General features: G+C 36.9%; 1 long non-coding RNA gene and 2 pseudogenes across 1 annotated transcript; all 3 read left to right on the forward strand.

Moving 5' to 3' along the window:
- The first annotated feature begins 21898 nt into the window (after positions 1-21898).
- On the forward strand, positions 21899-22292 carry LOC149820896 (uncharacterized). Its single transcript, XR_016426430.1, has 2 exons — positions 21899-22142; positions 22241-22292. It is a non-coding gene; the product is annotated as an uncharacterized LOC149820896 (long non-coding RNA).
- Positions 22293-29036: 6744 nt separating this feature from the next.
- LOC149820897 (protein ROOT HAIR DEFECTIVE 3 homolog 1 pseudogene) lies at positions 29037-30326 on the forward strand (annotated as a pseudogene).
- A 163-nt stretch (positions 30327-30489) lies between these two features.
- LOC149820898 (protein ROOT HAIR DEFECTIVE 3 homolog 1 pseudogene) lies at positions 30490-74230 on the forward strand (annotated as a pseudogene).
- Positions 74231-144179: the final 69949 nt, after the last annotated feature.

Here is a 144179-nt window from a genome sequence, read left to right on the forward strand (position 1 = left end):
CTGCCCCAGCTTGCTCGGACATCATTTTTGCCATCATCTTTTGAAAGATCTTATACATTGCCGGGTCAACATCATCTTCCCCTGAATCATGTTTTCGGGACAACCTGGAAGAGTTCATTTCTTCCAATTTGTTGTCATTGTGTTGTTGAACTGCCCTTCTTCCTGCTCTCGTTTGAACCATGATGAAATTTTGGTGCTTTTTTGTAGAATAAAGGAAGGATTAAAACTCGAGGAGTTTTTGGGAAAAAAAGACGATGAAGGAGATGTTTGAAAAGGTTCTGAGAAGAGGTCTCTTTGATAAAAAGGGACTTTTTAAAGACATAATTTTGAAGAGGGATGACAAGATTTGAATATTTTGAAAAGTTGCAGGCAGGATCGAAAAGAAATTAAATAAATAAAAAAAAGAAGAAAATACGCCTAGACTTTTTGAAAAGATAGGAAAAACTAAAAAAGACATGTCCAGAGTTTTAAGAAATGAAAGAATAAAGAAATGAGAAATATACAATCCTTGATTTGAGAAAATAAAAGAATTTTCATGAAATAAATATCCAGGGTTTTGAAAAATAAGAATTTTTAAGATAATATCTACAAAAGAATCAATTTATACAGGCAATGATGCACAGAATAGCACTCCCCAGAAGCTTACTCTAAATGCAAGATTTGAAAAGGCTCGTAGGACCTTAATCCTAACTCTAAGGTTCAGATCATCTGATTCCAATCAAGATACACCGATATACTCAAGTTGAAGCTCGAAGTACGTGGCATAAGAATATTTCTTTGGTTCTAAGGTAAAGGCTTCCCAACATCCTTGAGCGCCTACCGATATGATATAGTCATATCCCTTGCCTATTCTTATCATTTTTGGCCAAAATCTAAGAATCTCAGTCCAATCAGGACTCTTTTTCTAGAGTCCTAGTTGGATTAGGACTCTTTTTCCAGAGTCCCAGTCAGATCTGAACTCTATCTTTTACTATCATTTTACCTATTTTTTAGAAAATCTTTCAAAATCCTTCATTTTGGCCAAAATTATAGAGTCACAGTCGAATTAGGACTCTTTCTCAGAGTCCTAATCGAATCAGGACTCTATCTCGATCTCATCCTTTACTCTTGGTCTTCACCTATTTTCGAAAACCCTCTCATCTGATTTTCAAAAGAGCCAAAATTCTAGAGTTTTAGTTAGATTAAGACTCTTCCTTAGAGTTTCAGTCGGATTAGAACTCTATCTTTTATCACTATTCTGCCTGTTTTTAACCAAATCTTTCAAAGAGAAGTCAAAAACTCAGAGTTTCAGTCAAACTAGGACTTTATTCAAAGAGTCCCAGTTGGATCAGGACTCTAACCTGATTTCAATTTTGCGAGAATCCTCCTAAAAATTTTTTATTTACCTTTTCAAAATTCTAAATTGTTGCATTTCTATCACAGAGTTTCAAAATTCTGGGATTTTATCCTAGAGTCCTGATCGAATCGACAGAGTCTTGATCAAATCAGGACTCTATTCTGAGCTCATTTTCTCACTTCATTTTCACAGGTTTTCAAAAGTTCCTTTTAAATTCTCATCATTTGTTTTCTAGAAAACCAAAATTTTTCAGAATCCTAGTTGAATTAGGACTCTTCTTTAGAGTCCTAATCAGATCAGGACTCTGAACCAGACTTCAATTTTATCTTATTTTCACCTGTTTTGAAGATTCCCTTATTTGTTTTCTCAAAAAATCTAAAATTCTGAGAGTCCTAGTCCGATTAGGACTCTGTCCCTAGAGTCCCAGTTGGATCAGAACTCTGTTTGATTTTAATACTTGTTGCCATTTTCATTGTTTTCACAAATTCATTCATCTGTTTTTTTAGAAAATACCAAAAAAGATCTAGTGTTTTAGTCTGATCAGAACTCTGTCCTAGAGTCCTAATCCAGTTAGGAGTCTATTTGGAAGTTTGTTTTCACTTCCATTTTCATTCATTTCTATTTGTTTTTCAAAAATTAGGTCATTTTGCTGAGTTCTAATTGGTTCAGAACTCTATTTCAGAGTTTCGGTTGAGTTAGGACTCTAACCCTGACTGTATTTTCTGACCTGTTTTACCAGTTCTGATAAAATCTTTCAAAACTTCATTATTTGGCTTTCAAAATTTTAAAATCTCAGAGTCCTAATTGGTTCAGGACTCTGGTCCTGAGTTTCAGTTCGCTAAGAACTCTGTTTTCAAAACTTTTGAATTTCACCTGTTGATTTTAACCCTTTTTCAAAGCCATTTTCAGTCTTTAATTCAGATTTTTCAAAACTTCAATATGGGGCCCACTCAGTTGGCACCATATCTTGAGGAGTTATGACTCAATCAGAACTCTGTGTCATTTCAAAACTGTCAATTTCAAGTTACTGTGAATATCTTTTGAAAAACCTCTCATTTTCAAGTTTTAAAAGTGTTTTTGAAAATTCAAGTGGGGCCCACTCGAGGTGGTGCCACATTTGCAAAAGTCATGGTTAGACTAGGGTTAGTCAGTGTCCTACTTTGGTTAGATGTCTAGGTGAGTCAAAGTTTGTTTTTAAAACTTCCATTTTTACCTTTTGTTTTTAACTTTGATTTTAAAGCTTTAAAATTTAGGTTTTTTTTTTTAACCCAAATGAGGCCCACTTGGGGTGGCGCCACATTAGGGGTATTATAGGGTTTTGATTAGGGCTTAGATAGGTTAGTAATTAGGGTTTAACTAGGCTAAATCCTCTCTAAAAAAATCGCCCCCACTAATGGTTTTGGATAAATTTTAAAAGGGGCAAACTTGGGATTAATTAACTTTTTTAACTAACCCTAATTATTTCCTATTTAAGAGAGCCCAAGGGGGGGTTGTGAACACCCCAAAATTTTCAAAATTTGGTAAATATTCCCTTTTTTCCCCTAGCCTTCATTTTCTGAGTAAATTGAGTCATCTTCAATCTAAATTCCAGTTTATTGCTCGGATTTGCTGGAATCAAATCCATTTTCTACATTTGACTCAATTTTGGATCCGGATTCAGCATTAAAATCCAAATCAGAGCCTCGCTACCCAAATTTTGATCAAAATTTACAAAAATGCTAAAAATAATTTTTGAAAGGCTCAGACAGTCCATCCGATATTCGTTTGAATCCACAGCTCTGTATTTTTCGATTCAAGGTTAAAAACTCGAATATTTTCTCAAAACCCGAATCCAAACCCATTTTTTTAAGAAATTAACCTTGAATCCTTGGAAAACCCCTCTTTTGTAAATATTTCTCAAAAATACAAATAAAATATAGTTTTAAACCCCTTTATTTTCCTTCAGTTTTTCAGAGTTTTATTTCAAAAATACAAATAAAATGCAGAAAACATGAAGAAAAGAACAAAAAAATGAAAATAGAAAAGAAAATACAAAAAAAAAGAAAATGGTTTTGAAAACCCCTTTCTTTTGCCAAAGTTGTTTTTATTATAAAACCTCTTTTTAGAAAAAGTTTTTGGAAGAAACCATTTTTTTGAAAAAAAATGAAAAATGGAAGGACATGCTTTGAAAAGCCCCTAACAACCTCTCGTCACGAAGGAGAAACCACAGAGGCGAAGGGCGTGAAGCACTCCCATGTGCTTTCTCCCTTTCTCCTCCGTTTATCTCCAACGACCCTGTTCTCATCGCAAAAAAATTTCCCCTCCCTTGCGAGAGAGAAACGAATTTCGCGAGTCAAACTCGACCAAAGTTTTGAAATTGATTTTGAAAATTTACTCGCCTCCGTTTTGAAAATTTGCGGGAAAATTCCGTGGAATGGGATCCGCCTGTCGGTACGAGGTTCAACCGTTCCTGGCGCTTTTACCAGGAGTAATTAAACCAAGGACCAATTATGTGCTTTAACTCGACTCAAATATCTAAATTATGCTCTATTTTTCCTAGAATGCACAAAGAATCAGGCTTGTGCTATGAAATTTTGAAAACAATGCAAGTTTGAGAAACATGATGTTTGCTTTGGAAAATTGAAATATGCTGGAAAAATGATTGGAAAAGTACTTAAAATTGGGATTCCTGGGAAAATCATTGAAGTTCATTGAAAATCAGAAATTTGCATTGGAAAGTGATTTCTCAGGAAAACTTGAACTTTGGAAAATCGATTTTGAAATTTGGAATTGCTTTTCTGAGAAAATGGATTTGAGAATTCTGAGAAAATCTAAGAAATTCATTGGAAAATGACTTTTGAAATGGAAAATGAATTCTCAGGAAAACTGGAAAATATTAGAAAATCGATTTCTGAAAACTTGGGATTTTGAAATTTGAGAATTTGAAAACATAGGAAAATATTGATTTGAACTTGGGAAATGCCTTGAAATCTCATTTAAAAATTTGGAATTATGAGAAAATCCAATCCTGAGAAACTTGGAAATTTTTGGGAAAACTGATTTATCTAAAATTGAAATTGGAAAATGAATTTGAAAATAATGCAATTTGAATGATATGAATGAATGAATATGAGTTTAAAAGAGAATTTCAATTGAGGAATTGGAAAATCCTTTTAAAACTTTGAAAAATGCAGTGCATTTTGAAGTTAGCCTAAATGTGTAGGCTGAATGTGGCTAATACGAAGATCATAAATCTTGGTTTTCTTCGTATTCTGACTATGGCCATAAATACGAATCCCACCGAGTTTATAAACTCCATAAAAGCTTGTGCACGTGCCATTCATGTAAACCATAGTGGATTTGAAATAAATGCACATGAATCATACATTAAATATCGAAATTTGCATAAATTAAACTATATGCAATGCAGCCCTATTCTAAGCAGAAAAGTAACTCTTATTCCAAATTATTACATTTGAGATTACATTGAATTGAAATAAAAAAAAAAAAATCTAAGTCTTCTTCTTGAATGTTCCTGCAAAACTAGAAAACAAGGTTAGCACAAAAATGTAGGTTATTCTGAATTTATCCGAAAATATGAGAAATTATCGGATATTATTCAGATATAAACCCAAATTCATACCCCCCTTTGATATAAACATAATAAATAATGAATAAATTTGGAAAATAAACTTGAAAATTCGAAATTGGGGTTCAAAATGACCAAAATACCCCTGATGACCTTGAAATCAGGGTTTTATGAAAGAATTTTTGTAAATTTTGGAATTTTGAAAATCAAATAAAATAAATCAAACATAATATGATAAAATATGATGATATGCATGAAATTTTGGAGAATTAGAAATTGAAATTTCGAAATTTAGGTCAAAATGACCAAAATACCCCTGATAACAAGACTATGGCCTTGAAACCAGGGTTTTCTGAAATAAATTTTGCAAAATTGAAAAATATGAAATGCAAATGAGATTAAAATTAACCCTAATATGATTCTACATGCTTATGTACATGATACAAACCCTAAAATGGCGAAAATATCATAAAATATCAAATTTAACCTGATTTTCGCTTCTAAATTTAAAGATAAACTAACACATGGAGCAAATGAACTTGGAATTAAACCAAATTTGGCATGAACACCTAAAATAACCCTAAAAACAGAATGGAGCTCGAAAATCTAATTTTTTTTGTACTTTTAAATATGCAAATTCAAATAAAAACCCTAAATTTTATGATTTTTGCCTAAAATATTGATTCTAAAGGGGATTTATGACTGACTGAGAATGACTGACTTAGAGACAATTGGCTTGGATTCAAGTGAGAAATGAGCTCATTTTTGAAGAAATGATCCCATTTTGGCAGGAATGGTCAGAAATGAAAATGGTTTGTTCATTGTGAGCTCAGATGAGCTTGAGATGACTGATATTCTAATTGTCTTGAACTGACCAATGAGCTTGGTTGACTCCAACTGACTGGGGTCCGGGATGACCTAGGGGTAAAATGGTAATTTTCCTAATGAAAATGGGTAAAATGGTGATTTTCTGAAACTGACTCGGGGTTTGACTCCTACACTGACCTGACAGGGTTGGCATTGCCTGAGGAGGATTGTTTGAGAATGAGTGAGGAAAATTTGGGGTGTTTACAGATGCCCCTCTTTGCTACTAAGCCGGCTTGAAGACGGGCTTAGTGGCAAAGAAAAACACACCAAATTTGGGCTATAAAAATGCCCCAGTTAGAAGGATCTGACTGGATATGAAAATATTAGCCCTGATGAAAATGGTAGATATGAAATGCAGAATAAAGAAGAAAATTTTACTTCAAAAGAAGTGAGATTCAGGTTTTGCCCTTAACCTGGATGGGACAGGAAATACCTCGTGTAGAAACGAAGCTCAGGTTTAACCCTCAACCTGATCGGGGAATGAAATACCTCATCAAAGGAGGCTCAGGTTTGTACCCTTATCCTGATTGGGCAGAAAATGAATGGAATCCTCGAAGGAAGAAACCATGATGGAACCTTCGGATCTCCGCACAATGAGTCCGATAGGGGTTTTGCAAAAGGATGAAATTGGGGTCCCTAAAGCTTGAAAAGGGGTTTGATTTTGGGCGCCTCATTGTTGAGACTAAATAACTTTTGAAATTGATGACCTTTTGCGAGAAAATTATTGGTGGCTTAACCTCAAGCCGAAATTGGACTGTCTATGGTGGGACAGTGGGGACACAGGGAAGTGTGCGAATCTGAGAGCCCATGCGCTCAGATTATACCAACGGAAGGGAAGGAATCTTGAAAACTCCCGTTATCAAGTCCTTAAAAGGGATAACAACTGATGTCAGGATGCGCCAAAGATGAACCTCAAGCTCTCGCTTCACGCCAGGATAGCTAGAAAATATTGTCAAAATGTTGAAAATTATTGTTGATTCGAAATAATTGAAAGTGATGCACATTGCTTTGAAAATATTCCCTCTTTTCTACCTGAAGTATTATCTCCGATTGGGCTTAACTTCGTAAAATCAAGATTCGAATTCAAATTGCTTGCAATTGGCTTTCTTTCAAGGAAGCTATCAATTTCTCTGATATCAGCAGAAAAGAGAGTATTCTTGATATTGTGAAAGCAATTTGTGAAAGAATATTGATAATAGAATTTCACAAAATTTAAAGAGGATTCTTTGGCAGATTTGGCAGTCTGATATCCTGGAATTCTTTCTCATGACGATCTTTCTGCCTACTATTTTTTTTTTTTTGGCAGAATTAGAGCTCTCTTAGGCTTTTGGGGATTTTATTACATCATCCTTCATTTTGGAGATGTCTTGACTTTTCTCTCTCTCTTTTTTTTTAGAAGGGTGCGTCACAAACTCCGTCATCTTGGAGATGTTTCGATCCTTCTTTTTTCTCTCAGGGATTATATCGACGGTTATTGGCTCATTGGTTGGAAATCTCTTGATGATAGCAGAAATTAAATATCCTTTAGGGTTTGTCGGGAGGCCCATCGCAGTCGCCTTCATCTTGACGATGCTCTGAACTTTCCCTGGAAGGATCCGTCACAAACTCCGTCATCTTGGAGATGATTCGAATCTTCTTTGGCCTCAGAGGTCTACTCGCCTAATTCGCCTTCATCTTGACAATAGTTGAGAGATCCCTTTTGCAGATATTTAATTGCAGCTTTAGGTGATTGAGGAGATATAGGGATTGAATGGATTTTTCTGTATCACCCAGGATATTTCGACTGCTTTATTTTCCAAGAATGATCTTTAAAAATGTGCCATTGACTGCGATCAATACCGATCACTTATGGCTTTGCAACAATATTGAATTTCCTTTGCTGGCCATATCGAGGATTTATTCTTCATCCTTTTGGTCGGCTAATAGAAAGAATTTGAATTTTGAATCCTTTTTCACGAAAGCTTTGACCTTTCAGAAATAATACTGAAGGTATTCTGAGGTAATGTTTTTGTGCAATAACAATTTTGAAATCAACAAATATTTAATGACAAATTGGCAAGATTTTCTTGAAATCCTTTGTGGAAGCGAGTATTTGAAGCACAACGTAACACATCCATGACAAAAATTTTCTTCTCCTTTCCCCAAAGGAGAAGATTCAGAAATTGGAAATAGGAATTACTCCTCTCTTCCCTGAAGAGGAGGTGTTTGCAAAACGAACTTTCGAAGAGAAATTAAGCTTTCGTCAAAACTTCCTAACATTAGGCTTCTCTTATGGAAAGGGGGCCGGTAATGATGAGGTCGGTGAATTGGTCATGAAGGAACGAGTCCATCACACTCTCCCTGAGAAGAGGGTCCTTCATGATGAAATGGCCTAGTTTGAAATTGCGGTCATAAGGAAAGCGAGCTTCCGTCGAAGCTCTCCCTGAATTAAGGGTTCCTTGTATGAAATTGGAAATTTGTTTTGCAAACGGTTCACATAGACACGAGTCCCTTCAAACTCTCCCTGAAAAGGGGCTAGGTGAACAAAGGATAGCATGCAAAAAGAACGAGCTCCTTTGAACTCTCCCTGTAAAAAGGGTCTCTCGCAAGAGGAAATGACTGAAATTGGTATTGGGTGACCAAAAGGTCGAAATTGAAATTTTGAAATTTTGAAATTTGAAGCTTGATATTTGAAATTAGAAATTTGGAATTTTGGAATTTGGAATTTGGAAATTGAAAATTGATTGACCCAAAGGTTGAAACTGGTTAACTCAAAGGTCGAAATTAGAAATTTGGAAATTGGATGGCCTCAGGGCCGAAGTTGGTAATTGGATGGCCCAAGGGCCGAAATTGGTAATTGGAATTTTAAGTTTGATGAATGATCAGCACGAAGACTGAACCCGAGAGGTTGACTGATACGACCAACCAGTGAGACACTAACACAAGTGCTCTATCTTGAAAGAACACCAGTATGAATACCGGGTTTTGAAAATATGTCATCATAGACATTGGATTTTGAAAATATATCAGTTCAAGCATTGGATTTTGGAAGTGTACCAGTTTGAGCACTGGATTTCAAAATTGTACCAGTTCAAGCACTGAGTTTTGAAAATATACCTTGTTTTTAATTTGAAATTTGAATTTTTAAAAGAGACCTATGCTCTTAAAGTATTTGGGAATTGTAACGAGAATGATTGTCGGGGTCTCAAGATTATCCCTTATCCTGAATGGGTAGCGAACTTGATGCAAATGCATGCCAATGAATGCAGATGTATGCAAATATGAAAATGATATAAATGAATGCACATGCGTGCAAAATGAGAGATTTGTTTATCCTGCCTGCATACAGGATATTTGTAGATAAAAACAAAATTTTAAAAATGCCCCAGTATAACTGGGAAAGGAGAATTTAATCACTATTGAACAAAATTTGGAGGAATTACAAAAAATAAGACATGGTTTAAGTATAGAATTTTTTCAAATGCCGAGCATTGATGGGATCTGGTAATTCCACTCCGTCGGCATTTATGAGCTGATATGAATTACGAGGTAATGCCTCTTTGACAACATAGGGACCTTCCCAATTTGGTGACCACTTGCCACCTGGGCGGTGCTTGAGATAAGCCGTTGATCTGAGCACTAGATCATTGACTCGAAATTTTCTTTCAATGACTGATTTTGCATATTGTCTGGCTATCCTCTGACGATATGATTGAGCGTGCTCTGCTGCTCTGAGTCTTCTTTCATCTAGCAAATCAAGCTGTACTAGCCGTTGTTGCTGATACTGATCAAGAGGTAATTCGAGAAGTGATGCAAATTTCAGAGCAGGTTTCTAAACATGTAGAGGCAATACTACTTCGGTTCCGTAGACAAGTTCTGACGGAGTAGCATTAGTTGGAGTTCGAATGGTGGTTCGATACGCCCACAATGCATCATGAATCTTCTCATGCCAGTCACGGCCTGTTTTCAAAGTTCGCTCGAGGATTCGAATCAAAATCTTATTGGTGGCCTCTGCTTGGCCATTTCCTTGAGGATAATAAAGAGCGGAGAAATGATGATGAATTTTGAACTTTAAACAAAAAGTCCTCATTCTCTCATTCTTGAAATGACTGCCATTATCTGACACAATATCATGTGGTATGCCGAAACGACATAGGATATTCTTATGGATGAATGAGACCATATGTCGACCTTCTATTGTGCGTAGAGTGACTGCTTCTACCCATTTAGTAAAATATTCTGTTGCAGCAAGAAAATATTTATGGCCATTTGAAGCAGAAGGAGTAATGGGACCAACAACATCAAAAGCCCACATAGAAAATGGCCATGGCGAGACGACAGATTGCAAATATGTCGCTGGCGCATGAATGGAAGGTGCATGCATCTGGCATTGAACACACTTTTTCACAAAACGATAACAATCTTGTTGCATAGTTCTCCAGTAATAACCTGCTCGGATAATTTGTTTGACAAGAGTTTGGTAGCCAACATGACCACCGCAGATACCTTCATGTGCTTCTTGCACAACTTCTTTGGCTTCTTCTTCGTCCAAACATCTGGAATATTCAGAGTTGAATCCACGACGATAAAGGATGTCAGCAAGAATAAAATATCGAGCAGACATGAGCTGAATTGCTCGCTGCTCTCTCTTTGATAATTCGGGAGGAAATTCGCCAGTTTTAATGAAATTCTTGATATCATGATACCAAGGCTTCTTCTTTTGCTCAGCCTGGTTTATCTGCTCTACTGGGACGAAAGCGGGTTGATCAAGTCTGCCAATTTCAAATGAGCGACAAGATTCTCCACCCTTGAAAGACATGATGGATCCCAGATTGGCTAAGCTGTCTGCAATTTGATTGAAGTCTCTCTTGACATGGAAAATCTGGAATTCTTCGAAATTGCTAACAAGAGCTGAGACGATCTTCTGATAAGGGAGTAACTTCTGATCCTTCACTTGCCATTCAGCTAAGACTTGATTGACGACGAGCAAAGAGTCGCCATAAGCATGCACTCTTTTGACATTGAAGTCTTGTAGAATTTTCAGACCTTGTATCAAAGCTTCATACTCGGCCATATTATGAGTGCACTGAAAATCTAATTTGAGAGAAAAGGGGATCATCTCCTTCTCAGGTGTGATCAACAGAATCCCAATTCCTATGCCTGCCATATTCTTGGAACCGTCCAAGAATAAATTCCAAATTGGGGATTGTTGAATATTGCAGATCCGCTCATCGGGAAAATCATCCTCGACTTTAACATCTTCTGCTAAAGGAAAATCTGCTAATTGATCTGCAATTGCTTGGCCCTTGATAGATTGCTGAGAGACATATTCCAAATCGTATTGCATCAATAAAACCTGCCATTTGGCAATCCGTCCACTGAGGAAGGGTTGCTCTAGAATATACTTGAGAGGATTTAATTTGGATAGGATCTTGACTTCAGATGTCAACAGATAGTGTCTCAATTTCTGACACATTCAAACCAGAGCTAGACATGTCTTCTCTATCTGAGAGTATTTCTTCTCATAATCAATGAAGGTTTTACTCACATAGTAAATGGCATGCTCTACCAGACTGCCTTTTTCGTATTGCGCCAAGAATCCGCCACAAGCCACTTGATTAACTGAAATGTATAGCAGTAGGGGTTTCCCTAATTCTGGCAGCTTTAACACAGGAAGATTGAGCAAATATTTCTTGATGCGTTCGAACGATTGCTGACACTCTGGTCCCCATTCGAATTTCACTCCTTTTCTGAGCAAATGATTGAAAGGCTCACATCTCATGGCCAAAATGGATATGAATCGCCGAATTGATTGCATACGTCCCTGAAGGCTACGTAATTCTTTCAAATTAGTCGGGGGAGACATGTCAATGATAGCTTTGGCCTTAGCGGGATCAACTTCTATCCCCTTTTTGCTGACTAGAAAGCCTAACAATTTGCCAGATTCGACTCCAAACACACATTTTTGTGGATTGAGTCTTAGCTTGTAAAGAATGAGCCGCTTGAAAACTTGATTGAGAGTTTCGATGTGATCTTCTTCTTCTTTGGATTTTACCAGAATATCATCGACATAGGCATCCATGTTTTTATGCATCTGATCATGGAAAATGACGGCCATAGCACGCTGATAAGTGGCTCCAGCATTCTTAAGCCCAAATGGCATGACTGTATAACAAAAAGTGCCCCAAGGAGTAGTGAAAGATGTCTTGGACTGATCACGAGCGGCCAACTTGATCTGATTATATCCAGAATATCCATGCATAAAAGAGAACATAGCGTGACCTGCTGTGCTATCAATCAAAAGATCAATATTAGGAAGTGGATAATCATCCTTAGGAGTCGCTTTATTGAGATCTCTGAAGTCGATGCAAATTCGAACTTTACCATTTTTCTTGGGAACAAAAACAATATTTGCTAGCCAATCTGGATAGTCAATGGTTTGAATGAACCCTGCTTTGAGTAGGTCTTCTAGACCTTCCTTAACTTGTTGTTCCACTCGAGGATCCATCTTTCTCAGTTTCTGCTTAACCGGCTTGACATTTGGTTTTAGGATGAGACGATGTTCAACCAATTTGGTATCTAGACCTGGCATGTCCTCATATGTCCACGCGAACACTTCTTCATGTTGCTTGAGAAAACAGGTGAGCCTTTCTTTCTCTTCCGGGCTCAAACTGTTGCCAATTTTGAGAATTTTAGGATCGTCTTCTGATCCAATATTGATATCCTCAGTCGGATCTTGAACTAAGGATGATGGCTCATCTTGTTTCTGAATTGCTGCAAATTCTGGTAATTCTTGAAGAGCTGAATCAAATTCTGCAGGTTCTTCTGACTGCTTTGTAATCTGACTACATTCTGCTCTTATTTTAACCTGATGAATCACTGTTGGCTTTGAAAAGGCCTCTGGATTAAGAACGAGCTTCTTGATAGATTAGGAAGACATTCTGAAAATTGGAGAATAAATCGATTCAGGAAAATCTCCTATCATAAAACAAATTACTTTTGTTAAGAAAATAATTTGAAAGATAAAAGAGAAGAATAATGGCAAATTTTCAAAGATTTGATAACGAGAAGTAAAGAGACAAATGGCATCCAGATAGACAAAGGAAATTTGCAACTTTATTGAAAGATTGAATTGAGGACAATGATTGAAATGAAACGGGATATCATCCTAAATGTGAAAACAAAAGAATAGAAATGAAAGACAAGCAGATGCCCTTAGTGCGTCCCTTTGATAAAGATAGTGCCCTTCTGAGATCTTATGCCACTAAAGCCCAATCTGGCTCTCTGAGGATAGTGCTGAGGAATTACTGGCTCGAGACGACCATTCCCATTTTTTCCCAGGCCTTGAAAAGGCTGATAACCATGCTTTACTAACAGATCAAATCCCTTTTTGGCCTTCATAAATTGGGAGAACAGTGGATGATCTTTGAATGTACTATAGTCAATTCGTCCTCCAATCTTGAAAAACTGTGGGCCTCTCCATCGAGTCATGGCCACTGTATGTGCTGGCTGTTCAGCCGTCTGCAGTATTCCCGAATTTTCTTCAAAGCTGACCTCATCAATGCCCCTAATGCTAGGGATATCAGTAGTGAAAGTGGGACTAGGAACCATGGGTTATGCAAGCCTCTTCTCCGGATCCTCGCCCAAGACTGTTGTGATCATTCCACCTTTTGACCACTTGACACACTGATGCAGAGTAGACGGCACCGCGTTCGTGTTGTGAATCCACGGTCGTCCCAACAACAGATTATACGTTGGGGGTACATTGACCACATGAAAGAGGACAGAGTGGACCGAGTAGTCAATGAAAATTTCCAAGAAAATTTTCCCTTTAGCTGTCTGGCCATGATTATCAAACCCGTAGATGGTGATTGGGTCCGGGATATATTCCTCTTCTCTAATGCCCAAAGCTTTGGCTGTCATTTCTGGGCATATATTGAGGCTGCTGCCTCCATCTATCAGCACATGAGGAACAGTCATTCCTCTGGCTCGAATCACAACATACAAAGCGTTGTTGTGAAACACATGCGGCTTAGAAAGATCTTCATCTGAGAAAGTGATTGGAGCATTTGTCATGGCCTGATTGACTATCTGGGCCATGTCTTCAGGAGTTATGCTCGGTTTCACTTTGATTTTCCGCAACAGATCATTCAACACTTGCTGGTGCTTGGCGGAAGCTTGGGCTAAATCCAAGATTAAGACATGGGATAATGCAGTAATCGGCTTTGGTGCCGATGTCTCACCTTTCTCCGGAGCGGGCTTAATAAAGTGCTTGGGGAGCCATGGCATTCTTTTAGCCACCTCAGGAGATACCCCAGCGGGTTTATCAGATACTTTCATTTTACCAAAAGCTGCAATGAGATCCATTTTCTGAGCTTTGGACCGAGCCTGCTACAGCACAAGGACCTGATGTTGGACTTGCATATCCCTTTTAGAACATGGCCTAATATGCTCCTGCGGCTGAAAAGGTTGTTCAGAGACGACCGCCGTAGAATGATGGGGAAAGGGTTTCTTTAGAATATCCATATTTTCATCTTCGGCACCCTCTACCAGAAGATTCTTGTCGATGAGATCCTGAACAATATTCTTGAGAACGAAGCAGTTCTCAGTATTGTGCCCCACTGTTCTGTGAAATTTACAAAATTGATCTTTGAATTTCCCCATGGGAATAGGGGGATCAACCAACCTAGGCAGTTTGACCATCTCCTTGGTCAACATATACTCGAGCACAGTCTCGAGGGATTGGTCTAGTGGAGTGAATTTCCTGTCATAACTCCACCCTTCATGCTTTACTTTTTCTCGGGGCTTCGGTCCCTGTTCTAATTGAAGTGGCTTATTGAATTGAGGGACTGACTTGCCTTTCTGATCGTTCTTGTTGGAACTTCCTACCCCATAACAGAAATCTTTGTTCTGCCCCTTACGGTGGTTCCAATTATTATTTCTGACAGAATGAGTGAAGTGAGTCTTCTTCTTCTGCTCATTCTGGCCGTTGTTCTTGGTGAAAGTGAAGCCTTCGTAGAAACCATTTTCCATGCTCAACTCGAGCCATTCGGCTCGCTCTGTCAGTTCAATGAATGTCCTTGATGGTGCAGTAGAGATGAGGCCTCTTAGAGGCTGTGAGAAGTTACTCAGAATTAGGGACAAAGCATGTCCCTCTGATATGGGGTCCCTCATCTTGTTGCAAGCTGACCTCCATCGGTGGATAAAATCTCTGGCCTTCTCATTTTCTCTCTGTTTAAGGCCGCAAAGATGGCTGAGGGTGGGAAGTGCCTCAGCATTGAAGAGAAATCGCTCAATGAACATGTTTACCACTTTGTCAAATTCTTTCAACTCAATTGGATTTACATGCTCCGAGTACCATTTAGCTGCGGTTCCCTCCAGACTGCGAGGGAAACATAGGAAAAGTGCACGGTTGTCTCGCTTGAATCTGGAGCATTCAGCGAAGAACATGGCGAGATGAGCTTTAGGATCGCCAGAACCATCGAATTTGATAAACTTTCTGGGGAGATTCTCGAGATTGTCGTCCCCATCCAAACCATCATAGAAGTCTTCACTGGTGAAGACTTTCTTGCCCTTGTCGCGGGCCTGCAGATCTCGAAGCATTCTGACCACATCTTTGAACTGCGGCTGGTCAGAGTCATTGACAGACTGCTCTTTGAATTTGTGGGCTGACCCCTGCCCCTGGGTAGACTTGCGGAATGCCTGATGGGTCTCAAACTCTTCATCTGAATCTTCCACTGATTCCTCTTCATCAGTTGCATCAACATGCTGGGCAGGCTTCTTGGATATCTTCAAGGCTTTCTTGACTGCCCGGCCTTTTGTCTTTTGCTTCACCTGTGCTTTCTCTGTACTGGCTTCAGCTTGTTCTGCCAGCATCTTAGTCATCATCTTCTTAAACATGGCATACATTTGAGGATCAATGTCATCCTCAACCTGTTGCCCCTGATTTTTGCCTGAGCGCGGGGAATCCATTTTTTCGTCTGAAGCTGTCGAATATGCGATTCCCTCGACTGGTGCAGTCTTCTTCCCTGACCTTGTTTGAACCATTGACTGTCACGAATGCTCTCTGCAGAGCAAAATCGATGGTTAGGCTTTTGAGAGAGATTTTGATTGGAAGAAAATATTCGCTGAGAATTTTGGTAGACAATTTGAAAGAATATCCCATTACTAGGGATTGAGTCGTCGCTGGGATTACGACAATTGTGTTGTCATTCCTTTGCAAAGAAATAAAACAACTGAAAATTAAGCCTTGTTACCTAGGCGAGGTCGTCAAACCAAAAATTGAAGAATTTGCAAGATTTTTATTTATTGAAAGAAAACATGATTGCATCAATAATAAACTTGAGAAAGAGGGGGCGGACAGACAATTTGCCACCACTCTTTATAACTAGCAGAGACACGAGGACCGGGAAAAAGCGGAAGAGTAACAAAAGAGTCCCAGCCATATCTGGCAGAATGGTATGCTCTGGACCACTGTGCTGATGTAAGGTCGAACTCTGGCACGACTCCTGATAGCAGCCGCATCTCTATGTGCTTTTGTCTCTGAGAAAACTGTCGAACACACCACTTCGGATGATAGTAAGCACAGAAGAATAGACCAAGCAACTTGAATCTCTTGCCATATGCATAGGTGTATCTGGGAGGCGATAATTCTCGATTAAAATAGTCCCACACCACCTCTTCTTCCTGCAGATAGTCGATCAGGAATCGGTACCGCGCAACTGGAAGGAGCTCCTTGCCGTTGTATCTGAATGAACTAGCTCTGATCGGTACATGCTGAAGGAACCAAGATTGAAGAGCATAAGTACATCCCTCGACTAAGATGGACTCTCCAAGTGTGAAGCGGGTCAGTCCTCTGTATAGAAAAGCAAGCGCGGCCATGACTATCGAGAGACGGCTGGTCTGTCGACTTCCCCATCTTCTCAAAAGTTGAACTATTCTGACATCCACATAATTCTGTCCATCTGGAAAGAAAGCAAGTCCCACAGTACACAAAACCATCGCATGCTGAATTCTCTCTCGAGCTGTCCTGGACAACGAGCTGACTTCTGCGAATTCTCCATACTGTCGGTAGATCTCGATCAGACTCACGTACTCATTCCCATTTTCTTCAATCAGTGGCCAAGACTTGCGCCCTGTCATGCAAGCTACGACATCTTTGGGGTCCAGACCCTTGACATTGATCAGAAACTGCTACTCTAACGGATCTCCAGGCTGACCGGCTGGCTCAGGCAGTCCCATAATCTCTGAAAATTCATCCATCAGTAGTGTCATCTCGCCCCACGGGAACCAGAACGTGCAAGTGCGCGGATTCCACCGCTCTGCCAGTGCATGAATCAGATTGCCGTTGACTGTCAACTTTCCCACTGCAGATGCCAATTCCAACCCACAATCGCTCAAGTGGTCCGGAAACATACGAGAGAAATTTTTGAACCAGACATAGTACCACCGGAGAAAGAAGGGTCCGGTGCTAAGAGATCGATGCTCAGGAAGACTTTGTCGCACCTCATAGGAGATGTGACCCTCAGGAAAAACAGAATCGAGCTGACTGGATGCCATTGGACTGAAAGATAAGAAGACTGAAATTAGACTTTGGAAAAATACAAGAAATTTGAAAATTGCAGGCAGGATAAAATGAAAGCTGGAAATTCGAAGTCCAGAGGAACGAAAGAATGGAAAATCTCCTGGAGTTTTGAAGAAAAGGTGGATGATTTGGAAAAATTGCCCAGGGTTTTTGAGAAAAAGGAGATATTTCATAAAAGATGAAAATGAGGTATTTTGGAAAATTGTTCGGTATTTTGGAAAAACTGAAAAAATAAGGCGAAAATGAATATCATACATTCAATTACAAACAATTATGCACATACAGCAATCCCTAAGAAGCCAACTCTAAATGCATTGATTTTGAAAGAGCTTTAGGACCCTAATCCTGACTCTAGGCTCAGATCAACTGTGTCCAATCATGCTATGCCGATATACTCGAGCCGAGGCTCGATGTACGTGGCATAAAACTCATCTCCGGGTCTAGGCTTGTGTTTTCCCAACATCCTTGAGCGCCTGCCGATATACGTTGGACTATGGCCCTTGGTACGTGGCAGGGGGGCGTTAGCCCAAATAAGTGGCCCAGTTGTGAGGCTCTGTCCCGAACTATGGTTCTGGAAGAGAGCCCAGCAACGTGAAGACCGGGTAGACATAGGTGGGGTGGTTTTTGAAATATGATCACATGCAGGCAAACAGAGGGCTCTAAGTCCTAAAGAGATAGAATTTTGAAATTTTTTGAAGAAGCAAACATTGTTTTCATACAAGTCCTAGATTGAGGAGTGTTGTATTTCAGACCTAAGTCTAAGTTAGCATGCATAATTCTCCTCAATATGGTCCTATCAAACCATGTCTAGTCTACATGCAATCCATGTCAGCTGGGTTCAAGTCTAGGCTCCTAGGTTCACATGATATCAGAAATTAAAGCTGACATTTCATAGAACATAATTTTGACAATTGGGCTAAGTCAATGCACAAAATTGATCAGGCGAAGACAGGTCCCATCACGGTCGTCAAACCTGTTCTCATCGCAAAAATTTTTCCCCTCCCTTGCGAGAGAGAAACGAATTTCGCGAGTCAAACTCGACCAAAGTTTTGAAATTGATTTTGAAAATTTACTCGCCTCCGTTTTGAAAATTTGCGGGAAAATTCCGTGGAATGGGATCCGCCTGTCGGTACGAGGTTCAACCGTTCCTGGCGCCTTTACCAGGGGTAATTAAACCAAGGACCAATTATGTGCTTTAACTCGACTCAAATATCTAAATTATGCTCTATTTTTCCTAGAATGCACAAAGAATCAGGCTTGTGCTATGAAATTTTGAAAATAATGCAAGTTTGAGAAACATGATGTTTGCTTTGGAAAATTGAAATATGCTGGAAAAATGATTGGAAAAGTACTTGAAATTGGGATTCCTGGGAAAATCATTGAAGTTCATTGAAAATCAGAAATTTGCATTGGAAAGTGATTTCTCAGGAAAACTTGAACTTTGGAAAATCGATTTTGAAATTTGGAATTGCTTTTCTGAGAAAATGGATTTGAGAATTCTGAGAAAATCTAAGAAATTCATTGGAAAATGACTTTTGAAATGGAAAATGAATTCTCAGGAAAACTGGAAAATATTAGAAAATCGATTTCTGAAAACTTGGGATTTTGAAATTTGAGAATTTGAAAACATAGGAAAATATTGATTTGAACTTGGGAAATGCCTTGAAATCTCATTTAAAAATTTGGAATTCTGAGAAAATCCAATCCTGAGAAACTTGGAAATTTTTGGGAAAACTGATTTATCTAAAATTGAAATTGGAAAATGAATTTGAAAATAATGCAATTTGAATGATATGAATGAATGAATATGAGTTTAAAAGAGAATTTCAATTGAGGAATTGGAAAATCCTTTTAAAACTTTGAAAAATGCAGTGCATTTTGAAGTTAGCCTAAATGTGTAGGCTGAATGTGGCTAATACGAAGATCATAAATCTTGGTTTTCTTCGTATTCTGACTATGGCCATAAATACGAATCCCACCGAGTTTATAAACTCCATAAAAGCTTGTGCACGTGCCATTCATGTAAACCATAGTGGATTTGAAATAAATGCACATGAATCATACATTAAATATTAAAATTTGCATAAATTAAACTATATGCAATGCAGCCCTATTCTAAGCAGAAAAGTAACTCTTATTCCAAATTATTACATTTGAGATTACATTGAATTGAAAAAAAAAAATAAAAAATCTAAATCTTCTTCTTGAATGTTCCTGCAAAACTAGAAAACAAGGTTAGCACAAAAATGTAGGTTATTCTGAATTTATCCGAAAATATGAGAAATTATCGGATATTATTCAGATATAAACCCAAATTCATACCCCCTTTGATATAAACATAATAAATAATGAATAAATTTGGAAAATAAACTTGAAAATTCGAAATTGGGGTTCAAAATGACCAAAATACCCCTAATGACCTTGAAATCAGGGTTTTATGAAAGAATTTTTGTAAATTTTGGAATTTTGAAAATCAAATGAAATAAATCAAACATAATATGATAAAATATGATGATATGCATGAAATTTTGGAGAATTAGAAATTGAAATTTCGAAATTTAGGTCAAAATGACCAAAATACCCCTGATAACAAGACTATGGCCTTGAAACCAGGGTTTTCTGAAATAAATTTTGCAAAATTGAAAAATATGAAATGCAAATGAGATTAAAATTAACCCTAATATGATTCTACATGCTTATGTACATGATACAAACCCTAAAATGGCGAAAATATCATAAAATATCAAATTTAACCTGATTTTCGCTTCTGAATTTAAAGATAAACTAACACATGGAGCAAATGAACTTGGAATTAAACCAAATTTGGCATGAACACCTAAAATAACCCTAAAAACAGAATGGAGCTCGAAAATCTAATTTTTTTTGTACTTTTAAATATGCAAATTCAAATAAAAACCCTAAATTTTATGATTTTTGCCTAAAATATTGATTCTAAAGGGGATTTAGGATATCAAACTTCCATAAAAATTTCCCAAATTTTATGGGATGACAGAGGACAGTAAGGAAAGGATTTTTTCCTTTTACACTTTTTGGTTTTGACCTATGGTCGGAGCTGTGCCACTCCGGCAAGTCGGATCGGAATCCGGCGACTCTAGGATTTAGGAGAAACAGACAGGTTTCGGTAGAAAACATGGTAAAAATGAAACACAGATGGGAAAAAGGCTGAAATTGTGGGAAAATGTCCCTGACAAACAGATAAAGATTTTATATTTTGACAACATTTGGATTCGGGTTACGGTTTGAAAAAGGGCACACTGTTATCAGAGACCCAAATCTCTGAAATTTCTGGATATTGGAATCTGTCAGACAGAAAATAAAATTTCGGAAAAAATACTGAAACAGTTCCAAAAATCCCCAAATTTTGGAAAATGATAGTAAAACATGTTAGGAACAACTTTCATGTTGAAAGTTTTTGTAGATGAGCTACGGATTGGGTGGACTTGGTGCATTAGGGTCTGTCTATACCCTGACGAAGGAAAATCAAGATTTTCCCAGGCGGCTGGGAAATCTGATTTTTGACAGAAGACAAAACTAACTGGAAAAACTTCAAAATTTCCAGATCATCAGTAGATTCGATTATGAATACACTGTGATTTTTGGAGGACAATCCGGATCTCCCACGAGGGTGGTGCCGGAGGTTCTTTTCTGCTAAAGCAGAAATTGAAATTTCTGGAGGGTCCAAAATCCAGTTTGGTTTTCGATTTATTTAACAAGGTTTTAAAATCCTAACTGATCCATATTTTTGACATACAATCATAGACAAACAGAGACAGACATAACAAAATTTTTGAGATTTATCGACAAAAAATTGAGCATAAAATGATGACTAGACTGGACGGCTAAATGGAAAATGTATAAACTAATAGGACATGCATTAATGAAACAAGTGAAATGTATCTAATGAAATCAATTAAAAAAAAAAAAAAAAAAACAATACCTAAATTATACAATCTATATAAAATCAAAACAAAGGAAAGAGGTGAAATATTTATTTGATATAGCCATTGAAATGAGGGGTTCAATCCATCGGCTAGATGAACCCTCTCATTTACGCATGCTTTGTCATGAAAAGTAAAAAAAAAAAAAATAGAAACTTAAGGTTTCCTACCTTCTAACACCATAAAGAAAGCCTTACCTTGCAATAATTTCAACCCCAAATTCCTCATCATTTTCATGAAAGCCATATGTAAGGGTCTCATTTCGACGATCAACCAAGAAACCCAACATGTGGTACTTAATAAGATCAACAAGACATACAATATGTCTTACCTTAAGGGGCAGTTACGGCAATGGAGGAGTAGAACGATGGTTGGCTGCCACAAGTGATGTCACCAGTAAAGATGGTTGGAGCTCTTGGGGAAAACAAAAGGGAATAGAGGAGACTGCACGGTGAAGAAGGCTGGAACAAGGCTGCAACCGTTTGAAGGTTGAAGGAGGAGGTTGCAGCGTCAAAGAGGCTGCTGTAATAGCTTGCTGCTGTAGCTGTAATGAAAGGCTGTGGATGGCAGCTGCTGGTGGCACTGTTGGGTGTTGTGTAGAAGAGGTGAACTGGCTGGTGGCTGTTGGCTGGAGCAGTGAGCGTGGAACCGGTGGAAGAAGCCGTTGGCTGGTGGCTGTTGGCTGGAGCAAGGAGCTTGGAGGTGGGCTGCAGCAAGGATGGTGGCTGGAATGGAGAGCTGGCTGAAGCTAGAGTATTTGAAGAAGATGGCTGAATGTTGCTGCAGCTGCAAAGAGGATGTCGGAGGTTGAAGATGATCTGGAGCTGCTGGGCATGGAGCTTCAAAGAGGTGCTGCCGGCTGCAAGGAAGAAGATGGCTGAACTGTTCTAGTGGTGGCTGCAGCTTTTGTTCGATGGCTGGGCATCCAAAGAGGTGGCTGTAGAGAGGTTGGAAGGCTGCTGTGGCTGTAGCAGCTAAGGAGAGAAGAAGGGAGGTAAAGAGAGAGAATAGGAGAGAGGCGTGAGATGGGAGAGGAGCCGTAAGTGGCTTCCTTTTCTCTTTCCTTTTTAACCAAACCCAACTTAGGTCTTTAATCAGCCTCAACTTAGGGTTTTTAGGGGTTAATGAAAAGAGAGGGAAAGAGTGTACGTGAATGGGCTGGAGAAGGGAAAGGAAGGAAGGGAAGGGAAGAAGAAAAGAAAGGGAAGAAGAAGAAAAAGAAAGAAAAGGGAAAAAGAAAGGAAAGAAAGAAAAGGAGGGAAAAAGGAAAAGGGAAAGAAAAAAATGAGAAAATGGAAAGCGGGGCTGGAGGCTTGGGTGACCACCTTGTGGGTCCCACCTCCTCTCTAAAAAAATAAAAATAAATAAATAAATAAAAATCAATAAAAACAAAAATAAACAAATAAAAAGAAGCATTTTTTTTATATAAAATAGAAAAGTAAATGAATGGGCCATCTCAGAGCGGGTCCAAATTCCACATTTGAAATTCATTTTGACGATTAGAGGGGTAAAATAGTCTTTTTAGAAAGTTTCTAGACGAAACGAGCTATTTTTGGCAGTTTTTTAAACGAGCTCGGATTTTCAAGTTCAATACCCCGTTGCGAAGCAAATCCAGAGTAGAATTTAAAAATGTAATTTTGAAAGAAATCCATATTGTTTTTCTCGAGAAAATGCTTCCAACCGAAACGAGCTATTTTTGGCAGTTTTTGAAACAAGCTCGGATTTTGAAGTTCAATACCCCATTGCGAAGCAAATCCAATGTAGAATTTGAAAATTTGATTTTGAAAGAAATCCAGATTATTTTTCTTGTGAGAAAATATTTTCAAATTTAGACTCCCGGGGGTAAAAATGTCAATTTTGGAAACCCAGGGTTTCAAATTGATTTCTAAAAGCTTTTAAAACTCGATCTGGATTGAAATTTATAAAACTGGAGTTCTGGACTTCGAAAATGGAATGAAATGTGATGAAATGTTATGAAATGCTGAGAAATGATATGAAATGATATGATATGATGAGAAATGACATGAAATGCTATGCGAAATGCTAACTCTGAATGAAGAATTTTGGATGTCAGACCCCGATTGACACTTGTATCAGTTCAAAAAGTGTTAAAATTGACAAAATTTGCAAAAATGGTTGAAGAAATGATTTTCGAGCTCTGCCAAGCTAGAGTGACACTAGAAATTAGGGTTTGAGCTAGATTAAACTGAAATAAACTGGATTGAGCTGGGTTTTAGAGTTTTAGAACTCAAATGAACAGACCAGGCACTGACTCAACTGACCTTTCCGACTGAATTTTCAAGAAAAGCTGCCATTTTTAGAGAAATGGTACAGAATGATCACTAGAGTGAAGTCAATTACGAACCTGAACTGGGTTTGAGCTAGAACAAAGGTCAGTAATACTGATATGAACTAAAATCAAAGCTTGAACACTAGCTCAATTGACTGAACTCAGCTCAATTTCAGCTGAAAGAGCTAAAATGGACTAAAATGGGCTCCTAGACACTTGAAAATGGTTTTGAACTGAAACTGGAGCACTTGAACTCCTGGTGAGCTCAAGTTAGACTCTGGGAACATGACTGACTGAGAATGACTGACTTAGAGACAATTGGCTTGGATTCAAGTGAGAAATGAGCTCATTTTTGAAGAAATGATCCCATTTTGGCAGGAATGGTCAGAAATGAAAATGGTTTGTTCATTGTGAGCTCAGATGAGCTTGAGATGACTGATATTCTAATTGTCTTGAACTGACCAATGAGCTTGGTTGACTCCAACTGACTGGGGTCCGGGATGACCTAGGGGTAAAATGGTAATTTTCCTAATGAAAATGGGTAAAATGGTGATTTTCTGAAACTGACTCGGGGTTTGACTCCTACACTGACCTGACAGGGTTGGCATTGCCTGAGGAGGATTGTTTGAGAATGAGTGAGGAAAATTTGGGGTGTTTACAGACCCCCCGTTCCAAAGCCTTCCTCTCCCCTCTATAAAATGAACGCAGAGGGGAAGCTCTCAGGATCATCCAGTTTTCACCCCACCATCGTTTTCAACCCCTCCCCCTTGTTTTCTTTTCTTCTTCCCCTGCTTTCTCTTTGTCGATCCACATTAAGAGCTTTGCCGCACCCACCGAATCCAGTAGGCGCATCTCCTTCTTTAATCAAAACAAAACGATCCGGTGAGAACTTCTCCCTTCTCTTCTTTGTTATCTGTAATTTCTTGGGTTCTCAGTTTTGCTCCGATAAAGCATCTCTGGTAGCAGCGAATTACTTATAGCAATACTGCTCTACCTCTATGCAACATCAATCGGAATTCTCCAATTCTAACATTTGATTTCTTTCTTTTTTTTCAGCTATTCTGATTTCAGTTCGTGCCTTAATTTCCGACTTGTATTTGTTTTCTGTTTTGAGTTGTTTCTCTCCTGTTTTCATTTTATTTCCAATTCTTGCTTGCATTCTGTTTTTGTTTGTCTCAATTTCTGTTTTAACTATTGCTTTCACTTCTGTTTGCTTTAATGTTGGTTTAATTTTTGCTTTTCATCCTTGCATATGTATCCTCTCTGTTCGAATCAATCATGCATTTCAATTAGTTGATATGATATGATCGACATTTTTGTATATTACTGCATTCTCATATCGCACAGTTTATTCTTTTCTTTGATACATTGATTTCATTTTTTTTATATATATCTTCGTTGGGGTTCTGCTATATTTGTCTATCATGTTTCCTTTCGAGTTTCCTATTCCCAGTATATTCAGTATTGTTTGCATTGATCAGGTCTTGCTTCCTTGTTTAGTTTCCCATTTCTTTATTCAGTTGAGTTATTTGCCTCATCCTGCTAAGTCTAGTTGTTTGGGTCATTTTATTTGAATCATCTACTGGATATGAATTGATAGGATGTTTAGTATCTTCACATTCCCTTTTACCAGTATTGCACTTTGGATATTGATTATATGGCATAGCAGTTGCTGCAAAAAAATGTTGGAGAATTTTATCTTCAGCTTGGTACATCACAATAGGTTTGAAGAATATTGCTCTGCTAACATCAAGCACCCCCCCCCCCCTTTGGGCAAGATATTAGTTATCGATAGGAGGTAATTTGCTTTGTAAAAGAATAAGATCATCATTGGCATTCAGAATGGATGGTATTTAAAATTTATACATCAAAGTGACCAAGGCTCATTCATGTCCTTTCTTGATTCTCATTCTTGGAATGATATAAAATTTTCCTGCTACATCTTGGGTTAGAAAGTTGTTGACAAATGGTAGCTATTACTTCCTTTTTTTCTCTCCTCAAGTCTTTTGCGAATTGAACTGGTTCACAATTAGATTTATGGTAGTACCCAAATCGAATTAATGATACAAGAGCAGATTGAAGACCACATGCTGATCGCAAGGAATTCTCTGTATAAAGATACCTTAAATCGTTGAAGGAACAAAATGCGAACTGATGGAAGTGATTTGAATCGCTGACAGCCCTTTTCTTTAACATCAGAAATTCCTGCATTCTCTTTTTGTGCTTCTAAGATCGGTCTTCAATGCGAAAGACATTTCTGGATGTCTGGACAATGCTGCAGATGCATCAGAATTCCCTGTCCCTTTTCACCCTAGCTCATTTTCAACATTTTGTCAGTAGCATTTTACTACTTTTGAAGTCTATTTGCATATGAATATTTCCTGCAAACATCACTATTCATTCATATTATAAGCATGCCATCTACACACAGCACCCACCCTATGCTTATACCCATTGCAAAAATCCCCGGCACCCCTTTTTGGTTTTTCGTGGGCTTTGGCACGATTTACCATTCATTTTTTTTTTGTCTATATAGTCTTTTTTTTTATTTATTTAATTGCATCATCGATATGCCTGTACATAGCCTCTCACTAGGTTGATTGCATCGACTGTTTCAGTTGGTTTATGTAGTAGATCAATCCATTTGCATATTCTGATCTGATCAGGTCATCAGATCTGAGCATCGTCACTGATTGCAACACGGTATTGACATAAGTGGGTGTTAGATATATTTGCTTTAATTGGGTATTTTCTTGTCTGACGCCTGCTTCTTCTGAAGCATTGCAGAATTCTGGGTATTTTCTTGTCTGATTGCATGTTCCATGTTGTTTCAATAATATGGTTGCATCTGTACATTATATTTGCTTAGTTTCATTTTATCATGTTTTACCCATTTCATCATACTGTATGCTCATTTTCTTTTCTCTGCATAATAACATTTCTTTGTCCCTTGTACAGTTTATATCCTACCTGCTACTTCCACTTCTTATCCTGCGAAACACTAACACACAACTAGCACCCTTCATTACCATATATACCTTCAGTACACCACCATTATCATGTCACTAGTATATCCCTTACATTTTTTTTTTTTACTATATTCTTGTAGCATCCCCTACTGCACTTCCAACTCCAACATACCTTGTCACTTACACTGTCTATACATTGTTTAAGTGCTATACCTGTCCCCCGGTGCAACCTAATCACACTGCTATACTAACTGCCTTCACATTTTCCTTCCCACTTACTTCCTGTACACAGAGTCGTAATGCATTTATATCATCATTGTTGAATCATCACCTGCACTCACTTGCTACATTTGCACATCACTGTGCACAAACTCACTGCTACACATCTGTAATAGAATTCATCTGTGAACACCCCAATTTTTTCAAAATCTTTTAAATATTCCCTTTTTGCCCCTAAATTCATTTTTTTTATAGTAAATAAGTCATTTTAAATCTAAATTCCAGTTCATTTCTCAAGTTTTATCGAAATTAAAATCATTTTATATGTTTAAATTGATTTCGGATCTGGATCCATTGTCCAGATCCAAATCCAAGTCTCATTGTTTAAATTTTAAAATTAAAATTATAGAAAATACCAAAAATAGCCTTTAAATAGCTCGGATAGTCCATTCGACATTTGTTTGGATCCATCACATTGTATTTCTCGATTCGAGTGTCAAAACTCAAACATTTTCTCAAAACCTGGGTTCAAACCCATTCTTCTAAAGAAACTTTCCCCAAAATAACCCTGATCTTTCAGAAAAACCTTTCTCTTATGAATATTTTGTAAAATTAGTATTAATTTTCTTAGTTTTAGAGTTTTGTTTTTTTTACAAATATATGTTTAAAAAGAAAAGAACAAAAAAAAAATAAGAAAATCAAAAATCCAGAAAAATTTTCAGAAACTAGGTAATCTACCCTCCTTTTTAAACTTTTTGTTAAAACCCTCTGATTGAAACCTCTTTTTGAAAACAAAAACTATTTTTTTTAAAAAGGTCTGAAAAGGAGGCCCCTCTTGGGAATTTCAAAAAAATTGCAACGGCCACCCCCGTTCGCACCCTCCATCGCCTCCTCTCTCGCTGGAACTCCCTCTATCTCCAACAAATCCTCTCTGGAAGATTCTTCTTCGGCCTTAAGAGGAGACCACGGAGGGAGGGCAAGGGATCCGTCTTCTGCCTCCCCCATGTGCTCTTCTCATTGCCCTCTTCACACGATCGTCTTCACCCCTCCATCTTCATGCATTTCGGCTCCTCACCGCTTCTTCACCCCACCATCGACACTTCTTCTTCCTCTATTTCTTCCCCTTTTGTCTTCTTCTTCTTCTTGGTATCATTGTAGGAAGATTGGCCTTGCAATAACACCAACAGTCATCTATGCAGTAAAAAGGCCTCCAGGCTATTGAAGAAATCTTAGCTACCTCTCTTAAAATCCCCTCAAAATCACGAAGACCGACTCAGCAGTGGTGGCTTCCCCTCCTTCAAAGGATCAAATTCACGTATAGTATCATTTCATCTCCTCTAATCCGATGCTCATCATTCACCACCATTCTCAATCGATCAAGCCACTCATCCACTGCTCCGATCTTACCATTTTTCCCTTTTGATCGATTGAAGAAACTTCCATTCCCGCCACGACAGCGAAAGCTGAGTTTAAAGCATAAGGTCACGGTAAATGCCATATGCCTTCTCTCTTTCAACTTGTTTTCCTTTCCCATTAAAGCACCCCGTAACATCGATTTGCTTATGGCAAAACCGGTTTACAGATGTGCGATAGCAAGGGAATGACCCCATTCCAACATCTTCTTCCTTTTTTTTATTTTTATTTATTTTCTTTATATTGTTTAGATTTAACACCCCTTTGCGTTTCATCTGGATCACAATTTATATCTGAGTTTATTTTAATTTTCCCCTTTTCAGTTTGGTTTCTCTTTCGATTTTCAATTCCCTGTTTGTAGCCTAATTTCCCTTCTGATTTGCCTTTCATCGTGATGTTTGATTCCTTGTCTTCATTTTATTTTATTTTATTTTATTTTTATTTTTTTTATTTGAGATTCATTTTTTACTTCTGTTCATGTTATATTTCCTGTTCATCGTATATGATTTTAGTCTGAGTTCTTTTCTTTTTATTTTATTTCTTCTTTTGCATAGGATTTGCTATTATATCGTAATAATCTGTTCATATCTTGAATTCATTTGATGACTCTCAGCATTTTGATCTGGATCACCTGTCTACAGTTTGATAATACATTTACTGTAATAAAGGGGTTAATTATATCATTTCCCCCCAATGCTCTCATCGATGTCAATCATACCGGATCAAGGCCAATCGTGCTTTGCGTATCAGATGTTATATATTGTATTTTGTATCATATAGATGTTTTTTTTTTTTTTGCTTGCATTTCTTCTTTTGATCCTGAAATTCAGCATCGACTACCTGTGTAGATCGATGTTAGAGTTCTGGGTAAAATCATCTCTCGCTCCCTCTTCCTTCCCCTCCCACATCAAACTCTACCTCTCTCGATGGATCCCGAGGGTGAGTCACAGTGATTCTAACGGCAAGTCGTTGTGGTTCCAGTGAGAAATCCAGTGAAGACTCTCAGGTTGTCACTCCTGTTGCACCATTGAGTCAGCAAAAATGGAGAAATTGCTCTATTCAGCTTATTGATGGAGATGTTTCATTTAATGTTTCTGGTATTAATGATTTCACGAAACCAATGAAGTTTGGTTAATGTGGACTTTCCTATGGAGTAGCTTCCATCATGGGTCCTCAAAGTAGTGGAAAAGCACTCTTCTCAATCATCTTTTCCATACAAATTTCAGAGAAATGAATGCTTTCAAAGATGCTGATAGAAGAGAGAGAGGCAAGGATGATGATGCATTTGAGGAGCAGAGTGCTCTTTTTGCCTCAGTTGTTTCAAACATAGCATTTATAAACATGTGGTGTCGTGACATTGGATGTGAACAAGCAGCAAATAAGCCTTTCTTGAAGTTTGTTTTCCAGGTTATGATGCGATTGTTCAGCCCTCGGAAGACAACTTTGCTCTTTGTCATTCGTGATAAAGCAAAGATGCCTCTTGAAAACTTGGAACCAGTCTTGAAAGAAGACAAACAGAAGATATGGGATACAGTTCGCAAGCCACAGGATCATAAAGACACTCCACTTAGTGATTTTCTTTTTAACGTGGAAGTTGTGGCCCTACAAGGATAAGGAAGGGCAATTTAAGGAACAGGATTTGCTCTTAGTGCAGAACAGATCTGGAAAGTTATTAAACAGAACAGGGGCCTTGATCTTCCTGCACACAAGGGAATAGTGACAACTGTCCGCTGTGAAGAAATCGCTAATGAGAAATTATCTCATTTAACAACCGATGAAGATTGGTGTAAGCTGGAAGAGACTGCACGACTGGGCCCAGTTTCTGGGTTTGGAAAGAAGCTCACTACGATTCTGGATTCCTGTTTGTCAGGGTATGATATGGGAGCTATTTATTTTGACGAAGGTGTTAGAGTGGCAAAGCACCAACAGTTGGAATCCAAAGCACTCCATCTTGTCTTTCCTGTATATCAATCGGTGCTGGGACACCTAAGGACTAGAACTCTAGATAGTTTTAAAAAAATTATCTTTGATCGAGCTCTACAAGGTGAAGGATTTGCTATGGCTTCTCAGAATTATGCCATTTGTTGCATGTCAAAATTTGATCAAGGATGTGCAGATTCCTATCCATATTTTCTCAGTTGATCAGCATCATCCAAGGTTTCTTACAGAATGGTATAGTAGATACCTGAAAGCAAAGATGGAACCAACCAGTCACAAAAGAACCCTGTGCAGAAGGTGAACAACAAAAAAAAAACCACCAAATTATATGAAGTCCACAAGCAGTTCAGATAAGAGGAAGGAGAGCATGCAGGTAAGTACCCATGTACAATCCATCTCCATTACAACATCGTATATAGCACATCACAAGCTGCCACACTACATTACATTCACAGCAATTTCCAGCCTCCCATCTTCATTTATGCACAGTATGTATGATGCACCCCTTTCTCCAGTTATACTTTTTGCTGCACATACTCCTTCGTTCCCTTTATCATTACCCATATTGCTTCTCCACTATCATTACATTGGCACTCCCACTCTTCATTGCCTTGTTTCCATTCTCTGTCACCATTTCACAGCACTAGGTCCCTACTTCCCATCCACTTAGGACCATTGACTTGTAACATATTCCCTGGAAAATTGTTCCAACATACCTACCACCTTCAAATGTTAGCAGCAACAACAACTTGCTATTGCTCAATCAACATCTTCCGCCCTTTTCACGTCACTATCACTCTCTTCGCTTCGTATTCATGCCCATTCCACCTTTGTTACTTACACTCTCCTGTAAAATAGACTAGCCACAATATCTTTCACATACTGGCTGCTGTCACCAATGCAATATACCCTCACAATTAACTGTTAGAACTATGTATATACTGTCATACCCATTTCATCACATCCTGCATGTGTCTCATTATACATTTGTTGGGATATTTCCAGAATAGTATGCTCCTTTTGAATGTAGGTACATTATGCTTATGTGAGTATCTTTCACCTATTATCAAGCATAACATTTTAAACAAGCATATAGGGGTTCATGTTTTACTCAAGGCATTTCATATCACTCACTTACATAGATATTCATATACATTCTAGCATTCATCTTTCTAATAGCCTTGGATATTACATACCTGTTTTCACTTGTAATATGACATTTTCCATCTCTCTATATATTCGTAGTTTGCTGAATCAGTTTTGCAGGAATCAGGTAGAAAGCTTGTTTTTCCTTCTTAGTTTAGGGATTTTTAATTTCCATTCAAGATCAATATTGTAATAGCCAGGACTTAATGAGAATTTACATTTCCAGTTTTAGATAGAATGAATGAGCATTGTAAATTTCATGAATTCTTGGTTTTCATATCATTTTCATCTCATTTCTCAAAAATATCACAATGGTGAAACACGAATGGCACATGCACCATTTCGTAAGAGGTAATTAATCCTAAGTTAATGATTTACATCAATGGCCATAGTCAGGATGTAAACAAGACTTAGGATTTTTATTTTTTACTAAATAACACTGGATCCACACTGGATCCATTTTCAAAATTCATCATATCTCCTCAAATATTTTCTTCTTTTATCAGAATTTAACTTAAAATTAATTCAAAATATATACCAATGGCCATAGTCAGGGTATATTGAGAATTAATTTCATTTTAAATTCCATAAAAGCACCAAATGTGCTTCATTCTTCACCTGAATTTAAATATAGATTATTATATAATACATTCAATGACCATAGTCAAGGGTGTATTATATCTTCAATCTTATTTTAAATTCATTTAAAGAATGAAATAGCTTTTCAAAATCCAATTTCAAAAAAATTTAAATACATTCATCATTTAGGATAGAATTGCATCATATTTCCGAAATTTCCTCTTCAAAAACTCCAAGTAATGTAAATACTTTCTTCAAATCTATCTTCAATCCTTATCATTCTTTCAATTTTCAAAATTCTATTTCACTTTTAAATCTCAAAGTTCAATCTAACTTTGAGATTTCAAATTCATTTTATATTCAAAATTCAAAATCAGATTTCAAAGTTCAATTTAACTTTGAAATTCCAAATTCATTTTATATTCAAAGCTCTAATCAAACTCCAAATTCAATTTTAACCTTGAGACTCTTGATTCATCTTCTAAATTCCAAATTCAAATACCCCAAATCAAATCCAAAGTTCAATTTAACTTTGAGATTCCCTTCATCTTCCAAATTTTAAATTCAAACTTCAAAAATCAAGATCTAATTTGACTTTGAAATTCATTTGTATATTCAAGATTGAAATTCTAAATTTCATTTTTTTTAAAAAGCTCTTGATTCATCTTCTGAATTTAAACAAACTCCAAATTCATGTTAGGATCCAGAATCCAAATTTCACTTTGGATCTCAGACTTCAGATCCAATTCCCCCTTAGGATCTAGAGTCCAATTCCACTTTGGATCTCATACTTTAGATCAAATTCCCCTTTTGGATCTCAGACTCCAGATCCAATTCCATTTTAGGGTCTAGAATCCAATTCTACTTTGGATCTCAGATTTCAGATCCAAATCCATCTTAGGATCCAGAACCCAATTCTACATTTGAATTTCAGACTTCAGATCCAAATCCATCTTAGGATCCAGAACCCAATTTCAGATTTCAGATTTTAAATCCATCCTTAGATCCAATTCCATTCCCAATTTTAGATTTCAAATCCAATTCTATTTTCAGATCTCATCTATTCTTAAATACCATTTGATTATCTCAGATCCATTCCAAACTTAAAAAAAATCCAAATTCAATTTCATCTCAAGTATTCATTTCCTTTCCTAAATTCAAATTCAAATTCAAAGCCCTGAAACTTCATTTCCTTTTGTTTCAAAGCTTCAAATCATTCTTTTTCAAAATCATTCTTCCAATCCTGATTTACTTCAAAGACTTAGAACTTCTCTGATCTATCTCAAGTTCTAAAGTTAGATTCAACCATTTCTTCACTCTTTTATCAAGCTCTTCTCAAAATACTTGGAAATTTTCAAAAACATCTTTCAAAAGGAGCATACATTCTTGCATGGCACAAGCATGATTCTTTGTGCATTTAGAATTAGAATAAATTCTTAGATTATATCTAGGCAAAGCAAAAGGCATATATTCGATCCTTGGTTCGATTACCCCTGGTAAAGGCGCCAGGAACGGTCGAACCTCGTACCGACGAGCGAATCCCGTCTCTCCATTTTTTCGCAAATATTTTCAAAAACGGAGGCGAGTTAAATTTCTAAATATTTTTCAAATTAAGGTCAAGTGAGACCGCGCAAAAGAGTTCTTTTCTCTTCTCTCTTCTTTTGTTTCTCTTCTCTCTTTCTTTTCTGTCTTTTATTTTCTCTCCCTTCAAAAAGGAGGAAAATAGAGGTTGGAAAAGGAAAACTGAAGGAAGAGAGAGAAACCACAAGAGAGGAAAATTTTTGCGATGATCACAGTTTTGGCGACCGAGATGGGACTCGTCTTCGTCCGGTTGGATTTGTGCTTTTGCTTTGCTTTTATATAATCTAAGTCTTTATTCTAACATATGTCAGCTACATTTTCCATGTAAACCTTAGGAGCCTAGACTCTGTCCTAAGCTGACATCATTGCATATAGGATCTAAGTATGGTTTGGTAGGACCATATTGAGGAGATTATTCCATGTTCACATTAGACTTAGGTCTTAAATACAACTCTCCTCAATTTTAGGGATTGAATGCAAACAATGTATGCAAGTGTATGCTTCTCTTTATTTAAATCTATCTCTTTAGGACTTGCATTAGAGCCTTCTGGTTTTATCTACATGTTGATCATATTTTGAAAACATCCCTACCTATATTGTCCCGGTCTTCACGTTGCTGGACTGTCTCACTGAACCATAGTTCGGGAGAGAGCCTCACAACTGGACCACTTATTTGGGTTCACGCTCCCCTACCACGTACCTAAGGGCCATAGTCCGAGGTATATCGGTAGGTGCTCAAGGATGTTGGGAAGCCTTTACCTTAAAACCAGAGAGATATCTTATATGCCACGTACTTCGAGCTTTCAGCTTGAGTATATCGACGTACCTTGATTGAAATCAGATGATATAAATCTTAGAGTTAGGATTAAGGTCCTATCAGTCATTTCAAAAATTGCATATAAAGTCAGCTTTAGGGAGTGCCGTTTGTGTATCCTTGCTTGTATATCTATGATTTTGTGATATTTTATATCTTCCTTATATTTTCCAAAACCCTGGGTATATCTTTGTTTTTAAAACCCAGGTGTATTTTTCTTTATCCTTTTCTTCTTCTTCTAATAAATTCTTCAAAAAATTCTTCTGATCCTGCCTGCAAGTTCTTAAAATTTTTCATCCTCAAAATTTCATTTATTCTCTTATTCTCTTCTGATTTTTTATTCTTGTTTATATTTTCATAAAAATCTCTTTCCGTCAAGAGATATCCTTTTCAAAATAATATTTTCTTTTTCATATTTTTAGTTGGTTACTCTCCCTCGTGGAGTAAACAACACAATTGTCATAAATTTTGTGGCGACTCAATCCCTAGTAATGGGATAACAATTTTTTTTTTTAGATTTTCAACCTAAATCCTTCCCTTTGTCAAAATTTCTCCAAAAAGTTTCTTTGGTCTAAAAACCTCCACTTTTTTTTCTCCACAGAGAGTTCTGATATTTCAAAAATGGTTACGACAAGAGCGGGAAAAGAAACAGATCCTCAACTCAGCGACAGTGAGGCGGAAGAGATGAGCTCTCCTAAATCAGTCAGGGGACAGGGTCAGAACAAGAAAGATGACATCGACCCCGCTATGTATGACATGTTCCAAAAGATGATGGCAAGGATGATGTCAGAGCAAGCCGAGGCCAAGCTGAAAGAGGCAGTTCCTAAAAGCAAGCTGAAAAAGAAGCCTGTGAAAAAGCAAGTCAGAATCATCAGGAATAAGGTACAACCAGACACTACTTCTGAGGAATCAGAGTCAGTCGAGGAAGAATCGGAAGAAGAAGAACAGATTGTCTACAAACAGAATCCTCCGAGGCAGTCCGTAAAAATAGCTGCAGAAGAGCCTGAATCCGTCAACAAACCCAAGTCTGGAGCTCTAGCAGAGGACCTGATGAGCAAGCAAATGAAGGAGATGAATCGAGCTATTAAGGATATTCAAGTCAAGGGTAAAGGCAAGCAGACCTACACTGGCGAAGATTTCTATGATGGTCTAGATGGGGATGATAACCTGGAGAACCTTCCTCGCAAGTTTTTCAAGTTTGACGGGACTGGCAACCCTAAAGCCCACTTGGCCACCTTTTATGCAGAGTGCAGTCGTTTCAGAAAAGACAACAGAGCGTTGTTTATTTGCTTCCCCCGCAGTCTGAAGGGTGTAGCAGCCAGATGGTATGCTGATCATGTGAATCCTATCGAACTACGAGAGTTCGATAAGGTAGTAAATTTGTTCATCAAGCGCTTCTTATTCAACATTGAGGCCTCACCTACATTAAATCATCTTTACAACCTGAAGCAAGGAGAGACTGAAAGAGCAGGTGATTTTATTCACAGGTGGAGAAGCACTTGTAATAAGATGAAGGTACCCATTCCAGAGGAGCACGCATTGCAGGTAATCCTCAACAATTTCTCTCAGCCCATAAGGAGCCTCATCGCCACTTCCCCGGCAAAATCCTTCATCAAGTTGATTGAGCGAGCTGAATGGCTCGAAGCAGGGATAGAAAGCAGGCTTTACGAGGGCACGCCTCTGGTCAAGAATGTCCAAGATCAGAAGAAGAAAGCGTAGTTCGCTCATTCAGTTGATGCCTCCTGCAATAATTTTGGCAGCAACAGCAAAGGAAACAAGAACAACAGTGGCAGTGGTCCGAGAGTAGATCAAAACAAGGGGCAGAAGGAGGGATCCTTTAAAAACAATAATAAACCGCTTACAATCGGCCTTCAGCAAAAGGGTGATTTTCAAGAGAAGCCCAAATACATCAAGTGGGCGAAAGATCGAGTCTTCACTCCGTTATCTGAGAGTTTAGAAGTGATTATGAATTACCTTTTAAAGCACGGGATGATCAAACTCCCTATGATCGCAGATCCTCCCATAATGTTGGGAAAATTCAAGGACCAATTTTGCAAATTCCATAAGGCAACGGGGCACGACACAAAGCACTGTTTCATCCTCAAGCACATGATACAAGACTGCATCGACAGAAGTGAGCTGATAGAGGACGAGGAAGAAAAGCAGCCAGCAGTCCTGACAGAACCATTCCCGGACCACTCAAAGAATTGATAAAGCCAAAGTTTTTGTTTGCTTTCGTCTCTTTTTTCAGTTGTCTTGTAGGGGCTAGTCAGCCCAGTCTTCTATGAGTCTTTTTCCTTTTCAAGTTCTTGTAAATATTCAGTTGTTATCAAACCTTTGCTTATCAAATGAAATGTTAATTTCCTTTATATCTTTTCTTTTCTTTTTTTTACTGGGGCATTTTAATTCCCGTTCTTTTCAGAATGCGGGGCAATCCCGACATCATTCATGAGAGAAATGATATTACCTATGAGGGCTTTTCAAAAATCATGAAATTTTAAAAATCTTCGTTATGACCAAGGAGTTCAAATATTCCTTGGTCTAACCTTTGACAAAAAAATCAACCCTCGTGTTGATCATGTCTTCAAAAATAAGTTTTTCAAACCATTATATTGAAAGATCAACCCTTGTGTTGGTCTTATCTTCCAAAATGAATTTTAAATTTTTATATTCAAAGGTCAATCCTTGTGTTGATCTTATCTTTCAAAATAGATTCCAAATCTTTATATTCAAAGATCAACCTTTGTGTTGGTCTTATCTTTCAAAATGGATTTTCAAATCTTTATAGATCAACCCTTATCTTTCAAAGTGGATTTCAAAACCTTTATATTCAAAGATCAATCCTTGTATTGATCTTATCTTCCAAAATGGATTTCAAATCTTTTTATTCAAAAGATCAACCCTTGTGTTGGTCTTATCCTCCAAAATTGATCTCAAAACTTTTCAAAGATCAACCCTGGCGTTGTTCTTATCTTTTAAAATGGGTTATAAATCATCATATTCAAAGATCAATCATTGCATTGGTCTTATCTTCCAAAAATCGGTTTTAAATCATTATATCCAAAGATCGACCCTGTGTTGGTCTTATCTTCCAAGATTGGTTTTTAAGCATTACCTTCAAAGATCAACCCTTGTATTGATCTTATTATCAATATCGAACTGTTATTTTTAGAAATCAGATCCATTGTTGATCTTCTTCTTCAAAGTTAGGTCTTCAAAACCATTGCCTTCGAAAATTAACCCTCATGATGATCTCTCATGTTTGATTTAAAGGATCCGATCTCGCGCTGATCATTCTTCTTGTGGTGGATTTTCTTCTCCCAAAATGATTTCTCATTTATTCTTCTAAATAAACATTTTCCTTTCAAAATCCCATATGCAGGCAGGATCAGAAAAACTCCTTTTCCTCAAATCTTATAAATTTTCAGTTAGTTTTTGGTATTCATTCATTTTATTCATATTTTATCAAGTTTACATCAATTTTATCAAGTTTTATCAAGTTTATCAAATATTTCCTCAAATTCCATTAAATTTTATCAATTCTTGTGCCCTTTCAAGTTAAGGGATAAACCTGACCCTCGTTGTCCGAGGTGTTCCCGCTCAGGTTAAGGGATAAACCTGACCCTCGTTGTCCGAGGTGTGCCCTTTCAGGTTAAGGGATAAACCTGACCCTCGTTGTCCGAGGTGTTCCCGCTCAGGTTAAGGGATAAACCTGACCCTCGTTGTCCGAGGTGTGCCCTTTCAGGTTAAGGGATAAACCTAACCCTCGTTGTCCGAGGTGTTCCCGCTCAGGTTAAGGGATAAACCTGACCCTCGTTGTCCGAGGTGTGCCCTTTCAGGTTAAGGGATAAACCTGACCCTCGTTGTCCGAGGTGTTCCCGCTCAGGTTAAGGGATAAACCTGACCCTCGTTGTCCGAGGTGTTCCCGCTCAGGTTAAGGGATAAACCTGACCCTCGTTGTCCGAGGTGCTCCCATTCAGGATAAGGGAAAATCCTGAAACCCCTTGTAGGAGCAACAACGCTACCTATGAGGATTCTTTTGTAAATACAAGTTTTGTTAATCTTTGTTGATTTTCTAGATTTATATCAATTTTCCTTCATTAAATATCTTTAAATTCTATTGGTGTTCCCATTCAGGATAAGGGATAATCCTGAAAACCCCTCGTAGGAGCAATAACGCTACCTATGAGGATTCTTTTGTAAATACAAGTTTTGTCAATTTTTGTTGATTTTCTAGATTTATATCAATTTCCCTACATTAAATCTCTTTAAATTCTATTCTTTTCCTCATTCAGGATAAGGGATAATCCTGAAACTCCTTGTAGGAGCAACAACGCTACCTATGAGGATTCTTTTATAAATACAAATTTTGTTAATCTTTATCGATTTTCTAGATTTATATCAATTTGCCTTCGCTAAGTTTTCTTAAAATCTATTCTTGTTCCCATTCAGGATAAGGGATAATCCTGAAACCCCTCGTAGGAGCCACAATGCTATCTATGAGGATTCTTTTGTAAATACAAGTTTTGTCAATCTTTGTTGATTTTCTAGATTTATATCAATTTCCCTTCATTAAATCTCTTTAAATTTTATTCTTTTTCCCATTCAGGATAAGGGATAATCCTGAAGATCACTCATAGGGGCAACCATGCTACCTGTGAGAACTCTTTTTACAAAAATAAATCAATTTCCTCAAATGTTCTACATTTTCTTCAAAATTCTATATCCTTTTGTCTTCTCAAAGTTTTTTTTTTTTTCCCCGTCACATACCTGGTCCATCTAAATCATATATCATAAATTCTAAATCTTATCATATCCCTTTTAAATTCAAATCTCAGGTTACCTCTTCATAAAATCTTCCATTTCCCCTTCAGGTTAAGGGATAAACCTGAATCATTCTTTTTCTAAATTCTCTTCAAAAATGTCTATTCTATTTGCCCTTCAGGATAAGGGATAATCCTGAAAACCCCAGCCATTCTTCTTGCTTCAATCTCTAAATATCTTAAAATAGGCCGATCTCCTTCCCGACTCTCAGTTGGAAAACCTAGTGTTCGCATTGGGTATTTTGCTAAGTTCCCAAATCTAAAAATCAAGTTCATCAGTCCTCGTGTTGTTTGTCTCTTAGAAAGTCTCAATCTTAAATCAAGCCATTAAATAAAATGTCCCAGCTACTTCGTTGGTCATTAAATGATTAAATGAAATGTCCCAGCTACTTCGTTGGTCGTTAAATGATTAAATAAAATGTCCCAGCTACTTCGTTGGTCGTTAAATGATTAAATGAAATGTCCCAGCTACTTCGTTGGTCGTTAAATGATTAAATAAAATGTCCCAGCTACTTCGCTGGTCGTTAAATGATTAAATAAAATGTCCCAGCTACTTCGCTGGTCGTTAAATAAAATGTCCCAGCTACTTCGCTAGTCGTTAAATAATTAAATGAAATGTTCCAACTACTTCGTTGGTCGTTAAATAAAATGTCCCAACTACTTCATTGGTCGCTAAATGAAATGTTCCAGCTACTTCGTTGGTCGCTAAATGAAATGTCCCAACTACTTTGTTGGTCGCTAAATAAAATGTCCCAACTACTTCGTTGGTCGCTAAATGTAAGACCCTTTATTTTTCAGAAAATATCTGAATAAAATTCATGAGGCATTTACCGGTAAAAATGGCATTTTTCTCAGAATGCGAAACGAATCAATTCCTGCGAGCCAGTTACACTTAGGATATTCGTCGAATCGCGAATATATGCTCAAACACTCTGGAAGCCATAACTTCCTATCTGAACAAAATCAAAGGATTCCTGCGAGCCAACTTTCTTAGTGGCATCAATACGAAGATAATGGCGTACTCAGAATTTTTCGGAAAAAAATCGCCGAAAACCCGAAATTCTTGCGGGACCCACAGAAATATGGGTGGGACCCACAGAAATATTTCTCAGAAAATATTCTAGAAGATTCTAGAATATTCCAGCACCTTCCAGCACCTTCCAGAGCCTTCCAGCTCCTTCCAGCACCTTTCATGGAAGGGATTCTCAGAAAAGCCCAAGGGTAAAGAGGGGATTCTGAAACTTGGGGCCCAAGTTTCAGAACCTATAAATAGAGGACCCCCCCTCCTTTAGAAAATTGCCAACCCCTCTCTCTCTCCTCCTTTTCCAAACCTCCCCTACCTAGCCTAGCCCACCTGAGCCCACCTGACCTGGTCTGAGCCTGCCTGACTTAGTCTGAGCCTGCTTGACCTGGTCTGAGCCTGCTTGACCTGGTCTGAGCCTGCCTGACCTGGTCCTAACCCACCTGACCTAGGTCTGAACCTACTTGACCTAAGTCTGAACCCAGTTGACTTGACTTGAACCTGGTTTGGTTCAAAGTCAAAGTCCAAGTCCTTTTTCGTCCGAAGTTCGAAGTTGATCCTTTTTCGAAGTCGAGCCTCGTTCGAAGCGTTTGAAGCAATCGGAGTCGTTTCTTCCTCAAATTGAAGTAAGTTCGCTTCATTAAACCATCTCTCTCAAGTATTTGATTGTTTGTATATAGCATATACTTTCTGAAGTAGTATCTTACTTTAGTTCTTGGTTGAGCCCTCTAGGACACTTCGGTGTTCACGCGCTCGCCTCGTAACTATCATCGGATATATATGTTTGAATACGCAGTATATGCGTTCTTCAAAATAGTATCTCACCCTAGTTCTTGGTTGAGCCCTCTAGGACACTTCGGTGTTCACTCACTCGCCTCGTAACTATCGTTGGATACAGATCTAGGTGTATATCTGCTGATACTGCCGACGCGTCTTATATCGCACAGGCCATGTAATTTACCTTTGCCGTCGCGTCGTATGATGCCAAGGCTCCCTGCTTTCTGTACTTCCGATTACTGCACTTCCGATTATGCATTTACTTACGCCGTCGCGTCGAACGATGCCAAGGCTCCTGCTTTCTGCAATGTATTTACTTACGCCGTCGCGTCGAACGATGCCAAGGCTCCTGTTTTGTTATATATGTAGAATATTTCGTTCAGTTACACACCCTGAACAATAGTATATGCATTTCCTTTACGCCGCCGCTGTATAAAGCACAGGCTTCTGCTTATATTACATATATGGCGCGTAAGTGAGCGTTCAAACGGAGATCAACTCCAAAATCGCCCATGCGATTCCCTTACCGCTCCTCGTACAAGATTCTGCTTGACGAATGAAGCCCCTATTGGAAAGGCTTCGCCTTTTGGCAAAATGCTCTTTACGTAAAGACTAAATCAATTACGTATGGCCTGGCTATGGCCCAAGGTTCCTGCAACCTTGATGGATGCAAAGTACGCACAACGGTGCGCATCCATTTCCCGAGTTAAGCGTAGCGATTTCCCACCAAAGAGGAGAGATGCCGCTGAAACGGATAAAAGAAACGCACGCTTTCTCCGTAAAAGAGAGGAAGTGCTGCTGAAATTCCTGAAGGAGCTAAGAATGGCTCAGAAAGAACGTAGCAGAAGTGCTACCCAGTTATGGAACGCCTTCTACAATGTAGAAAGGTTCGTCGCACCACTGCCGGTAGAGCAGAGAAGGTGTTGACAGAATGGTTGGCAGAAGAGCTGCCAAAACCAGTTAAGTGGCACAATGATGTCCTTTGTTGGAACGATGTCAGAATGACTCGTCTCCTTGACACCTGCAAGGGCATCATACTTGTAAGAGCCATTGCGCCAAAGTAGTGGTAGCGCCTTGACGAGGTCCTGAGCTCGTTGCGTAAAAATACGCCGGGCAGCCGATCCGTAGAGATCGAGTCATGTGCATGCTCATTGAGAATTATCAGACAACCAGACTCGTAAGGGCCGCTGAGCCGGAGTGTGTTGTTTCCACCGAAAGAGGTGAAGTGCTCGTCAAGGCCGAAGTGCCGAGAGCAGAGTTAAGCATGCATATGAATAAAACCTTTGTTCCACGGTGAAAACCGTGTGGTTGATTGGGGTCGGGTACATACTTCTCAAAGGCTGCCCTATAGGCATGCAATGTTCGTCAAGTAATTGTAAGACCGGCAGGCCCCTTTCAGAATTTCTCACCGAGGAAGACGGTGATGGCGCAGCCTTGAGTGACATATATTTCACCCGAACCTGATAGAGTTCATTGATGGCCTTCGTCACTCAGAGGTATGGAGGTCGTGGTTATCCTTAAATATCTAAGGATTGAACCCAACTACTGCAGTAGCAGAATGCATTCGGATACCTAGTAAGGATCTCTTCCGGTATGCTGTACCGTCCTACTAGGGGGATGGGGTCAACAGGCCTCTGGGGTATCTAAAATACATAGAATAATCAACCCCCAGATCGTCGCATTGTCGCCCAGATATGAGTCCCCTAAGCCCAGGGGGAGGTGCAATTATCGAAACAAAGTATTAGCTTAGGTACAGCGCTACTTTGAATGTATGAGTGGATGACGTTGTTGAGTCAGTCCTGCATAACCTTTGTGAAGGTGTCATGGTCGGTATACTACTGGACCGATTGGGAAAGAACCCCATTGATATCCGTACGACTAAGTGAAGCTCGGAGAGCTGTCCTTAGATTCGTAGGATACGGATGTGCCAAGCATAAAGGCTTGAGCTAGACATCCATTCGTGACTCTGAGGAAGTCAAGGCTAAGTCGTAGAGACTTGAGAGGTTATTCTAACTCACAGCCCTGAAGAGGCTTATGCGAAGTCATGACGACTTGCGTGGATGTTCAACTCATAGCCCTGATGAGGCTTGTGCGATATACGCTAAGTCATGGAGGCTTGAGCGTCGTATTACGAACTGCGACCCTGAGTGGTCTATGCATTTACTTGAGTTGAATAGATAGGTGTTTGCCTACTTACCAGACCATCAGTGGTTCTGACCCCGTTTAATGGGGATTTCAGGTGTTGAACCTGCGTGGCGATATGCGGAGCAAGGCGGCATCAAGTTCCAGGGTTTCTCTAGACAGAGTTGTACTGCTTCCTTTTTATTGAACCTTCACTGCTTTTCTAAGCACTAGTGTTGTAATAAACATGTGCTTTCGATAAAATGGAACACTTTGGTGGTCAATGAGTTGCTTGGCCACATACCTGCAACGTGCTCGGAGTTTTCTAAAACCGACGACTCATTATCGTCTTATTCCGCTGCTAAAAGCTTTTCTAAGTTCCGCTGCAAAGAAAAAAAAAAGAAATCCATGAAAATTTTAACTTAGCTTTGTTTTGAAAATCTGGGGCGTTACACTAAATGAAATGTTCCAGCTACTTCGCTGGTCGCTAAATGAAATGTCCCAACTACTTCGTTGGTCGCTAAATGAAATGACCCAGCTACTTCGCTGGTCGCTAAATGAAATGTCCCAGCTACTTCGCTGGTCGTTAAATGAAATGTCCCAGCTAATTTGTTGGTCGCTAAATGAAAGGTTCCAGCTACTTCGCTGGTCGTTAAATGAAATATCTCAGTTTACTAGTCAGAATGTCCAAAATCATAAATTGCAACTAAGGGTCGCATCAAAATCTATATTAAGTAAATATTTCACATAGAAGTCATGAAAACTTTGCCAATTTGCTAAAAATATTTGTTGATTCCAAATAAATCTTACTGCACAAAAGAATTACCTCGGATTACCTCTAGTATTTTCTTCATAAAAGGTGAAACTCTTTGCAAAAAAAAAGAGGTAAAATTCAAATCTTTTTCCTGTTGATCAACCAAAAGGATGAAAGAAATATCCTCGGTATGATTAGTGAAATAAATATTCGATGACATTGAAAAGTCGGAAGCAAATTGATATTGATCATAGCTATGATGCATGTTTAAAGACGATTTCCTGGCAATTAGACAGTGAAAATATCCTGAGCTATAAAAGAATTTACTTAATCCATATCTTCTCATTTTAAAGCTGCAATCAAATATCTGCAAAAGGGATCTCTCAATTGTCGTCAAGATGAAGGCGAATTAAGCGAGTAGACCCCCAGGGCCAAAGAAGATTTGGATCATCTACCAAGATGAAGGAGTTTGTGAAAGATCCTTCCAGGGAAAGTTCAGATCACCGTCGAGATGAAGGCGAGTGTGATGGACCTACCAACAAACCCTAAATGATATTTGATTTCAGTTATCATCTAAAGACCTTTGAGCCAATATCATATATAATCCCTGAGAAAATGAAGGATCGGAGCATCTCCGAGATGAAGGAGTTTGTGACGTACCCTTCCCTGAAAAAGAGAGAAAAGTCAGGTACATCCAAGATGAAGGATGATGTAAAAGCCCGAAAAAGCCCAATGACTCAAAAAGAGTGCAAGAATATCATCATGAGAAAACACTCAGATATCAAGCTGCCTAAATTGCCAGAAGTCATCTTTCCTCATGCAAAATTCTTTTATCAATGTCTTTTCACTACTTGCTTTTATGAAATTGAGAATATTTCTTCTCTTCTCATATCTAGGAAATGGATAACTTCCTTGAAGAAAATCATCAGCGCTAAAATTTTGAATTTGATTCTTAAGACCGAGAAGTTAACCTCTTTGGAGAAAATACTCTAGGTAAAAGAGGGAATATCTTTGCATACATGTGCACATTTTCAAGCGTTGAAGTCAATTATAAATTTATCTTATTGGCAAAATTTTCTAGATATTCTAAAGAATGAAATAAATATTCGATATCCATTTTTGTGCAACCTAGCGTTGTTTATATCTTCCAAAAGAGTTACCCCATTCAGTTGAAGTATCTCTCCTGTCCCATCACGGTTTCGAGAAATCCGTATGGTTGTTCCCACTCAGGTTAAGGGTCAAAACCTGTACTTCCTGCGAGAGGTCTTTAAATTCAAAAGTTGGTTTCAGTCTCAGCAATGAGACGCCCAAAGTTCATTCATTTTTCAAGCTTTAGGGAACCCCATTTCCTTCCTCCTTTCGCAAACCCCTTTCGGATTTGTTCGTCCAAACTCCGAAGGTCCCATCATGGTCTCTTCACTCGAGGATTCCATATGGTCGTCCCCTTCAGGTTAAGGGTTAAGCCTGAACCTCATATCACGGGGTATCTTCCTTCTTCAGGTTTTGGTTAAACCTGAATCTCGTTTCAACGAGTCTCCCTCGTTTCGACGAGGTGTTTCCTTCCAAATCCCATCATGGTCCTTCCCATCAAGGAATCCATGATTTGTGTATCCATCCAGGACAGGATCCCATTTGAGCTCCATCTCACAAGGCCTTCTCTCATAAATGTCCCATCAAAGTCCTCATATATTCATTTCCCCATTCAGGTTATTTTGATATATCTTCGTCCCATCCAGGTTAAGGGCAAAACCTGAGTCATTTCAAAAGATTGATCTTGTCTCGCCCACAAGACTTGATCTAAATTCTTACCTTTCATCATTTCGGGATCTTCACCCAAAGTCCCATCATGATTTCCTTATCTCTATCATTCAGTCATATCATGGTCGAGGATTTCGCCCCCCCAAGCCATTCAGGATAAGGTATTAAGCCTGAAACCATGTCTTTCAAATAAATTCTTCCATACCCAGTTCAGATCTGTTGACTAGGGCATTTTTCAAAATTTGGAGTGTTTTCTTTGCCACTAAGCTCAGCTTTCAACCGACTTAGTAGCAAAGAGGGGCATCTGTGAACACCCCAAATTTTTCAAAATCTTTTAAATATTCCCTTTTTTCCCCTAAATTCATTTTTTTTTATAGTAAATAAGTCATTTTAAATCTAAATTCCAGTTTATTTCTCAAGTTTTATCGAAATTAAAATCATTTTATATGTTTAAATTGATTTCGGATCTGGATCCATTGTCCAGATCCAAATCCAAGTCTCATTGTTCAAATTTTAAAATTAAAATTATAGAAAATACCAAAAATAGCCTTTAAATAGCTCGGATAGTCCATTCGACATTTGTTTGGATCCATCACATTGTATTTCTCGATTCGAGTGTCAAAACTCGAACATTTTCTCAAAACCTGGGTTCAAACCCATTCTTCTAAAGAAACTTTCCCCAAAATAACTCTGATCTTTCAGAAAAACCTTTCTCTTATGAATATTTTGTAAAACTAGTATTAATTTTCTTAGTTTTAGAGTTTTGTTTTTTTTACAAATATATGTTTAAAAAGAAAAGAACAAAAAAAAAATAAGAAAATCAAAAATCCAGAAAAATTTTCAGAAACTAGGTAATCTACCCTCCTTTTTAAACTTTTTGTTAAAACCCTCTGATTGAAACCTCTTTTTGAAAACAAAAACTATTTTTTTAGAAAAGGTCTGAAAAGGAGGCCCCTCTTGGGAATTTCAAAAAAATTGCAACGGCCACCCCCGTTCGCACCCTGCATCGCCTCCTCTCTCGCTGGAACTCCCTCCATCTCCAACAAATCCTCTCTGGAAGTTTCTTCTTCGGCCTTAAGAGGAGACCACGGAGGGAGGGCAAGGGATCCGTCTTCTGCCTCCCCCATGTGCTCTTCTCATTGCCCTCTTCACACGATCGTCTTCATTCCTCCATCTTCATGCATTTCGGCTCCTCACCGCTTCTTCACCCCACCATCGACACTTCTTCTTCCTCTATTTCTTCCCCTTTTGTCTTCTTCTTCTTCTTGGTATCACTGTAGGAAGATTGGCCTTGCAATAACACCAGCAGTCATCTATGCAGTAAAAAGGCCAATAGGCTATTGAAGAAATCTTAGCTACCTCTCTTAAAATCCCCTCAAAATCACGAAGACCGACTCAGCAGTGGTGGCTTCCCCAACTTCAAAGGATCAAATTCATGTATAGTATCATTTCATCTCCTCCGATACGATGCTCATCATTCACCACCATTCTCAATCGATCAAGCCACTCATCCACTGCTCCGATCTTACCATTTTTCCCTTTTGATCGATTGAAGAAACTTCCATTCCCGCCACGACAGCGAAAGCTGTGTTTAAAGCATAAGGTCACGATAAATGCCATCTGCCTTCTCTCTTTCAACTTGTTTTCCTTTCCCATTAAAGCACCCCGTAACATCGATTTGCTTATGGCAAAACCGGTTTACAGATGTGCGATAGCAAGGGAATGACCCCATTCCAACATCTTCTTCCTTTTTTTTTATTTTTATTTATTTTCTTTATATTGTTTAGATTTAACACCATTTTGCGTTTCATCTGGATCACAATTTATATCTGAGTTTATTTTAATTTTCCCCTTTTCAGTTTGATTTCTCTTTTGATTTTCAATTCCCTGTTTGTAGCCTAATTTCCCTTCTGATTTGCCTTTCATCGTGATGTTTGATTCCTTGTCTTCATTTTATTTTATTTTATTTTATTTTTATTTTTTTTATTTGAGATTCATTTTTTACTTCTGTTCATGTTATATTTCCTGTTCATCGTATATGATTTTAGTCTGAGTTCTTTTCTTTTTATTTTATTTCTTCTTTTGCATAGGATTTGCTATTATATCGTAATAATCTGTTCATATCTTGAATTCATTTGATGACTCTCAGCATTTTGATCTGGATCACCTGTCTACAGTTTGATAATACATTTACTGTAATAAAGGGGTTAATTATATCATTTCCCCCCAATGCTCTCATCAATGTCAATCATACCGGATCAAGGCCAATCGTGCTTTTGTAAACACCCCAAATTTTTACTCACCTCCCCAACATTTCCACCAAGCATCAACATCCAGCCTCTGAAATCGCTGGAGGGCAAAATGGTCATTTTCTGAGCCCGGACCTTGCAAAAGTCCAAATTTCATCTGAAACTCTCAAATTTTCTCTATTTTTATCTCAGATGTTCAAGATTTTACTCCTGACAGGAGACAGACATCTCCAAGTCTTGGTTTAAGATTATATTGCATAAGACATGTCATTGCATATCATTGCATGAGCATTTCAAATCACTGCACTGCACAGCATGTCATTTCGAGGTCCAGAACTCTCGATTTCAAAATCTTCAATCCAGATTAGAATTTTAACTCTTTTCAAAATTGATTTCAAAACCCTGGGTCTTCAAAATTATCAATTTTTCCCATTTTACCCCCAGGACTCTGAATTTCAAAATATTTCCTCAGGAAAACCATCTGGATAGTTTTCAATGTGGATTTCAGTCACTTCACCTCAGATTTTGCCCTTTTTGACAATTTCAAATATCTTTCTTTTACAAAATCGCCCTACAAGGGCCAACTCTTTCCAAAATTCCTGTTTTGCCCATTAGTCCAGATTTTATGAAAATTCCAAAAAAAGAAGTTGTGGTTTTATCCTTATTTCAATAAAGAAGCAATGTGGGACCCACACTGAGGTGGTGTCACACAAGCTTTCCTTTTGAAAATTTGAATTTCGAAAAACCCAAAAATATAGGAGCCTTGTCCCTTGGATTGGTGCCACTTGTCATTTCTCTCTCCTCCCATTTCCATGCCACGTGTCAGTGTGGGGCTACCTTTAGAAGCCGCCACATGTCATCCCAATTATCTGCCATATGTCACCCTATCCATCCTGCGCCATGTGTCATTCCAAGACTACCAAGATATGCCAAGTGTCATAGGTTGTCCTGTCTAGAAAAAGTGGAGCTTGTCTCCTCTGAGGTGGCGCCACTTGAAGTGTGTCTCCTGCAGAGGACACGTGTCAACCCCTCCTTCCTTCTAGAAAAGTAGCCTGACACATGTCCTCTTCCTACTTTTCTCAAAAAAAGTAGGAGACATGTGTCACTCCTAAATTCCTACAGAAAAGGTAGGCTTGTCTCCTCTGAGGTGGCGCCATCTGGAGTGTCTCCTGCAGAGGACACATGGCAAGCCCTCATTTCCTCAGAAAAAGGCAAGTGCCATGTGTCATTTTCTGCTTTCTTCAGAAAAGCTAGAATTCAAATATTCAAAAATCCCCATAGGTGGCGAAAATCAAGAACTCCTACCTTTTTCATCCTGTCTCAGATGGCGCCACATGGCTTGGCCCACCTTCTCTCCCCTCTGCCACGTGTCATTCTCTGCTTCTTTCAGAAAAAGTAGAGGACACATGTCTTCTCCCTACCTCTTTCAGAAAAGTAGGAGACACATGTCACTCCTGGCCTTCTTCAGAAAAAGCAAACCATTTAAAATTCAAACAAGGCATTAGGTGGCGAAGATCCGGAGCTCTGATTTTTCCAGATGGCCTATGAGGGCGCCACATGTCCCTTCCCTCCTTCTCATCCCTCTGCCACGTGTCATCTTCTGCTTCTTTCAGGAAAAGAGGGTGACACATGTCTCCTTCTCATTCCTTCAGAAAAAGTAGAGGACACATGTCCTCTCCCTATTTTTTTCAGAAAAGTAGGAGACACATGTCACTGCCCTCTTTTTCCTCCCTCTTGCCACATGGCATTGTAGGAGCCACCCTGAGGTGGCGCCACATGTCCATCCTCCATTCCTCCAGGGCCAACCTCCATTTGAAATTCGAATTCTCCTCTGAGGTGGCGCCATCTGAAGAACCTCCTCCAGCAGGCTGACACTTGAAACCATCCTGGACTGCCACATGTCCGGATCTCCTTTCACCAGAAAAAGCAAAATTCAAATTCCTCTAAGGTGGCGCCTTCTGAGCCCACTGCTCTGTCCTTCTGACATGTGTCAAAAACCTTTTGAGGTGGCACCATTCCAGGACTCCACTTGGCTCCATTTTTATTTTTTATTTTATTTTTAATAAAGGTAGCCCACCATGAGGTGGCGCCACCTGAAGACTCCCTACAAAAAGTGAATTTGAAATTCAAACTCCAAGAGAGCACCCTCTGAGGTGGCGCCTTCTGGGAGCTCCCTGCAGAGAGAATCAAGCAAACTTTTAAAAAATTCCAAATTCCCCCTGCTGAGGTGTCTCACCCACAAAATTTCCATTTTTATTTTTCTCAAAAAATCAAAATAGCCTTTTGAGGTGGCGCCACCTGAGGGCTCCCTGCAAAAGCCAAATTCGAATTTCAAACCCCTCAGATGACACCCTCTGAGATGGTGCCACATGGAGGGCTCAAATTGAGCCTGTTTGAATTTCAAAATTTTTTTCAGAAAATTTATAAAAACAAGGGTTCACGCCCAGCCTAGGAGATCATTTTTTTTTTGCTCTTGTGAACTTGGAAAATCCGACCTAGCCTTCCTAAAATCCGAGTTTGAACTTTGGAAATTGTGCCCCCTTTGGCTCATTGAAGAAGGTGGAGTAGAGCTCGTGCTGTGGCGAATTCGATTCCAACAGAGGTCGATTTTTGTGAACCATCTGAAGCCCGGAGCGAAGAACGAAGGAAGTTCGTGATAGCCGCCCCTTTCAAGAGCTCCTACGCTGCGTAACGAAACATGGTGCACTTCTTTTTCCATTGATTGGATTCCATGATCCGATTCGGGAGTCGTTTGAAGAAAGAGCTCATCCGAGAGATGGATTGAGCTATTCTCATAAAACGACATATATAAAATGTTTCATTATGCTTCCTTGATGATTTTAAACATGCATGTAGTTAGCTAGATTTAATTTTCATTTTATTTCATTCATTTAGCATATTTCATGAATTAATTAGGATTAATTTAGCCTTTATTTCAATTCTGCTTATTTTCAGTAGGTCTCTGTTTTTGTCAGTCAGTCCACACGTCATTTCATGCATTTATTTTTTATTAAAAATCCCAAAAAAATCACGGAATGCTCCCTTGTGTCCCTAAAATTTTGCCAAAAATTCGGAGCCATTTGAATTTGTTTACTGCGGTAAACATTCAAAATGGCATGTCGGGTTATGTTACCCGGGACACGTTTTGAAAATCATTTGCCGATTGTAAAATCGAGATATCCCTCATTGAGATTCGATTTTAGATCCGAAAAATGTTATGAACTCGGGAGAATGTCTAGTTTTTAATACGATTTTTGCAGATTTTTCTGATTTTTTTTTATGTCTGACAAAAATCCGAGAGTTAGGGACACGTGTCAGAGCCTAATTTGGGCCTCTGAGATCTTGGATCGACTTAGGGCTATGGTTTCTCTTTGTGTGTTGCTCTAAATCTGAAACTGTAAAAAGTGAAAGTGGTGTCAGAGATGTCCTCTGTTTGAATATAAAAGCCTGTAATTTGTAGAACAGTGTTGACCCCTGCTTCGGATTTTTCTTGTCAGCCTCTTGTTTTTCTACATTTGTCTGTTCTGTTAGTTTAGGCAGAAATAGTTATATTTTTATTTGTGTTTACGTTGATCAAATGCCAAAGTCATAAACATAAAAGTTGTTCATGTAGGTGTCTTGCATAACTCTGATTAATTTCATAAATTTCCATGGCCGTTTTATATTTTTTGGTCATTTTACATCAGATTAGGGTGATTTTTACCTCTGTCAGAACTAAATCCCTGTTGCCGAACTCACCATGGCTCAAATCCTGAGGCTGTAAAAACCAAAAATGTTCCATTTCGGGTCTTTTAGCAGTATGCAAAATATCAAAAGTTTCCATAGTGTAAATCTTGCATTATCATATTAGGCATTGCATTTGGTTCGGATCCATAGGCAAAATCCATCATTTTTAGGACTTTCTTTGAATTTTAGCATTTAAATCATATCATTTCGTGATTTCTAGCATTCTAGGTTGTTTATCAGAGTGTTTAGATGCTTCATACCGAATTTGGTGCAATTTGGAATCCATTTGAGATTCGGATCATCCATAATACCAAAACAGGGTCCCGCAGGACTCGGATCCAAGTGAAAAACAAGCGAAATTCGCTATTTTGGCTAAATTTCAAATTGTCAAATTCTGATTTTACAGTCATAATGTGTTTAGCAGCATGTCATCATGCCTCATACTGCATTTTATCATCATTGGATTCAATTTGAATTTCGAAATCTCAATTTTACCTAGTTTTCCTTCAAAAAAACCTGATTTTAAAGATGTAACTTTAATTTTAGGGGTATTTTGGTCATTTTAACCTCAATTCCGAATTTCAAACTATTTTCTACTGAATTTCTTGCATTTTCATCATTTCAAAATATCAAGGAAGCATGAGAATATGGTTTATATCCAATTAAATCCAATAATTTCATAATATTATTGGAAAATCTTGGAAAAACCCACATATTTGAGCTAACTTTATTTCAAGTTTGGCAGGGACATTCAAAAGAAGGAGCTGAAGTCTGCAAATTTCTTTTATTTCATTTATTTAGTGATGTAATAATGTAAATTTTGGAATAAGAGAGTTAATTTCCTGCTTAGACTAGGATGCATATCATATAGTTTGAATTTATGCAAATATCCTGCTTATGTGATGCATACATCTTATTTCAAAAGCACTATGGATGTTCACGAATGGCACGTGCACCAACTCTTAGGGAGTTGATGGACTCGGTGGGATCCATATTTACGGCCCTAGTCGGAATATGGACGAGACCCAGATCCATCATCTTTCTACTAGTCACATTGAGCCTACACTCTTAGGCTATCTTAAAATGCACATCATATTCCAAAGTTTTCAAAATCATGTGCATCAAATCAACTAAATTCTGAACATATTCATGGCCACAGTCAGGATATGTGAAGGATTTATCTTGACTTAATGCACATTTTTCCAACAAATCTCTTAGAAAATCTTTTCAAAGTGCATTCATTCACTCATGACATTTACATCATGAAATCATTGATTCTCTCAAGATTTTCTCAAGAAAACTTCATTCTTAAGAAATTGATTTCTCAAGAAATTCTAAGGATTTTTCAAAATCGGTTTTTCCAAAGACAAGTTTTTCCACAGTTTTCCCAGGAAAATGATATTTTCTTAAGATATTCAAAAGAGTTTTCCAATCTTTCTTCAAGATCCAAAATCGATTTCCAAGTATTTCAAAAAGGTAAAATTCCCAGGATTTCGATTCCCCAAGTTTGAATTTCCTTCTCTAATGAGTTTTCCTATAAATCTCCCATCATTTTCCTAAGAAAACTCTCAAAGTCCAAGTTTTCCTAAGAAATATTTCCCTTTTCAAAGGTTCATCTTTTCTCAAGAATCACTTCCATTTTCCCAGGATTTTCAACTATTTCTGATTTTTTCCCATCTTTATAAGCTTTCTCATGTTTTCAAAAAACCCTTCTTATCTGAGTTTCCTGAGAAATTGACCTTTTTCCTGAGAGATTCTTTCCAACTCCAAATGTTTTTCTAAGCATACATCATGTTTTCCAATTGGCATTTTCCAAAATCTCATAGCACATGCCTGAATTCTCTGTGCATTTAGGATAGAACATAACTTTGATAATTTCGCTAAGTCAAGCATAGTTTTGGTCCTTGGTTCGATTACCCCTGTTAAAGGCGGCAGGAACGGTCGAACCTCGTACCGACAGGTCGAGCCCCATCCCATGGATTTTCCCGCAATTTTCAAAAACGGAGGCGAGTATTTCAAAACAATTTCCAAAATCCAGTCAAGTTTGAAGCGCGAAAGCGTTTCCCCTCTCTCTCTTCCGCAAGGAAGGGAAGACGGGGGAAAAATTTTCGCGACGAGAACAGGTTTGGCGACCGTGATGGGACCTGTCCTTGTCTGACCTAAATTATGCTTGACTTAGTTCAATTATCAAAATTATGTTCATAAAATGTCAGCTCTTTTACTTTCAATATCATGTGAGCCTAGGAGCCTAGATTCTGACCCAGCTGACATTGAATGCATATAGCTTAGGCATGGTTTGGTAGGACCATATTGAGGAGATATTTTCATGCTCACATAGACTTAGGTCTAAATACAATCCTCCTCAATTTAGGATCTGAATGCAAACAATGTATGCTTCTTCAAAATTTTCAAAATCTATCTCTCTAGGACTTAGAGCCCTCTATTTCTTGCATGTGATCATTTTTTCAAATCTCCATTACCTATCATTACCCGGTCTTCACGTTGCTGGGCTCTCTTCCAGAACCATAGTTCGGGACAGAGCCTCACAACTGGGCCAACTATTTGGGTTAACACCCCCCTACCACGTACCGTGGGCCACAGTCCGAAGTATATCGTTAGGCGCTCAAGGATGTTGGAAAACCTTACCTTAGAACCGGAGTTGAAATTCTATGCCACGTACCTCGGATTTCGGTTCGGGTATATCGGCATAACTGGATTGGACAAAGATGATCTGAACCTAGAGTTAGGATTAGGGTCCTACAGCTGTTTTCAAATTGATGCATCTAGAGTCAGCCTTTTAGGGAATGCTGAATGTGCATGAATGTTTGTGCAGGATGTGATTGTATGTGTATGATTTCCTTAATTTTTTTATATTTCCCAATGTTTTCCAACTTCTTAGGCCTTTTTCAAAACATCTTTATTTTCCCACGAGATCTTTTCTCAAACCCTGGATGATTTCCTCAAATATCAAATTTCTTTCAAAACTCCAGGCAATTTTTCATTCTACCCTTTCTACTGGATCTCGAATTTCTAGCTGCATTTTTATCCTGCCTGCAAAATTTTTCAAAATTTCTCATATTTTCCTAAGTCTCATTCTGAGTCTTTCTCTGTTTTCAGTTCGATGGCATCCAGTCAAATCGATCCGATCTTTCCTGAAGGTCACATCTCCTTCGAGGTGCGACAAGGTCGTCCTGAACATCGAGCTCTTAGCACCGGAACTTTCATTCCCCGGTGGTATTATTCCTGGCTAAAGAGCTTTTCCCGAATGTTCCCGGACCATTTGAGCGAGTGCGGATTAGAACTGGCATCAGCAGTCGGAAAACAGACCATCAATGGCAACCTGATCCATGCAATGGCGGAGCGATGGAATCCTCGAACGTGTACCTTCTGGTTCCCGTGGGGAGAGATGACTGTTTTAATGGATGAATTTTCAGAAATCATGGGGTTACCAGAACCAGCCGGTCAACCAGGAGACCCATTAGAGCATCAATTCTTTATCAATGTCAAGGGTTTGGACCCCCGAGACTCCTTAGCTCGTATGACAGGCCGCCGATCTTGGCCCCTAATCCAGTTGGAAGGAAATGAGTATGTTGACCTACTTGAGTTGTACCGCCAGTACGGGACCTTCGTCGAAGTCAGCTCGCTTTCAAGAACAGCCAAAGAAAAGATTCAGAATGCAATGGTTCTATGCACTGTAGGACTGTCCCTTTTCCCAGATGGACAGAACTACATGGACATCAGGATAATCCAACTTATGAGAAGAAGGGGAAGTCGGCAAACCAATCGCCTCTCCATAGCCATGGCAGCGCTCGCCTTCCTTTATCGAGGTCTGACTCGATTCTCACTTGGAGAATCCATTTTAGTTGAAGGATGCATCTACGCACTTCAGTCCTGGTTTTTCCAACACGTTCCAGCCCGAGCAAGCTCTTTCAGATACAATGGTCAAGAACTCCTTCCAGTGGTGCAGTACCGATCTATGATCAACAACATTCAAGAGGATGACGTTGTTTGGGACTATTTTGATCGGCAAATATCTCCTCCCAGATATACGTACGCTTATGGCAAGCGGTTCAAGTTGCTGGGACCATTCTTCTGCACTTACTACCAACCAGAGAGATGTGTTCGACAGTTCTCCCAGAGGCAGTAGTATGTCGAAGCCCGACTGTTATCAGGAGTTATGGCAGAGTTTGATCTCACTTCCGCACAATGGTCCGGGGCATATCATTCTGCCCGCTACGGCTAGGATTCCTTTGTCTCTCTCAAAATCTTTCCAGGTCCTAGAGTGTCTGCCGACTATCGTGAATGGTGGCAAATTGTTTGTCCCCCACCTCTTTGTCAAGACCAATAAAGTCATGTTTTCCCATTTCAATAAAATTTTCTTTCTATTGTGGTTTGACGACCTCGCCTAGGTAACAAGGCATATTTTCGTTGTTTATTTCTTTTGCAGAAGGAATGACAACGCAATTGTCGTGATTCCCACGACGACTCAGTCCCTAGTAATGGGACATCTTTTCCAAATTGTCTACCATATTTTCAACAAATATTTCTTCCAAAAGCTAATTCCTTCATAATCTAATCAGGTCTTTTGCCCTGCAGAGAGCATCCATACCATTTGATGGTTGAGACAAGATCAGTCAAAAGAACCACAGCATCCCAGTACTCGTCAGCCTCGGAAGAAGAAATGGGTTTCCCTCGATCCGAGAAGAGCCAAGAACAGCAGCAAGAAGACGATGGCGTAGACCCTCAAATGTATGCCATGTTCAGAAAAATGATGAATAAGATGATGAATGAGCAGCCCGGGACCAGCTCAGAAAGGAATCCATTCAGAGAAAAGTTTCATGGTCGTAGGAGTAAGAAGGCTCCCAAGAAGCAGATCCAGCCAGAAGAGATTTCAGATGAATCAGATTCCACTGAAAACACAGATGAAGAATATGAGGTGCCTCCGGCATTTCAGAAGCGTGGCCAAAGTAAAAGCCGCAGGTCACAAAGCAGAGATAAAGAAGAGCCTTTGCAAGCGCAGTTTAAAGAAATGGCCCGAGTTGTCAAGGATCTGCAAGCCCGCGACAAGGGCAAGAAAGTCTTCACCAGTGAGGACTTTTATGACGGCTTAGAAGGGGATGATGATCTGGAGAATCTCCCCCGTAAATTCATCAAATTCGATGGTTCTGGCGACCCAAAAGCGCACCTTGCCACTTTCTTTGCTAAATGCTCTCGGTTTAAGAGGGATAACCGAGCATTGTTTCTATGCTTCCCCCGCAGCTTGGAAGGAGTTGCAGCTAAGTGGTATGCTGAGCATATCAACCCCATCGAGCTCAAGGAGTTCGACAAAGTTGTGAATCTTTTTATTGAACGCTTCTTGTTCAACACAGAAGCGCTGCCTACATTAAGTCATCTCTGCAATTTAAGGCAAAATGAGAATGAAAAAGCACGGGACTTCATTCACAGGTGGAGATCAGCCTGTAATAAGATGAGAGATCCTATCTCGGAAAGGCATGCATTGTCCCTAATCCTCAACAATTTCTCGCAGCCGTTAAGAGGATTAATCTCCACAGCGCCGTCCAGGACCTTCATTGAGCTGACTGAACGAGCCGAATGGCTCGAGCTAAGTGTGGAAAATGGAGTCTATGAAGGCTTCACCTTTTCCAAGAACAACTCCCAAGGTGAGCAGAAGAAGAAAGCTCACTTCACTTATTCTGCCAGCAACAACAACAAAGGCCGAAATCAGCACAAAGGGCAGAAGAAAGATTACTGCTACAGCTCAGGCAGTTCGAACCCCAAAGACCAAAAAGCAAAGCCTGCCCCTCAATACAGCAAGCCTCCTCAGCAGGATCAAGGGCCGAAACTGCGTGAGAAGACTAGACATGAAGGATGGAGCTACGACAGAAAGTTTACTCCCCTTGACCAATCACTCGAAGACGTGCTCGAGTACATGCTATCAAAAGAGATGGTCAAATTGCCCAGATTGGCCGATCCCCCTGTGCCCATGGGGAAATGGAAAGATTAGTTCTGCAAGTTTCACAGGACAGTGGGACACAACACCGAGAACTGCTTTGTTCTCAAAAATATCGTGCAAGATCTCATTGAAAAGAATCTATTGGTAGAAGGAGAAGAAGAAGAGAAAATGGACATTCTCAACCACCCCTTCCCTTCGCACACCACAGCAGTAGTGTCTGCACAACCCTTTCTACCGCATGAACATATCAAGCCATGTTCTGCGCAAGATCTCCAAGTTCAGCATCAGGTGTCGGTGCTACGACAAGCAGCTCCAGATTCTAAGAAGATGGACTTAATTTCAGCATTCGGTAAAATGAAAGTTGCAGAAGCACCTGTGAAGTCAGTTCCCAAATCAAAGGAAACTCCTGACTTCTTCAAGCAAATCGTTAGACCAAGGCCAAAGAATTCAAGTCAGAAGCCTCTGACTGCTTTATCCAATGTCTCCATCCTTGACTTGGCCAAGAATTCTAGCAAGCACCGACAAGTACTGGATGATTTATTCAGGAAAATCAAGGTTAAACCCAGTACCACTCCTGAAGACATGGCACAGATTGTGAACTCTGCCATGACCAATGCGCCAATCACTTTTTCGGATGAGGACCTTCCAAAGCCTCATTCCTTTCATAATAATGCCTTGTACATTGTCGTTCGAGTCAGAGGAATGACGGTTCCCCATGTGCTGGTCGATGGAGGTAGTAGCCTCAACATATGTCCTGAAATGACCGCAAAGGCATTAGGGATCAAGGACTAGGAACATTCCAGATCCCATCACTATCTATGGGTTTGACAATCGTGGTCAAACGACCAAGGGCAAGATATTTCTGGAGGTGTTTATCAACTATTCGGTGCACTCCGTCCTTTTCCACGTGGTTAATGTACCACCAACCTACAACTTGCTGCTCGGAAGGACATGGATTCACAATGCTAATGCAGTGCCTTCTACCCTCCATCAATGCGTGAAGTGGTCAAAAGGTGGAATGATTACCACAATACTGGGAGAAGACCCAGAAGAAAGGCTCCCGCAGCCCATGATTCCTCGGCCATCATTCAATGCAGATATTCCCAGCATCAGGGAAAGTGAAGAGATCAATCTCGGGGAGAATCGAGAAATACTTCGGGCACCATCTCTGCACACAGTAGCCACGACACGATGGAAAGGTCCTCAATTCTTCAAGGTTGGAGGTCGAATCGATTACAGCACCATTAAGGATCATCCCTTGTTCCCTCAATTCATGAAGTCAAGAAAGGGATTCGATTTACTCCTGAAGCATGGCTATCAACCCTTCAAGGGACTCGGCAAGAATGAAGATGGCCGCATCGAGCCAATGATCCAGAAACATCGTCCCCATAGAGCAGGACTAGGGTTCTCCGGAGGAAGCTCATCAAGGAAGACTGTTTTTGTCAAAGGGGCACAATGAAGACCATTTGTCATTTTCTTTCTATTCTTTTCCAAATAAATGTCTCATTTTACCAATGTCATTAATCAATTCAATCAATAAAATTCCCAGTTTCTTTGTCTATTCGGATGCCATCTGTCTCCCTTCCTGTCTATCTCTTCATTTTATAATTCGATTTTATGTATGGTTCTCTTCAAATGATTGCTTGTCTTACTATAAGCCGATTTATCTGAACCAGATTTCTTCTCCAAAATTTCAGAATGACTTCTCGGACAATCAAGAAGCTCGTTCTCAATCCCAAGGCCTTTCAGAAGTCGACAGCAATTCACAGAATCAAAGCAAGCACCGGAAATAACAAGAGTGCAAAGCAGTCTGATGATTGTGCAGAATATGATCAGTCTCTTCAAGGATTACCGGAGTTCGCCGCAGTTCAGAAGCAGGACGAACCATCTCCTCTAGTACAAGATCCAACTGAAGGTGTCAATATCGGTTCAGAGGAAGATCCAAAAATTCTCCAGATCGGAACCAGTCTGAATCCGGAAGAAAAGAAAAGACTTACAGATTTTCTCAAGCGGCATGAAGAAGTGTTCGCATGGACATATGAAGACATGCCGGGCTTAGACCCCAAATTAGTCGAACACCGTCTTGTCTTAAAGCCGGATGCTAAGCCAGTCAAGCAGAAGCTGAGAAAAATGGATCCCAGAATAGAACAACAAGTCAAAGAAGGACTTGAAGATTTGCTCAGAGCAGGATTTATTCGAGCTATTGACTACCCAGATTGGTTAGCCAATATCATCGTCGTCCCAAAGAAAAGTGGCAAAGTAAGGATCTGCATAGACTTCAGAGACCTCAACAAGGCAACTCCGAAGGATGACTATCCACTTCCAAGCATCGATCTTCTAGTCGATAGCACGGCAGGACATGCCATGTTCTCTTTCATGGACGGATATTCCGGCTACAATCAGATTAAGTTGGCCGCCCGCGACCAATCAAAAACTTCTTTTACTACGCCTTGGGGCACTTTCTGCTATACGGTTATGCCTTTTGGGCTCAAGAATGCTGGAGCAACGTATCAACGGGCAATGGCTGTCATCTTTCATGATCAGATGCGCAAAATCATAGATGCATATGTTGATGATATTCTCGTGAAATCTAAAGAGGAAGAAGATCACCTCGAAGCACTTGAGCAAGTCTTTAAGAGACTCATTCTTTACAAGTTAAGGCTTAACCCGCAAAAGTGTGTCTTTGGAGTCGAATCAGGCAAACTGTTGGGTTTTCTGGTCAGCAAAAAGGGAATTGAAGTTGACCCGGCCAAAGCCAAGGCTATCATTGATATGCCACCCCCGAAGAATCTCAAAGAGCTACGTAGCCTTCAAGGACGTATGCAGTCAATCCGGCGATTCATTTCCAATTTGGCGATGAGATGTGAGCCCTTCAACCACTTACTCAGAAAAGGAGTTAAGTTCGAATGGGGACCAGAATGTCAGCAATCGTTCGATCGAATCAAGAAGTATCTTCTTAATCCTCCCATCCTGAAGCCGCCAGAATTGGGAAAACCTCTTTTGCTATACATCTCAGTTAATCAAGTCGCATGCGGTGGATTCTTGGCGCAATACAAAGAAGGCAGCCTGATAGAGCACGCCATCTACTATGTGAGCAAGACTTTCATAGATTATGAAAAGAGATACTCTCAAATAGAGAAGACCTGCCTAGCTCTGGTATGGATGTGTCAGAAGCTAAGACACTACCTGCTAGCATCAGAAGTCAAAATCTTGTCTAAACTCAATCCTCTCAAGTATATCTTAGAGCAACCTTTCCTCAGCGGACGAGTCGCAAAATGGCAAGTCTTACTGATGCAGTATGACTTAGAATATGTCTCGCAACAATCAATCAAAGGCCAAGCAATTGCAGATCAATTGGCGGATTTTCCTCTGACCGAAGAAGTGAAAGCCGAAGATGACTTCCCTGATGAGCAAATTTGCAATACCCAGCAATTTCCAGTCTGGAATTTATTTTTCGATGGTTCAAAGAATATGGCCGGAATAGGCATCGGAATTTTATTAATCACTCCTGAGAAGGAGATGATTCCATTTTCTCTCAAGCTAGACTTTCAATGCACTCACAACATGGCTGAATATGAAGCCCTGATTCAAGGTCTAAAGATTCTACTAGACTTCAATGTTAAGAGAGTGCATGCCTATGGCGACTCATTACTTGTTGTCAATCAAGTTTGAGCCGAATGGCAAGTCAAAGATCAGAAGCTATTTCCCTATCAGAAAATTGTTTCAGCTCTTATCAGCAAGTTTGAAGAATTCCAGCTCTTCCATATCAAGAGAGATTTCAATCAAGTGGCCGATAGCCTAGCCAGTTTAGGCTCCATTATGGCATTCAAGAATGGAGAATCTTGTCGCTCTTTTGAAATTGGCAGACTTGACCAACCTGCCTTCATTCCAGCGGAACAGGTAAACCAGGCTGAACAAAAGAAGAAGCCTTGGTATTACAACATCAAAACTTTCATAGAAACTGGCGAATTTCCTCCAAAACTCTCAAAGAAAGAGCAGCGAGCAATCCAGCGTATGTCTACTCGATACTTCATTTTGGCCAATGTCCTCTATCGTCGCGGATTCAGTTCAGAGTATTCCAGATGTTTAGATGAAGACGAAGCCAAAGAAGTCGTGCGAGAAGCACACAAAGGCATCTGTGGTGGTCACGTTGGCTACCAAACCCTTGTCAAGCAAATCATAAGAGCAGGGTACTATTGGAAGACTATGCAACAAGACTGTTATCATTATGTGAAGAAGTGTGTGCAATGTCAAATACATGCACCTTCTATCCATGCTCCGGCAACTTATTTACAGTCTGTTGTCTCTCCATGGCCATTTTCTATGTGGGCCTTCGATGTTGTAGGTCCCATCACTCCTTCAGCTTCAAATGGCCACAAATACTTCCTTGCCGCAACAGAATATTTCACCAAGTGGGTAGAAGCCATCAGTCTCCGCACAGTAGAAGGCCGACACGTGGTCTCTTTTATTCACAAGAACATCCTTTGCCGTTTCGGCGTCCCGCATGACATTGTGTCAGACAACGGCAGTCATTTCAAGAATGAAAAGATGAAGACATTCTGCTCAAAATTCAAGATCTATCACCATTTTTCTGCTTCATATTATCCTCAAGGGAATGGTCAGGCAGAGGCCACCAACAAGATTCTAATTCGTATCTTGGAGCGAACTGTGGAAACAGGTCGTGACTGGCATGAGAAGATCCACGATGCACTATGGGCCTATCGGACCACCATTCATACACCAACGAATGCTACCCCATCAGAACTGGTCTATGGAACAGAAGTAGTATTACCACTACATGTTCAGAAGCCTGCTTTGAAATTTGCTTCACTTCTGCAATTACCTCTTGATCAATACCAGCAGCAGCGACTAGTGCAGCTAGACTTACTCGACGAGAGAAGGCTAAAAGCAGCAGAGCATGCTCAATCCTATCGCCAGAGAGTAGCCAGGCAATATGCGAAATCTATCATCGAAAGAAGATTCAAAGTCAATGATTTAGTACTTCGATCCACAGCTTATCTCAAGCATCGTCCCGGCGGCAAATGGTCGCCAAATTGGGAAGGTCCCTATGTTGTCAAAGAAGCATTACCCCGCAACTCATATTGGCTCATCAATGCCGATGGGGTAGAATTGCCAGATCCTATCAATGCTCGACACTTGAAAAAGTTTTATACTTGAAACATTTATTCTCCTCTTGTAATCCTTCCTGTTTCTTTCAAATAATGATCCAACTTTCTTTCCCAGTTACACTGGGGCATTTTAAAATTTTGTTCTATATGCAGGCAGGATAAACAAATTCCTCATTTCATGCACATGTGCATTCATATACATCAATTCATATTCATTTGCATTCAATTGCATTAACAACAATCTGGTCAGTATTGGGATTTCAACAAACAGTCCCATCACGATTCCTAATGATTCAAAATCGAAAGGTCATCACCAATACTGAACCAAAACCCAGCGCTCGAACTGGTATTATTCCAAAATCCAGTACTCAAACTGGCACATTTTCAAAATTCCAATTTTTCAGAAAACCGAGTTCCGACTCGGGTTTTATTTCAAATCATTTTCATTTGTTGATCCGGGTTCCGACTCGTGATCTCATTACATCATTCGAGCTCTGACTCGAACTCTTCATTCTCCTTTGTTGATCCGGGTTCCGACTCGTGATCTCTCTACTTCATTCAAGCCTTGACTCGATTTCTTCATTTTCCTTTGTTGATCCGGGTTCCGACTCGTGATCTCTCTACTTTATTCGAGCCTTGACTCGAACTCTTCATCTTCCTTTGTTGATCCGGGTTCCGACTCGTGGTCTCTCTACCTTATTCGAGCCTTGACTCGATTCCTTCATTTTCCTTTGTTGATTCAGGTTCCGACTCGTGATCTCATTATCTTATTTGAGCTCTGATTCGAGCCTTCCATTTTCCTTTGTTGATCCGAGTTCCGACTCATGATCTCTGTATTTTATTCAAGCTTTGACTCAAACTCATTATTCTCCTTTGTTAATCCAAGTAATTTCAATCATCAGGGTCCGTCAATTACTCGAATTTGATATTTTGTCCTCCAAATTCCAATTTAAATCTTCAAATCAGGCAATTCTCCAATTTCGACCTCTGGGTCACCCAATTTTCAATTCTCAATTTCAATTACCAATCTCAATTTCGACCTTCGGGTCTATCAATTTCCAATTTTCGACCTTCGGGTCAATCAAACTCCAATTTTCGACCTTCGGGTCAATCAATTTCCAAATTTCGACCTTCGGGTCAATCAATTTCCAATCTTTGACCTTCATTTCCAAATTTCGACCTTCGGGTCACCCAATTTCGACCTTTTGGTCAATCAATTCTCAAATTTGACCTTTTTGGTCAAATCAATTCTCAATTTCGACCATCAGGTCATCCAATTTCGACCTTCGGGTCATTCAATTTTCAGCAACCAATTTTCCAATTTTCAATTTCGACCTTCGGGTCAATCAATCTCAATATCCAATTTCAATCATTTTCTCTTGCGAGAGACCCTTTTTAGGGAGAGCACGAGGGAGCTCGTTCTTTTCGCATGCTATCCAATTTGTTCACTTAGCCCCTTTCAGGGAGAGTTTGAAGGGACTCGCGTCTTTGTGAACCGTTTGCAAAACAATTTCCAATTTCACACGAGGAACCCTTTTGATAAGGGAGAGGCTCGACGGAGACTCACTTTTCTTGTGACCCCCCAATTTCATACTAGGCCATTTTCGTCATGAAAGACCCTCTTTGCAGGGAGAGTGTGATGGACTCGTTCCTTTCATGACCCAATTTTCAGACCTCACTATTATCGGCCCCCTTTCCATAAGAGAAGCCTAATATTAGGGAGCTTTGACGAAAGCTCAATTTCTCTTCGAAAGTTCGTTTTGCAAACACCTCCTCTTCAGGGAAGAGAGGAGTATTTCCCAATTCCCATTCAGGTAAGGGCTAAGCCTGAGTCTCTCTTTTTGGGGAAAAAGAGAGGAGAATTTTCGTCGCGGATGTATTGAGCCGGATTTCAAATACTCATTTTCACCAAGGATTTCAAGAAAATTTTGTCAATTTGTCAAATTATTTGTTGATTTTAGAATCTTTATTGCACTAATCAGTTTACCTTCAGCATTACTTCCAAAAGAGCAAAGCTTTTGCGAAAAGGGATTCAAAACTCAAATTCTTTCTATTGGCCAACCAAAAGGATGGAGGATAAATCCTCAATATGGCCAGAAAAGAAGATTCAATGTTATTGAAAAGTCATAGATGATCGATATTGATCGCAGTCGATGGCACATCTTTAAAGGCTATTCTTGCAAAGATGAGGCAGTGGAAATATCCTGAGTGCTAGAAAAGAGAGAATTCACCCAAACCCTGTCTCCTCAAAATCACCTAAGCTACAATTGAGTATCCGCAAAAGGGATCCCTCACCTGTCGTCAAGATGAAGGCGAATTAGGCGAGTAGACCCCCGGGGCCAAAGAAGATTCGAAACATCTCCAAGATGACGGAGTTTGTGACGGATCCTTCCAGGGAAAGTCCAAAGCACTGTCGAGATGAAGGCAGATGCGATGAACCTCTCGACAATCCCTAAAAGATATTTAATTTCAGCTATCGCCCAAAGATCTCCGAACCCATCATCCAAGAAGGATCAAAACATCTCCAAGTTGAAGGAGTTTGTGACGTACCCTTCCCAAAAGAGAGAAAGAGAGGAAAAAGAAAGAGAGAAAAAGTAAGAATATCTCCAAAATAAAGGAGAATGTAGAAAAAACCCAGAGAGCCAAAAGAGTGCAGAAAGAGTATCATGAGAGAAGCCCTCAGGATATCAAACTGCCAGATCTATCAAGAATCCTCTTTAATCTTGTGAAATTCTATTATCAATACTCTTTCATCAATTGCTTTCACAATATCAAAATTCTCTTCCCTGTTCATATCAAGGAAATTGATAACTTCCTTGAAGAAGGTCAATTGCGAGCAATTTGGATTTCAAATCTCGATTCTACAAAGTGAACCTTGTCTGGAGGTAATGCTTTGGGTAGAAAAGAAGGAATATATTTGCAACAATGTGCAACATTCTCAAAAATTTTGAATCAACAATAAAATTCTCAATATTTTGACAATATTTTCTAGCTATCCTGACATGAAGTGAGAACTTGATGTCCACTTTCGATGCATCCTGACACCAATTTTAAATCCCTCCTAAGGACTTGATTCCTTCCCTTCTTTGAGAGCATGAACTCTCAGATTGCACACTTCCCTGTGTCCCCACTGTCCCACCATAGACAGTCCCATTTCGGTTCGAGGTCGAACCACCAATCATTTTCCCGCAAAAGGCAATTTCAAAAGCTGATTTTAGTCTCAGCAATGAGACGCCCAAAATCAACCCCTTTTCAAGCTTTAGGGACCCCATTTTCCTTCCTTTTGCAAAACCCTTGTTGGATTTATTGTGCAAAATCCAAAGGTTCCATCATGGTCTCTTCCTTCAAGGATTCCATTCATCTTCCGCCCGATCAGGATAAGGGTATAAACATGAGCCTCAATCAAAGAGGTATTTCATTTTCCGCCCGATCAGGATAAGGGTATAAACCTGAGCCTCAATCAAAGAGGTATTTCATTTTCCGCCCGATCAGGTTAAGGGTACAAACCTGAGCCTCAATCAAAGAGGTATTCCATTGTCCACCCGATCAGGATAAGGGTACAAACCTGAGCCTCCATCGAAGAGGTATTTTATTTTTCCGCCCGATCAGGATAAGGGTACAAACCTGAGCCTCCATCCAAAGAGGTATTTCATTTTCCGCCCGATCAGGATAAGGGTATAAACCTGAGCCTCAATCAAAGAGGTATTTCATTTTCCACCCGATCAGGATAAGGGTACAAACCTGAGCCTCAATCAAAGAGGTATTCCATTGTCCGTCCGATCAGGATAAGGGTATAAACCTGAGCCTCATTCAAAGAGGTATTTCATTTTTCCACCCGATCAGGTTAAGGGTACAAACCTGAGCCTCCATCGAAGAGGTATTTCATTTTTCTGCCCGATCAGGTTAAGGGTACAAACCTGAGCCTCCATCGAAGAGGTATTTCATTTTTCCGCCCGATCAGGATAAGGGTACAAACCTGAGCCTCCATCGAAGAGGTATTTCATTTTTCCGCCCGATCAGGATAAGGGTATAAACCTGAGCCTCAATCAAAGAGGTATTTCATTTTTCCGCTCGATCAGGTTAAGGGTACAAACCTGAGCCTCATTCAAAGAGGTACTTCATTTTTCCGCCCGATCAGGTTAAGGGTACAAACCTGAGTCTCATTTCGATGAGATATTCCATTCCCCAATCAGGTCAAGGGTAAAAACCTGAGCTTCATTCCATGCGAGGTATTTTTGTCCCATCCAGGTCAAGGGCATAAACCAGAACTTTGCTCTCACAGAGCAAATCTTTCCTCTTCATTCTCCATTTCATATCTACCATCTTCCTCGGGCTAATTTCTTCACACTCAGTCAGATCCTTCTAACTGAGGCATTTTTTTTATGTATAGCCCAAATTTGGTGTGTTTTTCTTTGCCACTAAGCTCGGCCATGAGCCGGCTTAGTAGCAAAGAGGGGCATCTGTAAACACCCCAAATTTTTACTCACCTCCCCAACATTTCCACCAAGCATCAACATCCAGCCTCTGAAATCGCTGGAGGGCAAAATGGTCATTTTCTGAGCCCGGACCTTGCAAAAGTCCAAATTTCATCTGAAACTCTCAAATTTTCTCTATTTTTATCTCAGATGTTCAAGATTTTACTCCTGACAGGAGACAGACATCTCCAAGTCTTGGTTCAAGATTATATTGCATAAGACATGTCATTGCATATCATTGCATGAGCATTTCAAATCACTGCACTGCACATCATGTCATTTCGAGGTCTAGAACTCTCGATTTCAAAATCTTCAATCCAGATTAGAATTTTAACTCTTTTCAAAATTGATTTCAAAACCCTGGGTCTTCAAAATTATCAATTTTTTCCATTTTACCCCCAGGACTCTGAATTTCAAAATATTTCCTCAGGAAAACCATCTGGATAGTTTTCAATGTGGATTTCAGTCACTTCACCTCAGATTTTGCCCTTTTTGACAATTTCAAATATCTTTCTTTTACAAAATCGCCCTACAAGGGCCAACTCTTTCCAAAATTCCTGTTTTGCCCATTAGTCCAGATTTTATGAAAATTCCAAAAAAAGAAGTTGTGGTTTTATCCTTATTTCAATAAAGAAGCAATGTGGGACCCACACTGAGGTGGTGTCACACAAGCTTTCCTTTTGAAAATTTGAATTTCGAAAAACCCAAAAATATAGGAGCCTTGTCCCTTGGATTGGTGCCACTTGTCATTTCTCTCTCCTCCCATTTCCATGCCACGTGTCAGTGTGGGGCTACCTTCAGAAGCCGCCACATGTTATCCCAATTATCTGCCATATGTCACCCTATCCATCCTGCGCCATGTGTCATTCCAAGACTACCAAGAGATGCCAAGTGTCATAGGTTGTCCTGTCTAGAAAAAGTGGAGCTTGTCTCCTCTGAGGTGGCGCCACTTGAAGTGTGTCTCCTGCAGAGGACACGTGTCAACCCCTCCTTCCTTCTAGAAAAGTAGCCTGACACATGTCCTCTTCCTACTTTTCTCAAAAAAAGTAGGAGACATGTGTCACTCCTAAATTCCTACAGAAAAGGTAGGCTTGTCTCCTCTGAGGTGGCGCCATCTGGAGTGTCTCCTGCAGAGGACACATGGCAAGCCCTCATTTCCTCAGAAAAAGGCAAGTGCCATGTGTCATTTTCTACTTTCTTCAGAAAAGCTAGAATTCAAATATTCAAAAATCCCCATAGGTGGCGAAAATCAAGAACTCCTACCTTTTTCATCCTGTCTGAGATGGCGCCACATGGCTTGGCCCACCTTCTCTCCCCTCTGCCACGTGTCATTCTCTGCTTCTTTCAGAAAAAGTAGAGGACACATGTCTTCTCCCTACCTCTTTCAGAAAAGTAGGAGACACATGTCACTCTTGGCCTTCTTTAGAAAAAGCAAACCATTTAAAATTCAAACAAGGCATTAGGTGGCGAAGATCCGGAGCTCTGATTTTTCCAGATGGCCTATGAGGGCGCCACATGTCCCTTCCCTCCTTCTCATCCCTCTGCCACGTGTCATCTTCTGCTTCTTTCAGGAAAAGAGGGTGACACATGTCTCTTTCTCATTCCTTCAGAAAAAGTAGAGGACACATGTCCTCTCCCTATTTTTTTCAGAAAAGTAGGAGACACATGTCACTGCCCTCTTTTTCCTCCCTCTTGCCACATGGCATTGTAGGAGCCACCCTGAGGTGGCGCCACATGTCCATCCTCCATTCCTCCAGGGCCAACCTCCATTTGAAATTCGAATTCTCCTCTGAGGTGGCGCCATCTGAAGAACCTCCTCCAGCAGGCTGACACTTGGAACCATCCTGGACTGCCACATGTCCAGATCTCCTTTCACCAGAAAAAGCAAAATTCAAATTCCTCTGAGGTGGCGCCTTCTGAGCCCACTGCTCTGTCCTTCTGACATGTGTCAAACACCTTTTGAGGTGGCACCATTCCAGGACTCCACTTGGCTCCATTTTTATTTTTTATTTTATTTTTAATAAAGGTAGCCCACCATGAGGTGGTGCCACCTGAAGACTCCCTACAAAAAGTGAATTTGAAATTCAAACTCCAAGAGAGCACCCTCTGAGGTGGCGCCTTCTGGGAGCTCCCTGCAGAGAAAATCAAGCAAACTTTTAAAAAATTCCAAATTCCCCCTGCTGAGGTGTCTCACCCACAAAATTTCCATTTTTATTTTTCTCAAAAAATCAAAATAGCCTTTTGAGGTGGCGCCACCTGAGGGCTCCCTGCAAAAGCCAAATTCGAATTTCAAACCCCTCAGATGACACCTTCTGAGATGGCGCCACATGGAGGGCTCAGATTGAGCCTGTTTGAATTTCAAAATTTTTTTCAGAAAATTTATAAAAACAAGGGTTCACGCCCAGCCTAGGAGATCATTTTTTTTTGCTCTTGTGAACTTGGAAAATCCAACCTAGCCTTCCTAAAATCCGAGTTTGAACTTTGGAAATTGTGCCCCCTTTGGCTCATTGAAGAAGGTGGAGTAGAGCTCGTGCTGTGGCGAATTCGATTCCAACAGAGGTCGATTTTTGTGAACCATCTGAAGCCCGGAGCGAAGAACGAAGGAAGTTCGTGATAGCCTCCCCTTTCAAGAGCTCCTACGCTGCGTAACGAAACAAGGTGCACTTCTTTTCCCATTGATAGGATTCCATGATCCGATTCGGGAGTCGTTTGAAGAAAGAGCTCATCCGAGAGATGGATTGAGCTATTCTCATAAAACGACATATATAAAATGTTTCATTATGCTTCCTTGATGATTTTAAACATGCATGTAGTTAGCTAGATTTAATTTGCATTTTATTTCATTCATTTAGCATATTTCATGAATTAATTAGGATTAATTTAGCCTTTATTTCAATTCTGCTTATTTTCAGTAGGTCTCTGTTTTTGTCAGTCAGTCCACACATCATTTCATGCATTTATTTTTTATTAAAAATCCCAAAAAAATCACGGAATGCGCCCTTACGTGTCCCTAAAATTTTGCCAAAAATTCGGAGCCATTTGAATTTGTTTACTGCGGTAAACATTCAAAATGGCATGTCGGGTTATGTTACCCGGGACACGTTTTGAAAATCATTTGCCGACTTGTAAAATCGAGATATCCCTCATGGGAGATCCGATTTTAGATCCGAAAGATGTTATGAACTCGGGAGAATGTCTAGTTTTTAATACGATTTTTGCAGATTTTTCTGATTTTTTTTTATGTCTAACAAAAATCCGAGAGTTAGGGACACGTGTCAGAGCCTAATTTGGGCCTCTGAGATCTTGGATCGACTTAGGGCTATGGTTTCTCTTTGTGTGTTGCTTTAAATCCGAAACTGTAAAAAGTGAAAGTGATGTCCGAGATGTCCTCTGTTTGAATATAAAAGCCTGTAATTTGTAGAACAGTGTTGACCCCTGCTTCGGATTTTTCTTGTCAGCCCCTTGTTTTTCTACATTTGTCTGTTCTGTTAGTTTAGGCAGAAATAGTTATATTTTTATTTGTGTTTACGTTGATCAAATGCCAAAGTCATAAACATGAAAGTTGTTCATGTAGGTGTAGTGCATAACTCTGATTAATTTCATAAATTTCCATGGCCGTTTTATATTTGTTGGTCATTTTACATCAGATTAGGGTGATTTTTACCTCTGTCAGAACTAAATCCCTGTTGCCGAACTCACCATGGCTCAAATCCTGAGGCTGTAAAAACCAAAAATGTTCCATTTCGGGTCTTTTAGCAGTATGAAAAATATCAGAAGTTTCCATGGTGTAAATCTTGCATTATCATATTAGGCATTGCATTTGGTTCGGATCCATAGGCAAAATCCATCATTTTTAGGACTTTCTTTGAATTTTAGCATTTAAATCATATCATTTCGTGATTTTTAGCATTCTAGGTTGTTTATCAGAGTGTTTAGATGCTTCATACCGAATTTGGGGCAATTTGGAATCCATTTGAGATTCGGATCATCCATAATACCAAAACAGGGTCCCGCAGGACTCGGATCCAAGTGAAAAACAAGCGAAATTCGCTATTTTGGCTAAATTTCAAAATGTCAAATTCTGATTTTACAGTCATAATGTGTTTAGCAGCATGTCATCATGCCTCATACTGCATTTTATCATCATTGGATTCAATTTGAATTTCGAAATCTCAATTTTACCTAGTTTTCCTTCAAAAAACCCTGATTTTAAAGATGTAACTTTAATTTTAGGGGTATTTTGGTCATTTTAACCTCAATTCCGAATTTCAAACTATTTTCTACTGAATTTCCTGCATTTTCATCATTTCAAAATATCAAGGAAGCATGAGAATAGGGTTTATATCCAATTAAATCCAATAATTTCATAATATTATTGGAAAATCTTGGAAAAACCCACATATTTGAGCTAACTTTATTTCAAGTTTGGCAGGGACATTCAAAAGAAGGAGCTGAAGTCTGCAAATTTCTTTTATTTCATTTATTTAGTGATGTAATAATGTAAATTTTGGAATAAGAGAGTTAATTTCCTGCTTAGACTAGGATGCATATCATATAGTTTGAATTTATGCAAATATCCTGCTTATGTGATGCATACATCTTATTTCAAAAGCACTATGGATGTTCACGAATGGCACGTGCACCAACTCTTAGGGAGTTGATGGACTCGGTGGGATCCATATTTACGGCCCTAGTCGGAATATGGACGAGACCCAGATCCATCATCTTTCTACTAGTCACATTGAGCCTACACTCTTAGGCTATCTTAAAATGCACATCATATTCCAAAGTTTTCAAAATCATGTGCATCAAATCAACTAAATTCTGAACATATTCATGGCCACAGTCAGGATATGTGAAGGATTTATCTTTACTTAATGCACATTTTTCCAACAAATCTCTTAGAAAATCTTTTCAAAGTGCATTCATTCACTCATGACATTTACATCATGAAATCATTGATTCTCTCAAGATTTTCTCAAGAAAACTTCATTCTTAAGAAATTGATTTCTCAAGAAATTCTAAGGATTTTTCAAAATCGGTTTTTCCAAAGACAAGTTTTTCCACAGTTTTCCTAGGAAAATGATATTTTCTTAAGATATTCAAAAGAGTTTTCCAATCTTTCTTCAAGATCCAAAATCGATTTCCAAGTATTTCAAAAAGGTAAAATTCCCAGGATTTCGATTCCCCAAGTTTGAATTTCCTTCTCCAATGAGTTTTCCTATAAATCTCCCATCATTTTCCTAAGAAAACTCTCAAAGTCCAAGTTTTCCTAAGAAATATTTCCCTTTTCAAAGGTTCATCTTTTCTCAAGAATCACTTCCATTTTCCCAGGATTTTCAACTATTTCTGATTTTTTCCCATCTTTATAAGCTTTCTCATGTTTTCAAAAAACCCTTCTTATCTGAGTTTCCTGAGAAATTGACCTTTTTCCTGAGAGATTCTTTCCAACTCCAAATGTTTTTCTAAGCATACATCATGTTTTCCAATTGGCATTTTCCAAAATCTCATAGCACATGCCTGAATTCTCTGTGCATTTAGGATAGAACATAACTTTGATAATTTCGCTAAGTCAAGCATAGTTTTGGTCCTTGGTTCGATTACCCCTGTTAAAGGCGGCAGGAACGGTCGAACCTCGTACCGACAGGTCGAGCCCCATCCCATGGATTTTCCCGCAATTTTCAAAAACGGAGGCGAGTATTTCAAAACAATTTCCAAAATCCGGTCAAGTTTGAAGCGCGAAAGCGTTTCCCCTCTCTCTCTTCCGCAAGGAAGGGAAGACGGGGGAAAAATTTTCGCGACGAGAACAGGTTTGCGTATCAGATGTTATATATTGTATTTTGTATCATATAGATGTTTTTTTTTCGTTTGCTTGCATTTCTTCTTTTGATCCTGAAATTCAGCATCGACTACCTGTGTAGATCGATGTTAGAGTTCTGGGTAAAATCATCTCTCGCTCCCTCTTCCTTCCCCTCCCACATCAAACTCTACCTCTCTCGATGGATCCCGGGGGTGAGTCACAGTGATTCTAACGGCGAGTCGTAGTGGTTCCAGTGAAGACTCTCAGGTTGTCACTCCTGTTGCACCATTGAGTCAGCAAAAATGGAGAAATTGCTCTATTCAGCTTATTGATGGAGATGTTTCATTTAATGTTTCTGGTATTAATGATTTCACGAAACCAATGAAGTTTGGTTAATGTGGACTTTCCTATGGAGTAGCTTCCATCATGGGTCCTCAAAGTAGTGGAAAAGCACTCTTCTCAATCATCTTTTCCATACAAATTTCAGAGAAATGAATGCTTTCAAAGATGCTGATAGAAGAGAGAGAGGCAAGGATGATGATGCATTTGAGGAGCAGAGTGCTCTTTTTGCCTCAGTTGTTTCAAACATAGCATTTATAAACATGTGGTGTCGTGACATTGGATGTGAACAAGCAGCAAATAAGCCTTTCTTGAAGTTTGTTTTCCAGGTTATGATGCGATTGTTCAGCCCTCGGAAGACAACTTTGCTCTTTGTCATTCGTGATAAAGCAAAGACGCCTCTTGAAAACTTGGAACCAGTCTTGAAAGAAGACATACAGAAGATATGGGATACAGTTCGCAAGCCACAGGATCATAAAGACACTCCACTTAGTGATTTTCTTTTTAACGTGGAAGTTGTGGCACTACAAGGAGAAGGAAGGGCAATTTAAGGAACAGGATTTGCTCTTAGTGCAGAACAGATCTGGAAAGTTATTAAACAGAACAGGGGCCTTGATCTTCCTGCACACAAGGGAATAGTGACAACTGTCCGCTGTGAAGAAATCACTAATGAGAAATTATCTCATTTAACAACCGATGAAGATTGGTGTAAGCTGGAAGAGACTGCACGACTTGGCCCAGTTTCTGGGTTTGGAAAGAATCTCACTACGATTCTGGATTCCTGTTTGTCAGGGTATGATATGGGAGCTATTTATTTTGACGAAGGTGTTAGAGTGGCAAACACCAACAGTTGGAATCCAAAGCACTCCATCTTGTCTTTCCTGTATATCAATCGGTGCTGGGACACCTAAGGACTAGAACTCTAGATAGTTTTAAAAAAATTATCTTTGATCGAGCTCTACAAGGTGAAGGATTTGCTATGGCTTCTCAGAATTATGCCATTTGTTGCATGTCAAAATTTGATCAAGGATGTGTAGATTCCTATCCATATTTTCTCAGTTGATCAGCATCATCCAAGGTTTCTTACAGAATGGTATAGTAGATACCTGAAAGCAAAGATGGAACCAACCAGTCACAAAAGAACCCTGTGCAGAAGGTGAACAACAAAAAAAAAACCACCAAATTATATGAAGTCCACAAGCAGTTCAGATAAGAGGAAGGAGAGCATGCAGGTAAGTACCCATGTACAATCCATCTCCATTACAACATCGTATATAGCACATCACAAGCTGCCACACTACATTACATTCACAGCAATTTCCAGCCTCCCATCTTCATTTATGCACAGTATGTATGATGCACCCCTTTCTCCAGTTATACTTTTTGCTGCACATACTCCTTCGTTCCCTTTAGCATTACCCATATTGCTTCTCCACTATCATTACATTGGCACTCCCACTCTTCATTGCCTTGTTTCCATTCTCTGTCACCATTTCACAGCACTAGGTCCCTACTTCCCATCCACTTAGGACCATTGACTTGTAACATATTCCCTGGAAAATTGTTCCAACATACCTACCACCTTCAAATGTTAGCAGCAGCAACAACTTGCTACTGCTCAATCAACATCTTCAGCCCTTTTCACGTCACTATCACTCTCTTCGCTTCGTATTCATGCCCATTCCACCTTTGTTACTTACACTCTCCTGTAAAATAGACTAGCCACAATATCTTTCACATACTGGCTGCTGTCACCAATGCAATATACCCTCACAATTAACTGTTAGAACTATGTATATACTGTCATACCCATTTCATCACATCCTGCATGTGTCTCATTATACATTTGTTGGGATATTTCCAGAATAGTATGCTCCTTTTGAATGTAGGTACATTATGCTTATGTGAGTATCTTTCACCTGTATCAAGCATAACATTTTAAACAAGCATATAGGGGTTCATGTTTTACTCAAGGCATTTCATATCACTCACTTACATAGATATTCATATACATTCTAGCATTCATCTTTCTAATAGCCTTGGATATTACATACCTGTTTTCACTTGTAATATGACATTTTCCATCTCTCTATATATTCGTAGTTTGCTGAATCAGTTTTGCAGGAATCAGGTAGAAAGTTTGTTTTCCCTTCTTAGTTTAGGGATTTTTAATTTCCATTCAAGATCAATATTGTAATAGCCAGGACTTAATGAGAATTTACATTTCCAGTTTTAGATAGAATGAATGTGCATTGTAAATTTCATGAATTCTTGATTTTCATATCATTTTCATCTCATTTCTCAAAAATCTCACAATGGTGAAACACGAATGGCACATGCACCATTTCGTAAGAGGTAATTAATCCTAAGTTAATGATTTACATCAATGGCCATAGTCAGGATGTAAACAAGACTTAGGATTTTTATTTTTTACGAAATAACACTGGATCCACACTGGATCCATTTTCAAAATTCATCATATCTCCTCAAATATTTTCTTCTTTTATCAGAATTTAACTTAAAATTAATTCAAAATATATACCAATGGCCATAGTCAGGGTATATTGAGAATTAATTTCATTTTAAATTTCATAAAAGCACCAAATGTGCTTCATTCTTCACCTGAATTTAAATATAGATTATTATATAATACATTCAATGACCATAGTCAAGGGTGTATTATATCTTCAATCTTATTTTTAATTCATTTAAAGAATGAAATAGCTTTTCAAAATCCAATTTCAAAAAAATTTAAATACATTCATCATTTAGGATAGAATTGCATCATATTTCTGAAATTTCCTCTTCAAAAACTCCAAGTAATGTAAATACTTTCTTCAAATCTATCTTCAATCCTTATCATTCTTTCAATTTTCAAAATTCTATTTCACTTTTAAATCTCAAAGTTCAATCTAACTTTGAGATTTCAAATTCATTTTATATTCAAAATTCAAAATCAGATTTCAAAGTTCAATTTAACTTTGAAATTCCAAATTCATTTTATATTCAAAGCTCTAATCAAACTCCAAATTCAATTTTAACCTTGAGACTGTTGATTCATCTTCTAAATTCCAAATTCAAATACTCCAAATCAAATCCAAAGTTCAATTTAACTTTGTGATTTCCTTCATCTTCCAAATTTTAAATTCAAACTTCCAAAATCAAGGTCTAATTTGACTTTGAAATTCATTTGTATATTCAAGATTCAAATTCTAAATTTCATTTTTTTTAAAAAGCTCTTGATTCATCTTCTGAATTTAAACAAACTCCAAATTCATGTTAGGATCCAGAATCCAAATTTCACTTTGGATCTCAGACTTCAGATCCAATTCCCCCTTAGGATCTAGAGTCCAATTCCACTTTGGATCTCATACTTTAGATCCAATTCCCCTTTTGGATCCAGAATCCAATTCCACTTTTGGATCTCAGACTCCAGATCCAATTCCATTTTAGGGTCTAGAATCCAATTCTACTTTGCATCTCAGATTTCAGATCCAAATCCATCTTAGGATCCAGAACCCAATTCTACATTTGGATTTCAGACTTCAGATCCAAATCCATCTTAGAATCCAGAACCCAATTTCAGATTTTAAATCCATCTTTAGATCCAATTCCATTCCCAATTTTACATTTCAAATCCAATTCTATTTTCAGATCTCATCCATTCTTAAATACCATTTGATTATCTCAGATCCATTCCAAACTTTAAAAAAATCCAAATTCAATTCCATCTCAAGTATTCATTTCCTTTCCTAAATTCAAATTCAAATTCAAAGCCCTGAAACTTCATTTCCTTTCGTTTCAAAGCTTCAAATCATTCTTTTTTAAAATCATTCTTCCAATCCTGATTTACTTCAAAGACTTAGAACTTCTCTGATCTATCTCAAGTTCTAAAGTTAGATTCAACCATTTCTTCACTCTTTTATCAAGCTCTTCTCAGAATACTTGGAAATTTTCAAAAACATCTTTCAAAAGGAGCATACATTCTTGCATGGCACAAGCATGATTCTTTGTGCATTTAGAATTAGAATAAATTATTAGATTATATCTAGGCAAAGCAAAAGGCATATATTCGATCCTTGGTTCGATTACCCCTGGTAAAGGCGCCAGGAACGGTCGAACCTCGTACCGACGAGCGAATCCCGTCTCTCCATTTTCCCGCAAATATTTTCAAAAACGGAGGCGAGTTAAATTTCTAAATATTTTTCAAATTAAGGTCAAGTGAGACCGCGCAAAAGAGTTCCTTTCTCTTCTCTCTTCTTTCTTTTCTCTTCTCTCTTTCTTTTCTGTCTTTTATTTTCTCTCCCTTCAAAAAGGAGGAAAATAGAGGTTGGAAAAGGAAAAGAGAAGGAAGAGAGAGAAACCACAAGAGAGGAAAAATTTTGCGATGATCACATCATCTCACCTTCTTTTGTACATGTTGTAAAAGGGACTATTCACCTCCATCTACTCCACCTGTGCATTTCATTCTCACAACACCATCCTGGGTATACCTACCTGTTGTGCATACGTGGGCAGCATACCATTTTGCTACCACCTCCATGGTAAAAACCCATTTCTCCATACCTTGCTTTGCACCCATACCAATGTGCAACATGTTTATCTGCTGGTTCAGAGTTCGATTATTTGATTTAGCATCTGCTAGTTGGTCTATCATTAGGTTTTAAGGTTGTGATGAAGTATAAGATGTTATGATTCAAAATGTCCTGATAATCCAAGAGGTAAGAACGGATATATCTTATAGCTTCCTGACAAGCCAAGAAGTTGGGGTAGATATTTACTTTGGAGCACCAAAAAAAAAAAAAGAGAGAAGGGGGAAGAATCTCGAGCATGGCCTACACTCAATAAGGCCATTAATCCCTCTCTTGCTACATATATTTGTCTTGTCATATTCATATAGCATATCATCCAGGCATTTTAGATATTTGTCATTTAAATGCATTTCAATATATATGCTCTCATTCATGATGCATTAAAATTTTCATCAGCTGGAAGCACAGGCATGTGAAAGTGCAGTAGGATCGAGGCAACGAGCACTAGAGGGGGGGGTGAATAGTGCTTTTAAAAATTGTCTGTGGAATTATGACAGATTTTGCAATTCACAAAGCAAACACACAAAAAACACAATAATTTATCTTGGTTCGGTCTTTCCCGACCTACATCTAGTCTTTAAGCAAAACCAGCTTGAGATTTCCACTATCAACCTTGTGTAACTACAAGATCATACACAAACCAAATCCGGTCCCACTTCCAGTAACACACCTACTGAAAGCAAACAACTCCTTTAAACCAAGGAGTTCTTCCTTTTACAGAAAATTGAAACAAGTAACAACTTACAATACAACCTATGAGCCCTTCTTATGAATGCAAATAAGATGCATTTGGCTTTTGAGGTTGTTGAAATACTCTACTCATGAATTCACTATCTCTCAAAGGAATTTGAGTGAAAAACTGAAGTGAAAAATATCACGTGAGTGAGAAAATGAATATGAGTGAAAAGCAAAGAGTAATAGATTCAAATTGATTGAATTGAAATGCTTTTGAGTGTAAAATGCACTCATATTTATAGTTGAAAGTTTTCATACGTTGAAGGTATGAAAGGGTGTCAAAATAGTCCATTTTGAATAATCACAACATTTGAAAAATGAAAAGACATGCCTTTTTAAAGTTTCAAGAAAAACAGCAAAATTAGTCGACTGAAACAGTAGTTGGTCGACTAATAATTAGTTATTAGTAGACTGACAGTTATCGTCGGTCGACTGATCTGTTGAAAATCTGAACTTTTGAAACTTAGTCGACTAGAGATAAAATTAGTTGATTAATAATATCATCAGTAGACTGAAAAACCTTTCAGTCGACTGCTGCTAAATTTTTTTGAAAAACATACATTTTGTTCGGTCGACTGATAAAAGCATTAGTCGACTGCTGCTAAATTTTCAGAAAACACATGTTCTGTCCAGTCGACTGATAAAATCATTAGTCGACTAATTTGACAAAAATGACTTTTTAGAAAATATGGCGCGAAAGGATTAGTCGACTGGTGAGTCTATTGGTCGACTAATAAACACGAAAATTTAAGAAAAAAGTTTTCTAAAAAGATTTTCATGAAGGGTTCTTTTAGAAAAGTTTTTCTAAAGAATTTTTTAGGTGAAATGCAACCTAAATATGCACTCTAAGTAAGGATCTTACAAGAATCTAAGACTTTTAATGAATTTAACATTTGCACACTAGTCTTTAAAGATTCTTCATTGAATTCTTCAATTTCTTCATTGCCTTAGCTGAAATGCAGTTGATTTCACTTGCTCATCATCAAAACCTTGTACTTGAAGTATCATATACGGCTTCATTGTCGTAACAATCTCCCCCTTTTTTATGATGACAAACTAATCAAAGATGGAGCATTTTAGATGCATAGATGGAGATTTTACTCCCCCTATGAATATGCTACAAAACATTAAAAGTTAGTTCATTCAAAGCACATATATCACATATTGATTGGTTTGCATTTTCATCATTACTTCATGCATTTTTAAATCTTTTTCATAAATGTAATTTTCAGTGCTTTCACATGATGTAATTTCCATGTCATAATGCAATATGCAATTTCTATCTTTTTCTCTTAATTTCACATTTCTCATGCAAGGTCTATCTTTTTCTCCTACAAGTTCCATGCATGTGTCTACCAAAAACTATCTTTTTCTCATTTCTTATGCAAAATTCTATTTTTTTCTCCCCCTTTGTCATAATCAAAAAGAGTAAGGGCAGAAATAGCATAAGCAAAATGTAAATACAAGTTTAAAATATTACAACCCATAAAGTATCAAAGTTTAGTAAAGACAGAAAACAAAGATCATAAAAGTGAGTTGAGCAAGTCCTTGATTGCAGTAATATCTTTCTGAATCGAAAAAAGTTGTTGAGTCACATCTTCACGAAAAGTGTGTTGATGCAGCTCCAAAGCTTCCAGTCGCTGCAAAATTTCATCATTGTCTTGACAAGTAGAAAATTTCTCTCGTTTTGCTTGAGATGAAGGTGTCGCAGAAGATGGTGAGGGTTCAGAAATTGATGGTTCAGTAGGATCAGATGGTTCAGTTTGATCAACATTTAAAGAAGGCAAATATTTGATTTTCATTCATTTAAAAATAGTTTGATCAAAGAACTCCTTTTGCTCAATATATTTTTCATTGGTTAAGGGAACTTTGAAATGTCTGAAAATACGAGTTAGAAGACAACCATAAGAAAGAAATGGTTTTTGTTTCCACAAATTAGTGAAATACACATTGGCCCAATTTACAGAAATATTTCCAAATAAGACATAAAGAGTCGTAGAAAGATCTGTAGAATAGTAATCAAAAGAACCAGTTTTAGGTAGAACATTGTGGGCAAGGATTCGTCCAGCAATGCGTGCACGAGTTTGAAGATTAGTATTTTTGAAAGGAGGACAATGAGGTGCCCTTGGAAGAAGAATTTGTTCAAAAATTCTTTCATCATTTAGTTCAACAGTATTGAAAAGAGTGTCTGAAGGTGGAATTTCTAGGATTTCTCCAAGTAGTTTAGAATCAAACTCAATTTCAACATCACGAACAAGAGAGGAAAGAACTCCATTTTCATGATCAATTTGTCAATTTGTATAAAACAAGTGAATCAGAAAAGGATAATGAAGGGTGTCTGCACAGGCAGCAAAAAGATGTGAAATTCCTGGAAATAATTCTCTGATTTTGTAACGAGAAAACAGGTGAAACAGGACATTTTGGCCTGGTAAAATAGAAAGTGCATAAATTGATCCAAAAGTATCATATAAAAGAGGATTTCGAAGTAATCTGAGAGAAAATCCTTGTCTTGTTGAAGGTGTAGGAGGAGGAGAACCTTTTGCAGATGCAGTCTTCGAACGAGGCATGATTAAAACAGATTCACCTCAAAAAAAATAGTTGCAGAGAATGATGTTGGCTTCCAAATGACATTCGGCGGGAGGAAGATGTTGTTGTGCATCGTGCAACAGAAATGGAGGAGGATACGATGGCTGACGGCGGGTGAGAAGGCTGCCACAAGGGGATTCCAAGAACTGATGATGCACTAAGCACAGCAAGAGGATTCCGGTGAGATCTGAAGATGTGTTGGTCACTGCAAGAGGATTCCGGCGAGATCTGAAGATGCGTTGGTTACTGTAAGAGGATTCGGGCGACTCCCTGTCACGGCCAGAAAACTCCGGCGATGATAGGTTCGAACGGCACTCCGAGGGTTTTTCGGAAGAGAAAGAGGAAAGAGAGAGAAAGAGGGTTTTCATTTTTCAAAGGGTTTCATTTTTAAGAAAAACGAAAAGGTGTGAAAATGAAATGAAATGATGCCCTTTTTTTAAAAAAAATCAGGTGTTAAAAAATCCAAGGGGTATCAGGTACCTTCAGTTTAAAATTTTAAAAAAAAATTTAGTCGACTAAAATTTTATCGGTCGACTAATAAAGTGCGACTTTTTCAAAAAAAAAAATTAAAAGCATTAGTCGACTAGAAAGTTATCGGTCGACTAATATGATACGACTCATTCTAAAAAAAATTAAAGCATCAGTTGACTAAAATTTTATCAGTCGACTAATATGATGCGATTTTGAGATTTTGTTCAAAAAATTAGCATTTTATAAATCCAAAAACAAGCAAATGCCTAGTTCTCTCCTAACTCTCATAAAATCTTCATTTTTAAGTGGTTTAGTAAAGATATCGGCATGTTGTTCATTAGTGGAAATAAAATTTAAAGAAATGTCTCCTTTTAACACATGATCTCTTAAGAAATGATGTCTAACTTCAATATGCTTAGTTCTTGAGTATTGAACAGGATTTTTCGAAAGATTTATAGCACTAGTGTTATCACAATAAATAGTTGTTGTGGAGTAATTCAAACCAAAATCTTTTAAGGTCTGTTTCATCCATAGTACTTGTGAACACGCTAAACTAGCCGCTATATATTATGCTTCAGTTGTTGCGAGTGATACTAAATTTTGCTTTTTACTAAACCAAGAGGCTAAGGAATTTCCTAAGAAATGACAAGTTCCGCTAGTACTCTTGCGATCAGATTTACTTCCTGCAAAATTTGCATCACTATATGAAACTAAATCAAAGAAAGGTGATTTTGGGTAAAACAAACCAAAATCTGAAGTATCTTTCAAGTAACAAAGAATTTATTTTACTGCAGTTAAATGAGATTCCTTTGGATTAGCTTGAAATCTTGCACACATACAAACACTAAACATCATATCAGGTTGACTAGCAGTTAAGTATAATAGAGATCTAATCATACCTTTGTAGAGCTTAGTATCTACATTTTTACCATTTTCATCTTTATCAAGAGAAGTAGTTGTACTCATAGGATTTCTTCTTGATTTCGATGAGTCCATCCCAAATCTCTTGAGAAGTTCTTTTGTATACTTAGCCTGATTGATGAAGATTCCTTCTTCAGTTTGCTTTATTTGAAGTCCAATGAAGTAGTTTAATTCGCCCATCAAGCTCATTTCAAACTCTTCCTGTATAGCTTTAGCAAATTCTTTACAAAGAGAATCATTAGTAGAACCAAATATTATGTCATCAACATAAATTTGCACAATAAGAATATCTGAATTAAGATTTTTAATAAATAAACTGGAGTCTACCCGACCAATGGAAAAACCAGATTGTTCTAGAAAATTTCGTAGTCTTTCATACCACGCTCTTGGTGCTTGTTTAAGTCCATACAAAGCTCTTTTTAATTTGTAGACTTTTTATGGATATTTCTCATTTTCAAAGCCTGAAGGTTGCTCTACATAAACTTCTTCATTGATGTGTCCATTTAAGAATGCACTCTTAACATCAATTTGATATAACTTAAAGTTCATGTAACTAGCAAAAGCAAGCATCATTCGAATTGACTCCAGTCGAGCCACCGATGCATAGGTTTCATCAAAATTTATGCCTTCTTCTTGATTATAGCCTTATGCTACTAGTCTTGCTTTGTTTCGAATGACTTCACCATTTTCATCCAGCTTATTTCGGAAGACCCATCTTGTTCCAATTACTGGATGATCTTTTGGTCTATCAACTAGATCCCAAACATCATTCCTAGTAAATTGGTTAAGTTCTTCAGACATGGCCAAAAGCCAAAATTCATCATCACAAGCCTCATTGATATTCTTTGGTTCTATTTTAGATATGAAAGCAACATTTGCAATATATTTTTCTAATTGCCTTCTAGTTTGGACACCACTCTTTATTTCTCCAATAACTTGTTCATGTGGATGATTGGGAACTTCTTTCCAAACCAGTTGAAGAGGAACATTATCTTGAGAAGTACTCTCTATCAAAGGTTCTTCTTGAAGTATTACTTCTTCTCCTTCGCTTAGAGGTATAACCTGCTCACAATTATCATCAAATGCAACATATAAAGATTCTTCAATGCAAGATGTTCTTTTATTAAAAACAGGATAAACTTTACTTCTAGAAGAATATCCAAGAAATATTGATTCATCTGATTTTGAATCAAACTTATCAAGATTATCTTTGGTATTTAACAAGAAGCATTTACTACCAAAAAATTTGAAATATGATATCTTTGGTATACGATCATAATATAATTCAAAACATGTTTTATGTAAGATTGGCCGAATAAGAACACGGTTTAAAACATAACATGCTATATTTATAGCTTCAGCCCAAAAGTATTTTGGTAAATTTTTATCTTGAAGCATGGTTCTAGCACATTCTTGGAAAGTTCTATTCTTTCTTTCAACAACTCTATTTTGTGGAGCCGCTCTAGGAAAAGCATAGTTGTGAGATATACCATGTAAATCACAATACTTTAGAAAAGAATCATTTTCAAATTCACCACCATGATCACTACGAATTTTAATTATAGATGTAGATTTTTCATTTGTAATACTTCTACAAAGTTTGGAAAATTCAGAAAAAGCATCATTTTTTGCTTTTTAGAAAAATCACCCATGTAAATCGAGAATAGTCATCTACTATAACAAAAGCATACTTGCTACCATTCAAACTTTGAATTCTAGATGGTCCAAATAGATCTAAATGTAAAAGTTCAAGAGGACGTTTTGTTGAAACTATATCTTTTGCTTTAAAAGAACTCTTGATTTGTTTACCCCTTTGGCAAGCATCACATAAGTGATCTTTCTTATATGGTATTTTAGGTAGGCCTCTAACAAGATCATTCTTGGATAACTTGGAAATAATTTTAAAGTTAACATGTCCAAGTCTCTTGTGCCATAACCATTGAATTTCATTTGAAACAATAAGACATTTTTCATTAAAAATGGGTAACTCATCTAGATAAAGTTCATACACATTGTTCCTTCTTTTACCTTTAAAAATGATCTTTTTAGATTGAAAATCAGAAATTAAACATAAATCATGTTCAAAAGAAACATGAAAACCTTTATCACATAATTGACTAATAGATAATAAATTATGTATTAAACCATCTACTAAAAGAACATTTTCTATCAAGGGAAATTTTGGATTACCAATACCTATTACTTTTCTCTTGTTATTGTCACCAAAGGTGACGGTTCCTCCATCCTTATTTTGGAGGGTGGAAAATAACTTCGGCCTTCCAGTCATATGTTTGGAACAACCGCTGTCCAATATCCATTTGCTCCATATTTTGTGTACCTACAACAAAATTAGAAGACAAAGCATTTGACCCCTATCTATTTTTTGGTCTAAGAGAGTTAGTCTTAGGAACCCATATCCATTTGGATTTTGGTTTTCTTTGATAAAAAGTATTCTTTCTATAACAAGCTTTAGCATTTCTAGAGTAATCATGTCTAGGCTTATAAGCATTATAAGTTCCATGATTAGATGCATTTCTACTAGAAAATTTAGTTCTTTGAACAAATGGTTGAGAATATTATCTTTGATTTTTCACAACATAGTTTAGTATATTTTGAGTATCAAAGAAGCTATATCTCAATCCGGTTTTATTAACTGAGCATCTTTGAGAACCAAGAAGTCTTTCTAGATTCTCTTGACCATTTGTGAATTTGGTCACTATAGAAAGAAGATCATTTGATTTTTCTTTTAGACTAGTTATTTCTTTTTGTAAGAGATTTGTTCTAATTTCAATTTTTTTATCTCAATTGTTTGGCAAGAGTTTTCCTTCTTGAGATCTTCTATCTCTTGAAGTAACACTTTTTTTTTAGAGTCAAGAGTTGAATTTTCAATTTTTAACTCTTTGTTTTTAAAACTTAGACTCTTAAATTTAACATATAAATCATTGAATGCTTCTAATAAATCATCATAGTCAAATTGACTTACCGAGTCTTCTTGTGCTACAAAGCACATGTTGGCGACTTCTTCACTTGATTCTTCATCGGAAGAGGAGTCACTATCATCCCAACATGCTTGAAATGCCTTTTTCTTCTTGAATTAGTCTTTGGGCTTGATTTTGAGAAGATGACAATCTTTTTTTGTGTTCTGCCTTTTTGCAGTTAAAGCACTTGACTTCATTTGGATTGGAAGAATCTGCTTTCTTTACCTTTCTTTGAAATCTTCCCTTTTTGATGAATCTTCTGAATTGCCTTGTAATGAGGGCAATATCTTCATCTTCATCTTCTTCTAAATTTTCAGAGTCAGAAGTAACCTTAAAAGCAAAAGATTTCTTCTTGGGTTCTTCTTCTTGTCTGTCTTGAAGTTGGACTTCATATGCCATTAGGTTATCAACCAAATCTTCAAGAGTAAGAGTGTTTAGATCATTTGCCTCTTCAATAGCTGTGGTTTTTCTCTCCCATTCAGGAGTTAAACACCTTAGGATCTTTCTGACTAAATCCACTTGTGAATATTCTTTTCAAGGGATTTCAGAGTGTTAGTTATATCGGTTATTCTTGTTACCATGTCCAATATAGATTCATTTTGCTTCATTTTAAACAATTCAAACTTATGAACTAAAGAAGCAATTTTAGATTCTTTTACCTTTGACGTGTGTTCGTGAGTCACGAGAAGAGTATGCCAAATTTCATTTGTTGTAGAGCATTGAGAGATGCGATTGAACTCTACCTTGTCAACGGCACAATACAATGCATTCATAGCTTTGGCATTAAGTGGAGTCTTCTTTTCTTCATCGGTCCATCAGCTGAAATCAGTTGATGGAGTTTGGTACTTATCTGAAACAACTCTCCAAATATCGAGATCCATGGATTGCAAGAATATTGTCATTCTCACTTTTCAGTATTCATAGTTTGTTCCGTCAAAGACAGGAGGACGAACAGAGGAGCATCCTTCTTTGTGTTGAGATATTGTAGTTGTCATGCTAGATGATGATCAAATCAAAATAATAGCAAACCCGCTTTGATACCAAATGAAAGTGCAGTAGAATCAAGGCAACGAGCACTAGAGGGGGGGTGAATAGTGCTTTTAAAAATTGTCTGCGGAATTATGACGGATTTTGCAATTCGCAAAGCAAACACACAAAGAACACAATAATTTATCCTGGTTCGGTCTTTCCCGACATACATACAGCCCCAAAGCAAAACCAGCTTGAGATTTCTACTATCAACTTTGTGTAACTACAAGATCATACACAGACCAAATTCGGTCCCACTTCCAGTAACACACCTACTGAAAGCAAACAATTCCTTTAAACCAAGGAGTCCTTCCTTTTACAGAAAATTGAAACAAGTAACAACTTACAATACAATCTATGAGCCCTTCTTATGAATGCAAATAAGATGCAATTGGATTTTGAGGTTGTTGAAATACTCTACTCACGAATTCACTATCTCTCAAAGGAATTTGAGTGAAAAACTGAAGTGAAAAATATCACGTGAGTAAGAAAATGAATATGAGTGAAAAGCAAAAAGTAATTAGATTCAAATTGATTGAATCGAAGTGCTTTTGAGTGTAAAATGCACTCATATTTATAGTTGAAAGTTTTCATACGTTGAAGGTATGAAAGGGTGTCAAAACAGTCCATTTTGAACGATCAAAACGTTTGAAAATGAAAAGACACGCCTTTTTAAAGTTTCAGAAAAACTGGCAAAATTAGTCGACTGAAACAGTAGTTAGTCGACTAATAATTAGTTATTAGTAGACTGACAGTTATCGTCGGTCGACTGATCTGTTTGTCGAGCCGTTTGAAAATCTGAACTTTTGAAACTTAGTCAACTAGAGATAAAATTAGTTGATTAATAATATCATCAGTAGACTGAAAAACCTTTCAATCGACTGCTGCTAAATTTTTTTGAAAAACATATATTTTGTTCGGTCGACTGATAAAAGCATTAGTCGACTGCTGCTAAATTTTTAGAAAACACATGTTCTGTCCAGTCGACTGATAAAATCATTAGTCGACTAATTTGACAAAAATGACTTTTTAGAAAATATGGCGCGAAAGGATTAGTCGACTGGTGAGTCTATTGGTCGACTAATAAACACGAAAATTTAAGAAAAGAATTTTCTAAAAAGATTTTCATGAAGGGTTCTTTTAGAAAAGTTTTTCTAAAGAATTTTTTAGGTGAAATGCAACCTAAATATGCACTCTAAGTAAGGATCTTACAAGAATCTAAGACTTTTAATGAATTTAACATTTGCACACTAGTCTTTAAAGATTCTTCATCGAATTCTTCAATTTCTTCATTGCCTTAGCTGAAATGCAGTTGATTTCACTTGCTCTTCATCAAAACCTTGTACTTGAAGTATCATATACGGCTTCATTGTCGTAACAACATGAATATCCCACCATTTTTGTTTTCATCCTAAAACATGATATCTCTTGTCCTATGCACTTTTTTTTATGCTAACTCTGTTCTTGCAGAAGAATATATGAAAAGTGTTATCTTCTTAGAAATTGTAACTTTAATTTTTGTTTCAAGATTGTAATAGTTAGATCATAAATGAGAATCTTTATCTTTTTGCACTAACATTAGAATGAATGAGCATGCACATCTTTTGCTTATTTTCATACTATTTTTCTCTTTTATTTCAAAATTTCACGAATGGAAACATGAATGGCACGTGCACCATTCTAATAAAAGGTGATTAAATCCTAAGTTGACAATTTGCATCAATGGCCATAGTCAGGATGTGAACAAAACTTATGGTTTTCATCTTTTATAGAATAACACTGGATCCACACTGGAGCTCCTTTCAAAAATCATCATATTTTCAAATGTTCTCTTCCTTTATCATAGTTTAATTTAAAATTAACTCAAAATATATATCAATGGCCATAGTCAGAATATATTGAGAGTTAATTTCATTTTAAACTCTATAAAGACACCAAAATAAATTTTATTTTTCACTAGAATTTAAATATGATTACTATATAATACTTTCAATGACCATAGTCAGGGATGTATTATATCTTCAATCTTATTTCAATTCATTTAAAGAATGAAATATGTTTTTTTTTCAAAATACAATTTCAAATTCTTTTAAATTCATTCATCATTTAAGACAGAATTGTATCATATTTTCAAAATTCTTTTTTTCAAAATCCAAGTGATTTTGAGATATATTTTCAAATCTCTTCTTCATTTCTCAAACCAATCTTCAATTTCTATTTCAATTCATTCTTCTATCTTATTTCAAAGATTCAAATTTCAAATTTTCAAAGTCGAATTTGACTTCGAGATTTCAAATTCATTCCTGTATTCTAAATTTAATTTCCAATCCAAATCCAATTTCAAAGTTCAATTCAACTCTGAAAGATCAAATTCATTTTCAGGATTCAATTTCAAATTCAATTTAACATCTCAGATCAAATTTCAAAGTTCAATTTAACTTTGAAATTCCTTATTCATCTTCTGATTTCAAATTCAAACTTTAAAATCAAGTTTATTCTTTATCTTCAAAGTGCTATCTAAAGATTGAGTCTTGATTCTCAATTCAAAATCAAGGTTTTGAGATTGATTCTGAATCTCAAAATTTTGATTTTCTCTAAAGTTTGAAACCCACTTTTTTAATACAAATTCGGATTTTCCCGAAATCCAGATCCATCTTTGAAGTCTCATTTGGATTTTCCAAATCCAATCCCCGTCTTGGATTCCAGACTTCAGATCCAATTCCATTTAGGATTCCAAACTTCAGATCCGACTCCATTTTGGATCTCAGACTTTGGATCCAATTCCATTTAGGATTCCAAATTTTGGATCAAATTCCATTTAGGATTCCAAATTTTGGATTCAAATCCATCTAGGATTCCAGACTTCGGATCCAATTCCATTTAGGATTCTAGATTCCAGATCCAACTCCATCTTGGATTCCAGACTTCGGATCCAAATTCCATTTAGGATTTCAGATCCCGTATTCAATTCCATCTTGGATTCCAAACTTCGGATCCAAAATTCCATTTAGGATTCATATTTCAGATTCAAAACCATCTAGGATTCTAGATTTCAGATTAAATTCTATTCCAGATTCAAAATCCAGTTTCAGTTCCATTTCCAATTCTCAAGCCAAATCTATTTCTCAAGTCTAAATTCATATTCAAATCCTGTTTTATATTCTGAATTCAAAAATCCCTTTTTCTTCATCTGAAGGCTTATCTTTCCAAATTCAGCTCATTTCGAGACTTGAGGATTTCAAAGTCTCTTCTTCCAGATCTATTTCAAATTCTGAGTTAGATTCAAAGTCTAACTTTTTTTTTTAAATCAATTTCAAATCGTTGAAACATTTCTTCACTCCATTATCACATTTATTTCAGAATCACTTGGAAAATCCCAAAATTTCCAAATTATTTTCTCAAAAGAGCATACATCCTTGCATTCGCACGAGCATGATTCTTTGTGCATTTTAGACTTAGAATAAATTTTTAGATAATATTTTAGCAAAGCAAAAAGGCATTTATTCGATCCTTGGTTCGATTACCCCTAGAAAAGGCGCCAGGAATGGTCGAACCTCGTACCGATGAGCGAATCCCGTCTCTCCATTTTTCCTGCAAATTTTCAAAACGGAGGTGAGTGATTTTTAAAACATTTCCAAAATTTTGGTCAAATGAGACCTTGCAAAAGAGTTCCTCTCACTTCTTTCTTTTTCTTTTCTCTCTTCTTTTCTATCTTTTATTCCCCTTCAAAAAGGGAATAGAGGCTAGAAAGGCAAGAGAAGAAAAAAAGGAACAAGAGGAAATTTTTTGCGATGATCATAAGGGTCGACCCCTATTCCTTTCTCCAGGGTTTCTTGGAGCTTCTCTCTCCTCCCAGTTGCTTCCCCATTGCTGCAAGCATCCAAGGTAATTTTCTATCATATTATTCCATGCTTTCACTAATTTTTTTTATGTTCTACCTTGGATTTCATTATGGGCGTCCCTTGAGTTCATGGATTCAACCATGATTTTTGATCAAGAATCCTAAAATTGACCCAAGAAAGTGATCTAACTCAGATTAATGGGTTTTTCAAGGATTCTAATCCATTAGAATCGATGAGAGGTACGTTTTCTATGTTCTTAACCGACGAAAGATGCGATTTACCCGTTGAATGAGCTAAATCCATCATTTCAAAGGTAAAATCAATTTTCATCATAGATTTCTTGTATTTTTTTTTTGTCATAGTAATGTTTATTTCATGTGTTTCAGCATTAAATTAAATTTCATTTTGTTGTTTAGGTATTTTTTATTGTTTTTCATTGTTAAATCATGTTTTTTTTTAAGGTTTTCTTAGATTTTCGTGTGTTTTGATTTTAGATCCGTAGAAATCATGCTATTTCATATTTAAATATTTGATAGAAATTTTTTATTTTTTTAAATGCAGTTCACAAATGTGTCAGTGAGCCTCTGTAAAAAAATTAGAGGTTTTGGGATTCAAGAACTCTGTTAAGAAAATATAAAGTCGAATCGTAATTCTTGTCGGTTAAAATCGTTATTCATATTCAAGTATAACTTGTAGTTGTGTTATTTTTGTCATCCAAGATTCGATTTAGGATCCATAAATTGCAGTAGCTTTTTATTAGAGTCTATTATTTACTGTAAATTGTTCATAATTTTATATCACTGTTTGATATTTTCCTTCTATCAGAGAGTCAGATCAACTTTTTGGAACTTGTTATGTCTTATTGAAACCCTAACTCAACTTGTGTTGATCGTATCTCCCTAACCGGAGATCCGATCAACAATTCATAAAATAAAAAAAAATTATTTGTCTATCTGCTATTCACTGCCAAAATTTCATAATTTTTTGATAAAGTCTGCTATTTTTCCTTGTATTTGCAACAGAAAGTATCTGCTTTGATAAGTTTTATATTCGCTAAATTCAAGTATAGATTGCCGGAACAATATCTTCGTAACCAGAGATGGTTTTTCCAATCTATAAATAAGAGAATCTTTGTGTTTATGTCTATTATATCTCTGTAAATTTTATAAATTTCCATGATAGATTGACCCCTGATCCAGGTACGTGTGCGTGGGCAAAAATAGCATATTTTAGGGTTTTATACAATTTTCGTATTAAAATTATGTCAAAATTTGATTTTTCGATTTCCAATTTAATTTTAGGGTTATAAGAAGCACATATATTGATTTTGGATCTCATTTGATGCTTGGATGAGTTAAATTGCAAAACAGGGTGCTCGCAGGATCCCAAAACACTGACAAAATCATGATTTTCATGATATTTTTGATTTTTTTTATAGAAGTTCATGTTTTTAGGGTTTTTGTATGTTTTTAATCATGTTAGTGTGTTTTCCCATACGATTTTGTGTTTATTTGATTTCATTCAAACCCCAAATCCAAAGTTTTTACCAAAATATTTTTTGAAAACCCTAATTTTAAGGCCATAGTCTTGTTATCATGGGCATTTTGGTCATTTGACCTCATTTTAGAAATTCCTAACTTCGATTTTATTATTTTCAATCATATCCTATCATCTTGTGTTTGATTTATTTTTATTTGAATTTTAAAATCTTATTTTACAAAATATTTTTCTAAAAAACCTGATTTCAAGGCCATAGTCTTGCTATCAGGGGCATTTTGGTCATTTTGGCTCCAATTTTGAATTTTTAAATCTCATTTTCATATTCCCAATTCAATTTCATCATTTATGAATTGGGTTTACATTTGGATAATATCTGATATTTCCCAATATTTTTAGATAAATCTAGATAAACCTACATTTTTGTGTTAACTTGTTTTCTAGTTTTGCAGGAATATTCAAGAAGAATTTTCTTTATTTTCATTTATTCAATTCAATATAATATCAAAGTTGTAATATTTGGATTAAGATTTACATTCTCTGCTTAGAATAGGACGGCATTGCATATAGTTTAATTCTATAAATTTTAATATCTCATGTATGCTAATTCATGCATATTCTTACAAATCCACCTTGGTCTACACAAATGGCACGTGCACAAGCTCTGAGGGAGTTGACAAACTATGTGGAATTCGTATTCATAGCCATAGTCAGAATACGAATGAGACTAGATTTGTGATCTTCATATTAGCCACATTCAGCCTACACTCTTAGGCTAACTTCAAAATGCACTGCATTTCTCAAAAATATAAGAAGATTTTCTTAATTCTTCAAAACAATGTCTTTCAAATTCATATTCATTCATTTCATTCAATTTGCAAATTTTAATTCCAATTTAGAGAAATCGATTTTCTCAAAAAATTTTAAGTCTTACTCAGAAATTGATTTTCTCAAAACTCTGAGCCTTCAAATGGTATTTCAAGTATTTTCCAAACTCAATCCATGATTTTTCAAGTCATAATATCTTCAATTTCAAAGTCTGAATTCAGAGAAATCAAGTTTTTCCCAAAGTTATTTGAAATTGCTCATAAATTGATTTTCACAAAACACTTGTATTTCTTCAAAAATCGATTTTTTTCTTCAAAAACTCTCTCCCAATCATGATTCACAATTTTCAAAGTGTTATATTTTTCAAGAGTTTTTCCAAGTATTTCAAATATTCAAAGCAAACATCATGTTTTCAAACTACATTTTCAGAAAATTCATAGCACGTGCCTGATTCTTTGTGCATTTAGGAAATAGAACATCGGTTTAGACAAGTTGAGCAAAGCTAAACATACTTTTGATCCTTGGTTCAATTACCTCTGGTAAAGGAGTCAGTAACGGTTGAACCTCGTACCGACAGGCGAGTCTCATTCTACAGAATTTTTCCGCATTTTAAAATGGAGGCGAGTTATTTTCAAAATCTTTTCAAAGGTCAGTTTGACTTGCAAAAGTAAAATTTTGCAACGATAACAGGTTTGGCAACCACGATGGGACCTGTCTTCGTCTAATCAATTGTCTGGTTGACTTAGCTCAATTATCAAAATCATGTTCTATGGAATGTCAGCTTTTACTTTCTGATATGATGTGAACCTAGGAGCCTAGGCTTGAACCTAGCTGACATGGACTGCATGTAGGCTAGGCATGGTTTGGTAGGACCATATTGAGGAGGAAATTTTCATGCTCACATAGACTTAGGTCTAATATAACCCTCCTCAATCTAGGATTTGTATGTAAACAATGTTTGCTTCTTCAAAATTTTCAAAATTCTATCTCTTTAGGTTTTAGAGCCCTCTGTTTGCCTGCATATGCTCATTTTTCAAAAAACCACTCCACCTATGTCTACCTGGTCTTCACGTTGTTGGGCTTTCTTCCAGAACCATAGTTCGGGACAAAGCCTCACAACTAGAACACTTATTTGGGCTAACCCCCCCCCCCCCCCTGCCACGTACCAAGGGCCATAGTCCAACGTATATCAGCATGCACTCAAGGATGTTGGGAAAACACAAGCCTAGAACTGGAGATGAATCTTTTATGACACGTACATCACGCCTCAGCTCGAGTATATCAGCATAGCATGATTGGACACAGATGATCTGAGCCTAGAGTCAGGATTAGGGTCCTACAAGCTCTTTTAAAACTTATGTATTTAGAGTCAGCTTCTAGGGAATGTTGTGTGTGCATACTTGTTTGTGCAGGATGTGATTGAATGTACTGTAGTCTTCCATATTTTCCCCAATTTTTCTAAAATATTGGACGATTTTTCAAATACCTTATTTTTTAATTTATGAAGCATTTCCTTGCATTTTCTCAAAACCCTGGACGATTTTCCAATTTCTTTTCTATTTTCCTCAAAACCCAAATGATTTCCATCCTTTCTTTCTTCTGGATCTCGAATTGCTTGCTTCATTTTTAACTTGCCTGCAAATTTTCAAAATTCTTGTATTTTCCCAAGTCTAATTTCAATTTCCCCTGTTTTCCATACTGATGGCATCTAGTCGGCTTGATTTTGTCTTTCCTGAAGGCCACATCTCCTACGAGGTGCGGCAAGGTCTTCCCGAGCATCGAGTCCTCAGCACCGGATCCTTTATTCCCCAGTGGTATTATTCCTGGCTCAAAAATTTCTCTCGTATGTTTCTGGACCATTTGAGCAATTGTGGGTTAGAACTGGAATTCGCTGTGGGAAAATAGACAGTCAACGGCAATTTTATCCATGCATTGGCAGAGCAGTGGAATCTGCGTACGTGTACCTTCTGGTTCCCATGGGGAGAAATGACCTTGTTGATGGATGAGTTTTCAGAAATCATGGGATTGCCCGAGCCAGCCGATCATCCCGGAGATCCATTAGAGCAATAGTTCTTGATCAATGTTAAGGGTCTGGATCCTCGAGAGGCGTTAGCCCGCGTGACAGAACGCAAGTCTTGGCCATTGATTGAGGAGAATGGACTTGAATATGTAGACCTGCTCGGACTTTATCACGAATATGGGGCATTCTCATAAGCCAGTTCATTATCCAGGACAGCTCGAGAGAGGATCCAGCCATGCCATGGTTTTGTGTACTATGGGACTAGCTTTCTTTCCAAATGAACAAAATTATGTAGACATCAGGATAGTTCAGCTTCTGAGTAGATGGGGAAGTCGATAGACCAACCGTCTCTCGATAGCCATGGTCGCACTTGCTTTTCTATACCGAGGGTTGACTCACTTCGCGCTGAGAGAGTCCATCTTAGTTGAAGGGTGTACCTATGCCTTGCAGTCCTGGTTCCTCCAACATGTGTCGACCAGAGCTAGTTCGTTCAGATATAATGGTGAAAAGCTTCTTCCTGTGGCATGATATCGGTTCTTGATCGATAATCTGCAGGAAGAAGAAGTGGTGTGGGACTACTTTGATCGAGAGCTATCACCTCCCAGATATACTTATGCATACGGCAAGCGGTTCAGGCTACTTGGCCCATTCTTTTGCACTTACTACCATCCAGAACGATGTGTCAGGCAGTTTTCTTAGAGACAGAAGCACATAGAAGCTCGTCTACTACCAGGGATCATGCCAGAGTTCGATCTCACATCAGCACAGTGGTCTAGAGCATATCATTCTGCCAGATATGGCTGAGATTCTTTTGTCACTCTTACTCTTTTCTCGGGTCCTCGAGTATCTGCTAATTATTAGGAGTGCTGAAAAATTGTATGTTCCCCTCCTCTTTGCCAAATTTATTATTAATACAATCTTGTTTTTCCTTCAATAAAAACTCCTTTAAATTTTCATCCTATCTTGGTTTGACGACCTCGCCTAAGTAACAAGACACATTTTTAGTCATTTATTTTGCAAAGAATAGCAGTGCAATTGCCGTGACTCCAGCGATGACTCAGTTCCTAGTGATGGGACATCTTCCCAATTGTCTACCAGATATCTAGCAAATATTTCCTATTCAAAACCATTTTCAGCAGCTAATCCTCAGTTTTGCTCTGCAGAGAGCGTTCGTGATACTTAATGGTTCAGATGAGGCAAGGAAAGAAAACTACACTAGTCGAGCACATCATATACTCAGTGGCCTCAGATGGACTCCCTATGATCAGTCAAGAGCCAAAGTCAGCAAGCCAAGGACGACATCGATTCCCAGATATACGCCCTACTCCAAAAAATGATGAAAAAGATAATGAGTGAAGAGGCTAGAGCCAGTTCAGAGAAGATTTTCCGCAAGAAGAAGGTCAAAGGCCGGACAGTCAAGAAGCCGGTAGAGATATCCAAGAGGCATACTCCATATGAGGATACTTCCAATGAAGCTGAATCAACGAACAACATTGATAAAGAGTATGAAGCCCAGCAAGCATTTCAAAGATCCCCTCATAGACAAGGGATACCCTATAAATTGAAGAATCAAGCAATGGATGATCTAGTCCAAGTACAGTTGAAAGAAATGGCTGAGATGATTAAAGATTTGCAAGCCCACGATAAGGGCAAGAAGGTCTTCACGAGCAAAGACCTCTATGAGGGCATCACCCCCATCAGGAATAATCAAGATTCAAAAAAGAAGACAAATTTTGCCTTCTTCGCCAATGTCAACCGCAATGATTGCAAAGATAACAAGGGAAATCATATAAGTCAAAAAGAAAAATCTTCAAAGCAGAGTGAAAAATTGAGTCAACAGAAAGAGAAGATAAAACATGACGGTTGGGTTTACGATCTCAAATTTACTCCTCTAGATCAACCCCTCGAAAAGATCCTTTAATACATGTTGGTCAAAGAAATGGTTAAACTCCCAAATATTGCTAATCCTCCTATCGCAAATGGCAAATGGAAAGATCGATTTTGCAAATTTCGCCGAACAACGGGGCACAATATTGAACATTGTTTCATCTTCAAGAACATTGTCTAAGATTATATCGATAAGAATTTCTTCATTGAGGATGAGAAAGAATGCCAGTCAACTGTCTCGGCCAAGTCTCAGCAGAAATCAAGCACACGACAAGAGGTACAACGTGACAGTCGGAACTAGGACCGCAAGATGACCCTATTGAATCAAATACTCAAGAGTTTCTTGGAATACATGCTCTCAAAAGATATGGTCTGGCCTCTGAAAGCTCACTTCACTCTTTCTGCCAACGATAACAAAGGTAATAAGAAAAATCGTGATAACAATTCGGAGGGATCCAAGGGCCAAAAGGAAAAATCCTCCAACAATAATAAGCTTCTTCAGTCTAGTCCTCAACATAAAGAGAAAGATCAGGGAAAACCAAAACACAAGGATTGGAGCACTGATCAAAAGTTCACCCCTTTGGACCAGAAACTCGAGACTATTCTGGAATACATGCTCGCAAAAGATATGGTCCATTTGCCTAAAATCGCTGATCCCTCAACAATCATGGGTAGATTCAAAGAAAAATTCTGCAAATTTCATCGGGGAGTGGGGCATGACACAGAAAATTGTTTCGTCCTGAAGAACATCGTCTAAGACTGCATTGACAAGAATCTTCTCATTAAAGACGAAAAGGAGGATGAGTCATTCTGACCAAGCTTTTCCTCCATCATTCAAGAAATTAACAACACTAGTACTTTTCCAATTTCTCGTCTTGCTTTTGTCATTTTAAAGGGATGATGTAATCTCGTTTATCTTTCCTGGATTTGTCATTTTTTCTTAAATACATCAATAAAATTATCAATTTTCCTCATCAGCTTGGTGTCGCCTTTTATTCTTCTTCTCTGCAAAATGTTCTTTCATGAGAAATGACCCTCTTTAGAGTCTCTTCTGAATCAATTAAAAGTCAGTAGCTTTGTTACTTTCAAAAAGCGTTCTTCAGACGTCAATTATTTTTCTTCTATTCAAAATCTTCTTTCTCGATTACACTGGGGCATTTTTTTTAAGAATTGGTTTTCAAAACATTCTGCATGCAGACAGGATCAAATAAATCTCTCATTTTGCATGCATGTGCACCCATTTACATCATTTTGCATTCATTTGCATTTGCATGCATTCATTCGCATTCATTTGCATCCATATGCATCGAATTCATTTCCCCTTCAGGTTAAGGGATAAATCCTGAGGCCCCAACAGTTGTCCAAGTCAGCATGAGGGTGACGACTGAAAATCTTCCATCAGAATCAACTGGTACTCTTTCAAAACCCAGTGTTCACGCTGGTAATTTTTTAAAATTCAGTGTTTGTGCTGATAATTTTTTAAAATCCAGTGTTCACACTGGTAATTTTTTAAAATCCAGTATCCGTGCTGGTACTTTTTCAAAATCTAGCGCTCATGCTAGTACTCTTTCAAAATCTGATACTCGTGCTGGTATTTTTTTAAATCCTGTTTTACTGGTTGACACTCGTAAAATCTGATTTTGATTTTCTTCCTAGTCAATGTTTCCAAACCCAATTTATATTGGTTTAATTTTCCTTCATTCAAATCCTAGAATTGGTCTGGAAGATTAGAGTTCCGACTCAAGTTTTCTTCTAAATCCACTTCAAATGTCTAAAATTGGTCTAGAAAATTAGAGTTTCGACACGAATTTTCTTCCAAATCCAATTCAAATGTCTAGAATCAGTCTAGAAAATTAGAGTTCCGACTTGAATTTTCTTCCAAATCCAATTTGCTTAGCTTTCCTTTAGAGGTTTGAGTTTCTACTCAAACTTTTCTGCAATTTAGTAATTGGTCTAGAATATCCAAGTTCCGACTCGAATTTTCTTTCAAAATCCAATTCATTTAGTTTTACCTTGAAGATTTGAATTTCGATTTGAATCTTCCTGTCAAATCCAGTTTAGCACTGGTCCTTCCGAAATCCGGTTTATCATTGGTCCTTCCAAAAACTAAATTTTCAAATTGGTTCTTCCAAAACCTGGCTTATCATCGGTCCGTCCCAAATCCAATCTTCAAATTAGTCCTTTTACAAAATCTAACCTCGCATTGGTTATTTTACCAGTTCTTATAGGTGTATTGGTCATTCTTTCGAATTCAATCTTTATATTAATTCCAAATTCCAGTTTCGACCTTTGAGTCATTTAATCCTCAATTTCGACCTTCGGGTCAGCCAATTTCAACCTCTGGGTCACCCAATTTCCAATTTCGACCTCCGGGCCATTCAAATTCTCAATTTTTAATTTTCAGTATCCAATTTGCAATTTGCAATTTCCAATTTCCAATTTCCAATTTCCAATTTCCAATTTCCAATTTCCAATTTCCAATTTCCAATTTCCAATTTCCAATTTCCAATTTCCAATTTCCAATTTCCAATTTCCAATTTCCAATTTCCAATTTGCAATTTTCAATTTCCAATTTCCAATTTCCAATTTCCAATTTCCAATTTCCAATTTCCAATGTCCAATTTCCAATATCCAATTTCCAATTTTCAATTTCGACCTTTGAGTCACCCAATTTCCAATTTTCAATTTCCAATTTCTAATTTCCAAATTCCAATTTCCAATTTCCAATTTCCAATTTCCAATTTCCAATTTCCAATTTCCAATTTCCAATTTCCAATTTCCAATTTTGGTCACCCAATACCAATTTCAATAATTTTCTCTTGCGAGAGACCCTTTTTTACATGGAGAGTTTGAGGGAGCTCATTCTTTTCGCATGTTATCCTTTTGCTCACTTAGCCTCTTTTCAGAGAGAGTTTGAAGGGACTAGCGTCTTTGTGAACCGTTTGCAAAATTATTTCCAAATTCGCACAATAAACCCTTATTTCAGGGAGAGCTTCGATGGAGGCTCACTTTCCTTGTGGCCTCCCAATTTTCATACTAGGCCATTTCATCATGGAGGACCCTCTTTTTAGGGAAAGTGTGATGGACTCATTCCTTCATGACCAATTTACCGACCTCACCATTACCGGCTCCTTTTTCATAAGAGAAGCCTAATGTTAGAAAGTTTTGACGAAAGCTTAATTTCTCTTCGAAAGTTCATTTTGTAAACACATCCTTTTCAGGGAAGAGAGGAGTAATTTCTATTTCCTATTTTGAATCTTCTCCTTTGTGAAAAAGAGAGAAGAATTTTTGTCATGGATGCGTTAAGTCGGACTTCAAATGCTCACTTTCACCAAGGATTTCAAGAACATTTTGTCAATTTGTTATAAAAAACTTGTTGATTTCAAAAATCTTTATCACACAAAACTTTACCTTAGAATACCTTCAGTATTACTTCCAAAAGGAGCAAGCTTTTGTGAAAAATGAATCAAAATCCAAATTCTTTCTATTGGCCAACCAAAGGGATGAATAATAAATCCTCAATTTGGTCAGCGAAGAAAATTCAATGTTGTCGCAAAGCCGTAAGTGATTGATATTGATCGCAGCTATGGCACATCTTTAAAGACCATTCTTGTAAAAATGAGGCAGTGGAAATATCCTGAGCAATAAAAAAAAAGAGAGAGTTCACCCAATCCATATCTCCTCAATCATCTAAGCTGCAATTAAATATCTGCAAAAGGGATCTCTTAATCATCGTCAAGTTGAAGGTTGGTGGATGAGTTAGACCCCCAGGGCCAAAGAAGATTTGGATCATCTCCAAGATGAAGGAGTTTGCGACGGATCCTTCCAGGGAAAGTTCAGATCACCGCCAAGTTGAAGGCGAATGCGATGAACCTCCCGACAAACCCTAAAAGATATTTAATTTCCGCCGTCATCAAAAGATCACCAATCAATAAGCCAATACTGTCAATATAATCCCTGAGGCAAAGAAGGATCGAAGCATCTCCAAGTTGAAGGAGTTTGTGACGTACCCTTCTAAAAAAAAAGAGAGAGAAAAGCCAGAACATCTCCAAAATAAAGGATGGTGTAATAAACTCTCCAGAAACCCAAGAGAGCTCCAATTCTGTAAAAAAAAAAAAGGGCAGAAAGACCATCATGAGAAAAGAATCCCAGGATATCAAACTGCCGAATCTGCCAAGAATCTTCTTTAATTTTGTGAAATTCTTTTATTAATATCATTTTACCAATTACTTTCACAATGAAAATACTCTCTTTTCTATTCCTATCAAGGAAATTAATTGTCGCCTTGAAAGAAAGTCAATTGCAAGCAATTTGAATTTGAATATTGATTCTACGAAGTTAAGTCCAGTCGGAGGTAATACTTCAGGTAGAAAAGAAGGAATATTTTCGCATCAATGTGCACTATTTTTAATCATTTTTTAGTCAACAACAATTTTCAACATTTTGACAATATTTTCTAGCTATTCTGACGTGAAGTGAGAGCTTGTTGTTCGCTTTTGACACATCCTGACGTAAGTTGTCATCCCTTGTTAGGACTTGATAACAAGAGTTTTCAAGATTCTTTCCCTTCTTTTGTATAATTTGAGCGCTTAGGCTCTCAGATTCGCACACTTCTCTGTATCCTCACTGTCCTACCATAGACAGTCCCAATTTCGGCTTGAGGTTAAGCCACCAATTATTTTCTCGCAAAAGGTCATCAAATTTAAAAGTTATTTAGTCTCAGCAATAAGGCACCCAAAATTAACCCCTTTTCAAGTTGTAGGGATCCCAATTTCCATCCTTTTGCAAACCCCTACCGGATTCGTTGTGCAGAAGTCTGAAGGTCCCATCATGGTTTCCTCAGTCGAGGATTCCATCATTTTCATTTTCCGATCAGGTTAAGGGTTTAAACCTAAGCCTTATTCTGATGAGGTATTTCATTTCTCGATCAAGTTAAGGGTTTAAACCTGAGCCTCATTCTGATAAGGTATTTCATTTTTTTATCAGGTTAAGGGTCAAACCTGAACCTCGTTTCTATACGAGGTATTTCTCGTTTCATCCAGATTAAGGGCAAAACCTAAATCTCACTTCTTTGAAGTAGATCTTTCTTCATCATTCTCCATTTCATATCTACCATTTTCTGTCAGGGCTAATTTCTTCATAACCAGTAAGATCCTTTTAACTGGAGCATTTTTTTATGTAGCCCAAATTTGGTGTGTTTTTCTTTGCCACTAAGCTCGGCCCTATACCGGCTTAGTAGCAAAGAGGGGCATCTGTAAACACCCCAAATTTTCACCTTCATCCTAGGTTTACATTTTACATGTCATTGCGTATCACTACATGTATTCAACATATCATTTCATTGCATTGCACAACATTGCATGTCATTGCATCTCATCATCGAGATCCAAAACTCTTGTTTTCAAAATATTAAATCCAGATTCGAGTTTTTAAAACTTTTCTTTCAAAGTCAATTTCAAAACCTGGGTTTTGAATCGACATTTTGCCATTTGTCAACTCCCAATACACTTATATTTTAAATGTTTCTCTCAGAAAACAATCTGGATTCATTTTAAACTCAATTTCAATTGATTTCAATTCTCAGATGAGACCCATTTAGGTGATGTCGCTTCTGGATTCCTTTATTTATCAAAAAATCTCAAAAATTTCAAAGATTTCAAAGTCCTAGTTGGATTAGGACTCTATCTTTTTATCTTTTTGAATCTTTTCAAAGCTCCATTCTGATTTTAAACCAGATGTAGTCATATCTCTTGCCCATTCTTGTCATTTTTTGTCAAAATCTCAGAATCTCAGTCCAATCAGGACTCTTTTTCTAGAGTCCTAGTTGGATCAGGATACTTTTTCCAGAGTCCCAGTCGGATCTGAACTCTACCTTTTACTACCATTTTACCTGTTTTTGAAAAAAATCTTTCAAAATCCTTCATTTTGGCCAAAATTCTAGAGTCCTAGTCGAATTAGGACTCTTTCTGAGAGTCCTAATCGAATCAGGACTCTTTCTGAGAGTCCTAATCGAATCAGGACTCTATCTCAATCTCATCCTTTACTCCTGTTCTTTACCTAATTTTGAAAACCCTCTTATCTAATTTTCAAAAGAGCCAAAATTCTAGAGTTTTAGTGCAATTAGGATTCTTCTTTAAAGTTTTAGTCGGATTAAGACTCTATCTTTTATCGCTATTTTGCCTGTTTTTAACCAAATCTTTCAAAGAGAAGTCAAAAACTCAAAGTTTTAGTCAAACTAGGACTTTATTCAAAGAGTCTCAATTAGATCAGGACTCTGACCCTGATTTCAATTTTGAGAGAATCCTCCTAAAATTTCTTCATTTATCTTTCCAAATTTCCAAATTGTTGCATTTCTATCACAGAGTTTCAAAACTCTGGGATTTTATCCTAGAGTCCTGATCGAATCGACAGAGTCTTGATCAAATCAGAACTCTATACTGAGCTCATTTTCTCACTTCATTTTCACAGGTTTTCAAAAGTTCCTTTTAAAGTCTCATCATTTGTTTTCTAGAAAACCAAAATTTTTCAGAATCCTAGTCGAATTAGGACTCTTCCTTAGAGTCCTAATCAGATCAAAACTCTGAACCAGACTTGAATTTTATCTTATTTTCACCTGTTTTCAAGATTCCCTCATCTGTTTTCTCAAAAAATCTAAAATTCTGAGAGTCCTAGTCTGATTAGGATTTTGTCCCCAGAGTCCCAGTTGGATCAGAACTCTGTTTGATTTCAATACTTGTTGTCATTTTCATTGTTTTTACAAATTCATTCATCTATTTTTTTAGAAAATACCAAAAAGATCTAGAGTTTTAGTCCGATTAGGACTCTGTCCTAGAGTCCTAATCCAGTTAGGAGTCTATTCGGGAGTTTGTTTTCACTTCTATTTTCATTCATTTTCATTTGTTTTTCAAAAATTAAGTCATTTTACAGAGTTCTAATTGGTTCAGGCCTCTATTTCAGAGTTTCGGTTGAGTTAGGACTCTAATCCTGACTGTATTTTCTGACCTGTTTTACCAGTTCTGATAAAATCTTTCAAAAACTTCATCATTTGGCTTTCAAAATTTTTAAATCTCAGAGTCCTAATTGGTTCAGGACTCTGGTCCAGAGTTTCAGTTCGCTGAGAACTATATTTTCAAAACTTTTGAATTTCACATGTTGATTTTAACCCCTTTTCAAAGCCATTTTCAGTCTTTATTTCAAATTTTTCAAAACTTCGATATGTGGCCCACTCAATTGGCATCATATCTGGAGAAGTTATGACTCAGTCAAAACTCTGTGCCATTTCAAAACTGTCAATTTCAAGTTACTGTGAATATCTTTTAAAAAACCGCTCATTTTCAAGTTTTAAAAGTGTTTTTGAAAATTAAAGTGGGCCCACTCGAGGTGGCGCCACATTTGCAAAAGTCAGGATTAGTCAGTGTCCTACTTAGGTTAGATGTCTAGGTGAGTCAAAGTTTGTTTTTAAAACTTCTATTTTTACCTTTTATTTTTAACTTTGATTTTAGAGCTTTAAAATTTAGGTTTTTTTTTAACCCAAATGAGGCCCACTTGGGGTGGCACCACATTAGGGGTATTATAGGGTTTTGATTAGGGCTTAGATAGGTTAGTAATTAGGGTTTAATTAGGATAAATCCTCTATAAAAAAATCGCGCCCCACTAATGGTTTTGGATAACTTTTAAATGGGGCAAACTTGGGATTAATTAACTTTTTTAACTAACCCTAATTATTTCCTATTTAAGAGAGCTCAAGGAGGGGTCAACCCCTATTCCTTTCTCAAGGGTTTCTTGGAGCTTCTCTCTCCTCCCAGCTGCTTCCCCATTGCTGCAAGCATCCAAGGTAATTTTCTATCATATTATTTCATGCTTTCACTATTTTTTTTCATGTTCTACCTTGGATTTCATTATGGGCGTCCCTTGAGTTCATGGATTCAACCATGATTTTTTATCAAGAACCCTAAAATCGACCCAATAAAGTGATCTAACTCAGATTGATGGGTTTTTCAAGGATTCTAATTCATTAGAATCGATGAGAGGTACGTTTTTTATGTTCTTAACCGACGAAATATGCGATTTACCCGTTGAATGGGCTAAATCCATTCTTTCAAAGGTAAAATCAATTTCCATCATAGATTTCCTATATTTTTTTTCTGTCATAGTAATGTTTATTTCATGTGTTTCAGCATTAAATTAAATTTTGTTTTGCTGTTTAGGTATTTTTTATTGTTTTTCATTGTTAAATCATGTTTTTTTAAGGTTTTCTTAGATTTTGTGTGTTTTAATTTTAGATTTGTAAAAATCATGCTATTTTGTATTTAAATATTTGTTAGAAATTTCTGATTCTTTTATATGCAGTCCACGGATGTGTCAGTGAACCTCTATAAAAAAATCAGAGGTTTTGGAATTCAGAAACTCTGTTAAAAAAATATAAAGTCGAATCGTGATTCCTGTCGGTTAAAATCGTTATTCATATTCAAGTATAACTTGTAGTTGCGTTATTTTTGTCATCCAAGATTCGATTTGAGATCCGTAAATTACAGTAGCTTCGTATTAGAGTCTATTATTTACTGTAAATTTTTCATAATTTTATGTCACTTTTTGTTATTTTCCCTCTATCAAAGAGTCAGATCAACTTTTTGGAACTCGTTATGTCTTATTGAAACCCTAATTCAACTTGTGTTGACTGTATCTACCTAACCGAAGATCCGATCAATGATTCATAAAATAAAAAAATTGTTTATTTGTCTATCTGCTATTCACTGCCAAAATTTTAGAATTGTTTGATAAAGTTTGCTATTTTTTCTTGTATTTGCAACCGGAAGTATCTGCTTTGATAAGTTTTATATTCGCTAAATTCAAGTACAGATTGCCGGAACAATATCTTTGTAACCAGAGATGGTTTTGTTACGACAATGAAGCCATACATGATACTTCAAGTATAAGGTTTTGATGATGAGCAAGTGGAATCAACTGCATTTCAGCTAAGGCTATGAAGAAATTGAAAAATTCAGTGAAGAATCTTTGAAGACTAGTGTGCAAATGTTTAATTCATTAAAAGTCTTAGATTCTTGTAAGAGCCTTACTTAGAGTGCATATTTAGGTTGCATTTCACCTTAAAAGTCTTAAGAAAAACTTTTCTAAAAAGAACCCTCATGAAAATCTTTTTAGAAAACTATTTTCTTAAATTTTCATGTTTATTAGCCGACCAATAGACTTACGAGTCGACTAATCCTTTCGCACCATATTTTCTAAAAAGTCATTTTTGTCAAATTAGTCGACCGAAGGTTTTATCAGTCGACTGGACAGAATGTCTGTTTTCTTGAAAATTAGCAACAGTCGACTAATGGTTTTATCAGTCGACTGAACAGAACATGTGTTTTCTGAAAATTTAGCAGCAGTCGACTAATGCTTTTTATCAGTCGACCGAACAGAATGTTTGTTTTTCAGAAGATTTTAGCAGCAGTCGACTAAAAGGTTTTTCAGTCTACTGATGATATTATCAGTCGACTAACTTTTTCTCAAGTCGACTAAGTTTCGAAAGTTCAGATTTTCAAACGGCTCGATTAACAGATCAGTCGACCGACGATAACTGTCAGTCTACTAATAACTAACTATTAGTCGACTAACTGATGTTTCAGTCGACTAATTTTGCCATTTTCCTAAAACTTCAAAAAGGCGTGTCTTTTCATTTTTCAAACATTTTGATTGTTCGAAATGGACAGTTTTGATACCCTTTCATACCCTCAACGTATGGAAAACTTTAACTATAAATATGAGTGCATTGTACACTAAAAAACAACAAGAATTCAATCGATTTGAATCATTTACTTATTGCTTTTCACTCCTATTCATTCAAGTATTTGTTTTCTCACTCACGTGATATTTTCACTTCAGTTTTTCACTCAAATCACTTTGAGAGATAGTGAATTCGTGAGTAGAGTATTTCAACAACCTCAAAAGCCAATTGCATCTCATTTGCATTCAAAAGTAAGGCTCATAGGTTGTTTTGTAAGTTGTTACTTATTTTATGTAAAAAGAAGGACTCCTTGGTGTAAAGGAGTTGTTTGCTTTCAGTAGGGTTGTTACTAAAAGTGGGACCAGTTATGGTATGTGTGATCTTGTAGTTTACAAGGTTGATAGTGAATATCTCAAGCGGGTTTTGCTTGGGGACTGGATGTAGGTCGGGTTAGACCGAACCAGGATAAAATCTTGTGTTCTTTGTGTGTTTGCTTTGAGATTTGCAAAATCATTAAATATTCCGCAGACAATTTTTTTTAAAAGCACTATTCACCCCCCCTCTAGTGCTCGTTGCCTAGATCCTAGTGCACTTTCATTTGGTATCAGAGCACAGGTTTGCTATTACTTTGATTTGACCATCATCTAGCATGGCAACTACAACATCTTAGCACAAAGAAGGAAGCTCCTTTGTTCGTCCTCCTCTCTTCGACGGAACAAACTATGGATACTGGAAAGTAAAAATGACAATATTCTTGCAATCCATGGATCTAGATATCTGGAGAGTTGTTTCAGAAAAGTACCAAACTCCATCAATTGATTTCAGTCGATGGACCGATGATGAAAAGAAGACTGCTTCACTAAATGCCAAAGCCATGAATGCATTATATTGTGGCGTTGACAAGGTAGAATTCAATCGCATCTCTCAATGCTCTACAGCAAATGAAATTTGGCATACTCTTCTAGTAACTCACGAAGGTACGTCAAAGATAAAGGAATCTAAAATTGCTTCTTTAGTTCTTAAATTTGAATTGTTCAAAATGAAGCAAAATGAATCTATATCGGACATGGTAACTAGAATGACCGATATAACTAACACTTTGAAATCCCTTGGAAAAGAATATTCACAAGTGGATTTAGTCAGAAAGATTCTAAGGTGTTTAACTCCTGAATGGGAGAGAAAAACCACAACTATTGAAGAAGCAAATGATCTCAAAACTCTCACTCTTGAAGACTTAGTTGGTAACCTAATGGCATATGAGGTCCAACTTCAAGACAGACAAGAAGAAGAGCCTAAGAAGAAATCTCTTGCTTTTAAGGCTACTTCTGACTCAGAAAATTCAGAAGAAGATGAAGATGAAGATATTGCCCTCATCACAAGGCAATTCAGAAGATTCATCAAAAAGGGAAGATTTCAAAGAAAGGCAAAGAAAGCAGATTCTTCCATTCCCAATGAAGTAAAGTGCTTTAACTGCAAAAAGGCAGGACATATCAAGAAAGATTGTCCTCTTCTCAAAATCAAGCCCAAGGACCAATTCAAGAAGAAAAAGGCATTTCAAGCATGTTGGGATGATAGTGACTCCTCTTCCGATGAAGAATCAAATGAAGAAGTCGCCAACATATGTTTTGTAGCACAAGAAGATTCGGTAAGTCAATTTGACTATGATGAGTTATTTGAAGCATTTAATGATTTATATGCTAAATTTAAGAGTCTTAGTTCTAAAAATAAAGAGTTAAAAACTGAAAATTTAACTCTTGACTCTCAAAATAAAGTGTTACTTCAAGAAATAGAAGATCTCAAGAAGGAAAATTCTTGCCAAGCACTTGAGATAAAAGAAATTGGAGTTAAAACCAATCTCTTACAAAAAGAAATATCTAGTCTTAAAGAAAAGTCAAATGATCTTCTTTCTATAGTGACCAAATTCACAAATGGTCAAGAGAATCTAGAAAAACTTCTTGGTTCTCAAAGATGCTCGGTTAATAAAACCGGATTGGGATATAGCTTCTTTGATACTCAAAATAGACCAAACTATGTGGTGAAAAATCAAAGACATTATTCTCAACCTTTTGTTCATAAAACTAAACTTTCTAGTTCTAATAGAAATGCATCTAGATATGATTATTCTAGACATGTTTATTCTAAATCCTTTTATAGAAAGAATATTTATTATCAAAGGAAACCAAAATCCAAATGGATATGGGTTCCTAAGACTAACTCTCATGGACCTGAAAATAGAAAGGGGTCAAATGCTCTGTTTTCTGATTTTGTTGTAGGTACACAACATAAGGAGCAAATGGATATTGGACAGCGGTTGTTCCAAACATATGACTGGAAGGCCGGAGTTATTTTCCACCCTCCAAAATAAGGATGGAGGAACCGTCACCTTTGGTGACAATAACAAGGGAAAAGTGATAGGTATTGGTAATCCAAAATTTCCCTTGATAGAAAATGTTCTTTTAGTAGATGGTTTAATGCATAATTTAAAATCTATCAGTCAATTATGTGATAAAGGTTTTCATGTTTCTTTTGAAAATGATTTATGCTTAATTTCTGATTTTCAATCTAAAAAGATCATTTTTAAAGGTAAAAGAAGAAACAATATGTACGAACTATATCTAGATGAATTACCCTTTTTTAATGAAAAATATCTTATTGTTTCAAATGAAATTCAATGGTTATGGCACAAGAGACTTGGACATGTTAACTTTAAAATTATTTCAAAGTTATCCAAGAATGATCTTGTAAGAGGCCTACCTAGAATACCATATTAAAAGGATCACTTATGTGATGCTTGTCAAAGGGGTAAACAAATCAAGAGTTCTTTTAAAGCAAAAGATATAGTTTCAACAAAACGTCCTCTTGAACTTTTACATTTAGATCTATTTGGACCATCTAGAATTCAAAGTTTGAATGGTAGCAAGTACGCTTTTGTTATAGTAGATGATTATTCTCGGTTTATATGGGTGATTTTTCTAAAAAGCAAAAATAATGCTTTTTCAGAATTTTCTAAACTTTGTAGAAGAATTACAAATGAAAAATCTACATCTATTATTAAAATTCATAGTGATCATGGTGGTGAATTTGAAAATGAATCTTTTCTAAAGTTTTGTGATTTACATGGTATATCTCACAACTTTGCTTTTCCTAGAGCGGCTCCACAAAATGGAGTTGTTGAAAGAAAGAATAGAACTTTGCAAGAATGTGCTAGAACCATGCTTCAAGATAAAAATTTACCAAAATACTTTTGGACTGAAGCAATTAATACAGCATGTTATGTCTTAAATCGTGTTCTTATTCGACCAATTTTACATAAAACATGTTTTGAATTGTATTATGATCGTATACCAAAGATCTCATATTTCAAAATTTTTGGTAGTAAATGTTTCTTGTTAAATACCAAAGATAATCTTGATAAGTTTGATTCAAAATCAGATGAATCAATATTTCTTGGATATTCTTCTAGAAGTAAAGCATATTGTATTTTCAATAAAAGAACATCTTGTATTGAAGAATCTTTACATGTTGCATTTGATGAGAATTGTGAGCAGGTTATACCTCTAAGAGAAGAAGAAGAAGTAATACTTCAAGAAGAACCCTTGATAGAGAGTACTTCTCAAGAAAATATTCCTCTTCAACCGGTTTGGAAAGAAGTTCCTAATCATCCACATGAACAAGTTATTGGTGAAATAAAGAGTGGTGTCCAAACTAGAAGGCAGTTAGAAAAATATATTGCAAATGTTGCTTTCATATCTAAATTAGAACCAAAGAATATCAATGAGGCTTGTGTTGATGAATTTTGACTTTTGGTCATGTCTGAAGAACTTAACCAATTTACTAGGAATGATGTTGGGATCTAGTTGATAGACCAAAGGATCATCCGGTAATTGGAACAAGATGGGTCTTCCGAAATAAGATGGATGAAAATGGTGAAGTCATTCGTAACAAAGCAAGGCTAGTGGCACAAGGCTATAATCAAGAAGAAGGCATAGATTTTGATGAAACCTATGCACTAGTGGCTCGATTAGAGCCAATTCGAATGATGCTTGCTTTTGCTAGTTACATGAACTTCAAGTTATATCAAATTGATGTTAAGAGTGCATTCTTAAATGGACACATCAATGAAGAAGTTTATGTAGAGCAACCTCCAGGCTTTGAAAATGAGAAATATCCAGAAAAAGTCTATAAATTGAAAAGAGCTTTGTATGGACTCAAACAAGCACCAAGAGCGTGGTATGAAAGACTACGAAATTTTCTAGAACAATCTGGTTTTTCCATTGGTCGGGTAGACTCCACTTTATTTATTAAAAATCTTAATTCAGATATTCTTATTGTACAAATTTATGTTGATGACATAATATTTGGTTCTATTAATGATTCTCTTTGTAAAGAATTTGCTAAAGCTATGCAAGAAGAGTTTGAAATGAGCTTGATGGGCAAATTAAACTACTTCCTTGGACTTCAAATAAAGCAAACTGAAGAAGGAATCTTCATCAATCAGGCTAAGTATACAAAAGAACTTCTCAAGAGATTTAGGATGGACTCATCGAAATCAAGAAGGAATCCTATGAGTACAACTACTTCTCTTGATAAAGATGAAAATGGTAAAAGTGTAGATACTAAACTCTACAGAGGTATGATCGGATCTCTATTATACTTAACTGCTAGTCGACCAGATATTATGTTTAGTGTTTGTATGTGTGCAAGATTTCAAGCTAATCCAAAGGAATCTCATTTAATTGCAGTAAAATAAATTTTTTGATACTTCAGATTTAGGATTGTTTTACCCAAAATCATCTTCCTTTGATTTGGTTTCATATAGTGATGCAGATTTTGCAGGAAGTAAATCTGATCGCAAGAGTACTAGTGGAACTTGTCATTTCTTAGGAAATTCCTTAGTCTCTTGGTTTAGTAAAAAGCAAAATTCAGTATCACTCTCAACAACTGAAGCAGAATATATAGCGGCTAGTTTAGCATGTTCACAAGTACTTTGGATGAAACAGGCCTTAAAAGATTTTGGTTTGAATTACTCCACAACAACTATTTATTGTGATAACACTAGTGCTATAAATCTTTCGAAAAATCCTATTCAGCACTCAAGAACTAAGCATATTGAAGTTAGACATCATTTTTTAAGAGATCATGTGTTAAAAGGAGATATTTCGTTAAATTTTATTTCCACTAAAGAACAACATGCCGATATCTTCACTAAACCTCTTAAAAATGAAGATTTTATGAGAATTAGGAGAGAACTAGGTATTTGCTCATTTTTGGATTTATAAAAATGCTGATTTTTGAACAAAAACTCAAAATCGCACTATATTAGTCGACCGATAAAATTCTAGTCGACTGGTGTTTTAAATTTTGGAATGTATCGCACCATATTAATCAACCGATATATTTCTAGTCGACTGATGATATTTTTAGAATGAGTCGCACATTCTTAGTCGATCGATAAAGATTTAGTCGACTAAAATTTTTAAAATTTTTAAATAAAGGGACCCGATACCCCTTGGATTTTTTTTTTACACCCGTTCTTTTTAAAATAGGCATCGTTTCACTTCGTTTTCGTACCTTTTTCATTTTTTCTTAAAAACGAAAACCCTCTTTCTCTTTTGCCTCTCTCTCTTCCGAAAAAACCTCGGAGTGTCGTTTGATCCCATTTTCGCCAGGATTTTCTTGCCGTAACAGGGAGACGCTGGAATCTTCTGGCCGTGATCTTAAAACGCCGAAATCCTCCTGCAGTAACTGGCGCATCTTCAAAACACGTCGGAACCCTCTTGTGTGACAGTGCATTGCCGGAATCCCCTTGTGGCCGACTTCTCACTCACTGTCAGCCATTGTATCCTCCTCTGGTTCTGTTTCACATCGCCGGACAACGTTCTACTTCTGCCGGAAATCATTTGGAAGTCGTCATTGTTTTTGGTAACTCTATTTTTTTTAACCATGCCTCGTACGAAGTCTGCATCTGCAAAAGGTTTAGGTTCTCCTCCTTCTACACCTACTTCAAGACATGGTTTTTCACTAAGATTACTTCGCAATCCTCTTCTCTATGATACTTTTGGATCAATTTCTGCACTACCTATTTTACCAGGCTGAAATGTTCTATTTCACTTATTTTCTCGTTACAATATAAGAGAATTATTTCCTGGAATTTCACATCTTTTTTATGCTTGTGCAGATACCCTTCACTATCCGTTTCTTATTCACTTGTTTTACACGAATTTACAAATGGATCATGAAACTGGAGTTTTGTCCTCTCTTGTTCGTGATGTTGAAATCGAGTTTGATTCGAAATTACTTGGAGAAATTCTTGAAATTCCACCTTCAGACACTCTTTTCAACATTATTGAATTGAATGATGAAAGAGTTTTTGAACAAATTCTTCTTCTAGGTGCACCTCACTGCCCTCCTTTCAAAAATACTAATCTTCAAACTCGTGCATGCATTGCTGGACGAATCCTTGCCCACAATGTTCTACCCAAAACTGGTTCTTTTGATTATTATTCCACAGATCTATCTACGGCTCTTTATGTTTTATTTGGAAATATTTCTGTCAACTGGGCCAATGTGTATTTTACAAATTTGTGGAAACAAAAACCATTTCTTCCTTATGGTTGTCTTTTAACCCGTATTTTTAGACATTTCAAAGTTCCTTTAACAAATGAAAAATACATTGAGCAAAAAGAGTTCTTTGATCAAACAATTTTTAAAAGAATGAAAATTAAATATCTGTCTCCTTTAAATGTTGATCAAACTGAACCATCTGATCCTAATGAACCATCAATTTCTGAACCTTCACCTTCTGCGACACCTTCATCTCATGCAAAAAGAAAGAAATTTTCGACAAGTCAAGACCATGATGAAGTTATGCAGAAACTGGAAGTTTTAGAGCTGCATCAACATACTTTTCGTGAAGATGTGACTCAACAACTATCTTTGATTCAAAAAGAGATTACTTCAATCAAGGATTTACTCAACTCACTTTTCTAATCTTTGTTGTCTGAACTTTCATACTTTATGGGTTGTAATATTTTAAACTTGTATCTCTATTTTGCTTATGCTATTTCTGCCCTTACTCTTTTTTATTCTGACAAAGGGGGAGAAAAAGATGATAGCAATTACATTGAAATTGTAGGAGATCTTGCATGAGAAATGCAAAATTAAGAGAAAAAGAAAGCTTTGAATGAATGTATTTCTAAATGCATGAAGAAATGATGAACGGAAATGCAAACCAATCAATATGTGATATATGTGCTTTAAATGTGCTAACTTTTAATGTTTTGCAGCATATTGATAGGGGGAGTAAAATCTTCATCTATGCATCTAAATGCTTCATCTTTGATTAAGTTTGTCATCATCAAAAAGGGGGAGATTGTTACGACAATGAAGCCATACATGATACTTCAAGTACAAGGTTTTGATGATGAGCAAGTGGAATCAACTGCATTTCAGCTAAGGCTATGAAGAAATTGAAGAATTCAGTGAAGAATCTTTGAAGACTAGTGTGCAAATGTTTAATTCATTAAAAGTCTTAGATTCTTGTAAGAGCCTTACTTAGAGTGCATATTTAGGTTGCATTTCACCTTAAAAGTCTTTAGAAAAACTTTTCTAAAAAGAACCCTCATGAAAATATTTTTAGAAAACTCTTTTCTTAAATTTTCATGTTTATTAGTCGACCAATAGACTTACCAGTCGACTAATCCTTTCGCACCATATTTTCTAAAAAGTCATTTTTGTCAAATTAGTCGATCGAACGTTTTATCAGTCGACTGGACAGAATATCTGTTTTTTGGAAAATTAGCAGCAGTCGACTAATGGTTTTATCAGTCGACTGAACAGAACATGTATTTTCTGAAAATTTAGCAGCAGTCGACTAATGCTTTTTATCAGTCGACCGAACAGAATATTTGTTTTTCAGAAGATTTTAGCAGCAGTCGACTAAAAGGTTTTTCAGTTTACTGATGATATTATCAGTCGACTAACTTTTTTTTAAGTCGACTAAGTTTCAAAAGTTCAGATTTTCAAACGGCTTGATTAACAGATCAGTCGACCGACGATAACTGTCAGTCTACTAATAACTAACTATTAGTCGACTAACTGATGTTTCAGTCGACTAATTTTGCCGTTTTCCTGAAACTTCAAAAAGGCGTGTCTTTTCATTTTTCAAACGTTCTGATCGTTCGAAATGGACAGTTTTGATACCCTTTCATGCCCTCAACGTATGGAAAACTTTAACTATAAATATGAGTGCATTGTACACTCAAAAACAACAAGAATTCAATCGATTTAAATCATTTACTTATTGCTTTTCACTCCTATTCATTCAAGTATTTGTTTTCTCACTCACGTGATATTTTCACTTCAGTTTTTCACTCAAATCACTTTGAGAGATAGTGAATTCGTGAGTAGAGTATTTCAACAACCTCAAAAGCCAATTGCATCTCATTTGCATTCAAAAGGAAGGCTCATAGGTTGTTTTGTAAGTTGTTACTTATTTTCTGTAAAAAGAAGGACTCCTTGGTGTAAAGGAGTTGTTTGCTTTCAGTAGGGTTGTTACTGAAAGTGGGACCAGTTATGGTCTGTGTGATCTTGTAGTTTACAAGGTTGATAGTGAATATCTCAAGCGGGTTTTGCTTGGGGACTGGATGTAGGTCGGGTTAGACCGAACCAGGATAAAATCTTGTGTTCTTTGTGTGTTTGCTTTGAGATTTGCAAAATTATTAAATATTTTGCAGACAATTTTTTTTAAAAGCACTATTCACCCCCCCTCTAGTGCTCGTTGCCTAGATCCTAGTGCACTTTCAGGTTGTTCCAATCTATAAAAAGGAGAATCTTTGTGTTTGTCTATTATACCTCTGTAAAATTTTATAAATTTCCATGATGGATTGACCCCTGATCCAGGTCTGACACTGAAACAAGTACGTGTGTGCGGGCAAAAATAGCATATTTTAAGGTTTTATACAATTTTTGTATTAAAATTATGTCAAAATTTGATTTTTCTATTTCCAATTTAATTTTAGGGTTATAATAAGCACAAATATCAATTTTTATTGATTTTGGATCTCATTTGGTGCTTGGATGAGTTAAATTGCAAAACAAGGTGCTCGCAAGATCCCAAAACACTAACAAAATCATGATTTTCATGATAGTTTTTATTTTTTTTATAGAAGTTCATGTGTTTAGTGTTTGTGTATGTTTTTAATCATGTTAGGGTCTTTTCCCATCCAATTTTATGTTTATTTGATTTCATTCAAACCCCAAATCCAAAGTTTTTACCAAAATATTTTTTGAAAACCCTTATTTTAAGGCTATAATCTTGCTATAGGGGCATTTTGGTCATTTGACCTCATTTGAGAAATTCCTAACTTGGATTTTCTTATTTTCAATCATATTCTATCATCTTGTGTTTGATTTATTTTCATTTGAATTTCAAAATCTCATTTTACAAAATATTTTTCTGAAAAACCCTGATTTTAAGGCCATAATCTTGCTATCAGGGGCATTTTGGTCATTTTGACCCAAATTTCAAATTTTCAAATCTCATTTTCATATTCCCAATTCAATTTCATCATTTATGTTTATATCAGGGAAATATGAATTGGGTTTACATTTGGATAATATTCAATAATTTCTCAATATTTTAGGATAAATCAAGATGAACCTACATTTTTGTGTTAACTTGTTTTCTAGTTTTGCAGGAATATTCAAGAAGAAGACTTTTCTTTATTTTCATTTATTCAATTCAATGTAATATCAAAGTTGTAATATTTGGAATAAGATTTACATTCTCTGCTAAGAATAGGATTGCATTGCATATAGTTTAATTCTATAAATTTTAATATCTGATGGATGCTAATTCATGCATATTCTTACAAATCCACCTTGGTCTACACAAATGGCACGTGCACAAGCTCTGAGGGAGTTGACAAACTCGGTGAAATTCGTATTCATAGCCATAGTCAGAATACGAATGAGACCAGATTTGTGATCTTCATATTAGCCACATTCAGCCTATACTCTTAGGCTAACTTCAAAATGCACTGCATTTCTCAAAAATATAAGAAGATTTTCTTAATTCTTCAAAACAATGTCTTTCAAATTCATATTCATTCATTTCATTCAATTTGCAAATTTTAATTCCAATTTAGAGAAATCGATTTTCTCAAAATTTTCTAAGTCTTACTCAGAAATTGATTTTCTCAAAACTCTGAGCCTTCAAATGGTATTTCAAGTATTTTCCAAACTCAATCCATGATTTTTCAAGTCATAATATCTTCAATTTCAAAGTCTGAATTCAGAGAAATCAAGTTTTTCCCAAAGTTATTTGAAATTGCTCATAAATCGATTTTCACAAAACACTTGTATTTCTTCAAAAATCGATTTTTTTCTTCAAAAACTCTCTCTCAATCATGATTCACAATTTTCAAAGTGTTATATTTTTCAAGAGTAGTATTTCAAATATTCAAAGCAAACATCATGTTTTCAAACTGCATTTTCAGAAAATTCATAGCACATGCCTGATTCTTTGTGCATTTAGGAAATAGAACATCGGTTTAGACAAGTTGAGCAAAGCTAAACATACTTTTGATCCTTGGTTCAATTACCTCTGGTAAAGGAGCCAGTAACGATTGAACCTCGTACCGACTGGCGAGTCTCATTCTACAGAATTTTTCTGTATTTTAAAATGGAGGCGAGTTATTTTCAAAATCTTTTTCAAAGGTCAGTTTGACTTGCAAAAGTAAAATTTTGCAACTATAACAGGGTCCTTCCCCAAGATCTCGTGTCTTGGCTTGGTTAATTTTGCATGATAGGATTCAGACGCACAGTTATTTAAAGAAGTTGGGCTTTCAACTTCCTAGCTGGTGTGTGCTTTGTCAAGCTGCTGACGAAACTACTTCTCATTTATTCTGGTCCTGCCCAATCTTTGTGGCCCTATTTAATAGGACGTAGAGATCTTCGGACGTAATTGTCAAAGAGGGGTCTTTTGTGCTTGATCTACTCCTGGGCTCTATTGGAATTAAATGATGCAAGTGGTGGAGATTGATCTGGAAGACATGGTTGCTTACTACTTGATAGTTTGTTTGGATGGCACGCAATGATGCTACTTTCCGTCAAATTCCGATCGTCCTTAATAATCTTGTTCATAAAATCTTGGTTGATGTATATGTGATTTTATGTATGCATCTTAGAGACCTCTCATTCCCTCTGAACAACGTTCACTCAGTGGTTTCTTCTAATCCATCGGATCTTGGTTGAGTTTGGCTTTGTTGTCTGTTGTTATCTGTCTGCAGTTTTTTTTTCTTTAGCTTTTTATTTTTCTATGTTTTTGTTTTGTTTTCTATATTGTTCGGTCCATGGGTTCAACATTTTGTTGATCTTCATGAGTGGTAATGTTGATCTTCTTCTTCTTCTTCTTCTTCTTCTTCTTCTTCTTCTTCTTCTTCTTCTCTCTCTCTCTCTGTGTGTGTATGTGTGTAAATGGAACATAAAAAAAAAAAAAGTGAGACAATTACTAGCGTTTAGTCTAACGAACAAAAACAATTGTACAAGGTAGGGTTGAAGATCTATCTGATGGATATGAAAACCTGGTCAAAAGTGTTTGCAATAAAAACAAAACGGTCTGGCAATCTTCGGGAAGCTTCACACGTTTCTCTTTTCAGAGACCGCTTTTGATTTATCAGTTTTTTTACTCTCTACAAATAATTGCGTCCTTTTAAACGCACCAAACGATTTCCATGTAAAATAAGGAATCAAAGTCCATAGTAAGGAAAGTTGAGAAAAAAGGGAATACTCGCTCTATAACTTTGACCAGTGGGAAAGGAAACCCATTTTGGTCCATAGATCAAATGGCTCACACAAGTGGTACCATATCAAGCAATTCTAGACCGTCCAGATCAATCTAGTTGGTTAGGGAATCTAGTTTGGTTTTTCCGTATTGCCACTAGCTCTACTATAAATTGCGTCGAAACTTACATTGTTAATGAGTGAAAGAGTTAGTGAGTGTATTACAAAAAAAAAAAAAAAGAGTTGGTGTGTGAAAGAGAGAAAGAATGGCAGGAAAGAAGAGGCAAGTTAGAGAGAGAAATTCATCATCTTCAATCTGGTCCATGCTGAATATATTCAAGATCCCTGGGCCAAAGCGTTGCAATGCCAAGTATGGTCGTGATGAGGCTCCTAAGTCGAAGGCACCGCCTCCTCGCAGAGACCGAGTGAGCGACGAAGATGCCGTTTTCTGGGGTGCAAGTGAGCCTGACATAGACCAGAAAGTTGCTGATTACATAGACAGGTTCTACCAACACCGTGGTTGATGCCAAAAAGCAAAACCCACACAGAACAGCACGCAAGTCTCTTAGTGCACTATAATTTTCCACACTAACAAACCCTCCGTAATTATATCGTCAAAGTTGTAAAAGTTTCATGTGTAATTCAGTTCATATTGATAAATAAAATCTTTGTTTGTAACTTAAAACTTAAAACCTTGAACGCTTGTATGGGCACATATATTCATAGGTTCAGATATTCATCTTTGGTTGGGCACGTTTGCTTTGGGTATGTTTTCACAGGTGGATGAGCAGCCATCACACTTGGGGCATGTTTTCTATGCAGCGTGAAAGTTTGGTGGTTTTATCGAGTGTCATCTCACCTGCAACCAGGGTCCTTAGAGGGAAGTTCAAGTGGTAACCGTTGGTTGCAAGGCGAGTCTTGTGACAGACTCTCGTTTCAAGAGAGGAGCATTTTGAAGTGAAAATCACAATCACAGCTTGCACTTTCTCATGTTTCACGAAACGTGAGAAAGCGGTGCAATTTCGATTTTCAATTACAAAGACTTGTGAAATCCAATTTTCACGGCATTGCAGATGTGACCTATATGTTGAGTTTTTGAAATTTCAAATATGCTTCCTTGCAAGTACATGCGTTGATAATAATGCCATTCACATCCGTTTGCATGCATGTTTACATAGACTTTTAAAATTTCAATGACATTTGATTGATTTATACAATTTTGGGGAGCATGGTGTTCTTAATTTGGCCTTGCGCTACACTTGCCTCGAAAGGAATCAACGTATTTTTTAGAACAAAGCCTCACCAAATTACATTATTGCTGCGTGGCTTATGATTTCTGCCGAAAGATGGCATTATCATCGGTACCACCAGCTCCAGATCTAACAACTCTGTCCAACTCCACTGGAAATTAAGTATCCTACTAATGTGGAAGCTCTATCTCTACCTTATCACAACTCTACACAAGATGGAAACCTGCCTAATGTGGATTTACCTAATGCTGGGATTCTCACCTTATCCCAAGGAGTGCGTGAGGATAGAAACCTCCATAATGTTGGAGATTTACCTAAAGTTGGAGATCTCACCTTATCTCAAGGAGGAAATGAGTCTCAAGGAAGAAATGGAAACCTACCTAATGTTGGAGATTTACCTAATGTTGAAGATTCTACCTTATCCCAAGGTGGACGTTATCAAGATGAATGCAAAACTAATATAAGATGTAAAAGGCTGATGCATGTTTGATTAAGGAAGATCGATACCTGCTCTTGACCCAGGGACGTAGGCACTAAGAGTGAACCTCGTATATTGCTCTCTCTCTCTCTCTCTCTCTCTCTCTCTCTCTCTCGTCACTCAAGATTAGTGATCTTGTAAATCGTTTATAGTATCAGAACAAGAGACGTGATGGTGTTCGTGTCAAAAATGCTGCTTACATGCACCTTGTCTGAGGATGTTTTCGGATTTGCTGTTGGTCTAGATACTGCTGCGCAAGTGTGGTTGGCCATAGAGGAATCTTTCGCATTGGATTCTCAAGAGCGTGAATGCAACCTTCTCCAAAAGCTCCAATTGTTTCATAAGGGTAACCTCTCTCTCTTTGAATATATTACTTCTTTAAAAAATACATGTGATGAACTTGTTGCTATTGACAAACCTGTTGATGATCGAGCAAAGGTGTTTACTCATTTTAATGGTTTGGGACATGATTATAAGGCCTTTGTCACCTCTATTATGAAGCCTCTGATCCCCACATATAAGCAAATAGTGTCGTTGCTTCAGGGCTACAAAACATTTCAATCCCTTCAATCTTCAGAGAACCCTAGCCGACCAAATCAAAATATGGCATTTTTTAACCAACACTAAGAAATTCCAATAGGCAAGGTGGCTACCAAAACTAATTCTCTTCTAGGGGCCTTGGATTTTCACAAATGGGAAACCAATCTTCGTGACGGATGAACCAAAACCTAAGCTCAAATCAAAACCACCAGAACAAACCCGCTGCCAATAACCAGCAGAAGGACAAGAGTGTGGTCTGTCAAATCCGTTTCAAGCCCAATCACACAACCTTAAAATGCCACCATCGATTTAATAAGATGGGTGCTAGCTCTCATTTCACAGCAGACTCAAGTAAACTTCATGAACTTTCTTAGTATTTTGGTAAAGAAAAATCATGGTTGAAAATGGTCATAGGTTGCAAATCACTCACATTGGATTCACCAATTTGGATGTTGGTTCGGGAAAACTGAAACTTGAAAATGTTTTAGTTGTTTCCAAAATGAAGAAAAATCTTATAGTGTGAGTCAATTAACAACTAATCAGCTGATTGGCAAACTCAAATCACATATACAGTTTATATGGACAACATACTTAGAAATATATACAGTTTGATTAGCGACTCCTTGTCATCAGCTGTTTACTTTATTTTGTTCTCATGCACTAATTCTTTCCACTAATAATTTTTTTTCTCCTTCCTCTCAAAAAATATATACAAGTTATTTATTTGATTGGCAAACTGGGGCCAAGCACAGCCCAACCAGTTACATATAAAATAGCACATTACATTCATGACGCATTAACTGTGTTTGGAAGCCAATCAGGCGGCTTCTCTTTTCCCAGATCAAATTCTCCTTATACATTTCCACCCGAGATAGACATCTGGGAAAATAATTATGTTCTTTACCGACTAGCCAATACTGGAAGCCATCAAAGCTTAGCATGAGATCTGCAGTTCGAGCATCCATCGCATTTGATTGTATATACACAAGTTACATTGCAATAAAAGAAATATATTTTCACCAACGGGGCTCCGCTTGTCTGGTTGGAGCAGCTAGTGCACGTCACCTTGTGTTGGGACGTTGCAGGTTCAAAACCCAATGGTATAGTAACTGGAAGGGGGTCTGCCTAACCCCAGCTTGCCTTTCAAAAAAAAAAGAAATATCTTTCCCACCTAGTCCTACTGCACATAAAGCATCCATATCAGCGCCGTTGATCCAATTAGGATTCTAGTGGTATGCCACATGGCATTCATACTATTGGGTATGCCCAGCATAAAGAACTAATGGGTTCATGAAACGTGACAATTCACAATCTAACCTTTCATGGTGAAAGAAGTGCCTTTGGCTGGAATAATCTTCATAGTTAAGCATTTGAGGAATCTACTCAATGAGACTTTTATTTGGGGCCATATCTCTCCAAGTATAGGCATAGTCATTATAGATGCAAATATTCTCTTCATATGACAGATACTTCTGTGATATTAGGACCATACAACCTTCCCTACAAAAATTCCTACTGTTGCTTTGCTTCTTTTAGGCTTTTACTTTGGCTACTAAGTCAGAGATGTGGAACTTATACCCAAACAGTTAAACCACAGGGTTCAAGGTGCCAGACAGACCGAATTGTCTGCTGTAAAAATTCTCAGAGAGCCAATCTTCATCACTTGAAGGTCATTCAACAATGATACTGCCTAGATACCAATGAGTTCCGGAGACTGATATGAAGGCTGGAAAAACAATAAATGATAGCTAAAGCTTTATCTTGTCATTTAGAATGGAAGGCCGCGGCAGACTAACCACTTCCTTTGCTTTGTCCTTGTGGGTGTGGTGAGTATTTGCAGAGACGCAATGGTTTTTTAATATCTCAAAAGAAAAATCTCAGTTGGATTTTTGTTATAAAAAAAAACAGCAATATTTAAGCAGAAAAGAGGCACAACACCATGAAAATGGTTCCTTCTAAAATAACACCATGAAAATGGTCTAAAACTTCTATTTTTCCTTTAAAAATATCAAGAGTGGCCAAAGACATCGGCATAGCTCTTCCTTTTATAAATGATAATATCCCAATTCCATTTTCCAAATTTGGTGCTATAGATAGTAGGATACCTTCAAGTTGAAAGGCCCATACATAAGTATATACATACCAAACACTATAAATGCGTTTATCATGGCTTGTTTATTAAGAAACATCCTTTGATCTAATTGTTTTAACAGTAGATATATCTTTTTATTATGCAATTTTGGTGCATTATGGACCATTGGTTTAGATACCTTCATAAACATGCTCTGCTTATTCAAGACATTTCACCACTAAAACACCTCTGCGGATCACATATGTAAGGTCACATCCACAAAACCACTACTGCAATATTGGAAAGTCAATGTGGCCATTATTAGACAATATGGTACTGATCGACAATGCCAAAGATAAGCCCTTATAAGAGAGCTACAGACTATGAGACTTGCCTTAAATGGTTGGATCAAGCTCTAATAAGGGGGTCCGTTGAACGAGTCCATCTATGAAAAACCAAAGGATGATACGCTTTAAATCATGCTTATGTAGATTGATTTCTGGGGAAGTTGGATTGGATGACAACACAAAACAGCAGTGCCATGTTAAAAAATATAAACAAATAGGTTCGCCTAACAAACAGCTACCTTCCTGTCAATATAACGATATTTTCAAGATTTGAGCTTGTTTTGCTGAACCCAACCAAGGAATAAATCTTCACAATGGTCTTTAGCTTGAGCTCATCCTAGAAAGATGGGCACGGTTCTCTTATTATCAGTTCCAAAAGACAACCACCACAAAAAGATTGCATTAAGAAAGAGCCAAAGGAGACGTAACTGAGAATTTTTTCCAGGCAAGATCACTCGATTGATAGAAAATTCCGGGTCATAGATAAGAAAGGATTCCAATTTGTTAAAAAGTAACTGTCTGTTGGCCCATAAGTTGGTCAATCAATAAAATGACCCCATCAATCAAAAAACCTGAGGTTGGCCATGCATCCAAGTTGAAAATGTTCTAAAAGCATAGGATGCAGGGATGCCATAAAGCAGATTCTACAAACCAACAGTATCAAAGACCAATTCTTGAGATCTGCTGTATCTTGTCTCTGAACCTTCAGATTGCAAAAGCTTTCCTCCTTGCAATCTGGGGTGTAGATACTCAGATTCCTACAGAATTTGAAGATATTTTGAATCAGCTGTCCACAAGCAATTTCTATTATCCTAGCAGAACAGCGACCATCTTTCGTACAAAAAGCGAGCACTCGACAGCTGTGCTTGACTTGAATTTCACACAAGAGGAGCACTGATGTTTTGCAACTTTCTTGTTTGTACTTGTTCCCATCAAGATCCGCACCTTACTATCATAGCATTAGTGCACAAACCGTTTGTCAATTAGTTATGGCAGTGCATCTCTTTTCCTATGAATGTTTTGATGGTTAACATTGTCATGGCATATGTTCATACCATTCTCATGCATTAGTTACTCAAAACAATTAGAAGGTGCCTGCAGCTATTCTGGAGCTTCAAACTCAGCTGTTTACTGATTATCGAATTTTCTGACACTGCAGTGTCACTCGTTTAGTGAAGCAACGGCAACCTCATTTCAAAAGATAAAAAAATCAGTGAAGCAACTTGGATTAGTTGATCCAAATTTATATGTAAATGCCCCATGCAACAAAAAGTGATTCAAACTTTTGTGCAAACAAATGATGTTTGTGTAAATTCTGACCAATCAAACTGGCGGCTGAAACTGATGTCTTCCTACTAAGCATGTTTGCCACTACATTTGCTTTACCCAGATGGTAAGAGAGAGAAAACGCATAATCCTTGAGGAACTCCAGCCACCTATGTTATCTCAAGTTCAAGTCCTGCAAAAAGATGTATTTGAGGTTCTTGTGATATGCTCTCCACATAGATAGTGGTGACAAATCTTTGGAGCAAAAACAATTGTTACTAACTCGAAGTCATGCGTTGGGTAGTTTTTCTCATGCACCTTCAGTTGCCTAAACACATACACTATTATCTTACAGTTGTTGAGGCATCGTTGTAAACCACAAAGCCTTCTAAACCCTACAGTAGAGCCAACACTAGAGCTGAGGTCAACTTTCTCTTTAACTCTCTTCACACCATGGTGTCCACATGAACTTCACGTTCTACTGCAACAACTTTGTTATTGGGACAACTATACGAGAAAAGTCATGGATAAACCTGCAATAGTATCCAGTTAATCCCAAGAAACTCATGATCTTGATAACATTCTTCGACTGCACCCAAGACATTATCGTTTCCACTTTAGCAAGATCCACCTTAATACCATTGCCTAAGACGACATGACCGAGGAACACAACCTAGTCCAACCAAAATTCACACTTCGAGAACTTAGCATAAAGCTTATGTTTTCTTGGTGTTTCAAGCACTAGCCTCAAATACGCTCTGTGCGCCTCCTCACTTTCTGAGTATATCAAGGTATCGTTGTTAAAACTATCATAAACTGGTCCAGTCATAATCAAAAGATTCAATTTATCAGGTCCATGAAAGTTGATGGAGTGTTTGTGAGTTCAAAAGACATCACCAAAAACTCATAATGCCCATATCTAGACCAAAAAATGGTCTTCGGAATGTCTTTTGCCTTGATCTGCAACTGGTGATATCTTAATCAAAGGTCAATCTTCAAAAACACTTTAGTTATATAACGGATCGAACAAGTCATCTATTCTGGGAAATATAGTCAATACATAGCCTCATTGATTTGTCCTTCTTCTTGACAAATATGACTGATGCACCCCAAGGTGGCACACTCGGCCTGATAAACCCCTTGTCAAGAAGCTCTTGTAGTTGTTTCTTCAGCTCTATAAGCTTAGCGGGTGCCATATGGTATAAGGCTTTCAACACCGATACCATTTAAGCCATTAGCTCGAAAGAAAACTCAATCTTGTATTGAGGTGATAATCCCGACAACTCTTTTGAAATATGTTAGAAAACTCCCAAACGATGTCCAAATGTTTTAATGGCATCTCCAGGCTATCGATAATTGTGACACTAGCCAAGAACGTAGTACAACCCTGCTTGTAGTGCTTCATAATTTTCAATGCCGACATGACCTTCACCTCACTAATAGGCCCTAATGCTTGAAATACTAGCGATGTTAGGTTGGGTCACTCTAAACTCACCTTCTTGCCTCGACACTGAAAGGTTGCATTATGATGTGATAGCCAATTCATACCCAAATTGGCATCATAAAAAGTCATTTCAAGAAGGACTAGTTTAGCAAGCAACCCATGTCCATCGATCACCATCTTGATCTTAAAAAGATACTTTGAACACTGATATGATACTCTTAAAGGAGACATAACTTCTAACCCAGATTCTAAACCTGATGGTGAGATATTAGAAAATTCAGTAAACGAAGAAGAAATAAAAGAATGGGTAGCACTCAAATCAAACATAACTCAGGCAAGATGGTCAGCAACAACTATAATACATTCGATCAGACCATTCTAATTATCCCGCTCTGTGGTTGTAGCAACATACACATATCCAATGTTCCTCCTCTACGCCTGCTATTGTAGAAGTCTTTGTTGTTGATGTTGGTTAACTTGAACCCTAGAAGTCTCTGTTGCTGATGTTGGTTAACTTGAACCCCTTGATTCGTCGGACAATATTGAGCCACATGCCCTTGCTGCCCATATTTGTAACACTTTCTCAAGAAAAGAGGGCAAGATCTGAAAGGATGCTCCTTATTGCACTAACGACAGTATCGTTGGGTGTTCTGTTGCTGCAGTTGTGGACAAGATTGGTAGTTTTCCTCCTATGTCATCTACTTCTTAAATTGCATCTGTTGCACCTTACCACCCGCAAACAAATGTTTGTGAGTGCCATCATTATCGTTGCCACTGCCACCAGACTTCTTGGACTAGTTTCCCTTGAACTTTTCCCACTCTTTATTCAGGATAGATGTTGATTCACTTACATAGCTGAAGGTCGGCGAGCAACTAGTTATCACCCAAACTCATAGTTCGTCTCTAAGTCCCCAAACATACTTTGATGCCCTCTCCTTGTCATTATCAAGCATATTCAAGCAGTATTGTCGAGACTCTAAAACTTGGTGTCATAATTCGCCAAACTCATGTTTCCTTGGGCCAACTTCAGGAACTCTTGCTACTTTCACTCTCAAGCATAAGGGGGAAAATAAGTCTCCAAGAAAACCTTTCAGAAGACTTCCTAGGGAATGTTGATCTTCTCAACAAATTGCACCTCCCAAACCATGCCCCATCACTTCGGGACTTCAGATGGTAGGTGTTAAAATTTGTTTGCCTCTCATCCAGCATAGGCGATACTCAAAATGCTCGCTCGATCTCCTTGATCTAGCTCTAAGCGGCTTTAGGATCGGCCTTCCCAAAAAATATCAGTGTGTCAAGCTTTAAGAACCTCTCGTACAGTCTAACTCCTAGATTATGGTTCACACTCGAGGATGAGTGTTGGTGATTCTGATTCTGGACATGGTTGTTGAGTGTCTGGGTCAAGTTGTTCAGGGCATTCATCACGAAGTTTCTCTACTCCTACCATAGGTCCATATTCGCACGACTAGGCGACATCTACAAATCAACTCAACAAAAATCTATTATGATATACCTTAAGGGAAAACCTACCCCCATAGGCTTGATCTAATTAGCGAAAATCAAATGTACGAATAAATCACACTATGCATGACATGTCAATAACAGACAATTGCAAGCATCAAAAGTAATTGAATCACAAGATACACTTTATCAGTGCTTTAGAGACTGTCTCTGAAGTGAGAGTTTATGATTTATGGTGGTGGTTCTAATCATGATTTGATACCAACTATGTAATGACCCTAAATTTTTACACCAAAAATACATGATTTTTTTTAACGTAAGTGAATGGCACGAGGACTAATCTATGGTCCTGCTCTAACCAAACTAAGGACTAAGAAGACAAGAAGTTTGTTGAGTTTGAAAGAAAACATCCTTGGCTATAATTGGTATTTTAGAATTGAAACCAAATTCAATCATTTAGAAGGTCAAAAATGCACCCTCAAAGTGGGTCCTACTTCTAAAAAGGTTATTTTCAAAACCAAAAGCATGTTTTGGCTATAACTTTTCACTCTAATGTTGAATCAAAGTAAATTTTGGCTTGTTGAAAAGCTGGAAACCTCTACTTTTTGTTGAAATAGGTTAAGGATGTTAGTTTATGGGTCAAGGTATAGTAACAACCAAATTTTCTTTGTAAATACCCCAAAAGTTTTAGAAATGATATTTGAAAGCATTTTATCAAATAAGACTTCAAAAATACTCTTTTTAAAACATGTGAGTGTGAATGTAAATTTCCTTATCTAAAAAAATACTTTGTATTCTCAATTAATATGAACGAACAAATTTTGACTTCTAACGAGTTATTTCATGACTATGTGCCAGAGGCCAATGATCGAATTTGGTTTAGGAACCCAAGAAAAATTTTGATTGTCAACATTAATAGAAAAGGTGATTCAAGAAGTCACATGGCAATATTAATAGGAGACACTATCATACACCACAACAATGGCAGGAGGTTGATCAACTGGTTCCCTAAAAGATTGGAAGGAGAGGCACTAAAATGGTATGCACTATGAACCTCCAACATATTACAAGATTCAAGCAGATCATTAATCTCTTCATGAAGAGGTTTTGGTAAAATTATGAAGTACTACTCACCATAAGTCAACTATATGACTTAAAAGCAAAAAGATGATGAAAGTGCTCATGACTTTATAAATCGTTGGTGTGCCCTACCCAATAGAATGAAAGTGCCTCTTATTTACCCATAGTCTCTCATAATTATCACAAACAACTTTTGACAGCCTTTGAGAAGACTAATTAGCATGGCTTAGGTGGAGAGTTTTAATGAGCTTATTCAGAAAACCACCACCTTTGAAATTGGTATCAAGCATGGGGCTTATGAAGGACTTCTATAAAATTAACAATGTTTATGAGGAAAACAAGATCTCCCAAGGGGCATACCAAATGCAATTAGAATTACTAAGCAAAGTCTTTCTAGGGTGAATAGTCAGGGTAGAAGTAGAAGTCACAGTTGTCATCTTGTTCACCCAGGTAAGTGCTTAAGAGCCTGAATCTTATAGATATGTTTTTTTATTAAAAAAAGTGTTCAAGTGTTTTGTTGTCATCTTGTTCACCCAGGTAAGTGCTTAAGAGCCTGAATCTTATAGATATGTTTTTTTATTAAAAAAAGTGTTCAAGTGTTTTGTGTACTTTTGTTCTATAAAAAAATCCAAAAAATTCAAAAAAATAAAAATAAAATAAAATAGGAGCTCCATTTTTAGCAATTCTATCACAAGTTCCAATGAGATGAGCCCTTGGCTGAAGCCTATAAAGGATAAGAAATGAATCATATATGGGCATATTTTGCCTCATTTCCTTGGTTCTACACCATGATGATCCACTTAGAGGGAAGACTCTTTGAACAAAAGATGATAAGGCTAACTTTTGGTAGACTTTTGTTTTTCCTCTCCTTTGTTTGGCCTTATAAGTTTCATACAGTCTCAACACCTAGTATCCATTTTCAAAACCAAAATGACCCTACTCTGTGAGACTTCATATAGTCTTGACACCCACTATCCCTTTTTAAAACTAGCCCAACCTCATTCAGAAAGATTTCATACAGTCTCAACACCTAGTGTCCATTTTCAAAACTGAACTGATCTCACTCAGTGAGACTTTATGCAGTCTCTAAGGCCAATATCCCTTTTTAAAACTAGCCTGACCTGGCTCGGTGAGAATTCATACAGTCTCGACACTGAGTATCCCTTTCAAAACTTGACCCGACCTTGTTCGGTGAAACTTTATACAGGCTTGTCATCCAATACACATTTTCAAAACTGACATGACTTTGTTTGACACGACTTCATACAGTCTCAACACCCAATTTCCATTTTTATAAATGGCTTGACCTTATTCGATGAGACTTCAAATAGTCTTGACACCCAATACCATTTGTCAAAACTAGCTCGACCATATTTGACAAGACTTCATGTAGTCTTAACACCTAGTATCCATATTCAACACTAGCCTAACCTTGCTCGTGGAGATTTCATACACTCTTGACACCTGATATCAATTTTAAAAATAAACCAACCTAGTTTGTTGAGACTTCATATAGTCTTGACACTGTGTACCCTTTTCAAAACTGGCTTGATGTTATTTGATGAGTCTTCATACAGTCTCGACACCTAGTACCCTTTTTAAAATTGTCCCGACCTCATTTGATGCGACTTTATATAGTCTCCACACCTAGTATCTATTTTCAAAACTTGTCTGACCTTGCCTAATGAGGCTTTATACAATCTTGACACCTAGTACCCTTTTCAAAACTAGTTCAACCTGATTCAGCGAGACTTCATACAGTCTTGACACCAAGTACTATTTTTAAAATTGGCCAAACCTTGCTTGTTGAGACTTTATACAGTCTCAACACCCAGTACCATTTTCAAAACAGGTCTGACCTTGTTTAGCTGGACATCATATAGTCTCTATGCCCAATACCATTTTCCAAATTAGACTGGCCTCACTAGGAAAGATTTCATAGAGTCTTGACGCTCGATTTCCATTTTCAAAACTAGCCCAACTTGTTTAGTGCGACATAATGTCTCAACATAGAGTATCTATTTTGAAAACCGCCCTGACATTTTTTTACAAGACTTCATATTTTCTCAACACCCAAAAATGGTTTGACCTCATTTGGTGAGACTTCATACAGTCTCTCCACCCAGTACTTGTTGTCAACCAAAATTTTCCAGGTTCCCAACCAACATGCATGTTGGCCACGACACATCAGAGTCACCTTGTTGACTCATAAAAAATTGGATGGTTTTATCGCATGACAAGTCTAGATGTGAACTTAAAGTATTCTCGCTAGCAAGGAACAAGACACTTCATAAAAAAACCCTCTTGTATAAGGTTGACAAACATCATTTTGGGCATATTCCACCAAAATTACTTTAGAATCACGAGAGAGAGAGGTTGTAACACCCCAAAATTTTCAATTTGAAATAAGTAAAAATTTCCAACCAATTTTTTTAAAATATAATCTAACTCAAAGGAGATGATTGATACACAACAGAAATAGTTTTGGTTTTTGAATTAGACAACCCTAGATGGGTTACAAAAATTAACAACTCTAAACCAGACTGGATCTAATTCTTATTGGACTTGGATCCAGGTCCGCACACTAAAAGATTTCATCAAAAAACTGGCTCAACATGAATTAAAATAAATTTCACATCATTCCAACATAAATTATAATGTATCAATAACCATTTAAACAAAAAAATATGTTTATACATAAGAGCCAAAATCATCTCAGTCTAACAAAGATCCAAAAGGACAAAAATATCCTAAAATTGACAGAAGGATAGAAACATGGTCCACTAGCCTCACCACAGCATTGTGCTACCACACTGCAGATCATTCATTACCTGCAATCCCCATGAAACGGGGTCAGACTTATGAAAGCTGATAAGTTTATACCACTATTATTAAAATTGCATATGCTAGAACATTCATCACAAACACGATATCAAAGTTCAGTAATTAACATATCATGATATAATTGAAGCAAAATAAAGATCATACATGTATCTCAGCATCAATTTAAATATCAAACATGCATCTCAACATTAATGCAAAAAGCAAACATATATCTCAACATTAATGCAAATAGCAAACATATATCTCAATATTAATGTAAATAGCAAACATATATCTCAGCATTAATGCAAATAGCAAACATATATCTCAGCATTAACGTAAATATCAAACACATATCTCATCATTAATGCAAATAGAAAACGTATATTGAGGTTGTCTAGAACAATTTATACTTATTATGTCAATAAGTTTTTGTTTCTCTTAATTATAGCCCCAAGTACTCAGAGGGGGAACCATCGAAATAGATGAGGTCACAATGGGTGTTTATTATGCTAGGTGAAGTAATTTTCTAAAGTACCTATCTAATCCAAAATCCAAAGTGGGCAGTTAGTGACCGAGAGATAACTCCCTCAAAGGTGTGACGTTCAATATAAGATATATCCAGACTATCTATAGTAGTTGGGGTCTATCAACTAGGACACATGGATAGCCCTGGTCTTCTATATCTTAGATTGACTGAAGACCATCTAGGACATCGCTGATCCCAAAAACATGACATGTCACTCAAGGTTGTATCATTGTATCATCTCCAAGGTCGACATTCTTCTGAATGTGTTATTGGGTTGTTGTTAAGAGATTGATAAATCATGTGCCTTAAACCATAGGCAAAGCAAGGCTCAGTATCCCAAACACCCCTTTTTGGTTATCAATCAATTTTAGAATGTATTTACTGGTACCCAACCCAATTCAGTATGCTCTAACACATTTATATCATATGAGTACTTTGCCTATAAAGGCGAATTCCAAGTTAAGTGTAAGTTTGCATCATTTATTTCATGGTGCATTATTTTTGCACCCAAGGGTTCTCATTTGACTCAAGCTCGTAGATGAGCTAACAAAAATACAAACATGGTTCACATGCATGTCAGTATTAATTGCACAACAATATTATTTACACATTTGTGCCCAATGGCACTACAAAGGTTTTTTGAACCGTTAACTTAATCACATGCAATAAGCATACAACTCATACATATCATGCTTTACATTCATGGTATACATCATCATTGCACATTGAGTTTATGCACTTGCCTTTACATTACATTATTCATTCATATATGTCATTTACGAATATAAGTGTAGCATGAAACCTTATGCATGAAAGATAGTCGGATTTATCATACATATGCACATAGCACCATCATATTTCATTACATAAGATGTTTGCTTAACATAGCATAAAGAACATTATGATGCATATATTTTAAAATCATAATGCAAATGCATCATGACCTTAATGGACATGTAGGCATTAGTAGGGATGGATTTGAGAGTATCCATGGAAGCTATGGTATAGGAGAAAGAAACGAAAGTGGAGAAAGGATTTTAGATTTTGGTTTGTCCTATGATATGACTTAGCAAACACTTGATTTAGGAAGAGGGAGTCTCACCTAGTAACATTTAAAAGTGGGGTTAATACGAGTCAGATAGATTTTTTCCTACTTAGAAAGAGAGATAGGGGTTGTTGTATCGATTGTAAGGTTATACCGGGAGAAAGTGTAGCTACACAATATAGAGTCTTAATTTTAGACCTTAGAATTAGACAATGCCGCAAAAGGGATAGACATAGGATAGATCCTAGAATTAAGTGGTGGGCACTGAAAGGAGCTAAACAAATAATGTTTGTAGAGCAGGTAGTTAAGGAAGTTGATTGGTGTCTCGAGGAGGATTCAGACTCAATGTAGAATAAGATAGTGGGTGGCATGAGAAAGGTGGCTAAGGAGGTATTGGGTGAGTCTAAAGGCGGTGCACCGCTAGGTAAGGATACGTCATGGTGGAATGAGGATGTCAAATTAGCTATTAAGTTTAAAAGAGAGTGTTATAGAAATCTAAGTAAGAGTCGTGATAATGAGAATTTGGAGAAGTATATGATAGCAAAGAAGGAAGCTAAAAAAGTAGTTCGAAACGCGAGGGATAAGGTATATAAGGAGGTTTATGACAAGTTGGATACCAAAGAGGGCGAGAAAGATATTTATAGGCTTGCAAAGATGAGAGATAAGAAATCGAGGGATCTGGGTATGATTAGATGTATCAAAGATGAAACACAAAGGGTTTTAGTCAAAGATAAGGAGATTAAGGAGAAATGGAAAGATTATTTTGATAAGCTATTCAATGGAAGTCATGCTCAAGATTTTGGAGACTTGTCCATTCCTTTTCATTAGATGAATCGTGACTTCATGCGCAAGATTCAAAAGAAAAAAATTGCAGAGGCTTTGAAGAAAATGAAATCAAGAAGGGTAGTTGGCCCAGATGGTATACCTATCGAGGCTTAGAAATGCTTGGAAGAGAAAGGTTTAGAATGGTTGACAAATATTTTTAACAAGATTTGGCGGACAAATAAGATGTCTAATGAGTAGAGGAAGAGTACTTTGGTGCCTCTATATAAGAATAAGGGTGATATACAAGATTGCACAAACTATCGTGGTATAAAACTCATGAGTCATACTATAAAACTTTGGGAGAGGGTGATTGAGTCTAGGTTGAGGAAGGTTGTCATGATATCGGAGAATCAATTTGGTTTTATGCCTGAAAAATGAACTATGGAAGCTATATATCTTCTTAGACAACTTATTGAGAGAAATAGAGAGAGGAACAAAGATTTGCATATGGTTTTTATTGATTTGGAGAAGGCATACGATAGAGTACCCAGGGACGTTCTCTGGTGGACAATGATGAAGAAAGGTGTTTCTCTCAAGTACATTAGTATAATTAAGGATATGTATGGAGTAGTAACCAATGTCCGCACTTGTGGAGGGGTGACAACCAATTTTCCTATAACGGTTGGGTTACATCAAGGATCTGCTTTAAACCCTTTCCTATTTGCTATAGTGATGGATGAGCTTACGAGATCAATTCAAGAAAATGTGTCATGGTGTATGTTGTTTGCTGATGATATTGTTTTGATTGGTGAGTCTAGAGCTGGGGTTAATGCTAAGTTAGAATTATGGAGAAAGACATTGAAAGCAAGAGGTTTTAAGTTGAGTAAGAGTAAGACAAAATATATGGAATGTCGGTTTAGTAAGCAACGAAGTAGTGATGGGAGTGTAGTGAAGCTTGGTGAGCAAGAAATATCGGTGGATGATTGTTTCAAATATTTGGGATCTATTATTCAAAAGTATGGAGAAATTGATGGAGATGTAAATCATAGGATAAAGGTTGGGTAGATGAAATGGAAAAGTGCAACTAGAGTGTTGTGCGATCGTAGAATGTCATTGCGGTTGAAGGGAAAGTTTTATAGGACGACTATTAGGCCCGCTTTACTATATGGTACGGAATGTTGGGCTGCCAAGAGACATCATATTCAAAAAATGAGTGTAGCTGAGATGCGTATGCTTAGATGGATGTGTGGAAATACAATAAAAGATAAGATTCGGAATGAGGAGATACGTAAGAAGGTAGGCGTTGCACCCATTAAAAATAAGATGAGAGAGAATCGTTTATGGTAGTTTGGACATATTCGATGAAGGCCTAATGATGCTCCAGTTAGAAGGATGGAGAAATGGAAAAATATGTTAGTTAAAAGAGGTCGGGGTAGGCCTAGGAAGACTTGGATGGAGATGATAGGAAAGGATATGAATGCTTTGAACCTTACCGAGGACATGGAATTGGATAGAAATGATTGGAGGAGAAGGATTCATGTGGAAGACCCAGAATGATTTTCTTTGTTGGTTCATATCGCCAACCCCAATCGTTTGGAGATGAAGGCGTAGTTGTAGTTGTTGTTGTTGTTGTTGTTGTATAATGCAAATGCATCATCAACTATGGTGCATAATTAATATGATTATAGTGAAGAAACATTATGACAATAGTTTTAGGATCATTGATAGTTTAATAAAACAAAATGAATATAGTTTCAAAATTATTAATAGTTTAATTAAACAATATGACTATAGTTTCAGAATCATTAACAATTTAATAAAACATAACAATTGTTTCATAATGATTAACAGTTAATAAAACTGAATTAATATAGTTTTAAAATTATTTACAGTTTAATAAAACATAATGACTATAGTTTCAAAATCATTAACAGTTTTATAAAACATAATGGCTATAGTTTTATAATCATTAACAGTTTAATAAAACAAAATGACTATAGTTTCATAATCATTAATAGTTTAATAAAACAGAGTGATTATAATTTAAGAATCATTAATAATTTAATAAAATATAGTGATTATAGTTTCAGAATCATTAACAGCTTAATAAAATAGAATGATTATAATTTTATAATCATTAATAGCTTAATAAAATAAAATGACTATAGTTTTAGAATCATTAACAGCTTAATAAAACATAATGAGTATAGCTTCAAAATCATTAACTTATCGAAACAAAATGAGTATAGTTTCAAAATCATTAACAACTTAATAAAATATAATGAATATAGTTTTAAAATCATTAACAACTTAATAAAACATAATGACAATAGTTTTAGAATCATTAACAATTTAGTAATACAAAATTACTATAGTTTCAGAATTATTAATAGTTTAATAAAACATAATAAATATAGTTTCTGACTAATTAATAATTTAATAAAATATGATGACTATGGTTTCAAAATCATTAACAGTTTAATAAAATAAAATGACTATGGTTTTAGAATCATTCACAATTTAATAAACACAATGACTATAGTTTCAGAATCATTAATAGTTTAATAAAACAAAAATCTATATAGTTTTAGAGTTATGAAAAATAAAAAATATATACATTTAAAACATGAATCAATATTAAGAGTGCATACATATACATCATGCATGAACATCAAAGTATGCATCATGTATGAATATAAAAAAATACAACTATATACATCCATGAATCAATGCTTGCATATAAAAAATGCAAACATATATACATCATGAATGTATATAAAAAATGTAAACATATGTATTGAAATAAATATTAACCATTGAACATGTATTAAAATAGATTCTAACCATGGAACATGTATTAAAATAGATTATAACCATGGAATATATAGTAAAATAGATTCTAATAGTTGAAAAATGTATTAAAATAGATTGTAACTATTGAAACATGTATTAAAATAGATTCTAACCATGGAACATGTATTAAAATAGAATTTAACTGTTAATTAAGCATATCTTAAAATAGATTCTAATCATTGAAACATGTATTAAAATAGATTTTAACCATGAAACATATATTCAAATGGATTATAACTATTGAACAACCATCTAGAACATAAACTAAACATAAAAAATATTTATAAATGAAATCTAACTATTGAAATCTATTAAAAATATAAACTAATCATTAAATTATTTTTAAAAGAGATTTAAGCATTGAAAATAAATGTAGATCTACACAATGGCTATTAAAAGCATTTAAAGACATTTTCATAGACTATGTCATGATATCAACACTCATATATACATGTATTAAAAAGAAACACATGTACATATGATGAACAAATGTCATAACACTTACAAACTACATGCTAATGATTTTTATTTACCTTAGGTGATAAATCCAAACAAGCACACTGAACTTCTTGAAGAAAATACTACAAGACACTAGGGTTCTCTTCTTCAAAAATGTGTAGGATAAAGTCCCAAGTGGTACCCAATCATACACCAATGAAGGTAGATAAGATGAACCAAACACCTAAGCTTCCTCAAAAAATTTGATGGAGAGGGAGAAGAGAAGAGAGTAGAGTGATTTTCAAAAATCCTTGAAAGGAGTTATAAGCTCCTTCATCTTTTGGGAGACTATTTATAGAGAAAATTAGGGCTTGGGTGAGATGAGTGGTTGAGCATTTTTTAGGGGAGATGGTGGGTGGTGCTTGAGTCAAGCCCTACTCTCAAGAAAAACAAATTCCAAGAGTCCTTCCATTTGCTTCTTCCAAAAACCACATTTTCCTACTTTCACCAAAATGGAAACAAGCTCAAAAAAGTTAAAAGAGAATTGCCCATTTGGGATTAACATAGGGATTGGGTTTTGGTCCTTGTTTTAAAAAGAGAGAAGGCTCTTTTGGGATAGAGAGAAGAGACTGAGAGGTCCCATCAAGTGGGCCCCACTCCTCTTCTCCTCCTTTGTGTGATTTTCAAAGAGCATTTTCTTGGAAATTGTCCCATCCCATTGGAATGGGTGATCCATATCCAACCATAACTGGACCTAGTCTTGTTAGATGCTAAACATATTAGATCCTCAATTGGATCCAATCCAATTAAAACCGATCTAAATCCAATTGGATTTGATCCAAATCCAATTTGGTTTCATCCAAATCCAATGAGATCCGATTCAAATTCAATTGGGTGTGATTCAAATCCAATTGGATCCAATCCAAAACCAATAACTCTAAATAAATTTATTTATTCAATACTTGACATTAATTTTCCACTAACTATAGTTTAATTGACTTGCATAATTATTTATGATTTAACACCGTAATTAGCTACCAATTCAATTTATTCTACCAAATAAAGTAGTAATTTAATTTAGGTGCTAATTAATCAAATCTTTTAGTTTATTTATCAATTAGCCACTAATTGTCAACTGTACCAAAGTTAAGCCAGGAATATTAGCAATTAAACACAATTCAATAACACATGTTAATTAAACAGGAAAATAAATTTTTTTGTATTTATTACAAAAATTCCCATATAAATTCCTGAAATTTTTCAAGTCTTACAAAAAATCTCGAAATACCATTACAATGAATACTCAAATAGGTTGGGGTACTTTAAAAGAAAACTTTACCAAACAACTGCGAGTGGTTTACACTTCAATCTTTAAAACCAAAAATAGTGTGGCCAATGACGAACACATTACATCGTACCTAGCCGTTTCCTTAAGGATGGTTTATACTGCTGCCACTGCAGGTGGGGTTGAACTTTCTGTTTTATTGGTCAAAACTTAGCAACATGCCCTTGTTGTCCACACTTGAAACAATTGTCTAAATAGAGAGGGCAAACTCTAAAGGGATGATCCTCATTGCACTGTCGACAAATGTGTGGGGTGTCTAGCTATTGTGGTTGTTTTTGTTGTTGATTGTTGTAGTAGTCTTTTTGCCACTTATGTCGTTTTGCAGGAGGTGTGAAATTCCTTTTGTGGATATTCCCTGGGGCATCGGGTTGCGGTACGAACATAGTTGGATAAGATTTTTGTGTCTTTGCCCAATTATCCTCAAGCAAAGTGGCCACCTCAATGCCCTTATCAAGCATCTTAAGCCCACATGTGTAGACCTTCTTCCTCAGTGCTGGCTTTAAGCCTCGTGCAAATTTCATTGCACTATCTTTCTCTGTCAGGTAGACATTGGGGCAATAACGTTTCAAGCCCCAAAACTTCATAATATAGTCGGCTAGTGTTGCTCCACCTTGTTGCAGGTGAAGAAACTAATGTATCTTCCTGTTCTTCTCATGCTTAGGGAAGTATGATGCATAAAAGACTTCCACAAACTGCTCCCATGTCACAAGTTCACTTAGAAACTTGACATCGAAAGTCATAATTGACCAACGCTATGTGTTTTTCTCGGTAGGTACCAAAGTTGACCTTGCTATCACCCAGTTCTCAACAACTTTGGGGCCCGTCTTTCAAGTGAAGTCAGGAGGGTTCATGTCCATGAATCTCTTGTAGATGATCTCATTACCTATATTCAATCTATTTTGAGCAGCCAACTATAGGTTGTTTCCCATGGTCAGCATCATGACTGTTCAAAGTGTCCATAATGTTGTTGAATTTGGCTACCCACGTCATCTAAACAGACAAAAATAATCAAACTAATGTTCCTAGTCATGCATGCTAAGTGATGACCCTAGCATTATTTCTAAGTTCTCGTTTACACAACATACATATTACACAATACCACCATAAAATTTTCATGTGAGCAATATCAAAACACATTCATCATCTTATCTTTAGATAGGTAGTCCTAGAAAATAAGTTTACATAACAAAAACATGTCAAGTTGCATAAACAATTCAATCATTCTTGCATCTCATATGATGCATGAATCAATGAATGTATAAGGCAGCCTTTATCTTCCAATTTAACATTTTATTTGTTATCTATCTAAAGTATCATAACTGGCAAACACCTTGAAGTCCAAGGCAGAATCCAATGTATTTTAATCACATTTAATTAGTCCTGCTCATGTTCTTCAACCCACGTTAAACATCACTACCCTCGGCCACCTTCGTTAGAGAATCACCACTCTATACATCTTTGTTTGGAGAATCACCACTCTCAACGCTTTTGTTAGGGAATCACTACTCTAATGAGGTTGTTCACATCCTTGGGCATCACCACCCTCGGTTGGAACATTGAGCATCACCACCCTAGATGGCTACGTTTAGTGAATCACCACTAAATGGCTACCATCTAGAGAATCACCACTCTAAATGGTGTTGCTTTTGGCATCACTACCTCTGGTTGGGATATCGAGCATCACCACCCTATGATGCTATTGTTAGAGAATCACCACTCTGGATGGCTACCATTAGAAAATTACCATCCTAAACGATACAATTTGCAACCTTGGCATCATAACTCTTGGTTAGGACATCGGTCATCACCACCCTATGTTGCCACCATTAGAGGATTGCCACTCTAGACAGCTACCAATTTAGAGAATCATCACTCTTAAATGGCATAGCCTTGGGCATCACCACCCTTAGTTGGGACATCGGGCATCGCCCCCAATGCTGCTATCGTTAGAGAATCACCAATCTAGATGGCTATCGTTAGAGAATCACCACTCTAAACGGCATTGTTTGCATCATTGAAAATCACCACCCTAGCCAAACACCACTTAGTATACCTAAATTTTCTTAAGTAGTTATCCTCGTGTAAACACCCCAAATTTTCCAAGTCCATTCCAAACACTCTCATTTCACAGGTGTCAGTCTCCAGCAAGGCGATATAGAGCCCCCCCCCCCCCTAGATCTACTTCAGTATAGAGGTCAGTCTACCTCGTTCGATCAATAAAATTATCATTTTACCCAGAGTCACCCTTAGACCTTTCATCAATTAGGTTTAACCAAACTCATCACAAGATTAGAAAAGTTAGAATGTCTATCTTTTCTAGCTCTTCTTATCTCACGATGAGTGAATCCTGATCATTTCAGCTAAATTAGCCCATTCCAGGCGAAATGAGCTCATTTTAGCTCGAATCTTAACCAAACTATCCCTGAGTCAGTCAAATCCATTAGATCACATCCTTGTGAGTCTAATCTAAGTTCACCAGGAGTTTGAACAGCTCAGTTTCAGTTCAAGGTCACTCAGACCTTTGTTTTAGCTCATTTGAGCTCGTTTAAGCTCGATTTAGTCCAAATCGAGCTGACTCCACTCGATTGAGCTAGTGTTCTGGCTCCAAATTTAGTTCATCTGAGTGTAACTGGCTTCGAATTTGGTTCATTCCAATCCAATCCAGTTCAAATTAGTTCAGACCAGTTTTGTACCATGTTTCTACCCTATAGGGCAAAAACAAAAAAATACAAATTTCTTTAAAACATTGTTTTTTATGTTTTTTTGAACTGAGACAAGTCCCAATTTGGACTCGGATCAATTCCTTTGTCTAATATCTTATCAATATCTGAGATCAAATCCATTTCAATTCGGATATTAGATCTAATGCTGGATCTGGTATCTAATTTCTTCTCAGATCTGGATTTTTTATCTGATTCATTCAGAAATCCATATCCAGAGTCTAATTTATTCTTTGAAACCTGAAATATCTCATCAGATATTCAGGATCCAATTGAACCATTTTAGATCCATTTTAGTCTGGATCCAGCTCTTGATCCATTCAGGAGTTCAATCGAATCAATTTCTGAACTCAGATTAATCTAACATCTGAGATCCAATTTCCACTTCTTGAATTCTGATTCAAATTCAAGATTCAATTCCATTTTCTGAACTGGATCCAAAATCCAAAAATCAAAATTCCAATTTTCATTATGAATTTAGGTTTTTTCTATTTTTAATTCTTCAGAAATCCATATTCAGGGTTCGATTCCCATTTCGAACCAATTTCCTTCAAATCGAGATCCAAATCTAATCTTTTTCAAAACTTTGGATCTAGATCCTTTTCAAAATTTAATTTTTATTCTAATTTCAAAATCAATCTTTGGATTTTCAAATTCAAATCCATCATTTTACAAAAAACTTTTAAAAAGTACCTGAGATCCAGTTCAAAATTCAGTTTGGATTTTGAAATATCAAAATGGATCCAGATCCATTATCAAAATCCAAATTTTATTCAAAATCAATTTGAGATTTCAAATTCATAATCAAAATCCAATTTTTATCCTCAATTTCAAAAATAATCTTTGAATTTCAAAATCCAAAATCAGTATCTTTGCAAAAATTCTCAAAATTCAATCTGGATTCGGTTTTTGTCCAAATTGGATTTTATAAATCAAAATTAGATTTTTAAATCCAATTATTTCTAAATTCCTCTTTTCATTTCTCATATTTTATTTCCCTTTTTATCTTAATTTCAAAATCAAAAAGGAAATTTATTGTTTTCAAAGAGGGACGCCACTTGGCATTTTCAAGATTCAAAATCAAAATCGTTTTTAACAAACCTTTAAAAAACCCTCTTGTTTTTAAAAACCCACATGAGCATCACTCATAAGGTGATGCCATGTGTCAAATTTTCAAATAAAGGTCTACTTTGCCCATCTACAAAATTAAAAAATGACACACATGTGCAACCTCTTGCAAGAGGGTGCCATGTGTCAAAGTATTTTAGAAAAGGGCACTTTTGCCCATTCATAAAACAACAAATCTTACATGGGGTTGGTGCCAACCCCTCTCCCATGTGAGCCTTGCAACATTAGCCCTAAGGGGTAGAAAATATCTCAAATGGGCTATCCCATAATGCCCCCACTATGAGTTATTAAAAGGCCCCATGGGGGCGAGTTTTTTAAGAAGAAAAAGATCCTCCTCCCTCAAGTGCTCCTCCTCTTTGGCCTCTCTCTTGGTGGCTGGAGTGAGGAAGAAAAAATCCCAAGGTAGGTCTCTCTCTCTCCTCTTTTCTAATTTTCTTTCTCTTTTATTTCTTTTTTTTCAATTTTTCTCAAAATCCCCCCCCCCCCACCCCACCCCCCACCCTTTCTTCTCTTTTTTCTTGCAATTTTCTTTCAATATCATATAATAGCAATGTAGATCTATCTTAATTCCATGTTAATTTCCATTTTTATATTTTTGATCCATTCAAATTGCTATTTACTTTGTGTATTTTCATTTTAGCCATTTAGAATTGAGATTTGATCTTTAGTAGGCAAAATCAACTTCAATTTATGCCCCAATGTTTTTTATTTCATGTTTAGATGGTTTATCTCATGTTAAATGGTTTATTTATGTTTTTATATCATTTTCATCATCATCCATGGTTTGAAATGATGGATCTCACGTTTTGATCATTGGATCAATTCATTAATGAGATGTTATTTTACTCAATCATGTTTAGAAGATATTTTCAATTCTGGTTCATTTTTTATTTCATCATTTTGCATATAATTAGGTCTTATTTTGATCTGATTTTTTTACTGCATCTTTATTAATGTGTTTTCAAGATCTCCACCAAAAATCCTATCAATCTAAGTTGGTTTGATCTCTAAAAAAAATCAGGATTCAGACCCTATCATTTAGCCTCGCCCAAATTTGATCTGAAATTAGACCAACTTGTTGGAGTGATTTCTCCCAAGCCAGAGATTATTTCTCAAATATGTAAAAAAGGATGTCTCCATCATTAAGTATAGTCTTTCCATGCCAAATTTTATCAATTTTTACGGTGTTTTATTTCCAATTTTGACTAAAAATTGCAACCTTGTTATACTATATCACTTTTATGGTCTTGTTTTTAGCTCATTTTGTCAGAGTCATATCTCTATAATGGAAGATCATTTTCAATATCTGTAAAGATGAACTTTTTTATATGCATGTCTATTTCATTTAAGTAAAATTTCATCTATTTGAATAGAGTATTTTTATTTCTTTTGCATTTTAAGTCAAGACAATGTCTATTTGTAATCTCAGGCATTGCTCAAAATCAAAATCGACTTGTTGCATTTATATCTCTCTAATGGAAGATTATTTTCCAAATCTGTAAAAAGGTAATTTTTTCTTAGAATATCTAGTTTACGCATGCAAATTTTCATAAACTTTCATCAACATTTTATTTGTCATTTAGATAAAAAACAAGAACCCTATTGATTTTCTTTTACAGGTTTTGACCCGAATTGTTTAGATTGAATCTCTTCAATGGAAGATCATTTTTTAGATATGTAAATTGAAGATTTTTTCTTTGCATGTCTATTTTATCTCCATAAATGTTTAACAATTTTTATGAAGTTTTTATATCTTATTCTTATCGAAAATCAGAACTTCATCATTTTGCTTCATTAAGCATTTTTTAAATTTTATTTTAACTTGTTTAGAAGTGTCCTCTCTAATGAAAACGCATTTTCAAAATCTGTAAAAAGGGTTTTCTTTCATTTTAAGTTTAATTCATACACATAAAATTTTATAAATTTCTATGGTAAATTGACCATTCATTCATTGTATTTTACAAAACCGATATCATAAAAGGCATTATTTTGTTAAAATGAAGTTAATTTAGGCATTATAACAATTTTAAATTCAATTCTCAAGTACAATTCATGAATTTTATGAATTGAAAATACATTTTATCAACTTAAAATGCCTTAACTTTATTTTAAACAAATTTTGGAGTTTATTTGCTTTTTATTTCAATCATTTTCAATGTATTTTCATTAAAACCTCATTTTCAAGGTTAAATTCATTTTGAAATTAAGTTTTAAAATGGATTTATATGTTTTAAACCCCAATTTTGAAAATATAAAACTCCAAAAACAGATCTTAAAATACTTTTGCAAAGGCCATATATCATTTGCATTTCTTTTTAATTTTCTTTTATTTTTCTTTATTTTTTGGGGCATAAAATCATGGATTTTCTTCAATTTTTCAATAATTGAAGAAAATCCATAAATGCCTACATTTATTTCTAACATGTTTGCTTATTTTTTAGGGTTTTCTCTTTATTTCTTTCTTTTCAATTAATATAATTTATTCAAGGCTTATAACAATTACATTAATGAGAATTTTTATTTTATGCT

Source organism: Nuphar pumila, chromosome 12 (assembly GCF_984573655.1).
Source record: "Nuphar pumila chromosome 12, dmNupPumi1.hap1.1, whole genome shotgun sequence".
NCBI classification, from domain to species: domain Eukaryota; kingdom Viridiplantae; phylum Streptophyta; class Magnoliopsida; order Nymphaeales; family Nymphaeaceae; genus Nuphar; species Nuphar pumila.